The sequence below is a fragment of the Hyperoodon ampullatus genome (genome assembly GCF_949752795.1).
Source record: "Hyperoodon ampullatus genome assembly, chromosome: 4".
Taxonomy (NCBI): Eukaryota; Metazoa; Chordata; class Mammalia; order Artiodactyla; family Ziphiidae; genus Hyperoodon; species Hyperoodon ampullatus.
In genome coordinates, this window is record NC_136917.1 from 120,312,488 (window position 1) to 120,445,819 (window position 133,332).

Here is a 133,332-nt window from a genome sequence, read left to right on the forward strand (position 1 = left end):
GAAAGACCCAAGGAGGTGAGGAACCAGCTGTGCATCTGGCTGGGGGAAGAACATTCCAGGCAGAGGGAACTCGAAGCTCTGGGGCAGGAATGCCTGGCTCGGTCAGTAATACCAGGGAGGCTGGGGAGGCCAGGGTGAGGGTACGGGGCAGAGGTGAGCTTGGGGCCCCTCGCCATTGGAAGGGCTTTGACTTTTACTCTGTGCTGAGAAACACTGGAGGGTTTTGAACACAGGTGTGGCATGGTTAGAGAAAGACAGGGACGATGGGGGGACCTTCTAACCTTCATCTGTCACTGTCCCGACGAAACCTCTCCTAATCGTATCTGCACAGAAATAGAAAATGAACCAAGTAGAGCTGTAGGAGAGAGCGTAAGGGCCCTGAGCACCTGAAGTAGATAAAGGGTTCTGAGGAACAGAGGCAAGATGGTCTTAGTCATTGGAAGCTGGGTTTTCAGAGACTCTTCTGAATTTTATACAGCTCTTCGGCTTGTGAAAACTGATCCCTTTCCTTTGTAAGCTTGTTTGTCAGGTGCGTTCTTTTTCCTTGGCAAAGCCTGATCTGCTTTATCCTGATCAGTAGGTTATTGGATTCAGTAAAAGTCTTTCCTATTTCCTTGGAAATAAGGAGTCAGATCTTTTCTTACCCGAAAAGTCCTGAAATGTTAAACAGCCTCAGTTGGATTGCAAGGGGCATCTGTGTGCTTGTGCATTGCTGGCTGTGCCTGCAAGATATAGGAAGGAACTTTTCTTCCCTGGCAAACCCAACTTTGATTATACTGACGGCTTTTTCACTACAGTTTTCTCTTAACTGCAGATAACTTGTTTATCCCTACGGTAAAGAAGGCACGTGGCGGATGAGCAGGGAGGCGAGGCCGCAGAGTGAGGCAGCGGGGCAGACCTGGGAAGCAGAGGACGATGACATGGCAGAAGGCGATTTAGGGTATGGCCTCAGAAGAAGGCCCGGCGGCATTTGTGAAGTGCAAGTTTCACATTTATTTACATCTAGAAAAAGATCAGATGGAAAGGCCTTTAGTCCTCCCCCATTTTCAAGAAATGGGGAAGAAAGAAACAGTGCCGTTTTTCAGTATTCCAAACATAAGAGCTTGCATGATACATACCCGGAAGGACCCCAAATTCCCTACCACGGCCGACAAAGTAGCACTGGTAAGAATGCCTAGCATCCTCTTTCTCCTCCTCTTTTCTGCCCTGTGGATTTTATCAATGCTGTCAGCCTCCCAACACATGAAGATGGGTCACCATCGTGGATTTTAGAAATTTATCTTTATTCACCTCTAGAGGTTGATTGGTGATGGTAAAAGTAATTGATGTTTCTGTCTCCACGTATTATACAAATTGTGAAGTACAGTAATTATTCTGCATCAATACATATATGTTAGTTATATCAATAAGTAATTACTTACCTTGCTTTTCTTTTTTTTGAGGTACGCGGGCCTCTCACTGCTGTGGCATCTCCCCTTGCGGAGCACAGGCTCCGCGCCCATGGCTCACAGGCCCAGCCGCTCCGCGGCATGTGGGATCTTCCCAGACCGGGGTACGAACCCGTGTCCCCTGCATCGGCAGGTGGACTCCCAACCACTGCGCCACCAGGGAGGCCCTTACCTTGCTTTTCTTGTGAAGTAGTGGTATACTTCATTTGTTCTTTTTTTTGTCTTATTCAACAAACATTTATTGGGTACCTGTTAGGTGCCCAGCACAGTACCAGACTCTGGGAATAACATCAGTAAACAAAATAGTCAAAGGCCCTAATGTCATGGAGTTCACATTCTGGTAGAGCACGGAAAATAAACCTGCAAATCAACAGCTATGTAACATCAGGCAGTGGTAAGTGAAAAGACAGTGAGTGAGTGGAGGGGCTGGGGCACTGCTGTTTGAGGCACAGGTCAAGAGAGGCCTCTCGGGCTTCCCTGGTGGCGCAGTGGTTGAGAGTCCGCCTGCCGATGCAGGGGACACGGGTTCGTGCCCCGGTCTGGGAAGATCCCACATGCCGCGGAGCGCCTGGGCCCGGGAGCCATGGCCGCTGAGCCTGCGCGTCCGGAGCCTGTGCTCCGCAATGGGAGAGGCCACAACAGTGAGAGGCCCGCGTACCGCAAAAAAAAAAAAAAAAAAAGAGAGGCCTCTCTAAGGAGGTGACATTGGAGCACTGCAAGCCTGATGCTCATCTGGGGAAGGAGTGTTACAGGCAGAACACACAGGTTTCAGGTTATTTTAGGGATGTCATAAAATTCTCAAAACAAGATGAATTTATCATAAGTAAAAATAAATTGTGCTGTACACTAAGGAGAGAATAAAATTCAGAATCATATTGTGATAGAATGTTACAACTGCGAAGTGACCCAGACCTGGTGGACGAGTCCCAGCCTGCACTGTGGTACAGCTCTGGTGTGGCTGAATCTTTTGTAATCCATATTGTAAAACTTCCCCACCAAAGTGGAACAAACACAATTAGAACAACATGAAAATAATTTAAGAAACATTTCAGATTTACAGAAACATGGTGCAGCTGGGGATTGATCTCAGTCCTTCAAAATCCTTCTTGAAATTAGGGTGGGATTCTTTGTATATTTTTCTTCCAAGTCCTTATCATGCATAGAGGATGGATACTGTTTTGCAAGCAAGATGTTGAAAATTGAACATTATGCTAAGATGCCTTTACAAAAATGTGAGGAAACTACTGGGATATAAACAAGAAGTAATAGTAATGGTGTGAGCTCCTATTTTTTTTGAGTTACGGACTTTTGTCTTTTTATCAAAGTTGACTTGATCCTAGGTAAGAATATTGTGTTAGTTTCCTCTTGCTAATAGGCAGTTTCCAAATTACCAGAAATTTAATGGTTTAAAACAACATAAATTTTATTCTTACAGTTCTGTAGGTTAGAAATCCAAAACAGGTTTCACTGGACTAAAATCATGGTGTTGGCATGGCCGCCTCCCTTCTGGAGGCTCTAGGGGAGAACCCACTCCCTTGCCTTTTCCACCTTCTAGAGGCTGCCTTCCCTGGCCGTGGTACCCTTCCTCCATCTTCACAGCCACTTCTCCCGCTGCCTCATGCTGATACTGACTCCCCTGCCTCCTTCTTTCATTTATAAGGACCTGGGTAATCCAGAATAATCTCCTATCTCCAAGTATTTAATCACACCTGCAAAATCCTTTTTGCTAGGTATTCACAGGTTCTGGGATTAAATGTGGACATCTTTGGGGGCCATTATTCTGCCTACCACAGGTGTTAATAGAATAGAACTTGTCATTGTCAACCCAGTGTTACTTTTTTAAATTTTTTATTTATTTTTTTATTTTTGGCCACATCATGCTGCATGCAGGATCTTAGTTCCCCGACCAGGGGTTGAACCCATGCCCCCTGCACTGGACTGCCAGGGAAGTTCCCCAATGTCACTTTTGTCCCTCATTGGAACCCTGAATTATCAGAGTAAAAACATGACTTAGGTTTTCCCTTGGTTACTGTCATGTTGGTGAAAGTTCAGAATAGCAAAGAAAAGAATTGTTTTGAGAAATTTTTAATGTCCCTCAAAACACTCTTTCTAAATTTTTTTGCTTCTTTTTACTTCCTTTTCTCTTGCTATAATTTATCACTTCAATGTTTTTCTATTGCCAGTGAAACTGCAATGTAAATGAAGTTCCTGGGAAGCCCAGATTAATGTCTCAGTTGATCGATCCCATTAAGGAGAGAATAATTGAAGTTACTGGAGACTTCTAGTGATTCTCCTTGGAAAGAAATTGAATTCAGGTTATTTCTTAGATATTCATATCATGATACTGATCAGGCTTAAGCCAAACACCAAAATTTATTTACTTTACTCACCAACATTCATTAATACTGTGTTTGGATGTAGTAAGTAACCAATTCATTAACAACAGTTTTATTTTAGAGTCCTTTTTTTTTAAGAGTCTTTCGATTCAAAAGTATGTGTCTTTTCATTTGTGGAATGTTTTAAGCTATATGTTTTTATCATCATTTGGTGTATTACAGTTATTTTCTCGTTTCAATTTAGGGAAAGGCTGTATTTGATATTTTGTAAACAAATGTCCCATATTTAACTAGCTAAAGAAAATATTTAATTTCTTTTCCCTCTAATAGATTCTAATTCAGAGTTGTCAAATGTGGAATTAAGGCAACGCCTTCAGGAAACTCTAGAGGTAGGTACTCTGGCTAACATACAAATTCTCATGTGAATAAAGTCCACTGAGAGATATTTTGTGTAAGTATTACTAACATGGTATGGAAGTCAACTGTTGGCTTTCCAGATATTCTCGAGCCACAATGTCAAGCTCATAGCTTCCAGCTGGCCTCCGCATCTCGGTGGCTTCGTCTCCTCATCTCTCAGAAAGGCTGTTCGTATAAACATGCCCTCCTGTTCTCCTTTCCAACTTAGTTCTCTAACCTCCTGGAGAAAATAATCACTCTCTTCCATCTGTCTTCCCAGTATGTGTGACTTGAAATAACCTGACTTAATTGAACCTCTTTGAAGTCAGAGGACTAGAAAGTACCCCAGGGGGTCTGAGGAAACCATCCGTCTTGCTGGGAGTTGGAGTTTCTATGAGGGTGCTTGGCCTTTCAGGAACAGAAAGCCCGTCGTAGTGTGCATTTGTTTTTTTGTTTGTTTGGTTTTTTTGGGTTTTTTGGCCACAGCATGTGGGATGTTAATTTCCCGACCAGAGGTCATACCTCAGGCCCCCTGCAGTGGACGCATGGGGCCTTAACCGCTGGACCGCCAGGGAAGTCCCTTAGTGTGCATTTGTATCTCTTCTGGTGATCGCTACTCTACTAGTTTCCTAGGGCTGCCCTGACAAACTGGTGTCTTAAAAGAGCAGATCGATTCTCTCTCAGCTATGGAGGCTAAAGGTCTGAAATCAAGATGTGGGTGGGCCATGTTCCCTCTGAAGGGTCTAGAGGAGAATCCTTTACCACCTCCTAGCTTCTGGTGGTTGCCGCCAACAACCTTTGGCTTGTAGCTGCGTCACACCAGTCATTGGATTGAGGCCTACTCTAATCTAGTATGACATTAATTACATTTGCAAAGACCCTATTTCCAAATAAGGTCGAATTTATGGTACCAGGGGTTAGGACTTGAACGTATCTTTTGAGGTGAGGGGCACAGTTCTACTTATAATAGCTACTGTAGCTGTGTAGCCGATCATGTTCTTATTTTATGTGGTCTAAAGCTTTTTCTCCAAATTATTAACTGTGTGTGTGGCCTAGATGGGTAAAAGCAAAAGATTGGGGCTTTTAGTCATAACTGGCACCTGACAGTGAGCATCTCAGTTTTAGCCTCTCTGGTCCACTTATAAAGCCTGGAGGAATTTCCAACCTCATTTTGTAAGGTCAGAGCACTTTGAGTCAAAGTGAATGTTGAGCTTAAATGTAAACTGTCTAAATTGATCATTTGGGGTTGCATATCTCACAGATAGGAAGACTAATTGTGTTTTTCTCCTCAGGAGTTAGAAATTTTGAAAACTGAACTTGAGGCATCTCAAAGACAACTTGAAGGTAAAGAGGAAGCATTGAGAATTCTTCAAAGCAATGTAAGAAGTTACTTTTACACTTTCATCAGGTACACATTCCAATGATAGGTAGTATGGTTGTATCTGCACGGCTTGCCGGATCTCAGTTCCCCAACCAGGGATTGAACCCGGGCCATGGCAGTAAAAGTGCCAAATCCTGAACACTAGACCACCAGGGAACTCCCTGGTTGTAGCTTTTAAAATAAAAGCATCAGTGTTTAATATAGTTTTTTTTTTGAGCTATAGATTTTTAAAACAGCTTTATTAAGATATAACTTAACGTCATGAATTTCACTTGTTTTAAGCATACAATTTATTTTTACTAAACTTAGAATTGTGTAACTATCATCACAACTTAATTTAGAACATTTCCATCACCCCAAAAAAGGAACCTCTTACCCATTAGCAGTTATTCCCATCCCCAGCCACCACTAATCTACTTTCTGCTTTATAGCTTTGCCTTTTCTATTTCATAAATAGAATCATACAGTATGTGTCTAGATTCTTTTGCCTCTGGATTCTTATAGTTAGCATATTTTTAAGGTTCATGCATCTTGTAGCATGTGTCAGTGCTTTCTTCCTTTTTTATTGCCAAATAATATTCCATTGTATACATATGCCACATTTTGTTTATCCATTTACCAGTTGATAGCTATTTTGGGCTATTATGAATAATGCTGCTATGAATGTTCATGTACACGTCTTTGTATGCGAAATCCATTCATTCATTCTCAAGTTCATTGGGAAAGAACCAAACCAAGATCTTCTGACTTTTGAACTATCAAACTCTATACAAAAGGTCTCTGTGGGAATCTCATCTCAAGGTAATTTTCTACTGTCTTAAAATAAAAATGTGAACTTCACTTTGCATATAAGTGTGATTGGAAATTTAATTTATACTGATACAATCTTTATTTTTCTTAGGCAATATTTGGCAAAGCCACAAGTCATACCCAGGCAGTGCTTCAAAAAACTGTGGAACAAAAGAGGTCCTTAGAGAAGGTATTTGATCACATATAGCGTATAGTGTAGACTTGTTCAATTCAATGAGCTTTCAAATAGAATTCCCTTAAAAATCACCATACCAGTGTATATGTCATTTGTGCATACCCTCTGCTAAGTGTACTTCAACTTCATACACTCCCTTCCCTTTTGGAGCTTATAATTCAAAACAGATTGTCACATGGGCTAAGCCTGCCAAATTGACACTTCCTGTTTTTCTTCTTTTCCTATTTTTCTTCTTCTGCTTGCCCTGCAGAGCCTGCCTCTTTCTGACCATCTCATCTTCACTAAAAAGGTAGTTAGAAATCACCCTAGATGGTCATATTCCTATTCCTGTTTTACTCTCCCTTGGTGGGAGTGTCCTGGGCTCAGACTTTCAGGAGTATATGTTGGGGTCTGCATGGGTTGGGGGCAATGAGAAATCTAGGTTCAGGCCAACAAATTTGAAATGTTCCCTATAATAAGTAAGCTTCAGCAAAGCTTTCTGAGTGCTAAAGAGGCATGTCATATGTGTTTACAAATGTCATAGACTCTTTTTGAGCAGTGATTAGTTTTTTGTCTTTAACCTATTTCTGTGAAGTGACTAAATGATTTATTTCAGATATTCATAAGTCATGAAATGATTTATTTGTAGTAATTTCCTTGAAAGTGCTATTTTTTTCTATAGGAAATAAATGCCTTGCAGTGGGAAATAGAATTTGATCGCAATAGATTTAAAAATATAGAGGAATCTTGGATCCAAAAATATGACAGGTTTGTGTATTATTATTCCATAATTTTTCTTTGGAAATTTTTAAACTGTGTATAATTCAAATGTAGCTTAGGCTTTTTTCTTTTTTGAGCACACTAAGTATAAAATTCAGGGAATTCCCTGGTTGTCCAGTGGTTAGGACTTGGTGCTTTCATTGCCATGGCCCGGGTTCAATCCCTGGTTGGGGAACTAAGATCCTGCAAGCCACGTGGCACAGCCAAAACAAAAATAAAATAAAATAAGATTCATATTGCTTACCCACTTACCAGTTCCATATCTTACTGTTACTGTTAATTTTCTTTCTTTATAAACTAGTATAAACTGTATATTAAAATACAGTTTAAGAGCCATGTTTCCCAAGTTATTTTAGCCTTGCACTGTTTTTTCAAAGTCTTTTGAGCAACTCTTGTATTAGTGTGAATTTATTTAATAACTTTGACCTTATGAATATGCTATAATTTAATCACTGAGAAATTGATTTGGTATCTGGGGTTATAGATGGCTTTAGTACCTAATTTTTAAATTTATTACTTCTTAACTTTTAATTTGAGATAATTGAAGACTTACGGAAAAGTTGTAAGAATAGAACAACTCCTGTATATCTTTCACCAAGATTCTCCAAATTTTAACTCTTTACCACATTTACTTTATCATTCTTTTTTCCTTTCTTTCGCTCTCTTTGTAGTTAAATACATAAATATAGAGGTTATATTTTCTGAACCATTTTGCATATATAGGGTCCCATTACTCTAACTACTTCAGTTTGTATTTTATTTTAAAAGGGACGTTCTCATTTATAACATAATATAGCTATAAAAATAAACACCTTAACCCAATACTATTATTTAATGTGCAGACCTTCTTTATATTACCAACTATCTTAATAATGTTCTTAGAGCAAAAGAGAAAAAACAATTTCCCCTGTTCAGGACCAGTCCAGAACCACATGTTGCATTTGGTTGTCATGTCTAAATTTTAGTCTCCTTTAATCTGAAACAGTTCTTCAGTGTTGATCTTTTATAACCTTTACATTTTTTTGAGGCGGACAGGCCCATTATTTTATAGAATATCCTACAGTGAGGTTATCTGATGCTTCTGGATTGAATTGGGTTATGCATTTTGGGCAGTATTACCACTGAAGCAATGTATTCTAAGTGCATCATATCTGGAGGCATGTAATGCTGATTTGTCCTATTCCTAGGATGTGACTCTTGATCACTTGATTAAGGTATGGTGTCTGCCCTCATTCTCCACTATTAAGTCACTGTTTTTCCCCTTGTAATTAATAAGCATCTTGTGGAGAGATACTTGAAAATTATGTAAATAAACTGTGACTCATCAGACTTTTCACCCACTCGTTTTTATATCCACTGATATTCTATCTGAAGCAATTATTACTACAATGGTTGCCAAATGGTAATTTTCTAATTCCCTTATTCCTTCTACATTTGTATGTTGGCATTTTACTGTAAAAAAGAGTTTTTCCTTCTCATTTGTTTGTTTATACCAATATGGATTCAAGGATTCTTGCATTATTCAGTGGGTTAAAAGCTATTACTACCATAATTTCTTCTTTTTTTTTTTTTTTGCGGTACGCGGGCCTCTCACCGCTGCGGCCTCTCCCGTTGCGGAGCACAGGCTCCAGACGCGCGGGCCCAGCGGCCATGGCTCATGGGCCTAGCCGCTTCACGGCACGTGGGATCTTCCCGGACCGGGGCACGAACCCGCCTCCCCTGCATCAGCAGGCGGACTCCCAACCACTGCGCCACCAGGGAAGCCCCATAATTTCTTTTGATGCTTAAAATTTTCCAACTTTGGTCAATGGCAGCCCCATCAAGCACAGGTGTTCCTGTGACTTTTTGACGTCTATTTTTCTTTGAGCACTTTCTTGCTTTCTGGTACAAGATATTCTAGGCCAGTATGCCTACAATATTAGGTATTTCTTCAAGGAGCAGCAGTTCCTTTTAATGGGGAATGGTGTTTAGAAATCAAAATCTGAGTGCTAGGTGCACTCATTACTACTGAGGGTTCACTGTGTGAAGTTCCTCTCAGAGGACAGAGTTGGAAAATACACAGGTGCAGACACACGTATATATACATCTATCTATCTGTCTATGTCATCGATTTATCATCTATCTACCTGTCTCTTTATCATTTATGTATGTATGTATCTGTCACATCAATGAGATCATACTCATATCTCCAATTGCAGAACACCACCACAGGGTTCATCTTAGCCTTGCCCCTCTCTGCATCTGTAAGTCCCACAAGGAGAAACCTAGCTCCTGTTACCCTGTATGTTTACTTATTTGTTCCATCATAGACTATACAGAAAGTAACTTTAGAATTGCTAATACATACCCTTGTAAAATCAAGCTCATTAACTAGAGTTCCATATTTGTTTACAGTTTTGTTTTTAGCCTGAAGGTATATGGTCAAAATACGGTGTTTAAAACTTACTTGGTTAGTTTCCTCTTTTTTATCTTCAGTATGGTTATGCTCTTCATTTAAGTTCGTTTCCATTTGTATTCTGTTTTAGAGTTTTTCACTATCCTTATTTATTTATTTTGTCTACTTTTTTTTTTTTAAGATGTTGGGGGTAGGAGTTTATTAATTTGTTTATTTATTTTTGCTGTGCTGGGTCTTCATTTCTGTGCGAGGGCTTTCTCTAGTTGTGGCAAGCGGGGGCCACTCTTCATCGCAGTGCGCGGGCCTCTCACTGTCGCGGCCTCTCTTGTTGTGGAGCACAGGCTCCAGACGCGCAGGCTCAGTAGTTGTGGCTCACGGGTCTAGTTGCTCCGCGGCATGTGGGATCCTCCCAGCCCAGGGCTCGAACCCGTGTCCCCTGCATTAGCAGGCAGATTCTCAACCACTGCGCCACCAGGGAAGCCCCCTGTTTGTCTACTTTTGACTTTGTGAAACATTGACAGTGCTTCCAACAGTCAGAAGTATTCAGACAGGTATATTCAGAGAAGTGTCCTTCACCCCTCTACCCCATTCCCAATGTCCTGCCATTCCTCCTTCCCTTCACTATCTGTACATAATCAATCTTACTATTTTTTGATTTATCCTTCCTCTGTTTCTGTTTACACAAATAGGCAGGTATATGTATGTTTTCTTATTTCCCCTTCTTTCTTACATCAAAGATAGTTTACTGTAGATACTCTTTTGTGCTTTTTCTGTTTAACAATATATCCTGGAAATCACTCGATTGTGTGGCTGTGAAATAGTTATTCAACCACTCTCCTATATATAGGCTCTTAGATTGTTTCCATTATTTTGCTATTATAAACAATGCTGCAATAAATAGCCTTGACATATACTTTTGTGTTGCTGGAGATGTATTTTCAAGGTAAATTCTTAGAAGTAGAATTGCTGGGTCAAAAGGTAGATACGTATGTAGATTTATTAGAGGTTGCCTAATTCCTCTCTATGAGGCTTGTACCAATTTGCATTCCTTACGGTAACTCATGAGAGTGCTTGTTTCCCCATAGCCTCATCAAGAGAATATGTCATACGTTTTGATATTTGCCAATGTGATAGTGTTGTTTACGCAATTTTTTTTTTGTATTTTGTTATAGCTGCACAGAACCCAGAAAATTCTGATTCACATACACAGATTTACACTTGGTCAACAGGTTATCTCTTAGGATGCTCTTCAGTTAGGCAGAACTAGCAGAGGATGCTTTATAGTGAGGTCTGCACAAAAATAGTTAACCAGACAGCAAAGTTAATGCATTTGACTGAGTAGGTTGTGATGTTTTTTTTGGTTTTTTGGTTTTTAAAAATATTTACTTATTTATTTAGCTGGGCCGGGTCTTAGTTGCAGCATACGGGATCTTCATTGCGGCATGTGGGATCTTTAGTTGTGGCATGCAGGCTCTTAGTTGCGGCACGTGGAATCTAGTTCCCTGACCAGGGATCGAACCCTGGCCCCCTGCATTGGGAGCATGGAGTCTTAACCACCGGACCACCAGGGAAGTCCCTGAGTAGGTTGTTTTTTAAAATTAATTTATAAAGTAGTTTGCATTCATCTCATAAAATGTTTGTGAGCATCTCACAACGTCCTCATAAGCTTAGAATTATTCAGAGTTCAGTTTGAGAATCACAGACCTAGAGTCCTAGGAAGAGGTCATGCTAAGAAAGGTGCTTTAGGACTTCCCTGGTGGCACAATGGTTAAGAATCCACCTGCCAATGCAGGGGACACGGGTTCGAGCCCTGGTCCGGGAAGATCCCACATGTGTGGAGCAACTAAGCCCGTGTGCCACAACTACTGAGCCTGTGCTCTAGAGTCCACGAGCCACAACTACTGAAGCCCACATGCCTAGAGCCCGTGCTCCGCAACAAGAGAAGCCACTGCAATGAGAAGCCCATGCACCGCAACCAAGAGTAGCCCCCGCTTGCCACAACTAGAGAAAGCCTGCACGCAGCAGTGAAGACCCAACACAGCCAAAAATAGATAAATAAATAAATAAATAAATTTATAAAGGGGAAAAAAAAGGTGCTTTATTCCTCAAGGGCTATAGACATTGCTTGAGAAACTGATTTCACATTTTATTAATTTGTAGGTAATTCATGGAAAGGGAATGTCTTAGATTTACATTTCTTGTTTTTTAGATATAACTGACATATTACATTAGTTCAGGTGTACAACACAATGACTCAACACCTGTACATATCACAAAATGTTCACCACAGTACAGTCAACATGCGTCACGTACGTGGATACAGAATTTTTTTTTTCTTGTGATGTGAACCACATTTCACTTTTAATTGAGAAACTTTAACTTCATGACCACTGTTTTAATGATATGAGGCCTGTCCCAAGCACAGCATGTAATATTCCCTAGGAATATCACGTCTTGATAGGTATTTTATTTAAAGTTATAAACTAGACCAGATGATCTGGTGACTGTTTTTAATTACAAAACCAATTTTTTAAGCCTCTGATACTGGGCTATTTAAAACAAATTTATTCATTTATTTTAAAAGTAAATTTATTTATTTACTTATTTTTGGCTGTGTTGGGTCTTCGTTGCTGCACGTGGGCTTTCTCTAGTTGGTGAGAGTGGGGACTATTCGTTGCGGTGCACACGCTTCTCATTTCTCATTATGGTGGCTTTTCTTGTTGCAGAGAACGGGCTCCAGGCACGTGGGCTTCAGTAGTTGTGGCACGCGGGCTCACTAGTTGTGGCACGCGGACTCAGTAGCTGTGGCTTGTGGGCTTAGTTGCTCTGCGTTATGTGGGATCTTCCCGGACCAGGGCTCGAACATGTCCCCTGCACTGGCAGGTGGATTCTTAACCACTGTGCCACCAGGGAAGTCCCAATGCTGGGCAATTTAGGAACTCTTGTAAGTAATTCCAATTTTCATTCAATAGATAAAGCTCCCTATGTATCTTTTTCTTAAATTGAGGTGTAATTGACATATAACAGTGTATTAGTTTCAGGTGTACAATATAATTATTTGATATTTGTATATGTTGCAAAATGATCATCATAATAAATCTAGTTAATATTCATTGCCATACATCATTACAGTTTTTTCTTATGTTGAGAACTTTTAAGGTCTACTCTCTTAGCAGCTTTCAAATACTGTTCAATAATTGTTAGCTACAGTCTTCATGCTGTACATTGCATCCCCAGGACTTATTTATTTTACAACTGGAAGTTTGTACCTCCTTATGTATCTTTTTATGCAAATTTTGGAAGGTGACCTAAGCATGTAGTTGGTGTTCAAATGGTTATTAACTTGATTGAAACTTTAGTAAAGAGAATGAATGTTCAAAATAGATGACTTAGAGGTATTTCTGGTTCTGATACTTTCTCAGCTAAGTATACAGAAGGGTTAAGAATAAGTTCAAAGTCTAACCACACTCCTTTAAATTTTTATTTTATTACATATATAAATTCTGGACTGTTTTGATGTAAGAAAAATTACATTAGGGTTTTCGTGTTCTAATTACGGGATTAAATATTCTCATTCACCTACAAAGTATTAATGTTTTAGTTACTTGGAGGGTACTTTTTTCCAGGCTAAACTGTGAAAATGCAGTCCTCAAAGAAACTTTGAAACTGAAAACAGAAGAAATTAAAATGCTCAAGTCTGAAAATACAAGTAAGTAGAGTGGTATTTTGATAATTCTTTAAAAATACTATGTTAAAAGATCAGTTTTATATAGAATGTCCTATGTTAAGAACAAAATATCAATAGACAAAGTGCTAATATTTTGAAGTAACATATTTTAAGGATAAAAGAGAAGAAATGCATCAGTTAGGTTTTTTCTTTTTAACATCTTTATTGGAGTATAATTGCTTTACAATGTTGTGTTCATTTCTGCTGTATAACAAAGTGAATCAGCTATATGTATACATATATCCCCATAGCCTCTCCCTCTTGCATCTCCCTCCCACCCTCCCTATCCCACCCCGCTAGGTGGTCACAAAGCACCGAGCTGATCTCCCTGTGCTATGCAGCTGCTTCCCACTAGCTGTTTTACATTTGGTAGCGTATATATGTCAGTGTTACTCTCTCACTTCGTCCCAGCTTACCATTCCCACTCCCTGTGTCCTCTAGTCCCTTCTTTACATCTGTGTCTTTATTCCTGTCCTGCCCCTAGGTTCTTCAGAACCATTTTTCTTTTTTAGATTCCATATATATGTATTAATATACGGTATTTGTTTTTCTCTTTCTGACTTACTTCACTCTGTATGACAGACTCTAGGTCCATCCACCTCACTACAAATAACTCAATTTCATTTCTTTTTATGGCTGAGTAATACTCCATTGTATATATGTGCCACATCTTTATCCATTCATCTGTCAGTGGACATTTAGGTTGCTTCCATGTCCTGGCTGTTGTAAACAGAGCTGCAATGAACATTGTGGTACATGACTCTTTTTGAATTATGGTTTTCTCAGGGTATATGCCCAGTAGTGGGATTGCTGGGTCATCTGGTAGTTCTACTTTTAGTTTTTTTTTTTTTTTTTTTTTTTTTTTTTTTTTTGCTTTTTTTTTTTTTTTTTTGCTGTACGCGGGCCTCTCATTGCTGTGGCCTCTCCCGTTGCAGAGCACAGGCTCCGGACACACAGGCTCCGCGGCCATGGCTCGCGGGCCCAGCCGCTCCGCGGCATGTGGGATCTTCCGGGATCGGGGCACGAACCCGTGTCCCCTGCATCGGCAGGCGGACTCTCAACCACTGCGCCACCAGGGAAGCCCCTACTTTTAGTTCTTTAAGGAACCTCCATACTGTTCTCCATAGTGGCTGTATCAGTTTACATTCCCACCAACAGTGCAAGAGGGTTCCCTTTTCTCTACACCCTCTTCAGCATTTATTGTCTGTAGATTTAAAAAAAAATAAATTTATTTATTTATTTTTCGCTGCATTGGGTCTTCGTTGCTGCGCATGGGCTTTCTCTAGTTGCGGCGAGTGGGGGCTACTCTTCGTTGTGGTGCGCGGGCTTCTCATTGCGGTGGCTTCTCTTGTTGCGGAGCATGGGCTCTAGAGCGCAGGCTTCAGTAGTTGTGGCACACGGGCTCAGTAGTTGTGGCTTGCGGGCTCTAGAGTGCAGGCTCAATAGTTGTGGCGCACGGGCTCAGTTGCTCTGCGGCATGTGGGATCTTCCTGGACCAGGGCTCGAACCCGTGTCCCCTGCATTGGCAGGTGGATTCTTAACCACTGCACCACCAGGGAAGTCCCCATTTGTAGATTTTTTGATGATGGCCATTCTGGCTGGTGTGAGGTGATACCTCATTGTATTTTTGACTTGCATTTCTCTAATGATTAGTGATGTTGAGCATCCTTTCATGTGTTTGTTGGCAATCTGTATATCTTCTTTGGAGAAATGTCTATCTAGGTCTTCTGCCCAATTTTGGATTTTTTTAAATTTAATTAAATTAATTAATTAATTTGGCTGCGTTGGGTCTTCGTTGCAGTGCGTGGGCTTCTCACTTGCAGTGGCTTCTCTTGTTGCGGAGCACAGGCCCTAGGCACCTGGGCTTCAGTAGTTGTGGCACGCGGGCTCAGTAGTTGTGGCTCATGGGCTCTAGAGCACAGGCTCAGTAGTTGTGGTGCACGGGCTTAGTTGCTCCGTGGCATATGGGATCTTCCCGGCCCAGGGATCAAACCCGTGTCCCCTGCATTGGCAGGCGGATTCTTAACCACTGCGTCACCAGGGAAGTCCAGGTTGTTTGTTTTTTTGATATTGAGCTGCATGAGCTGCTTGTATAGTTTTTGGAGATTAATCCTTTGTCAGTTGCTTTGTTTGTAAATATTTTCTCCCATTCTGAGGGTTGCCTTTTTGTCTTGTTTGTGGTTTCCTTTTCTGTGCAAAAGCTTTTAAGTTTCATTAGGTCCCATTTGTTTATTTTTATTTCCATTTTTCTAGGAGGTGGGTCAAAAAGGATCTTGCTGTGATTTATGTCAGAGCGTTCTGCCTGTTTTCCTCTAAGAGTTTTATAGTGTCTTGCCTTACATTTAGGTCTTTAATCCATTTTGAGTTTATTTTTGTGTATGGTGTTAGGAAGTGTTCTAATTTCATTCTTTTACATGTAGCTGTCCAGTTTTCCCAGCACCACTTTTTTTTTTTTTTTTTTTTTGCGGTACGCGGGCCTCTCACTGCTGTGGCCTCTCCCGATGCGGAGCACAGGCTCCGGACGCGCAGGCTAAGTGGCCATGGCTCACGCGCCCAGCCGCTCCGAGGCATGTGGGATCTTCCCGGACCGGGGCACGAACCTTTGTCCCCTGCATCGGCAGGCGGATTCCCAACCACTACGCCACCAGGGAAGCCCCCCAGCACCACTTATTGAAGAGGCTGTCTTTTCTCCATTGTATACTCTTGCCTCCTTATCAAAGATAAGGTGACCATAGGTGCATGGGTTTATCTCTGGGCTTTCTATCCTGTTCCATTGATCTATATTTCTGTTTTTGTGCCAGTACCATACTGTCTTGATTACTGTAGCTTTGTATTATAGTCTGAAGTCAGGGAGCCTGATCTCCCCAGCTCTGTTTTTGTTTCTCAAGATTGCTTTGGCTATTTGGGGTCTTTTTTGCTTCCATACAAATTCTGTAATTTTTTGTTCTAGTTCTGTGAAAAATGCCACTGGTAGTTTGATAGGGATTGCATTGAATCTGTAGAGTGCTTTGGGTAGTATAGTCATTTTCATGATGTTGATTCTTCCAATCCAAGATCATGGTATATCTCTCCATCTGTTTGTATCATCTTTAATTTCTTTCATCAGTGTCTTATAGTTTTCTGCATACAGGTCTTTTGTCTCCCTAGGTAGGTTTATTCCTGGGTATTTTATTCTTTTTGTTGCAATGGCAAATGGGAGTGTTTCCTTAATTTCTCTTTCAGATTTTTCATCATTAGTGTATAGGAATGCAAGAGGTTTCTGTGCATTGATTTTGTATCCTGCTACTCTACCAAATTCATTGCTTAGCTCTAGTAGTTTTCTGGTGGCATCTTTAGGATTCTCTATGTATAGTATCATGTCATCTGCAAACAGTGACAGTTTTACTTCTTTTTCAATTTGGATTCCTTTTATTTCTTTTTCTTCTCTGATTGCTGTGGTTAAAACTTCCAAAACTATGTTGAATAAGAGTGGTGAGAGTGGGCAACCTTGTCTTGTTCTTGATCTTAGAGGAAATGGTTTCAGTTTTTCACCATTGAGAATGATGTTGGCTGTGGGTTTGATCAGTTAGGTTTTCGAATTAAAAAAATTTTTGAGGTGAAATTCACATAACTTAAACCATTTAAAAGTGAACAATTCATAACACTTATAAACATCTAGTTCTAAAATGTTTCCATGACTACAAAATAAAACCTTATACCCATTAAACAATTTCTCCTGATCTCCCTTTATTCTTTAGTTTTTATACGCAGTGTAAACAAAATGGTAGAGTACCTGATGTTTGAGGAACCTGAGTAGGTTTATGTTTATTGGGAACCTAGTAGGAAAAGTATAAAATTGTATAGTTATTCAACATAATTTTTTCTCATAAAAGTGTCTTCTGTGACTTTGTCACTAATACAAATATTTTTCAAAACACTATTTGACTCATTAAGAACTTGAAATTATATAGATGTATGTGTATATACACACACACACAGAGCATATCTTTTTTTTTGTTTGTTTGTTTGTTTGATTTTGCGGTACGCGGGCCTCTCACTGCTGGGGCCTCTCCCGTTGCGGAGCACAGGCTCCGGACGCGCAGGCTCAGCGGCCATGGCTCACGGGCCCAGCTGCTCCGTGGCATGTGGGATCTTCCCGGACCAGGGCACGAACCTGTGTCCCCTGCATCTGCAGGCGGACTCTCAACCACTGCGCCACCAGGGAAGCCCAGAGCATATCTTTTATATAATGAGTCACTGTATGACAAAAGTTAATGAAAGAGTATTAAGGTGGTACCAACTTTTTAGAAATCTTTTTTTTGGCCACACCATGTGGCATGTGGGATCTTAGTTCCCTGACCGGGGATCAAACCTGGGCCCCTGGCAGTGAGAGCCCGGAGTCCTAACCACTGGACCACCAGGGAATTCCCAGCAGAAACTATTTTAAAGTGGTGGCTTGAAAGGCATAAAATGAGTGCTCAGTCAGGTAATGGGCCCGAGAGCAGCACTTTACATAGTGTAGTAAGTGAACTGTGGCAATCCCCTGGGTGAGAACTGCACACACTGATACGCTTCTCCACACCAGTGATTTGAGCAGATAGTGATTTCTCCCATGTTAGGTTGGTGCCAGGACAGAAGTTGCTCATAACCACTGCTCCTGTCCCTCCCTATCCTTCCACCCTATAAAAGAGAGGGAAAGTTACTGTTATTCTGCTTTCCAGTAAATAGCAGGACCCCTCTTGTTCTAAATATATGCATTGAGAGCCTCTTGTGAAAACTCTTAACTAAAAGAAAAGTCTGATAGAGTTTGGAGAGCTGGTACAGTTGACATTAATACAATATATTAGATTTCATCATCTGATCGTCTCACAGTGTGGATAATTAGCCTTTGTATGTTCTCTTTTTGAAAATCCTACAAATTTTCTTTGAGCAAATGAAGACCAGACTTCGGTTGCAAAATTATTTCCACATTAAAAATAACATTTTATCTAGTGTTAACTCACTTGATACCCACTATTCTATCAAATTTTCTGGTTGGAGACAGATTTTGTGGGTAGTTGTATATCCCTTGCTTAGAAGTGAGTATGTGGTGTTGGTTTAACTGGATTAGGTGAGGCTGGGGTTAGACCTCCTAACACTTTCTTACATGGCCCTTCCTAGTTTTGAATCAACAGTATTTGGAGGCCCTCGCCATGCTTGATATCAAACAGCGGAAGATGGCTCAGGAAAACACATGCCGGGACACAAGTGGCTTTACAGAGGTTTCAGGTCTTGAGGTAGGTAAGCAGGTATGAAAGTTTAGGAGGAGGGAAATTTTCCACTTCCATTTCTTTCTGCTGTCGCCATCAGCTCCACTTCTAGGATAGAACCATACTTAGCAATTTGAGACCAAGGGTGAGAGAGGCCCAGGTCCACTCTTCAGCCTTGCTGGTACCATACCTTTCCGGCACAGCATTCTTGGACATTAGGGGATGTGCTAGCCACTTCCTGTCCCTTTTATTTCCTTTTTCTACAGCTTTAGCAGAAAGTATGTTAGTAGTGTCTTCCCTGGGTAGAGGCTTACAGCATCAGAGTACTTTCCCACACATTTTTTAATCTGATCTTCGTAATGGTCTTGTGAGGGCTGCAAAGCAGGTATTATCCCCATTTTACAGAGGAGGAAACTCAGGCTCAGATAGTTTTAGTTACTTTCCCAAAGTGATGCAGTCACTCTGGGATTGAGCCAGGTCCAGGACAAAGATCTGCTGATGCATTGCTAATTGCTTGCTGAGGTGTGAAATGTCTTACAAGTATCCTGGGGACTCATGAGAAATAAGCGTACCAGTGGAGTGAGAAGGGGTAGCCATTCACTTATTATAGAACTTCAAAGAAAGCAACTACTACTAATAATAGCAAATACATAGTCCTTAGTAAGTTCCAGACACTGTTCTAAGTGATTCACGTAGATTAACACATTTCATTCTCACCACCACCAAATAAGGTGAGTACAATTAAATCCCTATTTTACAAATGAGGTAATTTTGGCCCAGAAGGGTTAAGTGATTTGCCCAAAGTCACAAAGCTACTAAGTGGTGGAGCTGGGATTTACACCTGGGTGGAGTTTAGAGTCTGTGCTTTTGATCACCGTGCTCTACTGCCTGGGTGGAAAACTAGTGTACTAGCAAAAAAAAGAAAAATAAAAGAAACTGAACGGAGAGGAAGTTCAGAAAAAGTGTGCTTTATTATAATCTTGAGTAGGCTCTAAGTAACTTTATGGCAGGCAAGAACAAGGGCCCTGAGCCAGCTGATGAAGGAGCACTGAGGTAAGGACATAGAATTAGGATGCAGAGGTCCTTGCAGAAACCTTGCATTTTTATATTGGCCCTACCCAGGTCTTAAGATGCTTTTGGCAACTTTTGCAGGGACAATTATCAGGAGCCGGAAGTTGAAAAGGGAAGATACCAATCTGCCACATAGCCACCATTTGTACACTTGAGTCAACTGAAAGCTCACTGTGTATGTACTTCACAGTTATCATTAATGCAAGAAGGAATTTTCTGAAATAGCCTTTACACTAAGAGAGACCGTGGAATCTTCCTCTCTAAACAGTCTCTAAAATAAAATTGTTTTAAGCCAGTCCATGTGAAATTTATAGCAGCAGGAAGCTTAGACAATAATTTTGTAGTTCCACATGAAACTTTAAAAGATATGGCACAATATGTTACATAGACCGCCTCCATTAAATTGGAAGCTGTTGGAATATTTTGGGAAAGCAACTTGTGGTTAGTTGCCAAAATGGTTTTTTAAAAAAAAGTATAGCAGGGCTTCCCTGGTGGCGCAGTGGTTGAGAGTCCACCTGCCGATGCAAGGGACATGGGTTCGTGCCCCAGTCTGGGAAGATCCCACATGCCGCGGAGCGGCTGGGCCCGTAAGCCATGGCCGCTGAGCCTGCGCGTCTGGAGCCTGTGCTCCGCAACGGGAGAGGCCACAACAGTGAGAGGCCCGCGTACCGCAAAAAAAAAAAAAAAAAAAGGTACAACAGTTCTTACTTTTCTTCTGGCTACAGTGGTCAACTAGGAGTGACCCACGTGGATTAGTTTCTTCATTGTGATCCAAAGACAGGTTTTGAAGGATCAGGGCCATATGCAATTCCAGAACAGTGGATGAACCAAGAAATATATTAAGAATTTATTACATGATTATAGACCATTTTTTTAGGAGTGACAGGATGATTGTTTTCCTTAGAATTCACTCATCATTTCTGAGCATGCATCTCTCCTGGCAGGACCTGACAGTAATGAATGCTGGGTAGCAAGGCCAAACCCAGTCACAGGAAATCCATATTGTGGGTGCTTCTATTTACTTCGTTAGGTCAAGTTCCTGCCAAGAACTCAGAAGTATAGGAAACTGGTACCAAGTGAAAGGCTTTGGAGCGTGAGCAGAAGGAATGCAGAATTCCTGTGTATTTTTGTTCCGAGTAATAACAGTCTCTCCTCATTTGTAGTCAATTTCCCCTTGGGTCCTGAAATCATGGTCTCAGCTTCCTATTTTTGTTTTCCTTTGCAGTTTCTTTGAATTAGGTGCTTGAATAAAATGTGCATGGGTTTGTGTGTGCGCCCCGTGTTTGTGTACGGCTGAGCAATGTGACACTTAGTAATGGATAATTCTTTTGGATTTAAAGCTTGCAGTCCTGGGAGCCTGCCTTTGTCACGGTCCCAGAGGGAGCCCCTGTACCTGTGCCAGACTGGCAGCATCTACTCGGAAAATGCTCCTTCAGGTCAAACAGGAGGTATTGTGTTATCAAAACAGTAAAAGCTTTGGTTTTGCTTCTCCATTAAAACAAAGTAGAATAAATGGGAGTATATGTAATAATTAGCTTAATTTGGTAGTCTTTGGCTATGGAACTTATTCTTAGTTTTAAATGATAACATTAACATATAAACCGGATTTTATTTACATTACTTGGCACAATATTGCAGCCATGAAAAGTTGTTTGCCTGTGTTTTAGTTAGTATTTCCTAAGTTCATATTTCTTTTGTCTATACATGGCCCTAAAATTACTAGATATTAGAGGAAAAGGCACACCTGCTTAAAATCACCAGGATGTGCAACACTGATTAGCCGAGACGTAAACATGAAGCTTATTAGAAAAGCTGCAAGGTACAGTGGAAGGAATCTTTGTGCCAGCCAGACCTAGGTTTGAATCTCAGCTCCAATATTTTCCAGCTTTGTGGCTTTGGACGCGTATGTTAAATGGAGGCTAATAACTAGTTTGGAGGGTTGTTGTGAAAAATAAAAACGGTAGACATATAATGTTTAGCATAGGGCTGTACCTGGCATTTAATCAAATGATAGCTGCCATTATAATTAGGCTTTCACAACAAATACAGTATGGACCATAATTTTTAAAATGTTTTTATTGAAGGTTTGGAATTTAGTCTTCAGAGTATATATGAAAGCAAACAGCTAAACATTAGTAATTCATCAGGAAAAGCATAAGATTACAAAGATCAGAGTCAGCTGTGGGAGGTATCTGAAAGATGGTATTCATAATTGTTTTCAGTGGTATTTTCTGGCATGGCCCAAGGCAGAACTGAAATGCAGCCATTGGCATCCTCCCTTCTTCCTCGTTGGGCAGGACATACACGAGGCCCGTCTAGGATAATGAGGTCTAAGAGTAGGATTACCAGGGAACTGATAGGCACAAGAGAAACTCCTGGTAATCTGGTTCAGAGTGGGCAGCTACTGCAGAAGAGAATGGCATGTAGTAATTAGATTAAGCGGATCCAGTATATCAAGGGCAGGCAGAAAACTACTAGGCAGGGAGACTGCATTTGCTAATCTGACTCAGCATTCAGGCAAGAATTGTTCTGGTTTTGCCTCTAACACCTCTCAAACTTTCTTTCAAAACCAGTTGGAACTTCTGCAGAAGAGTAAAGAAGAAGCCTACATAATGGCAGATGCATTCAGAATTGCATTTGAGCAACAATTAATGAGGAAAAATGACCAGGCACTAAGATTGACACAAATGGATAAAATGTGTAAGAAAGCAACAAAAGGGACAAATTGGAAGCACCTTAAAGATGATGGTAAATAAGAATTATAATGGTAATAATCAGGTGTAATTTCAGTTGTTTTTGGTTATAATCATAGTTGATTAAGCAGTTAATATGGTGAATATAATTGAAATTTCACATATAGTTATGATTTATCTAAAAATGTAACAACTATGGGAAAAAAGGAGTCACTGGGTGTTACTTATGCAGATGAAACCATAAAATAACAGGAGAATCTCTTTTTTAGTAGAGATTTTTAGTGGAAAAAATTTATAATACGAGCGTTAGAACCCAACAGTGGAACCCAACATTAAATCTATCTATCTAATTAAACTTTATTGAAATGTGTGACTTTGGAAGGAGACATTGAGCAGTAGAGAAATAATCTTAAATTGGACAAATTAATAAAATATTCTTATAAAAAGTGAAACAGAAGTTAAGGTTTAGGTTTTGGTTCACAAGCCTATCAAAAGTTCATGGCCAAAAAAAAAAAAGTTCATGGCCATTTTGGAGTCATTATGGTATTAGTGTAAACAAAATATACAAAAATGGCATGAGAGAATAAATTGCCATTGAAGTATGTAGACTGTTCAATATAAACAAAGTAGCTGGTATTTTTTAGAAATTTTAGTTTCTCTAAATGGTCAATCTCCATTTTCATTTGTAAGTATTATTCAGTAGGCTTCATATTGCTTCAATTTAAAATTCTAATTTGAAACCATTTATCAGTCAAGAAAGATTAAAGTGAAGTTTATTAAGTGTAAATTTTTAGTATTCAAATTCTGACATGACCCTGTTTCTAAATCTTGTTTGACAAAATCCATAATCCTATGTCCAGTATCTCTCATTTTCAGATGAACTTAGGACCAGTAAGAATCTTATAGGATTAAAAATGAAACTTTTAATAGTAGATACCTAATTTTGTTTGAAATATCTCTTCAAACCGTGCATATTAGCGTTAGTATATGGGTCAAGTGTTGTGAATTTTAGCTTCATTAACTAAACTTTACCCATCTCTTTGCTGAAGTGTTAAGAAACAGCTTATAGGGATAATAAAAATAGAAGTAGTAAACAAGAACTGTGAAAGCGGGTGAAAGCAGATACAAAAGCTATGTATTTAGTCAGGTGGAAGTCAGGGCAAAAGGGGGGAAATAATGCTCCTCAACTCTTGTTCGTTCTTAATCAGGCATTCCACATTGTACTGAAATTAACTTCTAAAGGTGTTTTCTAATATGAGACTTACAGAGGCCAGTGAGCAAATATAATGGCTAAGTCCTCAACAGTCACTTATAATAAATAAAAAATTAGTATTTATGTGGCTGTTTTCTATAATTCCTTGATAAAAGGTAAAGGTATAACCTCAGTGTCAAGGTAAGTGATTTGCCAGGGAAATAAGCTAACATAGTCCAATGTACTTAGCCTTTGAGGAACTGGTGGAAAACATTAAGAATATCTAGTTCTACTGTGAACAACCAATGTGTAGGTGATCTTCCTCAAGCACCTCTTCTTTCAGTGAGGCCCTTGATAGGAGCTGGATTGCAAAATTTTCAAAGGTATACTCTTAGAGGGCAGCCTAGGTGTTTTGTGTTGTTAACTGAAGTCAAATCCCTTTGAAAATCTGATTTTGTTGATGGAAGGTAGAAGAGTAGGGAGAAAGAATAGAAGCGGTAGATTCATATTCAGTTCAGCACTTGTCCTCATTTTATATTCCAGAATTCCTGCCTTTCTTAGCTTTTTACACAATTCAGGAACTTCTCCATAGAAAATATGATTTGAGAGGTACAGCTCCCAATCTTTGCTTTCTGTTAAGGTACTGGAAGCAGAATTTAAAATAGTTTATCTCTGAAAAGCCTTTACAAGTCCATAAAAGGTTTAGTAGCTCTTTGTGAGTTTCTTAGTGATAAGACTTTGATTCGTTTTAATATACTTCAATAATCTGGTACAAGATGATTGTTACAGGTCATTTTCTTATTTGTGGTTAACACTATGTTAACTTTTCTTCTTGATATGGCTGCTTAGACAAGTTCTGAGAGATAGCATGTTTCCTTTTTTTTAGATTGAAATAGAGACAGATTCATCCACTCTCAGAACTGGTGAGCTGGTCAGCTTGTCTGGCTTTTCCCCTTTGCCACAGCTGCTATTGAAAAAGGTCAGGTGTGAGGCCCAGTCACTGTGGTTTATCAGGATTGGGTGGAAAGGGAATTGTCCCTTTAGACTTTATCTGACCATTAGACCATTTGCAGAGCATTCTAAAAACATTCTTGAAATTTTCTTTGTATAAATCTATAAATTTTGTATTTTCTGCTACAAATTGCATCCTTTCTATGGATGAAGAAGAATATCAGTGTACATATTGCAGGATGTGGACTTTTAAGCATTATGTCAGTAGCTGGGCTAGGTGCTTTCACAATTTTTTTTTTAATTGAATAAAACTTACCATTCTTTTTTAAGTAGGTACATTTTTTTTAACATCTTTATTGGAGTATAATTGCCTTACAGTGGTGTGTTAGTTTCTGCTTTATAACAAAGTGAATCAGCTATACGTACACATATATCCCCATATCTCCTCCCTCTTGCGTCTCCCTCCCACCCTCCCTATCCCACCCCTCTAGATGGACACAAAGCACCGAGCTGATCTCCCTGTGCTATGCGGCTGCTTCCCACTAGCTATCTGTTTTACATTTGGTAGTGTATATAAGTCCATGCCACTCTCTCACTTCGTCCCAGCTTACCCTTCCCCCTCCCCGTGTCCTCAAGTCCATTCTCTACGTCTACGTCTTTATTCCTGTCCTGCTCCTAGGTTCTTTAGAACCGTTTTTTTTTTAAACTTACCATTTTAACCATTTTTAAGTGACAAGAAGTCCATTCACGTTGTTGTATTATCATCACCATCCATCTCCAGAACTTTTTCATCTTCCCAAACTCTGGACCCCCATTCAAAACTAACTGCCCACTCCCTTCCCCCAGCCCGTGCTCTATTATTTAATGGCACAGCAACCCAACAATAGAGCATAGGTACTATTATTCTCATTCTGGAAGTGAGGATATGTAGCTCAGAGAACTTGTCCAACATGGTACCATTAGGAAGTGGTTAAATGGGGATTCAAGTCCAGGTCTTTCTGGCTCTAAAGCAGAGTTTGCATGGTTCAGAGGCCACCTGTCTGCAGATATGTTTTGTTGGGAGTGAACAGTGTTCTCAAATATTGTGGACAGGTGGCTAACCTTTACACTGGGAGATTTCATATGCAAATGTGGATTGCTGGCTCCTTTGCAAGACTGAGATTATCAGGTAGCACAGGCTGCATTCTCCTGTGGGCGGCTGCTGAGCAATGAGAGTGGCAGGGCGCGGCTCTGGGTTCTCGCACTGTGGCCTCTCACCTGCGTTTGCAATCCTGGCTCTAAAGTCTGCTTTTCCCACTGCACTGTGCTGCCTGACTCACTCGTGCTAGAGGTCACCTGAAGAGGACAAGGTCCTGGCTGATTTAGGAATGAATTAGCCTTGGTTCACACTTACCTCTTTTTCTGGAAGTACTTCAGTGAGTGTCTTTTTGTGTCTCAGCTGGATTTTCGTGTTCCATTTTAGGGTTACCATCGCAAAGGAGTAAGAAGACCTTAGGGCAGAAACTGTTGGGTATGCTCCCTTTGGAAAACAGTTCTAAGAGTACTGATGACCAGCATGATCCTCAGGAAGTCTTTAAGGTGCTAACAGATTTGGTTAGTATCTTTGCTTTTTGTTAGAAGCTGTGGATGAGCTTATCTTTTTCCTTCCTATTAATTCAACTCTTTATCGCTCTATACTTGACTTTTATGCTCTGTTCCCATTTCAGGTACCATTTTCCAGAATTATGATCTTCATCTCCTTAAACACCCCACACATGCTTCCCACTTCTCCCATCCATGTTCTTCCTGTGCAGCTTTAAATCTCCACCTCTGAAAAGAGGAGGCTCCCTGTAATTAAGTCCAGGCATCTTGGTCATCTGCAGTTACATATACAGTTCATGACAAGACTTATATATTCAGGAATTTTTAAAGTGTTCAACGAACTTCCTCATGCATTATATCCTTTATTCATTACCACAACCCTGACTATACAAAGAAACTTTGTTATATGAACATACTTATCTATAGAAGAGTATTAAAGTTTACTTCCATATAAAAATATAAAAACAATTTTTATATAAATAACTTCAACATTCTTTCACAGAGGTAAGTACATGTTGGTATTATATATACATATATACACACATACCATGTAAATATATACTTCTTTCTCCTCTCTCTTCAGATGACTTAAAAATTTTTTCAACAGAAAGAACGCTGTTTTCTATTTTTCCTTTAAAAAAAAATCCTCAATAACATGTAGCATAATGCTTAGGAATCAGTGGACACCTAATTGATTTATTCATACTGACTGGCTTAGATTGGAGATTGAACATTTTCGTGAAATACTTCTGACTATAGCTCTGTACTTTGTGATATACTAACTGGTACGTTTTTAATTTCTGTGCATGCAGTTAAATGATAAAGAAGAAGCTTTGGCTCATCAAAGAAAAGTTAGTTACATGCTTGCTCGGGCTTTGGAAGACAGAGGCACCACCTCAAAAGAGAATAAAGAAAAAAATCCTATGAAAGACAATTCTCCATTAAAAAACCCCTGGCAGAAAACTTCAGAATTCCCTGTTTTACGTGATCCTGTACATTCATGTGTTCAAATTTTTAATTCTGTGGGCTGCATTTGTTCAATTCAGCACTTTCAAACAGATCAAAACTACACAAGAACTCTTAAAAGATCCTATTCTTTGCCATCAAATATCATGTACTGAAGACAAACCAGTTGAAATTAGAACTGAGAGCTGTTTATATCAAGACTTTGAAAACGGACCGTGTAAATGTTGCTGCATCTTCAGAAGTTGTGTTTTCCGGGTATTTCTAAATTTGGGGAAGCAGCTTAAATAAATGTTCTCTACAAGAAATTTATTAGTATTCTGTGTTGACATATTTCATTTATAAATTACATTACTATATTTTTGAAATTTTCAGTATTTGCCAACATCTTAAAAACAAAGAAATAGTGATTTTTGAGAAGAAAATTAACTATTTAGATTGACTTATAGGGATCTTTGGCTCAAGCAACAAGAGTGACTGAATGTTAATTTTTGGAATACATTTACCTAGTTTTGTGTTTTTCTGGATTTTTCATTTGCCATATAAAGTTTAAAAATAATTTCCTTCACTTCAATAAAAAAGTTATTATGGTGGGACTTTGGCAGCAGTATATTCAAAGTCATTGCTAGTTACCTGTTTTATAGCTTCCTTTTTGTCAGAGTGGTGACATTCTGTAGCCAGATCTATGCAGAATTCTGGCATTTAGGCCACTCTGAGTTAACTTCTTCGTTTTGATGCTGAATTTTAGGCCATTTAAAATTATTTTCTCTTTCTAGAAATAGTACATAGTAATAATCTTTAATATCTTTTGGGAATATTACTATATTAATAGCATCACAATGATATCAAAGGAAGTGCATTACCTTGTCAGCAGTTATAAAATTAATCTCTAGTGAAATGATCTCTAGTGAAAAGAAAAGATATTACTACTTAATGAGATAGCTAACAGTAGGATAATAAGGTAACAATATAAACCATTTATAGTTATAGGAACAGCACTGGTTGACATTAATAATAATAAAAGCTGAAAAATTGGCAAATACATTTTGAAAAAAGGAATGAGGATCTACTGTTGCCAGATATTAAAATGTATTATCCTATCAACTATACTCCAGTATAAAACAAAAATTAAATTAAAAAAAATGTATTGTCCTGATGGTAATACAAAAAAGCTACATTATTTAAAACAGTGTAACAGCAGGTCAATGAGAATCGGATAAAGACCATACACGGATCTAGTATATATAATAATTTAACATAAAAGGTAGGGAAAGGAAGGATCTGGGATCATTTAATAATACCAAAGTGAGAAGTGTAAAAAAAAATCAAATTACAAAAACTAGAAAAGTATGTGTGTGTGTATATAAAACAAGCTCAAATAAATTGATAAAATTTATATTCCAATTGATAAATGGACAAAGAATCTGAACCAGTCTCCTCAAGGAAACAAAAGCAAAAATAAACAAATGGGACCTAATTAAACTTAAAAGCTTTTGCACAGCAAAGGAAACCAACAAAATGAAAAGACAACCTACTGAACAGGAGAAAATATTTGCAAATGATATGATAAAGGATTAATGTCCAACATACATAAACAGCTCATACAACTCAACATCAAAAAAACAAACCCAATTAAAAAATGGGCAGAAGTCTTGAAAAGATATTTTTCCAAAGAGGAAATGCAGATGGCCAACAGGCACATGAAAAGATGCTCAACACTGCTAATCATCAGGGAAGTGCCAATCAAAACCACAATGAGACATCACCTCACACCTGTCAGAATGGTCATCAAAAACAAATAACAAATGTTGGTGAGGATGTGGAGAAAAGGGAACCCTTATACAGTGTTGGTGGGAATGTAAACTGGTACAGCCACTGTGGAAAACAGTATGAAGGTTTCTCAGAAAACTAAAAATAGAACTACCGCATGATCGAACAATTCCACTCGTGGGTATATATCCAAAAAAAACCCAAAATCATTGATTCATAAAGATACATGCACCTCAATGTTCACAGCAGCGTTATTCACAATTGCCAAGGTATGGAAGCAACCTAAGTGTCCATAAACAGATGATGGATAAAGAAGATGTTGTATATATACGTACAGTGGAATACTACTCAGTCATAAAAAAGAACAAAATTTTGCCATTTGCAGCAACATGGATGGACTTGGAGGGTATTATGATAAGTGAAATAAATCACAGAGACAAATACTGCATGATATCACTTATATGTAGAACCTAAAAAAAATACAACAAACTAGTGAATTTAGTAACAAAGTAGACTCACAAATACAGAGAACAAACTAGAGGTTGCAGGGGGAGGGTTCATATAGGGGTGGGGAATGGGGGTACAAACTATAGGGTGTGAGATAGGCTCAAAGATGTATCGTACAACACGGGGAATACAGCCGATATTTTGTAATAACTAAATGGAAAATACCTTTAAAAACTGTATTTAAAAAAAAACTGAACCAACAGTTCACAGAGGAGGGATTAGCAACACAGTAGAAATCAAAGAAAAGTAAATTAGAATGAGATATCAAATTAGCAAAGACCCCCAAACATGAATGCTAGAGATGATGAAGTGAAATAGATTCTTACATAAAGGTTAACAAATGCATTCATTTGGGATACCGCATTCAATTTTTTTGCATATATACTCAGAAGTGAAGCTGCTGGATCATACGGTAGTACCATTTTAAATTTTTTGAGGAAACACCACAGTTTCCCACAGCTGCTGCACTGTTTTTATACATTCCCACCAATAGTTTACAAGGGTCCCAATTTCTCCACATGCTCACTGACACTTGTTATTTTCTGGGTTTTTTTGGTAGTAGCCATCCTAACAGGTATAAGGTGATAATCTCACTGTGGTTTTGACTTGCATTTCCCTATGATTAGTGAGGTTGGGCATCTTTTCATGGGTTTTTTTGGCCATTTCTATATCATCTTTGGTGAAATGTCTATTTCAAGTCCTTTGCCCATTTTTTATTTGGATTTTGTTGTTGAACTGTAACAACAACATATATTCTTCACAGATTCTGGATATGAACCCCTTATCAGATACATGATTTGCAAATATTTTCTCTCATTCCATAGGTTGCCTTTTCATTCTATTGATTACGTTCCTTTGATGCACACAAGCTTTTAATTTTGATATAGTCCAAATGGTCTATTTTTTACTTTTGTTGCCTGTGTTTTGGGGTCATATCCAGGAAGTCCCTGCCAAATCTGATGTCATGAAGCTTTCCCTCTATGTTATTTTCTAAGAATTTTTATAGCTTTAGGCCTGGTGTTCAGGTCTTTGATATATTTTGAGTTAGTTTCTGTATACAGTGTAAGGTAAGAGGCTTCTTCATTTTTAAGAACTACTGAACAGCTACTGGGGGTGTAAACTAATACAACTACTTTGGAGAAATATGGCAATATCAACACTAATTGAAAATACACACTATGACCTCACGATTACAATTCTAAGTATGTACATTAGAGAAACGCTTGCATGTGCATATAAACAATCCTTTTTAAATAACCTAAATGTCCATGTGACAGAATTCTCAAGATGGCCCTCTCATGATTCCTGTCCTGATTATTCAAGCACTAATCTAGGAACTGCTATGAAGGGATTTTTAAGATGTATAATTAAGCCCTTAGTGAGCTAACATCATTTATCAGGTGAGTCCTTAAAAAAAAAAAAAAAAAAAGGCAGAATTTTCTCTCTTGGCAGTAATGAGGAAGCCAGACAGATTTGACACTGTTGCCGGTTTGCAGATGGAGAGTGACATGCAACAAGGCAAGTGGACTGCCTTAAGAAGCTAAGAGAGGCCCCTGGCTGACAACCAGCAAGGATAAGGAGGCATGTGCATTAAAATGGCATGAACTATATGAACTCGGAAGCAGATTCTTCCCTAGAGCTTCAGAGAAGAGCCCAGAGTCCAACTGACACCTTGATATTGGCCTATGCAAAAAAACCACAGTTGAGCCATGAGAGGTAACTGACCTACAGGACTGGGAACTAAGTTTTAAAGTTTTAAAGTTTTAAAGTTTTGAGTAAGAATAAAAATGCTGTATGAGATGTACCGTCTACCACTCAAATTCTGAAACCCAAAACAGTACTGTTTACTACTACTTGCATTCTTATAAAATAGCAGTATAAAATCATGGAAGGACACACTCATTTCCTGAGAGTCATTCTCTTTTGGGGAGGGTAAAAAGGAAAAAATAAAATGGAATGATGTATTAAAGGGTTAAAGGGAGCTCAATTTTATCTGTAATGTTATCTTTTTTTTCCTATTTAGTATATTAACATGTTAAGTCAGGGTAGCAGGTATCTGGTATATTACTACTATCTTTCTATTTTAAAATAATACCCCCTTTACTACAAATCTGTAATGCTATATGGGCCAGATCATTAAAGTAACTGATAGTTATTTTTATTAAGAATTCCTTAATGCATTTTCAACTCTACATTTCAGAGAATTAAACTTATCTTACTGTTGCACTCTAATCAGAAAAATCAGAATTAAGTTTGTTTTAAAATACATTTAATAAAATAACCCAGTTTTACATATTTTACATGTACAGAATATTTACAAATTTCTTTTAAAGCATTTAATTAATGTTTACTATTTTGCCTTTTTCACTATCTCCTTCAGTAGTAGAATATGTCCAGTGTTCTCTGTAACTAAAAAATTAGCTTCTTGGGTAATCCTCCTGGGGGGAAAAATGAGGTTGTTTACATTTAATCTTATAGCAATTTTAACCAGTCACTGCATTCCAACTACCTCTATTTTTACTTGCTTTGATTTTCCAATAGCACTAGTTAAACATTAAGCATACAATGTACCAGTAGGAATTTATGAAAAGAGTAGGATGCACATGGATAGTACTTGTAACTCTGAGTCAAAAGTGCCCATGTCCTTTTAAAAAGCATGATGTAAGTATTCTCAATGGAAGTAAACATAGCTAAAACACCACAGTCAACTTTATCCAATTTAAATTTATACAAGTAAACAGCTCACAGTCTGCATTTCTTAGCTGCCTTTCAGTCACTAGCTATATATTAGCTATCTGGAGTTTTCTGAATTCATTTCATTTCTTGTGAAAATGAGAGTTTTACCTTGTTCCAAGGCCTCTGTTCTCTTCCGTTTTGTTGCCATGGCTGGATTGGACTGCTCCTTTAAAGCGTCCACTGGACAGTTTGGTCTTGGCAGCTGACATCCAGGTGTCGGCCCTGGCCGATTACTGAAATACTTAGTTTTCAATGCCTTTCAGAAGAAAAGATACCAGAGAAAGTAAGGTTTTAAGTGAATATCTGAACTGTGTTTAAGAAAAGCTAACCTCCAAAATTGTAAGGAGCATTAAAAATACTATGTGAATACACCCCCTCCCCAAGCAAACTTAATTTCAAGTATTTCAACATGCAGATTACTACAAATAAACATCTAGCAGCCTAAGATTGATTGATAATTCCATTACTATAAGAAAAAGACACTACCTTCAAATTTTTCCACAATTAAATAGCCTATACTAAGTACAAAATATCTGTAGTAAGATATTGTAAAATTCATCTCTCTACACATTATAGGCTCTGTAGTTCAAAACACAGAGAGAGACTTGCTTAAAAAGAACTTCCAAGTTTATTTGTCACATCTATATGTATTCAAATTCCAAATCACATAAATTCTTAAAAATAAAGCTTTTAAAAAGATGTGATAGGTTGGAAACAATGGATTAAAATCCAACAATCCACTACAAATTAATAGAAATTTTACTTGGAAGGACTTGCCCAAGGTTACTTCTATTTACTACCAGTCCAATGTTTTATAATATGATATTTTTACTTAGTTCCAAAATTCCAATAAAAACAGTTTTATTCTAGATGACGAAGTGGTCAAGTTCCTACTTTATCTGCATCATAGTACTGTTCAATAGCCACAATAATTTAAGGTATTTCCTTTTGGATAATTCTCTTATGAACAAAAAGAAGTCATATAAATTTGTCAAGCATACCTCCCCCTACTTGCCAACGTAATATTATATGCAGTAATAATTTAGAGATTTCTTACTTCAGAAGAGTTGAATTTATAAAAGATTACTTCCAAATCATAGCAGTTCCATAAGTAAATTAAACTAATTTTGAGCTACACAGAGATCTAAGAAGAGTATCTCATTCCAACTTTTAGATATCTACAAGCCAAAACCCATTAAAAAAATTCATTCTATCAAAATACAACCCAAATAAGTCATCACAACTAGTATTTTTCTATATATTTTGAGTTTTACTATTAATGAAAACAACTTTCTAGATAATCTGACCTGGTCTCAAGTTTCTTATGATGGAGATAATATGCATATATGCATGAGTGAAAAGGTAAAAATGAGTTACTTGTTTGAAATTAGAAGAGTAATTCCAATGGTAAAATATCTAGTATATATGTATTAATGTGGCATGTACTGCTACAAAGAAAAGGCTTGTACAAGTAAATGCATTAAACAATGATTTGGTAGTCTGTAATAAACTTAAGTGAAAATAAAATCCACTTTGTATCCCTCATATATTGTACATTAACATGTTTTGTGAGATATGAAGATTTGTGACATTTCAATTGGTCTCTTCCTTTATGAAGGCAAACCATTGTACCGTGTGTTGCATTTTTGCACTGCCTGTCCCTGCCCCAGTTTTGTGTGCTTGTTTTTAAAACAAAGAAAAAAAAACTTTTCAAATCTATAGGTCTTACATTTTTGTATTGGATAACATTTCTCTCTTCTTTTATAAGAGCAGGTATTCTTGGTCTTCCACATTTTTCTTGAGTTTGATTCTTATTTCCTTTAAATAACTCAGTTTCAGTGTTTTTCTATTTAGAATACCTTTCAATCTCTTATAAGTATACAGTTGTATCAGACTATACCATTTTCTCCCTATTATCACTTTCTGACTGTGACAATGACCAGAATGCATATTTGAACTGCATTTTATGGGGAAAAAACAAAACACTTTTGGCACTGATTTTAGCACAAAATTTTAGTTAATACGTAAGAGTTTAATTGAAATATACCAGTGCCTTAACAAATACAAAAACCTTTTTTTTCCTCTCTAGTGAACTATTTGAAAGCAAACTAATTATGAAATAGAAATGTATTTATATGTTTTTAAGCAAGAATAAACTCTCCTGTACTTGTGTGCATCATATAATTTAATACCAGTCTGAACAGTGCTTGTAGCTTAGGGAAAAAATAAAATTTGTTACTCCTTAAAACAAAACAGAAACACATCTTTTCAGTATTTAAAGAATGTTAGAAAATCTTAAGAAATTCTAAAGATATGCTAAAATACCTGTGTGGCTGTAATTCGAGTACACGGATTAAATAAGAATAAGCCTTGTATAAGATCTAGCAAGTCATCTCCTGCTGCAATGAAGATATGCTGTAACGGGATTCCAGGGAAACTCTTAAATGTCACGAAATCTGGAAGACTACACATGTCCTGTAAAAATATTTTTATAATTCAAACTTAAGTAAAGGATTGAAAGGCATGTACATCTCAAATGAATAAATAGAACTGTCATACGGATGATATGATGATCTATGTAGAAAACCTCAAGAAATCTGTTAAAAAACTCCTACAACTAGTGAGCAGACAAGGTTACAGGAAGGTAAACATAAGAAAATCAACAGTAGTTCTCCATACTAGCAAAGAACATGTGGACATTGAGCCATTTAGAATCACTCAAAAAGAACGACAGAATGTTCTGGTGAAAATCTAACAAAACGTGTAGGACTCATATACTGAAAGCTATACAACACTGATGAAATAAATCAAAGCTCTAAATACATGGTGAGACCTATCATGTTCGTGTATTGGAAGATTCAACACCATAAGGATGTCTATTCTCCTCAAACTGGTATACAGGTTTAATGCAATTCTTACCAAAATTTTGGCAAAATTATTATAGATATAGGCAGGTTATTCTAAAATTTATATGGAAAGGAAAAAGAACTAAAATAGCTAAAAACAACTTTGAAAAAGAAGTGGGAGGAATCAGTCTACCTGATATCAAGACTTAATATATAGCTACTTAATTAAGACTGTGGTATTGGCAGAGGGAAAGGTATCATAAACAGCACTGTCCCCTCCAAAGACATTTTTTTTTTTTTCGGTACGCGGGCCCCCCACCGCTGTGGCCCCTCTCGTGGTGGAGCACAGGCTCCAGATGCGCAGGCTCAGCGGCCATGGCTCACGGGCCCAGCCGCTCTGTGGCATGTGGGATCCTCCCGGACCGGGGCACGAACCCATGTCCCCTGCATCGGCAGGCAGACTCTCAACCACTGCACCACCAGGGAAGCCCTCATTAAAGTTTTAACCAGAAGATAAAGAGACTGATCAAAATTTCTCTTTTCTAGAATTTATTTTTTCCCCAGAAGATGAGGCTATAATAGAAAGGAAAATAAAAAGGTCTTCAATTATAATTTTTTTTTTTTTTTTTTTTTTGCGGTACGCGGGCCTCTCACTGTTGTGGCCTCTCCCGTTGCGGAGCGTAGGCTCCGGACGCGCAGGCTCAGCGGCCATGGCTCACGGGCCCAGCCGCTCTGTGGCATGTGGGATCTTCCTGGACCGGGGCACGAACCCGTGTCCCCTGCATCGGCAGGCAGACTCTCAACCACTGTGCCACCAGGGAAGCCCCTTCAATTATAATTTAAGAATTAACAAATGGGGACTTCCCTGGTGGTGCAGTGGTTAAGAATCCACCTGCCAATGCAGGGGACATGGATTCAATCCCTGGTCCAGGAAGATCTCACATACCATGGAGCAACTAAGCCTGCGAGCCACAACTACTGAGCCCGCATGCCTAGAGCCAGTGCTCCACAAGAGAAGCCACCGCAATGAGAAGCACACGCACAGCAATGAAGAGTAGCCCCCACTCGCCACAACTAGAGAAAGCCCACGCACAGCAATGAAGACCCAATGCAGCCATACATACATACATACATACATAAATAAATAAGAAAGAAAAAAGAATGAACAAGTGAGAATTTCACTGAACTGTAATATATAAAATTTAGCAATTTATATTGTTTTAAGTTTTATCACAGATTTAGTATTTCTTTTTTATAGACATGTAATGGTTTAAAAATAAATAACAGAGAGTTCCCTGGTGGCCTAGTGGTTAGGATTCTGGGCTTTTACTGGCCCAGATTCAATCCCTGGTTGGGGAGTTGAGATCCCGCAAGCCATGCAGCATGGCTAACAACAACAAAAAAATTATAATACTAAAAAATCTTGATTGTGTTAGTGAAAATTCAATAAATACACCCAAATCCATCAAGATATTGATAAACTAACATGGAACATCCATAAAATTAAATATTATATGGCTTAAAAAGAAAGAGGTCAGTAATATTAAGTAAAGAGCAAGTTGGTTGCAAAAAAATTTTGTATGGTGTGATCCCTATTTTGCTAAAGAACAAAAGAAAAAGCCACTCTATATGTCTATATGTGCGTATGTGTTTGTGTGTGCATCCTCATAGCAAGGCTTTACAACAAAATAAGAGTGATTAACCCTGGAATGGGAATTACTGGGATGGGGGAGGGCTGTAAGTATATAGAAGGCTGGATGCTATATCATAATTTTAACTTCTACTTTGTATAACTTTTGCCATGAGTATATATTACTAATAAATTAAGACAATTAGTACATTTCTTTAAGTAATATTCACGTTATACACTATACAGATTTCTAACTAAATTTCAAAGAACATGTATGAAGGCTTACAGGCCACTGTTCTTCAGTTGGTGTGCCCAAAGTTTCAAATATTCTTGTTAGTTGATCAAGGTCTGAATCTCCTGGCAAAAAAGGAACCTGAAAGAAAGTGAGAGGCAGCCACTTCAAGATGGTTTTTGATAGCTGTTACACAAATACTACTATAAATTTAATTTAATAAGAAACACTAAACTATAACAAAAATTTAGTCTGAGGCATACTGGATATGGCATTAGATCCTGCCATTGCTATCCAAGTAAAGACTATCACACTGTCCGTTTTATTCACGCCTCTCATCTTTAATAAACACTTACCATGTAAGAGGCACTGTGCTAAGCCCTAGGCATTTAAACAAGGGAACAAGACAGTCCCTGCTCTCCCCTGGGGTGGACATGGTGAACAACGATGATACTATTGAAGCGGCATTTACAAGATGATGTGTTCAGTGAGAGCACAGGATAGGATCCTAGCCCATACCGAACAGCACCTAACCCAGTCTGGACAGGTGAGGGAGGGCTTCCTACAGGAAGTGGCCATGAAAGTTGACAGATAAAGATGAGAGCTGCCGGAAGAAAAGTCTAAGATGGAAGAAGAAAACTATCCTAGCAAAAGGGCAGGTGCAAAGGCTGGGAGGCAAGAGAACACATCTCTATTCCAATATTATTTAAACAATCTCTTGGCAAATTCTTTCTTTGAAGAGGTATACTGGCCAACTTTAAGAGGATAAATAATTATAAGTTAAACGTCAGTAGCTGATAAGAAATGATCAAAATCTTTGCTACACAAAGACATTATTTTCCAATTCATTCTCAGACATGTAAGTATACAGGAAAGAAAAAAAAAGAGTTTTCTCTACTCTGTGAGTAAGAGGCCTTTGGCACTGTTAAGGGCAATGAAAAAGTTTACAGAATTACTGGGAAGACGTGAAATTAAGTACCAAGTCTCCAACGTTTTTATTACTGTGGACCTCTACCAGCAACAAAACATAACAAAAACACCTCTGCCAGTTATCAATATAATCCAAATTCACCCTGTTTGACTCTCCATAAAAATGGATCTGGGCCCTTTAAATATTTTTCCTTTGCCAAATGAAGCTTTGTCAGTAGAGAATGCTGGAGAGACATCACAGGAAGAAAAGTTTTGCTTCCTGGTTCCAGTCGGCTTGCCTGGCAGGCTCCTGCACCACTCTCAGCTTCTAGAATCGGTACCAGGTTCCTGCAGTGTGGCCAGTTTCTCCAGTGTTCAGATCCAACGGTGCACAGAGGCCAGCAGCTTCCCTCTAGAATGCCCTGCAGATGGTTTTGTAGCAGTGCCTCTGGAGAAATGCTTTCCTCAGCAACCAAGAGGACAGATTTCCAGCAAGTTCAGCACAGCTCTATAGCAGCTTCTCTGCCAACCAGTGACCCACACTGTGCCCTCTTCAAGAGGTCTAGATATCAGCCCTGGGTGTCCTCTCCTTGGGTGCTCTGTCCTTAGTCCTAGGGTTACCACTAGGTATAAGGGTGACTGCTCCTTATATCTGCTATTCCTATAATCTTTAGAGTTCTCTTTACTTTTTGTTAGTCAATCCCTCATTACTACAACCTCTTGTCATAGTTAATTCTTTATATTAAACTTCCCTTTTCAAATTAATGTGTGGTTTCTATATTCTGATTGGACCCAGACTTAACCCCTTTTAAATTATGTATTTATAATAGCATGCTATCATGTATATTAAATGTGAATAAAATAGAAACTAGAAGGGATATTAAATAACATTTCATAAATCTTTTTTTTTATAATATTTATTTATTTTTGGCTGTCGGGTCTTAGTTGCGGCACATGGGCTCTGTAGTTGCGGCATGCGGGCTTAGTTGCCCCGCAGCATGTGGGATCTTAGTTCCTCTGACCAGGGATTGAACCCATGTCCCCTGCACTGGAAAGTGGATTCTTAACCACTGGACCACCAGGGAAGTCCCCATAAATCTTTTTAGACATGCTCACATTTTCTTCTTATACCTCAAAGGATTTTCTGCTACTTTGCAAACCACCAACGTAAATTGTACTATGAGATCTGAAGACAGGGACACTCATCATCATAGCCTTAGTTTTGTGAGCAAGCTTGCAATTTAACCAGATTTTAAGGATGGCTGTTTTTGTCTGATGTAAGAAATTTAAATTAAAATGAGCTGCCTGGGGGCTTCCCTGGTGGCGCAGTGGTTGAGAGTCCGCCTGTCGATGCAGGGGACAAGGGCTCGTGCCCCGGTCCGGGAAGATCCCACATGCCGCGGAGAAGCTGGGACCGTGAGCCATGGCCGCTGAGCCTGCGCGTCTGGAGCCTGTGCTCCGCAACGGGAGAGGCCACAACAGTGAGAGGCCTGCGTACCGCAAAAAAATAAAAAATAATAAAATGAGCTGCCTAATGTGTGGACTTTGGATCCCTCACAATGTGTTCTGTTGTCTTCCAATGTTGCTTTTGAGAAGTCTGATGCCATCTTTTCCCTAATCCTTTATTTTGGTTTCTGTGTAAGCTCTTCATGTTTTTTCTCTCTGTGGAAATAAAGGCTTTTTCTTAAGAATCCCCTGGTGTTCTGAAATTTCACAATGTGTCTGGGCATGGGTCTTCTTTCATTCATTGTGCTGAATCTTTATGGCACTTCCAATCTATTCACATCCATCAATGCTGGGCTATTTTCTTATGAATTTCCTACCCTCGATTTTCTTTCTTCTCCTTTGCTATATTCTAAGATCACTCCTGGATCAATCTCCTAATTTTCTTATCTTTTCCCTACTGTAGTCCATCTCTTTTATCTTTTGGTTCTATTTAAGGAAAGAGTTCTTTAGCTTGCTTTTCTACTATTCTTGTTTGCTTTTAGTTATCCTTTTTGAAAAATTTCAAGTATACTTTATTCTTTGATTGTTCCTTTAGTAAAAGAGCATCATGTTCTTGTTTTATGTATGCAGTATATTCTCTCAGTTCTCTGAAGATCTGGTGCGGGTGGGGAGGCGAGGATGAATTTTCTTCTGCTACCTGATGGTTTCTATTTTTTCCAAAGTTTGTTTCAGTCTGTCATTCATGTTGGACGCTTTCATCAAATATCTGATAATCCTTGCCAATTATCCGGTGATCCTTACATGTTGGAAGCAGTCATTAAATACCTGAAAATCCTTGAGAACTATCTGGTGATCACTGGCTAACCATTCATATTTAAAGGTAAGGTACTAAAAAAGCTGATTCAAAGCATTCTATCTATGAAAAAAGCTTGTTAACTCATGGCCTTTATCTAGAAAGATTGGACAGGTAGCTTTAATGCCAGTTACCTATGGGTCTATTCTCTGGGACCGTTCAGTTCTTCCAGTGAAGGATCCTCTAATCTTTTACCTGAGTTAAAATGAGCTTTACACTGGCTGCCAGGGTTCTGGGAGCTGAACAGGGAAATAAGTTGGAGGTTTTACTGTTTAGTGTGCAGACTTTCATGTAATCTCTGTGTTTTCACCCTGGCATCTCACCCCCATCCTCCACTGTGTCTAAGGATGCCCATGTCTAGAGATTCCTGCTTCAGTTTCTTTGGAGAATAAACTTTCCCTGGTGGAGGAATAAGTCAGGGGCAAGTATAGCTGGGGGAAGGAAAGTAACCTGGTTGTGTCGGGGACCTTGTTATTAAGTACTCAATATACAGGTTTTTCAACCAACCCTTCTGTTTTTAGTCCTGCACCTCATTATTGCCATCAATGATCATCGGTACCTCTCATTGCTAAGCAACTCCAGGATTCTGTGTGCCAAACAAAATTTGCCTTCAGTTGGTATCCGCTTCTGAAGACTTTTAGCCTTCTTCACTTCTGGCTTCATATCCTCTGGCATAGTGTTATAGGCACCTCCTAATTTCAAACATTTATGTTTGTTTCTTTTTAGAGATAATTTCTGAGGGGGGGAGATTTTCGCCTTGCCATCTTAAAAATCCTTAAGATATAATTATCACTTGATTTTAAAATGTCTTCATTGTATTAAGCATCAATGCAATGTTGACTAAAAAAATCCACTGTCTGAGACTTCCCTGGTGGTCCAGTGGTAAAGAATCTGCCTTACAATGCAGGGGACGCTGGTTCGATGCCTGGTCAGGGAACTAAGATCCCACATGCTGCAGGGAACCTAAGCCCGCGTGCCGCAACTACTGAGCTTGCATGCCTCAAGTAGAGAGCCCGCATGCAGCAAACTACAGAGTCCATGCACTCTGGAACCCATGTGCCACAACTACAGAGCCCACATGCCCTGGAGCCTGTGTGTTACAACTAGAGAAGAGAAAACCCTCATGCCACAACTAGAGAGAAGCCTGCGCGCCACAATGTGAGATCCTACACGCCTCAACGAAGATCCTGCATGCCGCAACTAAGACCCAACACAGCCAAAAATAAATAAAATAAATAAATAAATAAATCTTAAAAAAAAATGATTTGGCCTCCCAGGTCCTAGTCGGTATTTTTATATTTATTTATTTGTTTGTTTGTTTATTTATTTTTGACTGCATTGGGTCTTCATTGCTGCGCACAGGCCTTCTCTAGTTGTGGTGAGCAGGGGATACTCTTCCTTGCGGTGCACAGGCCTCTCATTGAGGTGGCTTCTCTTGTTGTGGAGCATAGGCTCTAGGAGCGTGGGCTCAGTGGTTGTGGCTCACGAGCTCTAAGGCACAGGCTCAGTAGTTGTGGTGCACTGGCTTAGCTGTTCTGCAGCACATAGGATCTTCCCGGACCAGGGCTCGAACCCGTGTCCCCTGCATTGGCAGGCGGGTTCTCAACCACTGCGCCACCAAGGAAGCCCTTTATTGTTCTTTTATCCTGTTCTATAACAGCTTCTTAGAGGACACCAGAATTTAACCAATACAATTGTGACTAAGCATATGAATGAAAACTTTTCAGTTTTAGGAGAAAGAGTCCAATTAATCCTAAAAGGAAGAAAAGTACTGAGTTCAACAGTACAGGAACCCAAGAGGGACTTCCCTCTGGTTCTTTTCAGTATGACTCCACTCATGACTTCTCTTTTAAAATTGTGTTGAGATTCATCTTTTTAAGAACAATGACACTGTAGAAATTTATTTTTTCTTTCTCATGTCTTTACAGAGGCAGGGATCACAAACCAAGTATCAGAAAATCAGCAAGCTTTTTTATGCAATAGGCATGAACAATAACGTTCTTGAACATCTGATATCCTATAGCCTCTAACACCCATGTGCATCCAGAAGGCTATGCAAAAACTGATGGAAGCTCTGTTCTGAGCTGATACAGCCAAACTGAAGTATTGGAATGTCAGAGGGCTGACGATCAACCACAGGCCAAGCCATTAGCTCTGGATCCTCACCATTTGGATGAAGTAAGAGTATGGCAGGCAGCTGCTGGTTGATCAAATCTTTGTATCACCACATCATCTCTAGGGAATGCTCTAATGCAGGCCAGTAGGATGCCCAGTGACCTTCCTATAAAGCATAAAATGTCTCCCCCAAACTACTTCTTATTTACAAACTAAAATGGTTATCTTTGAAACTATCTAGACCAGATAGTGGCATTTGCTCAGTAGGTAATATCCAAGTTTAGATTTTCTATTAATCACTATGTCTCATAACATGATTAAGAAAAAAGAACATAAACAGATCATAAATTAAAAAGTAGATTTGTGTTATTTAGTGATATAATACTCCACTAGTATAAATATTTCTCAATTCCTTTTCAGAGGTCAGAATGCAGACCAATTTGCTTCTAAAATGTTTTAAACTATATAGACTACTTTGGTTGGACATAGGCTTACTTATTATTGCTCCTGTTTTCTAGTTATTAAGCCTTCTATAAAATTTATATAGAAAAAAACAACACTTTAAAGAAGTTAAACGCTTATATTAGCAAATCTTCCAAATTACCCTGGCTTTCAACTATTATCTATTTGGACTGCAGAATCTCACCACAGATTTAGAACTGTGTGGACAGCATTTCCATGAATATTTTCAAATGAGTACAGAGACAGTTTAAAATATGAAACATTTTTCTTTAATTGTGCTGGAAAAAAATATGGCAAAATGGGGCTTCCCTGGTGGCGCAAGTGGTTGAGAGTCCGCCTGCTGATGCAGGGGACACAGGTTCGTGCCCCGGTCCAGGAAGATCCCACATGCCGCGGAGCGGCTAGGCCCGTGAGCCATGGCCGCTGAGCCTGCGCATCCGGAGCCTGTGCTCCACAACGGGAGAGGCCACAACAGTGAGAGGCCCGCGTACTACAAAAAAAAAAAAGGCAAAATGGTACAATTCTTCACCAAATAGGGCTGCCTGTCAACTCCTTCATAACCTTAATAATAATTCCAACAACGATGCCAATGGTTAGCAAGACTCCAACTATGACTTCAACCAGGTCCACAATTTCTAACCCATCTATTCTCAACTGCTATCTCTCTCTCCTTACTTTCTAAATGGAATGATCAGTCATAACACTAGGGGCTATAGAATTCTGTTTCTGTCTTGGTCATGAATGAACTGGGCTTTTGAGAGTTAACAGATTCTCAGATGTACCCTTCCAGTAAACTCTGTTTTTGTGAGTAGCAGAGTTGTCACACCAGGTGATTCAGAGGACCCATTACTAGCACAGGGATTACTTATATCATCTTCAAGCCTAAATGTGAGGGTTTCTTCTACAAGCATTCAGAAGGGTGAGCATCTCAAAATGATGCATAGAACTCACACTAAACTAAAAAAGACATTTAAGAAGGTATCTTCTCTCTGGCGTACAGAAGCTATTTTCTGTGTTCAAGGAAATAAATAGCTGTATTTTTGTGTTTTGGGTTCACGTTTCTTTAAATACACATGGCTTGAGGAGAGGGGGAGTAGAGGCTGGAATCTGGAATGTAAGAAGGAAAAAAACTCAGCCTCAGTGTGATTTCCCAATATTCCTCTGCCTTCCTCATTGAGAAGGGCTAAACTAAACGTCATGGCTAAAGAAAACTTACCAAGTTGGCATCTTTCTCTACAGTGAGGGAAGGGAGAGGATGTTTCATTGTAAGATGGTCTCAGTTTGAGAAATGCTATAGGACCACCATGTCTGCTCTGCTTGAACAGAACTAAAACGCTCCTCTCACACAGTATTTAAAGTTATGCAGAGTTGCATCTGCAGTGGTTGGTATTACGTATCTCTTAAAGTGTACTTTTAAACAGCCCAAACAAAAAAGTACCAGAAGTACAGAAGTTTATCCTAACACTTTTAGTTACTGTAGAGACAGTACCATATTACAACCCAATGAGTTTTATTATAGTTACATTTCAGAACACAGAATGATCTATAATAAAACCTTTATTGTCCTAAGTGGGACATCTCATCTCGCATTAGCATTAATAAAAAGGTTGTACTTGGCAGAGGTTCTTTTTTTTATTAACCTGTTTGTTGGCTTTTTGTTTTAAGGATGGTACTCCTCTCTGGGAATTACCTCTGGGAAGATAATTATTACACAAAATTATAAAAATAAATTCCTATAACAATATTGAAGTGTGTACATCAATTCCAGACTTACCCTTAGGAGCAATTCTGCTAATATACAGCCAACAGCCCACATGTCCACACCTACACCATACATTCTAGCTCCAAATAGTAGCTCAGGGGCCCGATACCACCTGAAGAACAAAAAGAAATACTGTCATTTTAGGATGGAATTAAAGTATTTCTTAGAGAAAACTCCTCAGCAAAACATCATCTACTGATGGAATGCACTTTTATGGATATATTAACTCAAGAAAAATTGGCTATAAAACCAACAAGTTCCATATTGCTGCCAGGAAATTACATACACCCTTAGTCCATTCACTCCCCCACTTTGAGATGAGTAATACCTTCTTTCTCCAGGAACCCTCAACACCATCCTATCTCACAGCTGATGACCTTATTTCCTACTTCACTGAAATAATGCAAGTAATGAAAAAAAATTTCTACAGACTCACCTTCAGTCGTTTGTATTCTCACAATCCGCCTTCCCATCCATAACTACTGATGAACTATCCGTGACTGTTTTTAAAGTCAATCCCTCAACTTGGGCACTGACACCCCACTCTCCTGCCTATTTTCAAGGATATTGCTCCTGCAATTCTCTCCTCTTTCTCCTACATCAACTTTTTGTTCTTACTAGATTTTTAACATCAATGTCAAACATACCATTATTTTTTCTAGCCTTAAAAAATAAACTAAAATATAAAGAAACAAAAAACAAAAACTTCTTTGGACCCTACTTCCCCTAATCCTCATCCTCATCCTCTGGTTGTCTGCTCTTAGTGTCTCCACTTCCTCTTCTCTCATCCTCTTAAACCTGTTTCAGTCAGGCTTTCAACCCACCACTCCACCAAAACGGCTCATTGAGGTTATCTAAATTGTTAATTCTCAGTCATCACGTTAATTTGACCTATTAGTAGCATTTGATTTGCAAGAAGAGAAAGTATGAGAAACGGGTAGATGAAAAGCAGTGGCACACAATACTCATGTATGTGGGTCCCTGTTTTCCTGAGTCTCCAGTGTTCCTGAATGATGGGCTTAATCTTTCCAGAAATTACACGAACAACTACTTATATCCCTTACTTTTTACTCAGGGCTCAGGTGATTGACACTCAGTGAGATCTGGAGGAAGGTGACAAAGTAATTTAAAAGGATAGAGAATCTGATGATCTTCTCAGATCCTTAAAAGAGTCAGAGAAATTAACAAATGTCATCCTGACAAGATAAAATCTACCATCCCTATCTATTTAATGTGATTTTTAGTTTTTATACATAAAAAGTATAAACAGAAAATGGAAGCAACTAATAATATGCAAAACCCAAATATAAATGCACTGCTTTGTTTAGAGAATTTTCATTCACACTGAATGATATAAAATGTGGAACCGGCCTTCCCTGGTGGCACAGTGGTTGAGAGTCTGCCTGCTGATGCAGGGGACACGGGTTCATGCCCTGGTCCAGGAAGATCCCACATGCCGCGGAGCGGCTGGGCCTGTGAGCCATGGCCGCTGGGCCTGCGCGTCCGGAGCCTGTGCTCCGCAACGGGAGAGGCCACAACAGTGAGAGGCCCATACCGCAAAAAAAAATAATAAAAAATGTGGAACCAAGACTGACCAATAAAATAAACACAGGCCCCCCAAATCATGTGTTTATGTACAAGAATAGGCACTACAGTTCCAGCCTACCTAACTAAACTGTATAAGAAGTATAAATTAGTCCCCAAAATAACTTGGTAAATCTGAGGACTGAGTTAAATTCAACTGTTTGAAAGAAGGGCTATATATTTTTTTCACTGTGGTAAGATATACACAATATAAAAAAGGGCTATATATATATATATTTTTTTTTTTTTTTTTTTTTTTTTTTTTTGCAGTATGCGGGCCTCTCACTGTTGTGGCCTCTCCCGTTGCGGAGCACAGGCTCCGGACGACGCGTAGGCTCAGCGGCCATGGCTCACCGGCCCAGCCGCTCCGCAGCATGTGGGATCTTCCCGGACCAGGGCACGAACCCGTGTCCCCTGCATCCGCAGGCGGACTCTCAACCACTGCGCCACCAGGGAAGCCCTATATTTTTAATAAAACACCAATAGTAATCCCTGAACTCTGCCAAAATTTCAGAGAAGACAAATGATGCTCATCTGTGTAATCACAATCATTTGTGTATATCCTACACAATATAAGGTTTCAGTTAGTTAAGGAATCCTTACCTGGTTACAACCTGATGTGTATAAGCTCTATTGGGGCTCCCAAATGATTTGGCCAGGCCAAAATCTGCCAGTTTTAGAACTCCATTTTCATCTAGCAACAAGTTGTTTGGTTTTAGGTCCTATATAATGGAGGTTTTAAACAAACAAGTAAGCAGGGTGGAGAAGAATATCACAATGATACATTTCGTTGGCTTAAATTTAAACTTAGCATGAATGGGGTAACATCCCAAATCTAAACAACCACCAATATTATTTTTATTGACATAAAATCCTACAAAGCAAAATAAGATTGGCCATATTACTTAGTGAGACATTGGGTCAAGGTACTTAATTTCACTGAACTTCAATTTACCTACCTCACAGGTTTGCTGTGAGGATTAAATTTAATATTTCCTGTAAAAACCCTAGTGTAGTGACTGGCTCATAGTAAGCACTCAATAAATAGCTGCTGCTATTTAATTTAGTAACAATATATATGGGGAATTCCCTGGCGGTTCAGAGGTTAGGGACTCTGCACTCTCACTGCTGACGGACCGAGTTCAATCCCTGGTCAGGGAACTAAGATCCCACAAGCCATGAGGCCAAAAACAAAACAAAAACAAACAAACAAAAAAACCCCCACTATATATGAACTTCAGTAAATAAAAATATTAGGAATTTATAAGGATGAGGAATACAGTCTTCACAATCTATGCTAAAAATATATTAGCAATAACCTAAAAGGGATTCCAAGTGTAAGTATGAGAATTATTAACTATAACTTATTTATTTTTAGCTATTTCATCTACACAGGGTGCCTAAGAACATCTACCTATCTAAATTATCAGCCTTGTTCTAGTAGCTGAATGCTCCTAACAATGACTCAGCCATTTCAGAAATTTTATTTCATTATTTCCTAGAATTTGAGCTACTAGAAATATTTTTCCAAAGGTATTTTTGCATTGCATAATTTAAACCAGACTCCCACTGTTTTTGGTTTTGTTTATTTTTTTCCCATTACAACAGTATAGCACAAAGAACACTGGACTTCAAGCCAAAATGTCTAGGTTCTAATATTATTGTCAGTTTTCAGCTGCTGACCTTGAGAAAAAATACGTAACTTTGGTCAGCAACTTAGCTCTTCAACTATGGAAAACACGAAGGACTAGATCTCTTCCATTTCTAAATTTCACATAGTAATTCAGAGTCCTCAAAGCACCACGCAGTGGAACTGAAGGGAGCACACAGAGGAAGATGGTTGGATAAAATGGCCCAGCTCTATTTTGTAACAATTTACATACTCAGACCTTTTGTGTAATAAATTGGCTACATAAAGTCTGACTACAACGTGAAGAAGCAATAATACTTGGTTAAAAACCTTACCCTGGGCCTCCCTGGTGGCGCAGTGGTTGAGAGTCCGCCTGCTGATGCAGGGGATACGGGTTCGTGCCCCGCTCTGGGAGGATCCCATATGCCGCGGAGCGGCTGGGCCCATGAGCCATGGCCGCTGAGCCTGCGCATCCAGAGCCTGTGCTCCGCAACGGGAGAGGCCACAACAGTGAGAGGCCCGCGTACCGCAAAAAAAAAAAAAAAAAAAAAAAAAAAAAAAAAAAAAAAAAAAAAAAACCTTACCCTATGTAGAATCCAATGTTGATGTAAATATTCTAATCCTTGAAGAGTCATCAACATGTAGGCTTTGATGTGTGATGGTGTCAGCACAAGACTGTTATCTTTTATTATAACCTGTAAAGCAGGCATACAATATACAGGTAAGCTTTATTATTCCAAATGGACTCTACTATATAAAATCATTTACAGACATAAAATGGATTTATTCATAGAGGAGAATCTCAAGAGAGATTGCCTAACTCTCCTTAGGAAGTACTGTCAGAACCTCCAATTATATGGTTAGGGAAAGTATCTTTGGTTTGGAAAGAAAGCAGTGTTTTATGTCCTACTGCTTTGTTTTTAGGCATCCATGTAGCAAACATCTGTTGTTTTCACTTGCCCCCAGATACATAGTCCCTTCTGACAACAGCATTCAACACTCCATCTGTTCCCAGCTTAGTCCCCGTGGTTAAAACAGGACTGTGCACTACCTGTAGCCTTCAGAAGTAGACACACGACCCAGGCATGGTCAGTCACCACACTGCAGCCTGCTTTCCAGACTAGCTCAGGGATGGATATGTGAGCCAAGGCAAGGCAAATACTGGTGCTAGAATCAAAGGGAACAAAGCACTTTCTTTCCTCAGGGATTATTAAACTCTAAGGACAGAAGCCTGCAAGTGCTTGAGCCACTATATTGAGAGATTCTACCCATGAACAAGGCAACAGAGAAGAAAACACTGAGTTAAAGTGAAAGACTGTGTTACGTTAGCATTATTTGTGAACTATGCCTCAAGTCAGTCCGTTTATTCCTAGACTTTTTGTTATAAGATCCAAAAATTCACATTTTCTTTTTTTTTAAATAGGTAAAATATACCCTTTTAATCTCACAGTTCTATGAATTTTAACAAACACATCCAGTTGTGTAACCACTACCATAATCAAGACATAGTTTCATAACCCCCTAAACTCTCCCCAGGCCACTCTCTACTCAATCCTTCCTCGATTCCCAACCCAGGCAACCACTGATCTGATTTCTGTTCCTTTAATTTTGCCTTTTCCAAAAAATCATACATGGAATCATATAATAACAATAGTTGTTTTGTTTTTTTTTTGCGGTACGCAGGCCTCTCACTGTTGTGGCCTCTCCCATTGCAGAGCACAGGCTCCGGATGCGCAGGCTCAGCGGCCATGGCTCACGGGCCTAGCCGCTCCGCGGCATGTGGGATCTTCCTGGACCGGGGCACAAAGCTGTGTCCCCTGCATCGGCAAGCGGACTCTCAACCACTGCGCCATCAGGGAAGCCCAATATCAATAGCTTTTTGAGCCTGGCTTCTTTCATTTAGTATAATGTATTTGAGATTCACCTATACTGTTGCATATGTTAGTAGTTTGTTTCTTTTTATTCTCAAATAGTATTCCACTTTATGATTACACATTCACTTAATGAAAGCTATTTGGGTTGTTTCCAGTTTGGGTAGTGACAAATAAAGCTAAACATCTGTGTAGTCATGTTTTTGTTTCTCTTGGATAAATAAATACGTAGAGGTGGTATTTACTAGATTGTACCTTAAGTGTATATTTAATTGTATAAGAAACTGCCTAACTGTTTTCCAAAGTGGCTGCATCACTTTGCATTCTCATCAGCAGTGTATGAGAATTCTACTTGTTCCACATTCTTGGAATGTCCATTATTGAGATTCAATTAATATTAATGAAAAGTATAAAATCTTATTTTTCTCAAAAAGAAACTTGGCTTTCAAAAGGATATTCTGTGTTAATATCACAAAGAAGTTCCAAATCCTCCGAAGCCAAACACTCATTTTTCAAAAATGTAATGTCAATAAGGTATTGGGAACTTGGTAGATACAATGCTATTGAAATCCAACTCTTGTATTTAACCCTGGGAATATGGCTAAATTATTCAGAAGATCTTTGACTTGAGAACACAACTAGATTTCAACAAAATTAAGCATTCTTTTGACTGCCAGTATCTTCAAAGGTAGAAAATAAACATTTAGATTCTCTTTTGATAAACAGAGAAAAAAAAATTCCTCCAGGAATTTTAATCTTACCTCTAGGTCAGTTTCCATAAAATCAAAGACAAGGCTAATATTAGATTTATGTCCAAAAGCATCAAGGAGCTGCAAAGCAAAATGAAAAAAAAAATCAACATGTGGTTCTCTATTAAACACTTGACAGTATTATACCAACTGAAGTAATCTTCAAAAACTTAAACAAGCATTTGGATTGTTGATAATTCTCTGTAAAGTTTAAATAATTTTATTAAATTTAATATTTATCCTTTTTTTTGGCTAGGAATTAGTACTTTGAAGCACAAGATACTAAACCTTACTATTAAAAAAAAATCACTAAATACTTAACCTCTCCCTCCAAATTTTGGAGTTATAATAAAGATATGAATTAATGAAAACCTCATTTAAGTCTCCAATTTAGAAAAATTCCCAAACTTGGTACTTAAGAATATCCTACAAATAGCATCAGCAGCTATCATTCATTGAATGAGCGTGTTCTCTATGCCAGGCACTATCCCAGGTACTTTACGTGTATTCAGTGAGCTAGTCTCATAACAACGCTATGAGGTAGGGATTATGGCACAGAGTTCAAGGGAACTTGCTAAAAGGTCTTACACATGCTAGAGCTCTCTAGGCTTCAAAATGATCTCTGACAAAATCAGCCTGTATGCCAATATTTAATTTATTTCATCAGTTGTATAGTTTTTAAGACACTGCCTACAAGAACAATTAGGATAGAAAATAAATTTCAGCCTTTTTGCAAGGCTCGTCTAGAACAACTTATCTTGCTGAGCCTTCAATCAACATCTACCACATTCAGGAAAGGCAGGGTCCCAAATCCCAGAAACAACTTAGATCATACTCACACCAATTATATTTGGATGACTTAGCTCCTGTAATAATTTTATCTCTCTTAAAGCTGTTCTATTTATACCTACATAAAAAGGCAAAGAAAAAAGTGAAAAATAATTCTGAAATCTCAAACCTTCTTGTAAACGTATTTTTTGGGAAAGGTCAGTCTGACGAAATAGCAATGACTATTCCTCAGGAAAAAAAATAACAATTTTTATGACATACCTGTTTCCATTTTATATTGCTTTATTTTTAAAATAGCTTAGCACAGACTACGATAAATGGTGAAAAAAGTATTCACTTTATCTGTGAGATATCAGATCTGAAGACTGCTGGAACAACATGTACACAAGCGTGTAGCATATAGGTGAGAAGTTAATGGCTCCCTTCTCTTGCCTTATGAATATCAGTGGCAGATTCTTTAAGGTAACAGCAAACTAGTGATTAGATACAATCTTGCCCAATGTGAAGGATGGAACTCAACATTTAAAATAAAATCTGGTACTAGTTATTACAGAGGTGATGGATCCTTTATATAGGAACTATTTCTTGATGACTAAATAGGACTTAGCACTCTAGCAAATAAGGCTTTGGAAGAAGGGGTAAAAAAATCTTTCCCCCCCCCATACATTTATTCTATAGTAAGCTTTGTATACTTCCATGAATCCTGAATTTTCAAAGTAATCAGAAGCTCAGAAGAAGAAACAATGGCTTGTAACAACACCTAAAGCAGTAATGAAGACATCAAGACAAGTCACTAATAACCTTTCTGTCTTCCATCTACTTAGGTGACTTGCATATTCTTCTGAACACCCAAATGGTGAAAATCACAAATATCCTATCTCTATCCTGAGTCTAACTTGACTCTTCTGGGACCCTGCAATAACTCTATCCAGAACCATTGTTAACTTTAATTAATACTTTGTTCTCTTCCTCACTGAGAATAAGAACCTTTCCTGTTCTGTCAGATTACATGAAATAAGTTACTTACCATCTTTAGCTTCTGATCTATGTCCAAGTTTGATCTGGCAGAGGAAAAAACAAACACATTAGAAATATGTTAAATTATTTAGACCAATGCATATATATAAACACTTCAAGGACTTTGCTGGTGGCGCAGCACTTAAGAATCCACCTGCCAATGCAGGGGACACGGGTTTGAGCCCTGTTTCAGGAAGATCCCACATGCCATGGAGCAACTAAGCCTGTGTGTCACAACTATTGAGCCTGCGCTCTAGAGCCTGCGAGCCACAACTACTGAGCCCGAGTGCCACAACTACTGAAGCCCGCACACCTAGAGCCCATGCCCCGTGACAAGAGAAGCCACTGCAATGAGAAGCCCACGTACCACAACAAAGAGTAGCCCCCGCTTGCCACAACTAGAGAAAGCCCACGCGCAGCAACAAAGACCCAAAGCAGCTAAAAATAAACTAATTAAAAATTTAAAAAATTCTTAAAAAAAAAACTTATAGCAAAACTACGTAGCAACTCATATGTAGCTAGTATTAGTAGGCAAGAAGGGAGTGGGAATCATGAATCAGAAAGGCAAAATTAACAATATAAGAAAGGATCAAGTACATATCATTCCTTTCCCCTTAAGTTTTGAATTACACATCTTTGTTAGATTAAATGAGGAACGAATAATTAAACGTATAGAGGCTAATAAACAAAACGAGCACTTCAAGTTAGACTACTTGGGAGGAAATGCGTAACACATAAAATAAGATGCTTAATGTGTCCAATAATATGCTCCCAGGGACCACATTTTCCAAAAAGATAAATTGCAAATTGCGATGGATATAGAAAATGGTTAAACTGTTGTTACTGTGAATAAGCACATCAAACTGCATTAATAGGTTCAGTCTTACACAAAACCAAGTACCAGGTTAAAGAACAAGAGCTAACTACTTTATACAATGACAATGTAACCAAGAATACAAAAAAAAAAAAATCCTACTCCAGAAAATCAACTATTCTACTTTTAAAAATATCCCCCACCTATATACTACAAACAGAACTTTTAATTTAAAGGTAGGCTATTTATTATAGCACCAAAAAATATAAGGCACTTAGGAATAAAGCCAACAAGAGATGTATGAAGCTTCCCATGAATACTATAAAGCACTCTTAAAATATGCTTAAGAAATGAGATCAAAATAAACATAGATAGCATGTTCATGGATAGGAAGACTCAATATCATAAATACGTCAAATATGTCAATTCTCTTTAATGGAACTAAATGTAAAGTACAACAGCATTTTTCAAGGACATTGACAAATGGATTCTAAACTTCATATGGAAAAGTAAGGAGCTAAGAACAGATAATTTAAAACATTATTACATTTTCTAAACATAATAAAAAATAGACTAGTTTCATGAAGCCATCTACTTCATCACCCAGATTCAATAATTACCAATATTTTGCCATACTTACTTCATTCATTCATCCTCCCCTTTTTGTTGGCTACAATATACACTTTTTCAAGTCCCAGACTTCATGTTATTTCATCCCTATATACTTTAAGTAGGCACCTCTAAAATGTGGACATTTTCTTACATAACTATAATGCCATTCTCATACCTAACAAAATTAATAATAATGCCAGAGTAGCATATAATAACTAGTTCATATCCAAATTCTCCTGATCTGTTTCAAATTTCTCAACTGACCCATAGAGTAAGCCAAGATAATTTTGAAGAAAAATAGTTATGTGGCACTTACCAGACTTCAAGACTTTATAAGGCAATAGTAATTATAGACTTATTGTATTGGAACAGGGATGGGGGAAAAAAAAAGTCAACCAGTAAAAAAGAATAGTGTGCCCAGAAACAGATCCAAGTAGAAACTGGAACTTGGCATTACAACTCACCAGGAAAAGGACACACTGTCAATAGTGTTGAGAGAGCTGGGGAAAAAATACTGGATCCCCATACTACACAACAAAGAAAATTTAATTCCAAATGGAATGAAGACCTAAATGTGAAAAGCAATACTTTAAAATTTTTACACGAAAATATAATATTCTTTATAACCTGGAGGTAGGGAAGCACGCAAAAAAGGGAACCAATAAAGGAAAAAAATGGACAAATTTAACCAGATTAAAATTTGAAATATCTGTGTCTCAAAACATACCATAAACCAACTAAAAGCCCAGCCAAAGACTGGGAGATGATGATGGAAAAAATTTTTACATACTGAAGTATGGAGAAGTCATTCTGGCTTACACATGATTTAACAAACTTTTTGCTAACTAGAACAACCTGTTTTGTGGTCTATCAAACACACATTGTACATCTGCTTTTAACCACTGAAAAAAAAAGGGTGCATTGTCCTGAAGTAAAGAATGTCCATTTTGAAGATAGGGATAAATGCCTCCCTTCCAGGGACTTCAGTAGTAGTACTCCTTTGATGATAAGGCTCCCTTCCCTGGAGCCAAGGCCATACTGACTCACTGTGTACTTGGTGTTCTGTCTTCGGCTGATCCATCTTTTTTTTTTTTTTTTGGAAACTTTGAAGGAATGTACCCCTGTCATGCTTGATGTTTTCTGTGTTTTCTGTTCTGACAAGATATAAATTATGCTGAAAGCCATACTTCTTCAGAACAGTTCCTCAGAGCTATCTGACAGACTGTCTTCTGGGATATAATCCTCAGTTTGGCTTGAATAATACTCTTCTATTCTTATTACAGATCAGTTATTGATTGTTTACAGCAACGAGGGTATCTCCAGTGCAAATTTCTGATAAAGGATCGGTATCCAGAATATGTAAGAAATTCCCCACCAAATCAACAGGAAAGAAGAAAATGTAAGCAACCTAACAGAAAAAGTCTAAAAAGCCAATAAATCTAGGAAAAGATGATCAACCTCACTGGTAATCAGAGAAATATTAATTGAAAAAACAACCATATACCATTTTCGATCCATCTAATTGACAACTGTTGTAAAGTCTGACAATACAAAGATGGCGAGAATGTGGTGGGAGGTTAAACTGATCCCACCATTTTAGAGAGCAATTTGACAATATATGGTGACACTGCTGTGTATTCTCTATGCAGCAACAATTCATAATTGGTTTCAACTAAAGATACATTCTCTAGAGAAACTCACATATGTATAAGAATGTCTGTAGAAGGACTGTATAAAAGTAAAACGTTTTAAAAAAAACAGCTTATATGTTTATCAACAAGAGTTTGGATAGACCAATTTTAGTGTAGCCACATAATAGAATCTAATCATTGATGAGCATGAATAAACCAGATCTACATGTATCCATCTGGAAGATTTCAGAAATAATACTGATTCAGAAAAACCAGTTGCAGAAGAATATTGCGTGCGTGCATGCCTGTGTGTGTGTGTAGGGAGAGAAAGAGTTTAGAAGTATGCAATACTATAAATTGTTGAGATACATAAAACAAATACTGAAAAATGAGAAAGGCTCCAAAAGGCTACCATAGGGAACTGGTTAAATAAATTGGTAAACATAAATTCAATACAATTGTTTAAAAAGGATAAGGTAGATTTATGATGTCTTAAAAGTCCAAAATACAACAGGCAAAAGAATACAGAATACATAGCTTATTATCCCTTTTTTTGTAAAATTAAACATGTCAGTAAATGAGTGGGAGTAGAAATTGAGTGTTGGGAGAGGAAGGTGCACAAGCACCAAATCTCCAATGTTTACAGTAGGAAGTATAGAAAATGTCTAAAACTAGGGAAAGAGACCACTCAAGAAATAATGATGAGCATACTATCTAAAGAAATGGATGTAAATAGCAGAGAAAACAGTTTTGGAGTTGAAAGTGATTGCTCCAAGGAGTGAAAACCAGGGGTAGAGGAGAGAGGCATGCTTGGCCTAGTAATTGACTTTTAAAAAAAAAATATTTTGAGGGCTTCCCTGGTGGCACAATGGTTAAGAGTCCGCCTGCCGATGCAGGGGACACGGGTCCGTGCCCTGGTCCGGGAAGATCCCACATGACGCAGAGCAGCTGGGCCCGTGAGCCATGGCCGCTGAGCCTGCGCGTCCAGAGCCCGTGCTCCACAACGGGAGAGGCCACAACAGTGAGAGGCCCGCGTACCGCAAAAAAAAAAAAAAAAAAAAAAAAAAAAAAAAAAAATATATATATATATATATATATATATATATATATATATATATATTTTGAGAAATACCTGGTTTGGTAGAAGGAGAAATATTTCTGCTCCTTTTGTTTTTGAGGTACAGTTTATGTATACTATTATATAAGTTTCAGGTGTATAACATAGTGATTCATAACTTTTAAAGGTTATATATTCATTTATATAAAGGTTATATTCCATAAAACCACAAAGATGTACTATTTGAAATAAAAATTAAATGTAAAAGAATATTCCATTATGAGTCACTTTCAAGGGGTACAAGTCTATCACTGAGAAATAGGATGAATTCTAAATCCTAGTTTATGGTAAAAGTAAGCAAACAAGAAAACCCACTAGGATTTACAGAAAACCACAGAATTCAGTGAGATTATACCAATTTGAAGAGACTATATCAGTCAAGTCAATACATTTTTTTTTTTTAAAACATCCTTGCTTTCTTTTTTTAAATTTTATTTATTTATTTATTTTTGGGGGGAGGCTGTGTTGGGTCTTCATATCTGTGTGTGGGCTTTCTCTAGTTGCGGCGAGCGGGGGCCACTCCTCATCGCGGTGCGCGGGCCACTCACTGTCGCGGCCTCTCGTTGCGGAGCACAAGCTCCAGATGCGCAGGCTCAGTAGTTGTGGCTCACAGGCCTAGTTGCTCCGCAGCATGTGGGATCTTCCCAGACCAGGGCTCGAACCTGTGTCCCCTGCATTGGCAGGCAGATTCTCAACCACTGCGCCACCAGGGAAGCCTCATTTTTTTTTTTTTTTTTTTGCGGTACGCGGGCCTCTCACTGTTGTGGCCTCTCCCGTTGCAGAGCACGGGCTCCGGACGCGCAGGCTCAGCGGCCATGGCTCACGGGCCCAGCCGCTCCGCGGCATGTGGGATCTTCCCGGACCGGGGCACGAACCCGTGCAGGCGGACTCTCAACCACTGCGCCACCAGGGAAGCCCCTAGTCAATACATTTCTAATGAGTGCCTGCAAATGTACCAGACACAGTCCTAAATATAATTCAAGTGGTAGTAAATAGAAAATAAACTCATAGGTAAAAGACTTTAGATTTTGATAAACGCTATGAAATAATAATAGAGAAATATGCAAAGAGCACCAAGTAAGAAGAGAGGCACACCTGTTTTAGCTAGAATGACCAGCAAAGGCGTGTATGTACAGGAGATATTTGACTGAGATCTAAATGATAAGGAATCAGTTATGATTCCTGATTACATGATTACTCAAGTTTTAGAGTAAAAATATACTAACCAGAAGGCAGAGCAAATGCAATGATACCGGGACTGGGATGAATTCAGTGTATTCAAGGGACAGAAAGGTCAGTATGGCTAGAATAAAGTGAACCACGGGTAGAATCAGAAAAATAACTTTAGAAAGAATTAACAAAGTTAAGGGTTTCACAAGGGAGTAGCTATGGCATTGGTTTATAGAACAATATAAACTGGAAAAGGAGATGAGACACGTCAGAAAAAGTAAAAAAGATAACAATGGCAGGAATAATTGTGGAAAGGAAGAGTGGGAAGCAGGTGTTAAGAGTATGAGAGGGATATGCTTCAAAGGAATTAAGGATTTTCAAGGAGAAAGATTCAAAGCAGCAACAGGAATAATAAGGAAGGTGGTCACCTAAGCCACCAACAGGCCTGAGGTGTGAAGAAACCAGCTTCTCTTGAGAAGGTTATTGATTTCCGTAGTATGGGAAAAGGCAATCAACCTGGGAGCAGGACACCTGGATCTAAATCCTGGCTCTAGCAATTACCATCTGTGTCATCTTGATGAGTCACCTAATCTCTCTTAGCTTCAGCCACCTCAAGTGTAAAATAGAGATACTTTACCTATTTCATGGGCTCTTATGAGGATTAAATGAAAAAACGAGGGCGAAAGTGCTTGGTATATAGAAAGTTAACTAAATATGACCTAAGTTTCTTGAATGAATGCGAGTAAAAAAGCTACTGAAACCATTAAAAAAAAAAACCCGCACCAAAGCAATGTCATTAATGCTGGCGAAAGCCTTTACATGGTACACCTGTACTCAGGAAATACAGATACACAAAGTGGATGCAGGTGAGGCAGAAATAGGGCTCTGGAAAGGTCAGGTGTTCTGAGGACCCAAGAGACGAGCAGTATTTGTCCCCTTTGCCAACGTCTGCGTTTGTAGAACAAACATAACACACAGCTTCCTCTTCATTTCAGTTTCAATGAATACAACAAAACACAAGTTCAACCCGAGTTCCACGTTGGAACACAAGACACTAAGAAATTCTGTTTTCTTTGAAAATGACCTAAGTAACTCCTCACTAGCAGAGAATGGTCAAGAGAAGTAAAACGGCCAGACACCAGCTCCCATATACACACATCTTCAAGGAGACTCAAGGAAAAACAAACTGCAACTCACTTTCTTAATGGCGACAATTTGGTTGGTGTTCTTGTCTCTGGCCTTGTAAACCGTGGCAAACTAGAGAGAAAAAGAGGAATAAAGTTAAGTTGGTGAGAGTTTTTTTGGTTTATGTTTGCCTTTTTACTTTATTAGATTCGGGGAAGCAAGGAACCCAGGATTATTGGGAAAAAATTGCGGCGGCTTGAAACATGGTGGGGCCGTCCACGTCTCGTTCCAGTCTATTCTTCGGAGAAGGCCGCTCAAGGTCTCATGCCCAGGGTGGACAGAGGGGCCGCAGGAGGGGTCTGGGCAGCCTCCCGCAAGCAGAACGAGTAGCGTGTCCCGTACGCTGGCTTCCACGAGAAAACCCGCGATGGTGTGAGGCGGCCCGGCGTTCCCCGCTCAGGGCCCTCCGAGCCCCGCCCGAGAATCTCACCTGTCCCTCCCCGAGGAAGTCCAGTTTTTCATAACGCTTTGCTCGCGACTTCACGTCCACAGCCATCTGTCGCGCGGAGCTCGACTCCAGCTGAAAGGGGTGAGGTCCCAAGACAGCAAGAATTTAAAGCACCTTAAAGCCTCCCACAGCCACTTCCGCCCACTGAGCGCTGATGCTTCATTAGCTCCGCCCCCACTTCCGGGGTGGGCGGGGATGCTATTAAGTAGGTCCGGCCAGAGCCCGCCCTAAGTGAGCAGCAAGAGGCAGGGCTGGAGGGCTCTTCTGCGCCGCACCCCGCCCTACCATGTGACCGCAGATTATACCGGAAGCGGGTGCTCTTGGTGGTGGCTAACTGTGTCACCCTGTTACCGTTTTAACTTAGATACTTTCTTCACTACCGAAGACGGATCAGCGCTCTGATACGATGCTTTGTGTTCAGGATTTAATAGGTGTGTATGAGTGCGGAAGTCTCGGCTTTGGGTCTGATCTCGCTCTCTGGTTTTTGCTCAAGGGTGTCCTGTCACCATGGTTACTGTGGACGCCTAAGCCGACAATTTCAGGTTACTTAAGCGAGTGCCCAGTTCTTAAGGGCAGATCAAGAGGCATTCTTAGTCCTTTATGAAGAAGCACGTCTAGGCAAAGAAGTTCCAAGTCAACTGAACAATTTTGTGCTGTGGAACAGACTTCTGGCCATCAGTTTTCTACCCTGTAAGGTGGAACTTGTAGACTACGTCATAGGTGGTTGCGAGGATTAAATGAAACTTGCACAAAGTTCAGACATAGTGCTCAATGGTTAACTGTGATCAGTACCCAACTTTGATTCTCATAAGTTTTCATACAAATCAACAAACAATTAATTCATTTATTCAACGAATATATATTGAATGCTTACTATATGCCAGGCTCTGTTGCAGACTTTGAGAAATCAGGGGGAAAACAAATATCAGTGCCTTCCAATGGGAGGAGATAATTAAAATACACTATGATACATAGTGATAAGTGCTACAGAGATAATAAAGCTGGGAAAGGGGATAGATAGTAGGGTTTGTGATTTTAAATAGGGTGGCACCAGAAAGACATTACTGAAAAGCCACTGCAGAGTTTTGAGCAGACAAGTGATATAGGACTTAATGTTTTAAAGCTCGCCCTTTGACTGTTGTGAGAGATTACACTGTAAACTTAGAGGGGCAAGGAAAACCAAGAAGGCCAGTTAAAGAATTATTGCAGGAATCCAGATGGTTGTATTGAGGGTACTAGTTTGGCTTCTAGCCAATATGACTTGCTGACAGACTGGACATGGGTTGTGGGGGAAGAAAAGGATAATTCTAAGGTTTTGAGCTGGAGCATTTGATGCTTCTGAGAGTTGAGAATCCTGATTTTCAGAGTTAGGTCGAAGAAGGCAGCAGAATACAAAAACTCATAACTTACTCAAGGTAATACAGTGTAAAGGCCGAGTCCTTACTCTGGATCTAGGCTACCTGCATATGAATACTGGCCCCACCACTATTCATTTACTAGGTTTATGATTTGGGCAAATTATTTAAACTTTCTGTTGCTAGTTTCTTCTGTAATAGGACCTACTCACTGGGTTGCTGTAAGGCTTAAATGACTGCACACGTCAGAGACCCTTAGGATACTGTCTGACAGTGTGCAGTTTATGTTAGCCATCACGTAACTATTACTGGTCACCTTCCAGCTCTTTGTCACTACTTGGGTCTTTATTGAGTGCTGATATATTCATTAAGCAAAATTCTCCTATGTTGCAGAAAACATACCATTTCTACCACTTACATCTCTTAATTGTGGCAAGTCATACCTAGTGATATATGGTGTCACGTGGCTTAGGTCATCGTTCCTTCTAAAAGACATCACTGTTAACAGTAATCTAACCTCACTTGTAGTAGAAACAAGCTAAATAGTGACCTAATTTGAGGCTTGAGGTTCCCAAGTGTGCCATGGCATATGAATTGATAATCACATTATACCATGCTGCTGACAAGTAAATTCCTATATTGGGACATTTTAAATAGGGTAACAAAGGCCATGTTTAAGTGATATTCTGGGTTCATTAGGGCACTGTAAAAATATAAAATACCATTCAGCATCTGTATAGCATTTTACAGTTAAGAAAGCGCTTTCACACACCAGTAGTAGCCAGCTTCCAAGATGGCCCTAATGATTCTTGCCTTCTGGTATTAATGCACTTGTGTAGTTTCCTCACACAACGAAACAGGCTGTTCTGTGTGACTAATAGAGTATTGCAGAAATTAATGTGTATAACTTGAGTCTAGATCATAAAGAGGTATTGCTGCTTCTGCCTGTACACTTGGATCATTTGCTCTGGGGGAAGTCAGCCATCATGTCATGAATTCATTCAGGCAGCCCTGTGGAGAAGCCTAGGTGGAGGGGAACTGAGGCCTCCTGCCAACAGCCGGCATCAACCTGCCAGCTATGTGAGTGAGCTATCTTGGAGATGGATGGTCCAGCCCCAGTGAAACCTTCAGAGATAACTGCAGCCCCAGGTGGCATTGATTGCAACCTCATGTGAAACACTGAGCAGAACTGCCCTGCCAAGCTGCCCCAGAATTCCTGACCCAGAGAAACCATGAGCTATTAAGTGAGTGTTGTTTTCAGCCACTAAATTTGGGGGTGATTTGTTACAACATAGTAGACAATACACTAATTTGATCCTGCCTATCACACTGTATAGTACTGGAGAAAAAACTGCAAGTTGGACAAACTGAGCAATTTGCTAACGGTTACAGATACTTAACTGTTTAACTCCTAAATGAAAACACAAGCTATTTACTCGATAAGTCAAGCCCAAATTCTTTCTATGACACCATCCTCCTTGGGAGCTCATCCTATGACAGCAATTCCCACGAACATCCTTTTGCCATACCTCTAGTCATAAATTCTGTAAAAGTGATATATTTTTTCATTGGAACTTTCATGGCAGCAGCTGTAGTAAAGGTGGTCCTCAGACGGTTCCAGTATTGGGGTTTCTAACTGCTGGCCCACGGCATTACTCAAGCCACTCTTTATTTCCTGCACCTACTCTGTTTCTGAGAGCAAAAAAATTGCCTTGGGCTTCCTTTTACTGAAATGAGAAAGCTAAGGAGAAAAAAGAGAATAGTGCTAGTTTTTAAGAAATTTTTCCAAGTATATTTTTGAAATAATAAAAAAGAAATCATGAGTCATGTATTTCTCATGAGTTACCAGAATAGCTCACTGCTAGCACCAAACTCCTATTTCACATTCAAGTTGGGCAACATTTATACTAGGCCACAATACAGAATTTACACGAAAAGCAGATCAACTCTGAAATAGTAAAAAAGAAAAATATATATAAAGATTAATCCATATGCAACTGGGCAAATACAAAAACGTACTCAACAATTCTACTGTGTCTATTACTCATGAGTTACCCTTCCTATTAGGGATGACTTCTTTAACGCATATTCTAGAAATCATTAAAGGTATAGAGGAGAATTTATTTCACTTTGTGAGGCTTTACTTTCACAATCATACATACCCTTGGCACAGGAAGAGCCTATTAAAATTCTGTAAATTGCCTTAATAAGGTGAATAGGTTGATTTTATGAGGCTTTCGGACAATGAAGTTTGAGAAAGTTTATGGTTATCAGGATTTGTACATATGATCACAATCAAAACAGTAAAATAAACCAAAGAACAAGACTTAACACCCCTAAAAACATAATAACTTAAAATTTCTGCTCAAATATTATTCCTATGCTATATTCATTTTGATCTCTTATTTTCCATTTTATACTCTGACATTTTTTTCTGAACACAGGTTACATAATCTTTTGTGTTAACTCCCTAGTCTTAATACCACAAAGGCATCTGTTTTACCATGGCTGTATTTTTATTATTTAGCGTACGATATGCTTATTGAGCCAGTTATTCTCCAGTAACTTTGTGAATGCAAAAACACTGAGAGAATTAAGAATAAATAATGGAGTCATTATTTCACTGATCCTTATCCAATTCCAGGAAACTTACTTCTAGAAAGCTGCAATTCTGCCAGATATATTCTTTCCATGTTTAAACAGAAACTGAAAGAGAAGTGAAATTATGGTAAACCTATGATTGTTCACTAGACATTGTGTACTTTTAATAGTTCAACACTGTAATGCTTGATAATTTGATTATCTGAGTAAATTAATAGGCTAACATTTAAAAATGTATACTTTAATAAGTATAAAGTATATAAACAATCAGGTAAGCTTGTGGAGAAGCTGATCAAGATACATAAATTAGGAGATACAAGTGTCCTAAATTTTCTATACTTCTTTTTTTTTTTTTACAGAAATTTTATTAAAGTTGTTTAATGTACAATTTCTCATTTGTCATTCTGGAAGTCCTTCATTGTAAAGACTCTTCTTTGTCTGATTAAACAAACAGCAACCACATTGTCAGTGATTATTCTGGACCTCCACGCTGAAAAGGAAGAAATAAAGCAATAAGATTAGGTGTTTCATTTACAAAATGTTATCATAGCCACTATACAAATTTGAAACATTTTAATCAAATGATCTGTAGGTTTTAAAAACAATTTCACATTTTTCATGGCTTTTGGGCACTCCTATCAATGTTATAATTTCAGATCTGAAGAGGACTCAAGGTTGACGTAGATCAATGGTCCTCAAATTTCTTGGTCCTTTACAGTCTAAAAAATCAATGAGGGGGCTTCCCTGGAGGCGCAGTGGTTAAGAATCTGCCTGCCGATGCAGGGGACACAGGTTCGAGCCCTGGTCCAGGAAGATCACACATGCCGCAAAGCAACTAAGCCCATGGGCCACGATTGCCCAGCCTGTGCTCTAGAGCCCGCAAGCCACAACTATGGAGTCCATGTGCCACAACTACTGGAGCCTGCGCACCTAGAGCCTGTGCTCCGCAACAAGAGAAGCCACCGCAATGAGAAGCCCACACACCGCAACAAAGAGTAGCCCCCACTTGCTGCAACTAGAGAAAGCCCATGCACAGCAATGAAGACTCAATGCAGCCAAAAGTAAATTAATTTAAAAAAAATTAATGAGGACCCTAAAGAGCTTTTTTCCATGGGGTATATATATTTTGCTATTTACCATACTATACTTCTACACATATATTCCTTCATGCACATTTACTGAGGGCTCGAACATTGTTTATTTCTTAGTCCAGGCCTACATGACCATCCCTGTCTTAGCTATGGACACACCTTGACAAGACAATGGGAAGAACATGGAAATCAGCAATATGAAACTCCAAAGCCAATAACGTTGAGGTGCTTTCCATAGTATTGGGATAAAGAGCAACAACGTACTTGGATAAATTCAATTTCTTCTTGAGATACAAGTTTCCTTCTGTACTTCTGAGGTAAAGTTTTTATTATCTCTGCAGTGTCTGGTGGACCTGGATGCATCAGCCAGTCTGGCGATTTACTTCCCTTAGAATGCTGTGAAATTGAAGAAGAGTGAGATGGTAGTCCTGATGATCTCAGAACTTCTGACACTGAAATTAAAAAAAAAAAAAAAAGAGGAATTGTTCAGTGTCTTAAAATACTATTTTGAATTATCTATCAAGTTATTCTTTTTTTTTTTTTTTGCGGTACACGGGCCTGTCACTATTGTGGCCTCTCCCGTTGCGGAGCACAGGCTCCGGACGCGCAGGCTCAGCGGCCATGGCTCACGGGAGGGCCCAGCCCCTCCGCGGCATGTGGGATCTTCCCGGACCCGGGCACGAATCCGCGTCCCCTGCATCGGCAGGCGGACTCTCAACCACTGTGCCACCAAGGAAGCCCTCAAGTTATTCTTAAAATGATAAGTATTACAATTCAAGAGGTAAGTATTATAGAGTAACTTAGTTGGGTAGCTATATATAGTTTCATAAAGTTCTTTTTAAAGCAAATGAGGTAGTTTTAAGTGAATGAATTACTAAATTGAAGAGTAAGTTCATAAAATAATGAAATTTCTAGGTAGTGGAGTTCAACCTGTATGGATAACTTAACATTACTTAAATTTTGTCATATGGTAGAGATTACAGGTAGTACCATACAATGGAGAATAAGAAAGTTGGTAAATGCAGATGAGATTTGTTTTCTCCATACTTGTTTGTCACCTATATCTTAATTTTTCAAGAGTTACAATAAGTTAAAAATATCCATACAAAATTTGTTAAAATTCTCCTTGAATTAAAGGTCAAGTATCTTATAATTAAAGACAGTGACAGAGCAGTAAGAGATAAACAGAACTTGTTCAGAATCTTCAGTTACTTTAACAGGCAATGATTGTTGAGTTCTAAGGCAATCCAAGAAATATTTACTGCCTCAATGAACAGATAAATCAGTGAATGAAAGAAAAGAAGATTAGCTGGGAGAGAAATATAGGAATGGTGGTTATTCATCATAATCTCTGCAAATATAAGCATGGGAGATTCTTCTGAAGGACAGAAGGTGGAACAAAAATTCCCATATATAAACACAGTATCATTAAAAATTCAGAAATATCTACTGTCAAGTTACTACTTTTTTTACAAGGAGGTAATAGAAAGTTAATGCAACCTAACATTCCATTGTGATCTAAGTTACCATTGTCTACCTGATTCTAAAATGAGAAATATTGTGTATAATAGAATATTCATGTATAAATCTGCATGTACATATCTTTTTAGTATAAATAAACTACAGCTTACCATTGGGTTTAGGATTGTCTCTTCTGTCAGGGAACCTTATTAATGGAGTATGTGGCTTGACTACCTAAAGGAAAAATAAAGTGCATGAAAAAGAAATGAAGCACTAAAATAACCTCATTTACTACATAAGAAATAATCTAATGAACCTCACAAGCAGATGCCTTTGTTAAAATAAAATAACTTAGTGTACCTGACAGCAACTTTAAATTTTACTATTTTAAATTTTACTCTTTCCCAACAAGGATAGCTAGTCTATGAACTATGATCTTACCTGATATTCATAAGAACTTTGTACTTTATACATAACAAGATATTTTACTGTACTGCCTACTGACCTCAAAACAACCCTATAAGGTGACAAGGATTTTATGTTGCATGACTTCTAAATCACCCTGCTGATTGGTAAGAATTGGAAGTTTCCTGACTTGTATTGAGTGTTGTTTCTCTACTATGTTAATACCTAGTGGTTTAGAATAGGATAAAAAGCATATTGAAAATTAGGTAATCAAAAAAATAGTTTTTCTGACTACAAAAGTAACACACGTTCTGTGTAAAAAATTTGGAAAAAACACAGAAAAGCACAAAGAAGAAAGCACCATCTATAAGCCAAAACCCACATAAAATAGATTTAAGCATTTGATAGCCCTTGACTTCAGCCTTTTTCCTATACCCATAGAAATACATGTATTTAGAACACTGTTTTTAATAAGATATTTGAAGAGTATTAATGTTTTATCCCTAAAATTCCAGTTACTGCTACAGAGGAGCTTAAGCAGAACTTTCAGTATGAAATCTTCTGAATATATATAAAATGCTGAGACTCTAATAAACAGAGCACTGTTTTTTACTAATGTAATCTATAAGTTGCTGTGTAACTAGTGAGACAGGTGTGTGTTTATCTGCAATATATTTGTATATATGTACTACACATTACACATTTTATATGAGTACAGAAGCAAATAGGCTTGTAGGGATGGGTCTGAAAACTAACCACCATAATTCTGCTGCTGTGAGAAAATGCTGGAAGACAGTTGTCTCCCTAAGCATAAAAGCATGTTCACATCTTTCGTGTTAAAAAACAAACCTTCTCACTCCATCTAGTACCTGTTTCTTTTCACAGCCAGGCTTCTTGAAAGAGTGTTCTTTCCTTCCTATAGTCCTAAGCTTTTCAGGATAAACTTCAAACTCGCTTTTGGCATACACAGGCCCATCATGATCAGGCCTCTCCCTACCTCTCTAGCCTCATTCCCCACCACTGTACCTTGCACTCCAGGTATTCTGAAGTACTTTTCATTTCCCTAACTCCTCATACCATTTCCATCCCCATTCAGTCTACAGCTTGTGTGCTCTGCCACGAATCTCTCCCAGGTCCCACCACGCTTCCATGCCTCCACTTTCATCTGACTGCTTATCTTTGAAAACAGCTCAACTGTCACTCCTCTCTAAGAAGATTCCCGATTCCTAAATCTGATTTTAAAACTCCTCCTGTGTTTCCACAGCAACCTGAACATCTTAAGAATATTGTGTAGAGGACAGTAAATGAGCCAATGATTACAGGAGAGCAAAGCTCCTGGAAAGGCAGAGATGGAAAATTAAGTACTTCTGCAGCAGTAGCCAGTACGTAGTAAGTGCTCAGCAAACATGTGACAAATGAGTGAATAGACCATTTGTAAGTAAGGGCTAACTGTATAGGTATGTAAGTATGTATACACACACTTAGACAAATGTACATACACCAGAGAGAAGGAATCCATTTCAACATTGCTTTTGTACACTTAAAAATATGGTAATACGCCCATATAGATTAAATTCCCACAGCTTGGTATCCCCCCTTTTTAAGAGAAAATTTTAAAAATACATAAAAGTAGACAGAGTAGTAAAATAAGCCCTGATAAACACATCACACAATTTCAACAGTAATCAATCTTATTTCATCAACCCTTCCCCCATTAAACAAATCCCAGTCATCTCATCTCATCTGTTAATACCATCTACATGTATCACTAACAGAAAAGGATTTGGTTAAACCATAATCCCAATACTTTTCCCACACTTAACAAAAATAATTCTTTAATATTATCTATTATTTAGCTATGCTCAAATTTTCCTGTCTCAAAATTGTCTTTTTTAAACTCTAAATGTAAATACAAAGAGAAACAAATAAGTCTGTCAATTAGTTGAGCAGCTTATAACTAAGGGAAAAAAAGGAGCTAATCCAAATAACTTTCATAGTGCTTGGACTATATACCTTCAGTCTAAAGACAAAAAGAAATACAAAGAAATCTTGAACTTTTTACTTAGTAGGTTGGTTGTATAGATATAGCTATACATTTTGTATATATTGTAGGACTAAGCAAATGAGTATATACATATATTGATGTTTGGGGAAGGCAGGGATTTCCCTGTGAGAGAAAGAACATACAAATATGGGATGAGGGAAGGCAAGGAAGAATACTGTAGTGTTAAGACTGGAATCTGAGGGAATCAGTAGGAAGTCATGATAAATGCCGTAAGTTTATTCAACCAGCCCCCTGTTAATTTGGGTTGTTAATTTGAGTCATTTCCAATCTTCTTCCAGTTCTCATATACCACTGGGCACACCCCCACTCACCCCACCCCCCAGCCTTCCTCACTATGGACATCTCCCACCAGAGTATTCTATTTGTTACAAATGATGAAACTATATTAACACGTCATTATCACCCAAAGTTTTACATTAGAGTTCATTCTTGGTGTTGTACATTCTATGGGTTTTGACAAATGTACAATGACATATTCACTACTATAGCATCTTCTGTGTTCTGCCTACTCATCCCTTCATTCCCCAGTCTCTGGCAACCACTGATCTGTTTACTGTCTCCATAGTTTTGCCTTTTCCAGAATGTCATGCAGATGGAATCATACAGCATGTAGCCTTTTCAGACTGGCTTCTTTCATTTAGTAATATGCATGTATGTTTCTTCCATGTTTTTTCCTGGCTTGGTAGCTTATTTCTTTTTGAAATAACATTATAAATTATATTTGTATAATATACAAATATATAATTATATAATAATATAATATTACAATCATATAATATTGTGTTGAATAATATTACATTGTCTGGATGTACCACAGTTTATTTATCCATTCACCTACTGAAAGACATCTTGGTTGTTTCCAAGTTTTGGCAATTATAAATGAAGCTACTATAAACATCCATGTGCAGGTTTTTGTTTGGACATAAGTTTTCAATTCATTTGGGTAAAAGTGCGATTGTTCAACCATATGGTAAAAGTATGTTTAGTTGTGTAAGAAACTGCCAAACTGTCTTACGAAGTGGCTGTAGCACTTTGCATTCTCAACAGCAGTGAATGAGAGTTCCCATTGCTCCACTTCCTTGTCAGCATTTGGTGGTGTCAGTATTCTGGGTTTCAGCCATTCTAATAGGTATATAGAGGTGTCTTACTGTTGTTTTAATTTGCAATTAATTCCCTAATGACTATGATGTTGAACATCTTTTCATATGATTGTCATATGTATATCTTCTTTGATGAGGAGTTTGTTCAGCTCTTTTGCCCATTTTTTTAGTCAGGCTGTTTTCATTGTTGACTTTCTTTTTTTTAATATAAATTTACTTATTTTTATTTATTTATTTTTTTGTGGTACGCGGGCCTCTCACTGTTGTGGCCTCTCCTGTTGCAGAGCACAGGCTCCGGATGCGCAGGCTCAGTGGCCATGGCTCACGGGCCCAGCTGCTCCATGGCATGTGGGATCCTCCCGGACTGGGGCACGAACCCGTGTCCCCTGCATCGGCAGGCGGACTCTCAACCACTGCGCCACCAGGGAAGCCCAGCGGGCTTTCTCTAGTTGTGTTGAGTGGGGGCTACTCTTCGTTGTGGTGCGCAGGTTCCTCATTACAGTGGCTTCTCTTGTTGCGGAGCACAGGCTCTAGGCACACAGGCTTCAGTAGTTGTGGCACGCGGGCTCAGTAGTTGTGGCTCATGGACTGTAGAGAGTAGGCTCAGTAGTTGTGGTGCACGGGCTTAGTTGCTCCGCAGCATGTGGGATCTCCCTGGGCCAGGGCTTGAACCTGTGTCCCCTGCACTGGCAGGCAGATTCTTAGCCACTGCACCACCAGGGAAGCCCCTGCTTGGCATTTAACAGGCATTTAATGAACACTTATAAATTACTCTTCTAAAATTACTTTTGAATACCCTGTGGTCCAGCCAAATCCCTCTACTTAATGGTGACACTATGCTCTGTGAATTCCTATCAGTTTGTGCCAGCCTGTTGAAATACTACTCTTTCTTCAAGACACCAATCAACAGCCAAGTTCTGAGCTCTGTGGAGGCACCATGTATTGTCTTGTTGGCACTGCAGTCTCAGCACTGAGTATAGGCCTGGCACAGAAGTAGTCAATACATTTTGCTAATGTTAACATGTAATTATTACATAATGTCAGCACATACTGCTTTGTATTATGAACCTGAATACAAGTCTTTGCAGCTTTGTAAAAAGGAGACAGACCATTTCTTACTGTATATCTCACAGCACCTTTTTTTTTTGTTGTTGCATACATCAATAGTAAGTTCTTTATTATTGCTGTGTACTGTTCCATTTTAACAAATCTACCACACCTTATCTTGCTAATGGACATTTGGATAATTTCTGGTTTAGGGGTTATTATTAATAAAGCAACTATGAACATTTTTATATAGTTTTTTAAATAGGTATATGCACTCATTTCTCTGGGATATAAACCTATGAGAAAAACTGCTTGGACATGGGGTAGGTATGTTTAACTAGTATTAGAGGCCCACAAAAGTTTTCCAAAGTGACTGTACCATTTTATATTCCCATCAGCATTGTATGAGAGTTTCAGGTGCTTCATGTTCTCATCACCACTTGGTATTGTCAGTCTTTTTAATAATTTTGGTGGGTGTGGTAGTACTTCCTGGTTTTAATTTGCATTTTCCTGGCAAGTAATGATGTTGAGTATCTTTTCACTGGCTTAGTGCTCATCTGAATAACTTGCTTTGTGCAATATCAAGTTTTTCTTACCCATTTTAAAAACTGGGCTATATATTATGGATATATATAATTATCTATTATGGATACCAGTCCTTTGTCGGATGTTCTCCTGTCCTCACAGCCTCTTTAACGCTCAATAACTACACGTTGAATGAATAAGTGAGGATCATTCGTTGCAATGGGAGCAAAGACTGGGATCTAGGATTCTCTTTCAGAGCGAAATAACTTTAAGAAAAGGTCTTTTAAGAGAGGTGCAAAAAAAAAAAAAAGAGAGGTGCAGAGGGAAATGCACTTCTCGGGTCAAAGTTAATTGTACAATAATACACTTTAAGAGTTGAAAAAAACTCGTGTAAAGCAACCACAAAAGTGGAGACTGTGGCCCATTATATACCAATTTTACCTCTCCTATTTAAGCTAGAGATCACAGCTGGAGAAGCAAAAACAAAAGCTGTCAGGAGTAGTTAGTAATTGATGTGTGGATTAACAATAAAGTTCCTCTAGCGCCAATCTAAATTCAGGGGAAAAAAGCTTAGGAAACCAACATTAAGATACATATTACAGATAAACTTAAACATCTATTTTTTCCATTCTCCCCCATCCAGCCTGTAACCAGACGCTGGTTGGTGGGGGAGAACCCGCCTCCGGCGAGGACGCAGCCCGCGGGGCCAGTTCTCTGGCCATTCCCAAGACCTTGAAGGGACACCAGGTCAGACGCAGGGTTCGCTTCCTTTCACTCACCGCTACCGCCTTCCTTCCGATTGGCTGACCCGCGACAACACAGACAATACTGGTCGCTGATTGGCCAGGATATTGCCAGGGCAGCCAAGCCTGCAAACTCCTAACAGGCTAACGAGGTCCCGGTGTAGGGCAGTCCAGGGACTTCGGAACAGCTATGTGCCTACCTGCTGAGATGCACCCCCGCGGCCTGGCTCGAACCCTCAGCTGCGGTCCCCGGCTCACTGCCCGACCCAACGAGCTCAAGGTCCAATTCTCACATACACCCCGGGAAGCCGCTACTGGCCCTACGCAGGGCCGTGGTCACCGCGCAGTCTCCACCACCGCCTTTCCTCCCCAGCGTCGGTGCGACCGTCAGCACCATCCCTACTGCCTACGGTGCGGAAAGGCAATCGAGTCTCCTTACCTGAACGACCCTGCTGGCAGACGCCATCTTGCTGCCCATCATGACCCCCGAGAGGGGCAGCTTCCGGGGCCGTAGCGAGCAGCGGCTATACCAGGAGTCCTGGGCGGCTGGGGGCGGGCTCTACCTGTGACGTCACGGAGGAGGAGCGCTCGGGAGAGACCCTCCTCCACTGCGGAGCTAGCCCCACCCACTTGTGCCTGACACCGCCCCTCCTCTCTTACTGCTTGGGAACTGACCCAGGTGTTTCCCATTGCTTCGTTTTGCAGACGAAGGTTTGTGGTATTGTATTTATTTTGTTCACCTACCTATGAGTGATCTGGGACCATTTCTACTCCAGATAGGCAGTTTCCAGTTTCAGTGTAGTCCAAAATTTAATCTGAAACCAAATAAGTAATATAAATTCTTGTGGCTTCCTAAAACAAACAATCTTGTTAAAGTTTAGGAGTAAGAAGCAAGCTCAGAAAGAGTGGTCAGTTCCGGGTCTATACAAGGCCACCTCATACTCCGTTGCTTTTTTTTTTTTTAATTGAAGTGTAGTTGTTTTACAATGTTGTATTAATTTCCGTTGCTTATTAACATTTCTCGATTTGGTACTTTGATTCCTTTCTCTACCATTAGTCCTGATATTAAACTGCTGCCTACTTCGAGTTTGAGAAAACTCAGAAGTTCAGGTTTTTCTTTTTGAAACATGAGCCATCCATATCATTCCCCCACGTTATATTAAATTCTATGGTAAATATTAATGTTTACAATGTTAAAAAGTTAGGGCTTCCCTGGTGGCGCAGTGGTTGAGAGTCCGCCTGCCGATGCAGGGGACACGGGTTCGTGCTCCGGTCTGGAAAGATCCCACATGCCGCGGAGCGGCTAGGCCCGTGAGCTATGGCCGCTGAGCCTGCACGTCCAAAGCCTGTGCTCCACAACGGGAGAGGCCACAACAGTAAGAGGCCCACGTACCGCAAAAAAAAAAAAAAATTAATACACAATATGTTGCAGCCATTTAACTTTGTAGGTAATGTAGCCTTACACTATTGTAAATATTTAGAGTGACAGATTTGTTTTGATGATCTAGGTCAATGGTTTCTAAATCTAGGAGGGTTGTTGAGCCTAAATATGGCCCCTTCTGATTCAGTATGTGTGTGGAGGACACCAGGAATCTTTTTTGTGTGTGTGTGTGCCGTACACGGGCCTGTTGTGGCCTCTCCTGCTGCGGAGCACAGGCTCCGGACGCGCAGGCTCAGTGTCCTTAGGCTCACAGGCCTAGCCGCTCCGCGGCATGTGGTATCTTCCCGGACCTTCCCGGACCGGGGCACGAACACATGTCCCCTGCATTGGCAGGTGGACTCTCAACCACTGCGCCACCAGGGAAGCCCCAGGAATCTTTTTTTTTAAAAGCTTTCAAAGATTGTTTTAGCAGCACATATTCAAAAATCAGATTGATAAAGTGGTTAAATGGGCAAAGCACATGAACGGGTAAATTACAGAAAAGAAACACAAATTGCCCTTAAAAACGTTAAAAGACATTCAACCTCCCTTATTCTAAGAAAAATTTAAACTACACTGAAACGCTATTTTCAACCCATCAAATTGGCCGACAAACAGAATTGGAAGAATATGATCTGGGGAGGCTGTAGGGAAAGAGGCACTAATGTATATCGTTGGTGGTGATGAAATGAAACTTGTATTTTAAGACGGGACAAGAAAAATTAAACATAAAATTCTCTCTGTGTGTCCCTTTGGGCCTCCTCCCTCCCTAATGTGCACGTGCATCTGCATTACACGTTAACCAGAGCTCATCAAACATGGGAGCACTTGCTCAACTGCAAAGATCTTTTTTTTTTTTCTTTCTTCTGACGCTAGCAGTGTAACTTCTTAAAACAATAGCCTTCTTTCTCAGCTCTGTAGGGGGTCACGGTGACTTGCTGCTCACCTGGTTTATGTATGCTTGGTGAACTTTATGGAAAATATCAGTTTGTCATTCTGATGTACAATCCTTTGTCTCAAAAATGTATGACTGTGCCTTAGACTTCTAACAGGTGGAAAAGTTCTCAGAGCTTTCTGAGAATCTGCTACCTGGATTATAATCCTGTTTGGCTTGAATAAAATTCCTTTCCCCCCATCTTGATAGTTAACTGAATATCAATTAACTGAATAGTTAATTGAATTTTCATCGACAGTGGGAGTAGAAGATGGTACTCGAAAAAACTACGTGTAACTCAATGACTCCAACTATATGACACTCTGGAAGAAGCAAAACTATGGAGACACTCAAAATATCAGTGGTTGGGGCTTCCCTGGTGGCGCAGTGGTTGAGAGTCCGCCTGCCGATGCGGGGGACACGGGTTCGTGCCCCGGTCCGGGAAGATCCCACATGCTGCGGAGCGGCTGGGCCTGTGAGCCATGGCTGCTGAGCCTGCGCGTCCGGAGCCTGTGCTCCTCAGTGGGATAGGCCACAACAGTGAGAGGCCCGCATACCGCAAAAAAAAAAAAAAAATCAGTGGTTGCCAGGGGTTGGGGAGAGGGAGGGACAAACAGGCAGAGCACCAGGGATTTTTAGGACAGTGAAACTATTCTGTACGATACTATAATGGTGGGTACATGTCATTATACATTTGTCAAAACTCATAAAATATACAACCCTTGGGTGATAATGACATGTTAATGTTAGGGTTCAGTTGTAACAAATGTACCGCTCTAGTGGGGGATGTTGACAGTGGGGTGAAGTTGTGCCTGTGTGCGGGAAGTAGGTATACAGGAACTCTGGATTTTCTGCACCATTTTGCTGTGAACCTAAAACTGCTTTAAAAAATAAAGTGTATTAAAACAAATTTTTTTTAAAGTCACCATTGCCAAAACCAGATAAACTAATGTGTTTTTTTTTTTGTTTTTTTTTGTTTTTTTTTTTTTTTGTGGTACGCGGGCCTCTCACTGTTGTGGCCTCTCCCATTGCGGAGCACAGGCTCCGGACGCGCAGGCTCAGCGGCCATGGCTCACGGGCCCAGCCGCTCCGCGGCATGTGGGATCTTCCCAGACCGGGGCACGAACCCGCTTCCCCTGCATCGGCAGGCTGACTCTCAACCACTGCGCCACCAGGGAAGCCCACTAATGTGTTTTTAAAGTTCAAAAACGGTGACTATACTTGATGACATTGTATTGCACAATTGAAATTTACTAAGAGAGTAGAACTTAAATGTTCTCACCAAAAAAAAGAAAAGAAAAAAAGGTAAATATGTGAGGTGATGGATGTGTTAACTGGATTGTGGGAATCCTTTCACAATGTATACATATATCAAATCAACACATTGAAAAATTTAAATATTTTACAATTTTGTCAATGACCTCAATAAAGCTGGTGGGGAAAAGCTCAAAAGCAACAGCAGCTTAGATTCCTAGTACACAGACTTTTCATTTACATTCAGAGAAACAGCAAGTTTCTATGTGAAAATCTACAATATTAGATTCTCATTCTAGTCATTTAAGAGAGAATTTATTGGCTACTTTTCTAAATAAAATAAATATTTGTCATTTTCCTTTATGATTATACTTAAGAAAGAGATGAAGAAAATGGGCAAAGAATTCCCATGATTTAGAGATTTAAAAAATTATATTATTATTATTTTTTTGCAGTACACAGGCCTCTCACTGCTGTGGCCTCTCCCATTGCGGAGCACAGGCTCCGGACGCGCAGGCTCAGCGGCCATGTCTCACGGGCCCAGCCGCTCCGTGGCATGTGGGATCTTCCCGGACCGGGGCACGAACCCATGTCCCCTGCATTGGTAGGCGGACTCTCAACCACTGCGCCACCAGGGAAGCCCGCAGGTGGATTCTTAACTACTGCGCCACCAGGGAAGCCTGAGATTTTTTTTTTTTTGAATTTTATTTTTTTATACAGCAGGTTCTTATTAGTTATCTATTTTATACTTATTAGTGTATATATGTCTAGAGATTTTATTAAAAGATAAACTTTCCAAGTCCTGTAATACCAAGAAGTTTCCTGGGAATACCTGATGATAAATTCAGAAAATGTCAAATGCAATACAAATTACTGGTCATATTGGTATGAATTTTGTTTGGGAAGACTGCCAGGAAAATGCTCTGACTTTTCTCTACTTGTGGATTTATTTGTTAAGTGTTGGCATTCATAACTCCACAGAATTCTCTCCCAGGCCCCTTCTTGATTAGTTCTTTCTAAGATGAAGATGATAAAAGTAGCTGAAGCTGAGGCAGCAAACCAAATCCTATCTTATCTTCCTGCAGCTCAGTGTCAATCACCCTACTGTCATCACATCATTTGATTACTCATCCCATGCAAGTCTGTGATTTTCATCTTGTGAAACAAAGAATGTTGTCCACCCTCCAGTTCTACAAGGATCAAGTCATTAGCCACTGCAATAGCTGACTTACAGTACACCCTGAAAGAAATTCAGAACAAAGGAGGAGGCACTCTGTGCTTTAGGAGAACAGGCAAAACAGGCCCTTAGTTAGATATATTTCAGGAAATTTTTTTTGTGATTCTGGTTTCTTACATCCTCCCATACTCAGAAAAGCACTAAAATCCTTAACTGGCGTATCTGTTCCTCTTGACTAGCAGTAACCTTCTACTGAGATGTATACTGGATTGCACATACTTATTAGCCAAAGTCACATCTATAATTGGCCTGTCCCCCTACCTCTTCGGAGCAGTTCCTCAGAGCTATCTGAGAGGCTGTCTCCTAGTCCTCAGTAGGACACTGAATAAAACTCAACTCACAGCTCTTACATTGTGCATTTTTCTTTCAGTCAACAGTCTATATCCTGAATGCTATTATTTGACTATCTTCATGGACCTGTGGAGCACACTATCTGATTCTACCTTATATTGTGTCTTCTTAATGTCCCTATCTTATCAGCCCTTTGACTCTTTTCTTGTTCCATGTACCTTGTTCCTGACATTTGCTGTACATCTGTTAGGTAGAACTCATTGTGCATGACAACTTCCTGATGTGATGCAATACAAAGTATCCAGAACAACTTGTGAATTTTCTTGATTAAAAAAAAAATTGAAACTACTTTAATAAAGCACTTAGATCTGACTTCTGATTTACAGGAATAAACAGGTGAAGCAAGCTACCTAAACTACTAGGAAGCAATCAGACTAATCAGAATAGAGAACTTTCTACAGGGCAACTGGTTCCTTCAAGTCAATGACTGTAAGAAGAGGTTGGGGGGTGCATATAATCTGTGGAAGCTACTCAATTCAGTTCAACTAGAGATCTTCCTTATGATGGGGTTACGTCCCAATAAACCTATCCTAAGTTGAAAATCCTAAGTCAAAATGAATTTAATACACCTAACCCTTTTTTTTTTTTTTTTTTCTTTGCGGTACGCGGGCCTCTCACTGTTGTGGCCTCTCCCATTGCGGAGCACAGGCTCCGGATGCGCAGGCTCAGTGGCCCTGGCTCACGGGCCCAGCTACTCCGCGGCATGTGGGATCTTCCCGGACCGGGGCACGAACCCGCATCCCCTGCATCAGCAGGCGGACTCTCAACCACTGCGCCAGCAGGGAAGCCCTAACCCTTTTTTTTTTAATGTATTGTTTTAAAGTCTTTATTGAATTTGTTACAATATTGGTTCTGTTTTATGTTTTGGCTTTTTGGCTGCGAGGCATGTGGGATCTTAGTTCCCTGACCAGGGATTGAACCAGCACTCCCTGCATTGGAAGGTGAAGCCTTAACCACCGGACCGCCAGGGAAGTCCCAATACACCTAACCTTAAATGTGCTCAGAACACTTACATTAACCTACAGTTGGGCAAAATCATCTAACACAGCCTATTTTATAATAGTGTTGAAAATGTCATGTAACTTATTGACTACTGTACTGAAAGTGAAAAACAGAATGGTTCTAAGTATATTGGTTGTTTGCCTCTGTGACTGTGTGGCTGACAGATGTGGCTCGCTGCTGCGGCCCAGCATCATGAGAGTATTGTTAGCCCAGGAAAAGGTCAAAGTTCAAAATTCAAAGTATGGTCTCTACTAAATGCATATAGCTTTTGCACCATCACAGAGTTGAAAAATCCTAAGCTGAACCATCATAAGCGGGGGACCAGCGTATGCTATTGTAGAGGGAAAGCAGCCATAGATAATATGTAAACCTATGGGTGTGGCTTTGTTCCAATAAAACTTTATTTATAAAACCAGTCAGCTGGTAAATCATAGTTTGATATGACGAAACAACCAACCAAAACAACCATCACCACCACCACCATTTTTAAGAAAAATGTATTAGCAAAAGCACTACTAGCCTGGATTTTAAAAGACTGTGACTGTTTGAGATGTAAAAAGATATTTGGGTCCCCAACTAAGCAAGCTGTTCAGATGGGCGTAATCTCTAATGCCCTCTTCAGATATGGCCAAAGTTAGTAATGGATAGGGAGAACCTCCCAAAGGGCAGAATGAAGAACCACAGATAAAGAACTGCTTCCAGAGAGCCAAATTCAAAGGTGTTCCCTGTCCCCTAGGAAAGGGCACCTTCTATCACTTGCCAAGCGATAGTTAAGAATTGCTACAGTCCTTCTCCACTATTGTTTGCTGGCTGTGTGAAGCAGTATAGCTTGTCTTTTCAGTTCATAGGTCTCCAGATCAGGAAGAGCTACATCTGAAATAATGAGAAGACTCTTTGAACTGGTATGACTAGATGACATTGTTAGCTTACCTTCTTTGGGGAGAGGTGCATCTTTTACATGCAAAAGGGACGCTAATATTTAAGACCAAGGTAGCAGGCTGTGGTAGACTATATTCTTTTCAGCAAATATCCATTTGGTTTCCGCAGCACTTCCCTGCTGTGGGAGTATACTTTCCTGCCCCAGTGATGTTGAGCCTGAGTGGAACCTGGGTGGAAATAATGTATACCTCTTCCAAGTAGAAAAGAAATGTGCTTGTATAATTTGACTTGGCCTCATAAGCCATGAGCATGTGTTTCAGATAGTGGCTGCTCCCTCACCCTGGGTCCTAGAATGATCAGCCAAACCATGGATCCAACAGAGAATATGTTTCTTATAAGCCATTGAGATTTGAGGTTGTTTTTCAGCATGATTTCCAAGAAAGTTAACTAATACAATTTCTCCCTCAGAGCTGGGCTTTAAGAGGGAGCACACAACAGGACAATAAAATCTTAGGAAAATGCAGAAAGTTTTTCTGAGGATGGTGGTAACCCTTTGAGTTGGGATTCACTAATAAAGCGTGCATCTATGATTTATTTAATGCTGTATCTTTGGATCAGGAAGGTATTTTCCAGAATGTTTATCTATGAGAAAAATATAACGTTTTATAATTCATGTGGACCATTTCCAAGAATACACTGTGGCAAAAAGAGAAACTACATATAAAATTTTAAAAACTAGGGCTTCCCTGGTGGCACAGTGGTTGAGAGTCCGCCTGCCCATGCAGGGGACACAGGTTCGTGCCCTGGTCTGGGAAGATCCCACATGCCGCAGAGTGGCTAGGCCCGTGAGCCTGCACGTCCGGAGCCTGTGCTCCGCAACGGGAGAGGCCACAGCAGTGAGAGGCCCGCGTACCGCAAAAAAAAAAAAAAAAAAAAAAAAAAGACAAAATTTAAAAAACTACACAAATTATGATTTATCAAAACAAATGAAGCAAAACTATAAATATTCCAAAGAAAAGTTTTTAGAATTCAAATCTCTTTATTTTTGTTACTGATTTAAAGAACAGATTTCAAATGCTATTATCCACTGCAGTGCATCTTTTTCAGTTTAAATTCCTTCTTTCTTTTTTTTTTTTTTTGTTGTTGTTGTATGCGGGCCTCTCACTATTGTGGCCTCTCCCGTTGTGGAGCACAGGCTCCAGACGCGCAGGCTCAGTGGCCATGGCTCACGGGCCTAGCCACTCCGAGGCATGTGGGATCCTCCCAGACCAGGGCACGAACCCGTGTCCCCTGCATCGGCAGGCGGACTCTCAACAACTGCGCCACCAGAGAAGCCCCCTTCTTTTTTCTTTTTAAACGTTATTATGTCTTTTTCAACTAGAGCAATTTTTTAAAATATTTATTTATTTATTTATTTGGTTGTGCAAGGTCTTAGTTGAGGCAGGTGGGCTCCTTAGTTGCAGCGCATCGGCTCCTTAGTTCTGGCTTGCCGGCTCCTTAGTTGCGGCATGCAAACTGTCAGTTGAGGCATGCATGTGGGATCTAGTTCCCTGAGCAGGGATCCCTTAAAGTCCACCTTAAAAGAATGTTGAAAACACTACAGTGTCTATAAAAATTATCAACAGCTCCAAATTAATAAAGAGCTCAAATTAGTTTTCCAAAAATGGAATTGGATTCTATAAAAGGTGGCAAGTTCTATTTTTTAATAAGATAGAATAATATTTATTCTTTTTAACTTATAAAAGTAATGCACGATAAACATAAAAATACAAAAGAAAAAAGTCACAATTTTTCTGTAATAACCACAACTGTTAACATTTTGAATATGTTTTTCTTTTTCTTTCTTTTTCATGATTGAGGTGCTTTATTTGGGTGTCTGTTTAAAAATGCGGATGGGAGTGAGAGAACTGGGGAAATGGTGGTCAAAGGGTACAAACTTGCAGTTAGAAGATGAATAAATTTTGGAGATCTAATGTACAGCACTGTGATTCTAGTTAACAATACTATATTACATACTTCAAACTTACTAAGAGGGTAATCTTAAATATTCTCACCAAGATAAAGAAATGATAATTATGTAACATGATGGAGGTGTTAGCTAATGCCATGGTGGTCAAATCAACATGCTGTACATCTTAAACTTACCCAATGTTATACATCAATTATATCGCAAATTTTTTTTAAAAAGGCAAAAGAAAATCTCTAGTGAGACAGAACTAAAATGAGATTTATTTGAATAAAATACAATTGACAGTTGAAAAAATAAAGATGTGGATATGCTTTTCTAAATTTCCAATATTTTGGTTGACAAACAAATACAGAGAAGTATTCCAAATGAGAGTTGGGACTTACAGGAATGTTGTTAAAAAAAAAAAAAGTCCACATTCAGTGGAAAGCTGGACTAGATATCTTTTGGGACACTTCCAAGGCTAAGATTTTCAGATTCTTTTAGATTATGCCAGTCACTTTATCATATTTAAAGCAGTAAATTCCATGTACCACTGTTAAGCTATAAAAACACTGCAGTATTAGAACAGTTCCAAAAACACTGAAAAGCATTTCACTTGAAATTTGCAATTTAAATGACATTAAAGACAGAAACAAAAAAACATCAAAACAGAATTCTTATTGGATCATGGTGAGATTCTTCTCAAGCTGCAGAACAGTTTCCTTAAGGGCAGAATCCTCTGCCCAGTTGGCTTTACTCCCCAAAATGAGGTTCTGTAATTAAGAAAAAAATTTTTTTAATTAATGATCTAAGTACTCTTAAAAATTTAACAAGATTTTAAAAAAATCCTCAGGACTTCCCTGGTGGCGCAGTGGTTAAGAATCCACCTGCCAATGCAGGGGACACAGGTTCGATCCCTGGTCTGGGAAGATCCCACATGCCACGAAGCAACAAAGCCTGTGCACCTTAACTACTGAGCCTGCGCTCTAGAGCCCGCGAGCCACAACTACTGAGCCTGTGTGCCACAATTATTGAAGCCCGCGCACCTAGAGCCAGTGCTTCACAACAAGAGAAGCCTCCGCAATAAGAAGCCCACGCACCGCAATGAAGAGTAGCCCCTGCTCGCCGCAACTAGAGAAAGCCTGCACACAGCAATGAAGACCCAACACAACCAAAAGATAAATAATAAAACAAATAAATAAAATTTTTTAAAAAGAAGGTAGTTTTAAAATAAATAAAATAAATCCTTTCACTTATCAAATATTTACAGAACTAGGTGTGAACATTTACTCTGTGATGATGAAAAAAATAGTAATGCATTCTTGTATTCCCATTTCTACTTTCAGTAAGACTTCAACCTTGATCTACATAATGCTAGGGAATATTTACAATGTTTACAACAATTTTTATGCTTTGCCACTTTTTGTGGATAGTTTTTACCTATTAAGGATACTGGCAGTGTGTCCTAAAGGAAAAAGATTGCAGATGTGGTTCAGATTTCATTTTGCACTTCTATGGTGAAAAACAATTGAATTGTAAGTAACACGCATTATTTTTACAAGAGGTAAAAGAAGAGCTTAGTTTTTAGCCCTCGTAAAGCTTTAAGACCCTGACAAAGGTGAAGAATATTTTTGCAGTAGACAATGGAGGAATGATTAGGGTTATAATTAATGAAAACTCTGGTCATTATTCTTTTAAAAACTGCAGTCAATGATACTGAATTACTCATTGAAATACTGTTAAAAGAGATTTTAGAATATAAGTATTGAATTGTTATATATAAAAATATGAAAAACCTTGGCCTATATAAGGCACATTTTTGCTATAAGTGAATGAAAGGGATGGTATATATAAATCCAGTCAAATTTACAAAGGCAGGTGGAGGTAAGCATTCAAATATGACTGCACCACTAAGGGCTCTTTTTCTTTTAGGAACAAAGAGAGCTCCTAAGATTGGGCAAAGCTATATTCCGTTCAACAAAGCAATAGTTTCATTAAATCAAAATTAACACTAATTTAGAGGATATGAATAAAAACTAAGAAACACAGAATAACAGAAATTTCAAAGCAGTAGTAAGGAACACGTGCCAAAGAAACTTAAAATGATTCTGTACTTATTATGCAATCTTCCACTTGACGTTAACCTAGGGGATCTGGTTATTCCTAATCAAATCACCCGCTGCTATTAAAAAATAGGAGTAAGACCTGGGAAAGAATTTCTTATGGTGAGATATAAGACCTCATGTTCTATAAGGATATGCTTTACACATAACTGGCAGTTTTAACTGGGTATCTTCATAATTGAAAACTGGTAGTTTTAAGTATTTCATTTCATCAGTTCCAGAGACATTTTATAATTCAAAAAGTAAAAGAAGGGCTTCCCTGGTGGCGCAGTGGTTGAGAGTCCGCCTGCCGATGCAGGGGACACAGGTTCGTGCCCCGGTCTGGGAAGATCCCACATGCCACGGAGCGGCTGGGCCCGTGAGCCATGGGCGCTGGCCCTGTGCGTCCGGAGCCTGTGCTCCGCAACGGGAGAGGCCACAACAGTGAGAGGCCCACATAACGCAAAAAAAAAAAAAAAAAAAAAAAAAAAAAAAAGTAAAAGAAAAAAAAAAGTAAAGAGGGGGCTTCCCTGGTGGCGCAGTGGTTATGAATCCGCCCTGCCAGTGCATGGGACACGGGTTCGAGCCCTGGTCCGGGAAGATCCCACATGCTGTGGAGCAACTAAGCCCGTGAGCCACAACTACTGAGCCTGTGCTCTAGAGCCCACAAGCCACAACTACTGAGCCTGAAAGCCACAACCACTGAGCCTGTGTGCTGCAACTACTGAGCACGCGCACAGCAACGAAGACCCAATGTAGCCAAAAATGATAAATAAAATAAATAAATTTATTAAAAAAAAAAAAAGTAAAGAGGGACTTCCCTGGTGGTCCAGTGGCTAAGACTCTACACTCCCAATACAGGGGGGCCTGGGATTGATCCCTGGTGAGGGAACTAGATCCCACATGCCACAACTGAGAGTTCGCATGCCGCAACTAAAGATCCCGCATGCAGCAACGAAGATCCCGGCACAGCCAAATAAATAAATAAATATTTAAAAAAAAAAGCAAAGAAAAACCTCAGGCTAAATAAACACATAAAATTTAAAAACTGACATGATGGGGACTTCCCTGGTGGCGCAGTGGTTAAGAATCCGTCTGCCAGTGCAGGGGACAAGGGTTCAATCCCTGGTCCGGGAAGATCCCACATGCCGTGGAGGAACTAAGCCCGTGCACCCCAACTACTGAGCCTGCGCTGTAGAGCCTGCGCGCCACAACTATTGAAGCCCCTGTGCCTAGAGCCCGTGCTCTGCAACAAGAGAAGACAGAAGCCCGAGCACCACAACAAAGAGTAGCCCCTGCTCGCCAGAGCTAGAGAAAGCCTGTGTACAGCAAAGAAGACTCAACACAGCCAAAAAATAAATAAATAAGCTTAAAAAATAAAAATTTAAAAAAACCCTGACATGACAATAACTACCAATATTCATTGAGAATTTGCTTCGACCAGACATTATGCTAAACAGATTAACGTGAATTATCACCTTTAGTTCTAATAACCACTCTTCCTACACAAGGAAACTAATGCTTAGAAAAGTTAAATAATTTCCTCAAGGTCAGCAACTGTTTTAAAAAAATTTATTTTATTTTACTTATTTGTGCGTGGGCTTTTCTAGTTGCAGTGAGCGGGGGCCACTCTTTGTTGCGGTGCATGGGCTTCTCATTGCGGTGGCTTCTCTTGTTGCAGATCATGGGCTCTAGGTGCATGGGCTTCAGTAGTTGTGGCATGCAGGCAGGCTCAGTAGTTGTAGTGCAAGGGCTTATTTGCTCCGTGGCATGTGGGATCTTCCCAGACAGGGGATCGAACCGTGTTCCCTGCATTGGCAGGCGGATTCTTAACCACTGTGCCACCAGGGAAGTCCCTCAGCAACTATTAAGTAGCTGGCAGGATCTTAACTCTAGATTCCCATCACCCACATCCATGTTTTCCCCACTTCCCAACTTGAAGTCTAATGCTCTCCACCGTTATATCATTCTGCCTCCACAGAGCTGCTGAAATCATTTCCATTTATAAATGCCTAAGGTCTAATTATAACAAAAAACCAAAGCCTTAAATGCTAAATAGACATAAATTCAAGATATATGTAAACAGCTTGATATTCAGTACTGAATTATTTAGTAAGATCAAAAACTAAATGAAAATAAGCCTGAAAGTAATACAACCATTCATATTTTAAAAGTTCTTTACCCCGCTTCCTATTTTATAAAAATATTACCTGGAACACATGTTGAATAACTGTAGTAATCTGTATCTCCATCTCCAGGTTTTGTTGTATGGTCTTTATCTTGCCCGAATTTTCCATACTACCCAAATCATCTTTCTGTTTGTTCTTTTCAGTCTGTATTTCTAAAAGCTTCCTTTCTGAAGCTTGTTTTAACTCTATTGGGTTAAAAATAAAACGACATACTATATATGATAACTCCTATAAACAAGAATCTTGAAAACTTATGAAGCAGAACAGTTACTGATTATTTCAGTTAAGAGAAAATTTTTAATAAGCAGCATTTTAGGCTGCAGTTCCATTTTGATCTGAAAATGATTCCTCTGGTGCAAAACACCAATATTTTAATTTCATACTTAGTAATGTCCTCTGTGAGATGTTCAAGGTATGTATGTATGACAATGATACTGTCTACAAATGTTTGCTGTGGCATCACGTCAAAGAGGACTTACTCTGGGTTGCCAAAAAAATAGCAGGAGACATATGTAAGGAAATACTTTCCCCCCCTTTATTTACAAAAATTACAATATCAACAAGATGAATTTTCAAGGAAAGGTAAGATTCCCTTCTCAAGGGATAAATACCATCAACCATTTTTTTTGTTGTTCCCGAAATGTTCTGAGAACTAAACTAGAAATCTTCCTGGTAAACCCATCTTAAGTTGAAAATATCCTAAGTCAAAAACGCATTTAGTACACCTAATCTACCAAACATCACAGCTTAACTTAGCCTACCTTAAACATGCTCAGAACACTTACATTAGCCTGCAAATGGGCAAAATCATCTAACACAAAGCCTGTCTTATAACAATGTGTTAAATATCTCATGTAATTTATTGAATACTGTACTGAAGGTGAAAAACCTAATAGTTGTAAGTGTATTGGTTGTTCACCCTTGTGATCACGTGGCTGATAGGAGCTGGGGCTCGATGTTGCTGCCCAGCATCACATGGGAGTATGTTACTAGCCCAGGAAAAGAGCAAAATTCAAAATCTGAATTCAGTTTCTAGTAAATGCATATCATCATAAAGCCAAAAAATCATTAAGTCTAAACATCATAAGTTGGGGACAGATAGTATTTGAAAACATAAATGGGTGTATCTCAGGAGGTTGGTTCCTTGACAGGAATGCAATGGAAAAAAAGCCAAAGGGTGATTAGATCAGATGACCAGGACTACTTCTAACCCTGAGATTACTTACAAAAAGGCAAATCTACATAATATTTTAAAATAATAAATCATGCCTATACTGTTAAATGAAAAAAGCAGTTTACAACACAGAATAAAATTATGCCAATTTTATTTTATAAATAAGAAGCATTGAAGATCGATTATCTCTTGATAAAATTAAAAATTTAACTTTTCCTATGTATGTTTTTGTGTTTCTAAATTCTTTATAAAGAATGTGTTACTTCTGAAATACATTTCAATAAAACATTTCAATGCAAAAAGCCATCTCATGTTCATTAAGTTAAAAAGCTGTAGAACCATATGCATCAAGTGATCATTTAAAAATTATGTTTAGGGGGTTTCCCTGGTGGCACAGTGGTTAAGAATCTGCCTGCCAATGCAGGGGACACGGGTTCGAGACCTGTTCTGGGAAGATCCCACATGCCGCGGAGCAGCTAATCCCGTGCGCCACAACTATTGAGCCTGCGCTCTAGAGCCCGAGAGCCACAACTACTGAGCCCACATGCTTCAACCACTGAAGCCCGTGCGCCTAGAGCCCATGCTTCACAACAAGAGTAGCCACTGCAATGAGAAGCTGGCGCCCCGCAACTAGAGAAAGCCCGTGCGCAGCAACAAAGACTCAATGCAGCCAAAAATAAAATAAAATAAAATAAATTAATTTTAAAAAATTATGTTTATATAAATATATTTATATGGGTGTGGAAAAAGGCCTGGAATAATGTACTCCTAACTGCGGTCACAAAGGACGGAGGTATGGCTTTCACATTATACTTTTTTGTATTATTTGATATTCCTTCCCCCACTGAGAATGTCTTAATTTTTGTGATTTAAAGTTCTAAAACAACAAATCAAGCAAAATCCATTTTATATACTACTTTTTAAATTGCTATGTCCAAAGTTTTAAGAAAATTAAAAATTTTTTCAGTGATTGAGAGATCTGGCCTTATCAATCTTCATATTAAGTGAAAATGTGTTCTCCAAAAAGAAAAAAAAAAGTGTTCTACATACGCAATCTCTTCTTTCTAACATCAAGCAATTTGTCTTCCAAGTCCCGAGTTTCCTGTTATTAGAAATAAAAAGATTAAGGCACATAACCTAAGAACACACCTATAATATTTAAATCACTGAATTTTATCTATTCATATTTTCTAGAGCTCCAGTTTTCAATTCCTCTGTTTCCACACAACAAAAGGGAAAGGAAAAGTAGCTTAAATGATAAGTAGATAACTAGTCAGAAATAATGGAATTATGGAAAAGAGAGAAAACTTAAGGACAGTGAATTCCAACCATATCAGTCTCTTTGGGCAATCCTATTTAGTCACATACAGTTACCAGCAAGAATGTTACTGAAATCATGAGAATGCATAAGCAGCTTTATATTCAAAGTTACCTGCTGTGATTTCATTACTAATTTATTTAGACTTAGTACTTGTTTCATGTTATCCATGAACACACTGAAAAGGAATAAAAAATATGATTTATTAACAGTTAAAAAAACTCAATTAAGAAATCAGTTAGTATATATTTACTTTCATTATATTCACTGTACACTTCAATAGAGAGTCATTGTTTAACAAAATAAGTCTGGAACCAAAGTTTGATGTAAACTAAATTTGTTTAGAATTAGAGATGCACTTCCCTAGAAAAATTTTTGCTCACAGACAACAAAGAATATCAAATAACATTTGTTTTTTTTCTTGGCCGCACTGCATGGCATGTGGGATCTTAGTTCCCCGACCAGGGATCGAACCGGTGCCCCCTGCAGTGGAAGCTCGGTGTCTTAACCACTGGACTGCCAGGGAATTCCCCAAGAACATTTCTAAAAATCTCATATTTAGGGGGAAAAAACCCTAACAGCTTGCTAATACATAGCTTTTTTTTTGGAAATAGACTTTAGTTTTTAGACAAGTTTTAGGTTCGCAGCGGAACAGAGTGGAAGGGAAGCCCATGTACGTGCTGCCCCCACGTTTGCACAGCCTCCCCCCCAGCAGAATGATCCATTTGTTACAAATGATGAACCTACACTGACACATAATTATCACCGAGAGGCCATGATGTACATTAGGGTTAGGGTTCACTCTTGGTGTTGTACATTCTATGAGTTGACAAATGTATAATGACATGTATCTACCATTGTCATATCATACAGAATAGTTTCAGTGAATAAACTGCTTTTATCCCCATTTCTCCAACAAGTATTTCTTTCTTTTTTTTCAGTTAGTTAATTTATTTATTTTTGGTTGCGTTGGGTCTTTGTTGCTGCGCACGGGCTTTTTCTCTAGTTGCGGCAAGTGGGGGCTTCTCTTGTTGCGGAGCACGGGCTCTAGTGTGCGGGCTCAGTAGTTGTGGCTCGTGGGCTCTAGAGTGCAGGCTCAGTAGTTGTGGTGTATTGGCTTAGTTGCTCTGCGGCATGTGGCATCTTCCTGGACCAGGGCTCGAACCCGTGTCCCCTGCTTTGGCAGGCAGATTCTCAACCACTGTGCCACCAGGGAAGCCCCTCCAACAAGTATTTCTGAGTGACTACTACATGGCAAGACTGTGCCAGGCACCAGGAATATAAAACAGAATAAAACATAGTACATGTTTTCAAAGAATCTTATGGGGGAAAAAATAAATCTACAACCATCATATGGTTTCATTACAACCAGTAATGGATATGAACCCTTCTAAGAGTTGTGCAAAGGGTGGAACAAGGGAAATCCTTGAGTCTTAAAAGATGTAAAGTATAGTTGAACCTTGAACAATGCAGGTGGGGTGAGTGGTTAGGGACACCAACCATCCCACACAGTCAAGAGCACTGCTATCTCTGCCTCAAAAGCAAAGGAATTAAATGACTCACCCAAGGGCAGAAAGCTGAAACAGTTTGGATCAAACCCTAGTTCTTCTGATTCCACATATTGTGACTCTAACTAAACACAAATCTTCCCCCATACTTAGTTAACTAAAGATCTGTAAAATGAAAATACAGGTGCCATATTTATTGAAAAAAACCCCAAACAACCTGCATATAAGTGGACTTGGGCAGTTGAAACCCAGGTTGTTCAATGCTCGAGTGTAATTATGAAGATTACCTAGATCAAGCAGTTTAGTATGGCTGGAGTAAAAGGGTGGAAATAAGACTGGATGAGAATAGTGGTTCTCATATTTCAGAGTGCCACAATCCCTTGGAAGGCTCGTTGAATGTGGATTGCCAGCTCCCCATCTTCAGAGATTCTGAGTCAGCAGGTTTGGGATGGGACCAGCAATGTGACCATTGTGAAAATACTAATTATCCTGAAAATCAGCCAGGCATGAGAAACACTGTAGAAGGAGTTTACCTGGGAGGCTGAAAAAGGGGACTATTTGCACAGACCTGAGAGCTGAACTCATTTTCTGCTAGTTACAGCTATATGTGGTTGTAAACTTTAAGACAGGCTGAAGGCGCTGCCTCAGCCTACCTGGCCTTTGTGCTGTCTTTGGTGTCAATGCAATGAATCTATCCTGCACTCCTTTAACTCAAGAATGTTTTAAGCTCTCCTTTCGTGGGGGAGCAATATTTAGAGAGTTCAAATTCAGATTTTAGGATTTATGTAATCCTGGAGTTAAATAGAATATGGGAGGAATGGGTATCAGTCAGGGCTAAGACGTCCAGATAGAGAAAGTGCCAGATCCATCTTGGTACTTTTCCGGGGCCAACAATGGGGTGGTGGTGGTGGTGGTATTTTATCACAAGATTAGAGCTTAGGATCAGATTACAGATGACCTTGATTGCCGGGCCAATTATTGAACCTATGCAAGCTCATTTCTGCCAATACAAAAATGAGGAGTATATTTCCTATCTCATTGAGTTGTTGTTGGCTTAAATGAGATAGCATTGCTCCTGTTTTACAGTAAATCCCAAACGAAAGTTAACTTTCAAAACCTTCCTTCAGGGGCTTCCCTGATGGCACAGAGGTTGAGAATCTGCCTGCCAATGCAGGGAACACGGGTTCGAGCCCTGGTCCAGAAAGATCCCACATGTTGTGGAGCAACTAAGCCCGTGCGCCACAACTACTGAGCCTGCGCTCTAGAGACTGCGAGCCACAACTACTGAGCCCGCGTGTCACAACTACTGAAGCCCATGCGCCTAGAGCACGTGCTCTGCAACAAGAAGCCACTGCAATGAGAAGCCCGCATACCGCAACGAAGAGTAGCCCCCACTCACCACAACTAGAGAAAGCCCGCGCACAGCAACAAAGACCCAACGCAGCCAAAAATAAATAAATAAATTTATTAAAAGCAAAAACAATCTTCCTTCAAAATTCTCAGATTGGGGACTTCCCTGGTGGTCCAGTGGTTAAGACTCCACGTTCCCAATGCAGGGGGCCTGGGTTCGATCCCTGGTCAGGGAACTACATCCCGCATGCTGCAACTAAGACCTGGTGCAGCCAAGTAAATAAATAAATAAATACTAAAAAAAAAAATCCCAGATTGTATAGGTAAAACCTCCATTGCTTCTTAGGGTCCTGATCCATATGAAACAAAATGTCAACAGGACTATAAAAGTTGTAATGATGAGAAGGGCTCAGAGAATTTTTGTCATGTTTCTTATTCCCCAGATAAAGGTGGTTGGCAGCGACAGGTAATTAAAAAAAAAAAAATTCATAGAACTAGTCCTTATGCAGATCTCCCTTATTCCCATCCTTGCCAAATCCAGAAAAAATAAAATAAAACAAACAAAAAAACATACCTAGTCTTGGTGTTAATTTTCTCCAGGTGTTTTTTAAGTGCACTTGAAAGCTGCATCCTATAGAGGAAAAAAGCTTCCATTATAAAATATGGTTAACAGGGTACATTGAAAAAGAAAATTTAAAAATACGAAAAAGTAACGATTGATTTCTCTTTAAATATAACATAAAACAAAAGTAGGCTTTTAAACAGTATCATATGGGAAATACTTTGATAAGTAAGTTATAGAAATATGAAGGAACACCAATATGGATGGGGCTGTTGCATGCGGTTGTGCATATGGCCAGAGAGGGGGGCTGAGCAGACCTGACACCCAGCCTGAACTTGCTCTCCGAGCCGTCCACCTTGGTGCGGGGCTGTGAGGAAGCATTAAGGCACTACAAAATGTAATGTACAACACGATAAACATGTTTAACACTGGTGTAAGTTATATATGCAAGTTGTTAAGAGAATAAATCCTAAGAGTTCTCACCCCAAGAAAAAATTTTTTTTTGCTATTTCTTTAATTTTTTATCTATATGAGATGATGGATGTTCATTCAACCTAATGTGATAATCATTTCAGGATGCATGTAAGTCAAAACATTATGCTGCACACCTTAAACTTATACAGTGCTGTATGTCAATTATATCTCAATAAAACTGGAAGAAAAAAAAAGGTACTACAGAGATCAACATGGGCCCAAAATGTGTAGAGTTAGGGAATACAAAACCATACTTGACTGTGAACTTTAAAATGTGTCTATGTACAAGCAAGCACTGTAATTTATTTTTAAATTCAAATAGCTAATAAATAATAATAAAAAGGCAATCAGGGGCTTCCCTGGTGACGAAGTGGTTAAGAATCCACCTGCCAATGCAGGGGACAAAGGTTCGAGCCCTGGTCCGGGAAGATCCCACATGCCACAGAGCAACTAAGCCCGCGCGCCACAACTACTGACCCTGCGCTCTAGAGCCCAAGAGCCACAACCACTGAGCCTGTGTGCCACAACTACTGAAGCCCACACACCTAGAGCCTGTGCTCCGCAACAAGAGAAGCCACTGCAATGAGAAACCCATGCACTGCAAAGAAGAGTAGCCCCTGCTCACCGCAGCTAGAGAAAGCCTGTGCACGGCAATGAAGACCCAAAGCAGCCAAAAAAAAAAAAAAAAAAAAAAAAAGGCAATCAGCTCAGCAATATTAGTCATTTCATTAAAGGGGGATATCTTAATAGCTCTGAAGTCACCTTAGTTAAAAAATATGATCTATATAATGAGCCAGCATATGAAATGAGGGAAAAAAGTTCACTGCTAGAAGCAATTAAAAGGGATTTAACTACTTTTCAATTAAATATAAATAAATTCATCTGGGACGGCCAGAAATACAAGGAAAAAACTGTTAAGAGTCATTCACTTAATTGAGATTATTAATTCAGATCATAAGTCTATAATAGAGACCATCGTCTGTCTTATTAACAACTGTATGCCAGCTGCAGCACAAAGCTTACGACACAGTAAGCACTCAAATATTTGTTGAATGAATTTTAAAATATATATGCAAAGCCTAAAATTAAAAATATATTTAAACTCAATGACAATTCTTTTACTCCATTAAGAGTTACTGGAATTGGGGACTTCCCTGGTGGTCCAGTGGTTAAGACACCGAGCTTCCAATGCAGGGGACACAGGTTTGATCCCTGGTCGGGGAACTAAGATCCCATATGCCATGGGACAACTAAGCCCTTGAGCCACAACTACTGAGCACACAAGCCACAACTAGAGAACCTGCATGCCGCAACTGTTGAGCTCGAGCGCCAAAACTAGAGAGAAGCCCACGTGCCGCAATGAAGATCACGCGTGCCCCAACTAAGACCCAATGCAGCCAAAAAATAAAATAAATAAACAAATATTTTCAAAAAAAAGTTACTGGGCTTCCCTGGTGGCGCAGTGGTTGAGAGTCCGCCTGCCGATGCAGGGGACGCGGGTTCGTGCCCCGGTCCGGGAAGATCCCACATGCCGCGGAGCGGCTGGGCCCGTGAGCCGTGGCCGCTGAGCCTGCGCGTCCGGAGCCTGTGCTCCACAACGGGAGAGGCCACAACAGTGAGAGGCCCACGTACCGCAAAAAAAAAAAAAGAAAAAGTTACTGGAGTAAATGAATCCATATAATCCTTTCAAACACAGAATGAGATTTTTTGTTTGTTTGTTTGTTTTTTTGCGGTACACGGGCCTCTCACTGTTGGGGCCTCTCCCGTTGCGGAGCACAGGCTCCGGACGCGCAGGCTCAGCGGCCACGGCTCACGGGCCCAGCCGCTCTGCGGCATGTGGGATCTTCCCGGACCGGGGCACGAACCCGCGTCCCCTGCATCGGCAGGCGGACTCTCAACCACTGCGCCACCAGGGAAGCCCCAGAATGAGATTTAAACTCACACTTTAATTGTCTTGACTGACATTTCCTTATTAACCCTATCTTATGTAACTTCTTCAAATGAAGACATTAATGAATGACGTAACTTTTCTCTCAGGGCTCAAAATTCGTGGGACCATTATCTAAAGTTCATTTTGATGGATTACTTCAGACTAGTTAAAATATCCCCTCCACCTTGAGCCATACACATTTTGCATACTTAAAAGGTAATAATTACCTGTCTAACGCAAGCTTTTTCATTTCAATAGCAATTTTTGCCTCTTCAATTTCTTCTTCCAGTTCTTCAATTTTACTGCCAAAGAAGCATGAACAAAAGAATTTCAGCAATATCAGAAAAAGTAACTACTTGAATAAAGGTATAAAGTAAATCTTTGAAGAAAGTAGAATGCCTGTTCTCTAAATAAAAGTATTCTACAGGCTCCCCACACTTATGCATTTACAGATTTGGTAAACTGATTCCTGCTATGATACTTTGCTAAGTATCTTCTTAAGGTGTGGAGGATGCCAAAAGTGCTAATATGATCACTCATGTGCATGTAAGTCTACATCCCACATCAACAACTTCTCAATACGTGCATGACAAATTACTTGGAAAAAAAAGGAAAGGAAAAAGAAAGACAATACTATAAGATGGATAATATTATTAAATCTATAAAAACCACAACTAAAATTTTAAAATATGACCTACGCTTCAATTTCCTTTTCCTGCATGATTTGTTCTGGAGTTTTTTCTTCATCTACAAATAAATAAATTTTTGACGTTAGTAGTGTTTTATAAAAGCATTGTCCAAAAGAAATATAATGTAGGGCTTCCCTGGTGGCACAGTGGTTGGGAGTCCGCCTGCCAATGCAGGGGATGCGGGTTCGTGCCCCGGTCCGGGAGGATCCCACATGCCGCGGAGCGGCTGGGCCCGTGAGCCATGGCTGCTGGGTCTGTGCGTCCGGAGCCTGTGCTCTGCAGCGGGAGAGGCCACAACAGTGAGAGGCCCGCGTACCGCAAAAATAAAAAAAAAATAAAAAAAAATAAATAAATTAAGGGCTGCCCTACTTGTGCCCTGAACAGGATTATATAAAAAAAAAAAAAAAAAAAAAAAAGAAATATAATGTAAGCCACAAATGCAAACCAAATATGTAATTTTAAATTTCATTTCCACACTACAAAAGAAACAAATGAAATTATTTTAATATAGCTTATTAAACCCAACAGATCCAAAATATTATCATTTCAACATGTAATCAATTTCTAATTACTACTGAAATATTTCACAATCTTTTCTTCTGTGCGTATTTTACATTTACAGTCGTTCTGAATGAGGACTAACCACATTTCAAGTGTTCCACGGTCACATGGAGCTAATGTCTACCACGTCGGACAGCAGTTTTAGAATGATAGAAAAAGAGTAAAAAATGAACAAGATCAATGTAAAAAACAAAACTGTATGTCTATATATTAGCAACAATAGGAAATTAAAATTTAAAAATACATGTAAAATTGCACACAAAACCACAAAATACTTAAGGATAAATTTAACAAAATATGTGTATGACCTCTACACTGAACACTACCAAATACTATAAGTTCATTTAATTTAATTAATTTATTTATTTGTTTTTGGCTGTGTTGAGTCTTCATTGCTGCGTGTGGGCTTTCTCTAGCTGCGGCGAGCAGGGGCTATTCTTCGTTGTGGTGTATGGGCTTCTCACTGCGGTGGCTTCTCTTGCTGTGGATCATGGGCTCTAGGCACACGGGCTTCAGTAGTTGCAGCACACGGGCTTTAGTAGTTGTGGCTTGAGGGCTCTAGAACACAGGCTCAGCAGTTGTGGTGCATGGGCTTAGTTGCTCCGTGGCATGTGGGATCTTCCCGGACCAGGGCTGAACCCGTGTCCCCTGCACTGGCAGGCGCATTCTTAACCACTGCGCCACCAGGGAAGACCCCATTACAAAATACTGAAATGGAAAGAAACACTATCTATATGTATTGGGAGAATCATTATCGCTAATATAACAATTTCACCCATACTGATCTATAGATCCCACTCAAATCCCAGTCAAATCTGTAGAAATTGACATACTGATTTTAAATGCATATAGAAAAACAAAGGACCAAGAATAGTCAAAGCAATTTTGACAAAGAATGTTGAAGGACTTACAAGAGCTGATAATCAAGACTTACTATAAAGATACAGTAATCCAAACAGTGTGGTACCATTGTAAAGACAGACAAATACCTCAAAGGAACAGAAGAAAAAGTCCAGAAATAGACCTACACATATACAATGGATAAAGAAAAGTCTTTTCAACAGTGCTAGAAAAACTGGATTTCTATATGGAAAACAAATGAACCTTGATCCTTACTTAGCACACACCATACAGAAAAGTTAATCCAAAAGTAGCAGGATACAAAATTAATGCACAGAAATCTCTTGCATTCCTACACACTAATGATGAAAAATCTGAAAGAGAAATTAAGGAAACACTCCCATTTACCACTGCAACAAAAAGAATAAAATACTTAGGAATAAACCTACCTAAGGAGACAAAAAACCTGTATGCAGAAAACTTATATAAGACACTGATGAAAGAAATTAAAGATGATACAAACAGATGGAGAGATATACCATGTTCTTGGATTGGAAGAATCAACATTGTGAAAATGACTATACTAGCCAAAGCAATGTATAAATTCAATGCAATCCCTATCAAACTACCAATGGCATTTTTCACAGAACTAGAACAAAAAATTTCACAATTTGTATGGAAATATAAAAGACCCCGAATAGCCAAAGCAATCTTGAGAAAGAAAAATGGAGCTGGAGGAATCAGGCTCCCTGACTTCAGACTATATGACAAAGCTACATTAATCAAGACAGTACGGTACTGGCACAAAAACAGAAATATAGATCAATGGAACAGGATAGAAAGTCCAGAGATAAACCCACACAAGTATGGTCACCTTATTTTTGATAAAGGAGGCAAGAATATACAATGGAGAAAAGACAGCCTCTTCAATAAGTGGTGCTGGGAAAACTGGACAGCTACATGTAAAAGAATGAAATTAGACCGCTCCCTAACACCATACAGAAAAATAAACTCAAAATGGATTAAAGACCTAAATGTAAGGCCAGACACTATAAACTCTTAGAGGAAAACATAGGCAGAACACTCTGACATAAGTCACAGCAAGATCCTTTTTGACTCACCTCCTAGAGAAATGGAAATAAAAACAAAAATAAACAAATGGGACCTAATGAAACTTAAAAGCTTTTGCACAGCAAAAGGAAACCATAAACAAGACAAAAAGACAACCCTCAGAATGGGAGAAAATATTTGCAAACGAAGCAACTGACAAAGGATTAATCTCCAAAATATACAAGCAGCTCATGCAGTTCAATATCAAAAAACCAAACAACCCAATCCAAAAATGGGCAGAAGATCTAAAGAGACATTTCTCCAAAGAAGATATACAGATTGCCAACAAATACATGAATGGATTCTCAACATCCTTTCATTAGAGAAATGCACTAATCATTACAGAAATGCAAATGAAACTATGATGAGGTATCACCTCACATCGTTAAGAATGGCCATCATCAGAAAATCTACAAACAATAAATGCTGGAGAGGGTGTGGAGAAAAGGGAATCCTCTTGCACTGTTGGTGGGAATTTAAACTGATACAGCCACTATGGAGAACAGTATGGAGGTTCCTCAAAAAACTAAAAACAGAACTACCATACGACCCAGCAATCACATTACTGGGCATATACCCTGAGAAAACCATAATTCAAAAAGAGTCATGTACCACAATGTTCACTGCAGCTCTATTTACAATAGCCAGGACATGGAAGCAACCTAAGTGTCCATCGACAGACGAATGGATAAAGAAGATGTGGCACATATACACAATGGAATATTACTCAGCCATAAAAAGAAACGAAATTGAGTTATTTGTAGTGAGGTGGATGGACCTAGAGTCTGTCATACAGAGTGAAGTAAGTCAGAAAGAGAAAAACAAATACCGTATGCTAACAGATACATATGGAATCTAAAAAAAAAAATGGTTTTGAAGAACCGAGGGCAGGACAGGAATAAAGACACAGACATAGAGAATGGACTTGAGGACACGGGGAGGGGGAAGGGCAAGCTGGGACGAAGTGAGAGAGTGGCATGGTCATATACACACTACCAAATGTAAAATAGATAGCTAGTGGGAAGCAGCCACAGAGCACAGGGAGATCAGCTCGGTGCTTTGTGTACATCTAGAGGGGTGGGATAGGGAGGGTGGGGTGGGAGGGAGACACAAGAGGGAGGAGATATGGGGATATATGTATAGCTGATTCACTTTGTTATACAGCAGAAACTAACACACCATTGTAAAGCAATTATACTCTAATAAAGATGTTAAAAAAAAAAAAAAAAGAATCACAGTCCTGAACGTTAAACCTAACACTTTAAGACTTCTAGAACAAAACACAGGAGAAAATCTTTGCAAGCTTGGGGTAGTCACAGTTTCTTAGATAGAACTCAAAAACCACAAAGCACAAAAGAAAAGGGTGAAAAATAGTGCTTCATCAAAATTAATGCCTTCTGCTCCTCAAAAGACACTGTTAAGGAAATAAAAAAGCAAGCAACAAACTAGGAGAAAATTTCTGCCATATATGTATACATATGTATATACACACACACATATATATTTATTTATTTACCTGAAAAAGGACTGTATTCTTGTTTTTAAAGGAGTGAATATTTTATTCTTTAGTGTTTACTAGAATACATCATGTATTCAGTTATAATTAAAGAACTCAAACTCAATGAGACTAACAATCCAATTAAAAAATGGGTAAGGATTTGAATGGACATTTCATAAAAGTAGATGTATAAATTGCCAATAAGACATGAAAAGATAATCAACAACATTAGTTATTAGGGAAATGTAAATTAAAACCACATAAGATACCATTATGTACTTACTAGAATGGCTAAAATTTAAAAAGACTAACAGGGGACTTCCCTGGTGGTGCAGTGGTTAAGAATCCACCTGCCAATGCAGGGGACATGGGTTCGATCCCTGGTCTGGGAAGATCCCACATGCCACGGAGCAACTAAGCCCGTGTGCCACAACTACCGAACCCGCGTGCCACATCTACTGAAGCCCACCCACCCTAGAGCCTGTGCATTGCAACTACTGAGCCCACATGCTGCAACTACTGAGCCCGTGCTCCACAATAAGAGAAGCCACTGCAATGAGAAGCCCACACAGCACAGTGAAGAGTAGCCCCTGCTCACTGCAACTAGAGTAACCCACGCACAGCAATGAAGACCCAACACAACCAAAAAATAAATTAACTAAAAAAAAATGGTGAATTTTATTACACAAATTAAGTCACAAAAGGAAGATGTCAGAAACAAAAAAATACATACCATATAAATCCATTTACATCAAATTCTAGAACAGTGTTGTCCAAAGCACTGTTCTGTTGTGATGAATGAAATGCTTAATATCTGCACTGTCCAATATGGTAGCCACCAGCCACATTGTGGCTTAAGCATTTGATATGTGATTAGTGCAACAAAGAATTTTAAATTTTATTTGATTTTAATTAACTTAACTTTAAAAGGCCACCTGTAGCTACTGGCTACTGTATTGGACAGCACTACTCTAGAAGACAAATCTATAGCAACAGAAATCAAATTGATAGTTGCTGGGGTCAGGGTGGGGACTGAGTGTGAAGTGGCACGGGCAGGTGTGACAGAAATGTTCTATGTCTTGATTGTGGTGGTAGTTACAGAGATGTATACATTTGTCAGAACTCATCAAATTGTACCCTTAAAATAGATGCACTTACTGTAAAAAAAATTTCTTCATGCAATAAAGTGTCAGTAATATATATATATATATATATTTTTTTTTTTTTTTTTTTTTTGCGGTACGCGGGCCACTCACTGCTGTGGCCTCTCCCGTTGCGGAGCACAGGCTCTGGACGTGCAGGCTCAGCGGCCATGGCTCACAGGCCCAGCCGCTCCGTGGCATGTGGGATCTTCCTGGACCGGGGCACAAACCCGTGTCCCCTGCATCTGCAGGTGGACTCTCAACCACTGCGCCACCAGGGAAGCCCTCAGTAATATATTTTTTAATGGTAAAACACTAATCAATTTTAGAGAAATATCTTCTCTCAAGACTACAACCTAACTACTTATGGTTCGCTTCAAATCTGTCCTCTCCTTTAGTTGTAGAAATTCTAGAGTGTGGACTATTAAATCTACTCAAGTTTTCAGATGTCACAACCCCTTAAAAATAAAATTATCTATACAGGGAAAACAAGAACTGCATGAGGAAGCAGACTCTTTTATCACTTGGATTTTAGCTTTAAGGTCATCTTCTCGAAGAAGCCATCTCTGATTCCTCTGTCTAAAGTAGACACTCCCTCTTATCACACCATTATTTCCTTCATCATATTTACCCCACCTCATAATTATCTCACATGTTTCTTTGCTTACCTGTTTTGCTACATAGAATTTAAGCTCCATGAGGGTAAAGTCTGCCTTGTTCAACACCATATCTCCATCCCTAGCATCAATTCATTCAACTATGAGTGCAGGAATACTCATAGAGATAATTCTTCAATGGTCCAAATTTTGAATAGCTTTCCCTCTATACCTCAACATCTAAGATAAAATATACTTTTTTATTATGTGGGCTCTCATGCCAGAAAAAGCATTAGGCATATCTTACTTCTCATCTCTAAGGTAAACATAATTGGTTTAATACAAGGAACATGGGCTTTGGAAACAAGAACACCATTAATTCCTCCAGGGGAAAGGCAGTGACCTACTAACCATCTTTAAGTTAAGCATTTTTTAAACTGAAGTATAGTTGATTTACAATGTTGTATCAGTTTCAGGTATACAGCAAAGTGATTGAGTTATATATATATATATATATATATATATACACACACACACATATATATATATTTTATATATGTAATAGATATTCTTTTTCAGGAGGTAAGCATTATTGATGTAACAAAAACATGGCTTTGGAGGCAAGAAGGCCTGGTTCATATCCTACTTCCTATAGTTACTAGTTACAGTAAGCAGAAAAGAGGCTGGGGGGCCCAGTTTTTTAGGGTTTGGTTTGGTTTGGTTTTTTGCAAAATATGACTTTAGAAACCCTGGAATGGAGATGGAAAACACACCAGAAATGCCTTCAGATCTATGGCCTTAAAGAGAGCTTGAGCAGAGCTCAAAAATTACCTAAGTTCAAACACAGATTCAGGGAAGTGGTTAAGACATCTATGAGGTCCCTCGGCTTTTCCATAATTTTTTTTTTTTTTTTTTTTGCGGTACGCGGGCCCCTCACCGTTGCCGCCTCTCCCGTTGTGGAGCACAGGCTCCGGACGCGCAGGCTCAGCAGCCACGGCTCACGGGCCCAGCCGCTCCGTGGCATGCAGGATCCTCCCGGACCGGGGCACGAATCTGTGTCCCCTGCATCGGCAGGTGGACTCTCAACCACTGTGCCACCAGGGAAGCCCCACAATTTTTTTTTTTAAAAAGATTTATCTATTTATTTTGGAGGCGCCAGGCCTTAGTTGCGGCACACGAGATCTTCGTTGTGGCATGTGGGTTCTTTTAGTTGCAGCATTCATGTGGGATCTAGTTCCCTGACCAGGGGTTCAACCTGGGCCTCCTGAGCTGGGAGTGCAGAGTCTCATCCACTGGACCACCAGGGAAGTCCCTCCACAATTCTTGATTCCACCTAGTGTACTATTTGATTTTATTCTTTAAGCTTATTTCATGGGGAAAGAAAGAGTAACCAAAATCTATCTTTGTGATCCAAGGGTTTACAATAAATCAGGTGGCTATTAGGTGGTTATTATTTCAGGATGACTAAACCATCATTTTACTACTCTCTTGGTCCCTGAGATTTCTGGATTAATAATTTTAAAAGATAAATTAAAAATTTTTCTGTGTTTAGAATTGAAAATTTTCACTTACGCCTTTATGCCTCTTCTGCTCTCATGCTGATAATCCAGTGTTTCTCAAAGTATAGGTCTCAGATCACTTGCTTAACAATCATCTAATCTGCTAATTTAATATTCAGGTTGTTGATGGTAGCAAGTTTTGTGATACCCTAAACCCCCACAGGGATTTCCCAATTCTCTGATCAACAGAACTTAATTGTCCTGTATTGTTATTTACTTGTTTTATATACATTTCTTGAATTCCTAATGAGTTCCTTAGGGCCAGGGCAAGCCTGCTTTTTGCATTCTTACAGGGTATAGTACTGCATTATGCTGGCCCTCCCATTCCCTAAATAAATAAATTTTTGTAAAATTGGTGTTTTCCCTGGAGTTTTGTTCATCAACAAACTCACAAAACCTTATTTGAAAATGAAAATACTTACTTGCATCAACCATTGACTTATATTCCAAGAGTTGTTGTTTGGTCTGTGCTCTTACCCTGAAAACAGATAAAGACAAGAAAGTTATATACTTATTGAGGTTTTACTCATTACTATATTATAAATCAACTCATCTTTTTTGCAAGCTGATGCAACAAAATGAGTATAAATAAATAGCATTAAGGTCTTCCATTTTGGCCTATTTCATTTAAAACGGGCATAAAGAATTTAAGGCCTCAGAAAAATACTCAAAATGAAATACAGTAGAAAAACAGCATCTGTGAGGAAAAGTTTAAAATTTGATTTTAAAATTTATTCTTAATGGGCCACACTGAAATGAGGCTTAAAGAGAAGGGCTACACAAAGAAATAGATCAAAACGAGTCAGGTGGACCTTTGTGAGAGAATAGTGTTTGGTAGCCAGGACCCCTTTTGGGCATTTCTTCCTAAGTGGAATACACAACAAATAAGGGAATAGGGGAAGGTAATACAGGGAAGCTATTCTTTCCAGGAGTTGATGAAGCCCATGTATGCATTCAAGAAGGCCACGGGACGGGCTTCCCTGGTGGCGCAGTGGTTGAGAGTCCGCCTGCCGATGCAGGGGATACGGGTTCGTGCCCCGGTCTAGGAAGATCCCACATGCCGCGGAGCGGCTGGGCCCGTGAGCCATGGCCACTGAGCCTGCACATCCGGAGCCTGTGTTCCGCAACAGGAGAGGCCACAACAGTGAGAGGCCTGCGTACAGCCAAAAAAAAAAAGAAGGCCATGGGATACTCTAGCTGTGGACAGTGGCTAATATGGCCGTCCAGAATTGACAATGGACTGCAGCAGCATTTTCCTATATGGCGCCAAGAACTCTGGATAGGGAATGGCCAGATCCAAAGACTCATAGATAAAATGAATGGGAATAGTTAAAGCAAGAGCTCCGACCCGGTGTCTTCTAAACTTCTTCCTCTGATGGATATACTATAAAAGACTGTCGATAGGGCCTCCCTGGTGGCGCAGTGGTTGAGAGTCCGCCTGCCGATGCAGGGGATACGGGTTCGTGCCCCGGTCTGGGAGGATCCCATATGCCGCGGAGCGGCTGGGCCCGTGAGCCATGGCTGCTGAGCCTGCGCATCCGGAGCCTGTGCTCCGCAACGGGAGAGGCCACAACAGTGAGAGGCCCGCATACCACAAAAAAAAAAAAAAAAAAAAAAAAAAAAAAAAAAAAAAAAAAGACTGTCGATAACGAAGTTCCCATCACTGTTGCCTATCCCTGTCCACAGGTCCCACAACTCACTCTCAGAGGGTCGGGTATATGGCCCCAAGACTGGGGTGAGACCTTGAGAGAATACAAAGAAGTTCACGAATCATGTGAGAATGGGTGAGAGCATGACTCCATCTTTGAGAAGCCTTTGAAGGAGAGGATGGTGGGTCTTGGGAAATACAACTCTGTTTGACAGAGACTCTTCATAGTAAGCCGACCAGATCAAATCAGCTTGAACCTGCAGAACAGTTCCTGGGCAAAGACATCTACATAATCATGAGAAAAAAGGTTGATCCTGAGGTTCTGGAGCCCCAGATGCTGCCAAAGTGCCTCCATGAGGCTGGCCTGCTCAAATATGGAATAGTGTGATCTCAGGTTGTCACTGACACCAACGCCAAAGAAATCGAGGGCGATCACTGAATGAAACTGGACGGTCTGACCTACCTAAATCTTGTACCAATCATAACTGGACGTTGGAAAGCCACATAGAAGCATGACTATCTCCAGACTTCCAACCATACCCACAGAATCCTAGTAGGAGACGTGCAGTCCCTTGTAGGTGAAAAATTTCCCTGACAATTTCCATGAGTGAAGAGCAGGGGAAAGTGGGGGTGGGAGGGGAGGCAGAACGTGCAGATAAGCCACAGGCAGAGGCATGGCCAATAGCCCCACCTGGACCCACAATTCCCCCATCCTGATTCAGGTAAGACCTGGGCTACAAGATTCCATGTTTGGGGGAACCTCTTGTGCACTGGTAGGAGGGAATTTTTAAAGTGAGGTTGTGAGGTTTTTTATTATTAGGCAAGGCCTTTCAAAGCAGCGGTAAAGCCAAAATACTTTTACAAAGCTTTTTTTTTTTTTAAATCACTTTGTTTTGATTTAGAACAGAAATCTGCAAATTGTTTTCCGTAAAGGACCAGATAGCAAATATTTTAGGCTTTGTGAGTCATATAGTATCTGCTGCAACTACTCAACTCAGCCCTTGAAGCAGGAAAGTTGTGTTCCAATAAAACTTTACTTAAGGGGACTGAAATTTAATTTCACATAATTTTCATCTGTTATTAAATATTCTTGTGATTTCCCCCCCCAACCATTTACACACATGAAAACTATTCTTAGCTTGAGGGGGTCACACAACAACAGAGTAGGATGGATAAGGCCAGGGCCACAGTTGCCCACTGGTGTAAAAGACTGATGTCCTTTCTCATCAAATCTTGCCCTAGCAACGTAGAGACGTTGCTTCCTGGTAGAAAATATAACAAATGAAGCTTCTGCATTGAAAAGGGCCATAGCTATAAGAGAAAAGGGCGGAGCCACCTCCCTCCGGTGTTATCAGGGCTTCGATGCAACCCACAAAAGGGCTTGAAAATCGGGGCCCCAGGGCATGAGTGGGTAAGAAAGGAGGCGTTAATTACAGCTCCCTAGGCTCTAAAGGCCCTTAACTGACTCCAGAATATCTCGTTTAATGCCCACAGCAACTCTTCTGGGAAGCTGTCATTTTTCTCTCCTTTGCCAAGATGAAGAAAGGGGCTTAAAGAGCTTAAGTGAATGATGCAGTCACGCAGCCATTAAGCGACCGACGCTGAATTCGAACCCTGGACATTCTAAGAAAAGCGGGGAGCTCCTGGCCACGACGCCCACTTTGTTCCCGCCCAGCCGGCCAGAGGGAACAACCTGAGCAACAGGGTCATGCGGTCCTCGGGAGGCGCCTCCTGGGCGCCGGCGACCTGCGGCGGCTCGTCTTCCCCTCTGGAGTCCGCGGTCTCGCCAGCGGCTTGCTCCTCGGACTGCGTCTCCATCCGCGGCGCGAAAAGCTACCACTCAGGACCGGTACTCTCTTCCCTACAAGGGGCCGCTTTTCCCGCCACTAAATTGACAACGGAAGGGGTCGCAGGGTCATGGCGCTCCGCCCCGCCCCGCCCCTTCCTCCGCAGGGCCCCGCCCTTTCCGCCCAGGTCTCTGGTGGCTGCTGTCCTTTCTTCTACCCTGCCTGGCCCAGGTACTAGTTAAAACCGTTACAGACCACTAGTGAAAGTTGGAAGCACTTTGATTTAGCGTCAGCTCTGTCGAGTGCTGGGCTAAGGGCTATATGCAGCAACCGTTCGGGGGCACTCCCCGGCTCCTGGCACCGCGGCCTAGAGGGGAGAACCCCGACATCACAGGTCTTTTCAGCCTTGGAGCTGGGATAGCCCTTACTGACCCACCTTAGCACTCCTCTTCCATCCGCGGCCTTGGAAGATGGCTGTGCCGGGCAGGCTGGCAAAGGTAAACATTGGAGGGTTAGGTAGACTTTTGCTCTGAGCTCATTAAGTCCAGGCCCCTCATTTTGCGGAGAAGAGAGTGGCCCAAGTTCAGAGATACCCACTTCCTCCCCACGAGGCAGTGCAGACTTCCAGTTTGAAATTCAACTGTCAGTAAGATTCGAACTCGTAACAGAGTTGGGTGCCCCCAAGTGTCAGTTTGATGATCCGGCAGATTACAATTGAGCTTTCTTGGCTGAGCAGTGACCGGGCAACGCAGGACATAAATGCCTGACTGGTTTGTAGCTTTTCACTATGGTCAGTCGTGTAAGGGGGACAGTCTTTGCCGCACAAGCACAAGCAGCTCGGGCCTCTGAACAACAGAGCCGAGCATTCCCTTCTATCGCGAGTTGCCCCTGAGTTATACTTGTTCACACAATTCTCCCCTTTCTTCCTATTATCAGTAATTCAGCTCCTGGTAAAAGGTTCAAAGGCACGGTCGGATGTAAAATGTTAGGTTCACCACTCCTGCTACCAAATTCCTGGAAGAACATTTGGCTTCCTTTTTTCTTTACAAAAAAGTGACCCTATTCTTTTTGCACTTAACTGCTTTTATCGGGATGTCTTCCAATATCTCACACCAATCTCATCCTTTTAAGCAGTTGCCTATCAGGTGTCCACCGGCCAAATTTGGGATGAAGACTATGCAGTGGTTCTCCAATCTGAGCATGCATCAGAATCAATGTCCAATAATGTAGGATGGATGATAAATTAGATAATTACCATCATCCCACTCCCAGTGAGATAAGATTACTCAAAGCAAGTATCGTTAATGAACGTTAAAACTAAAAATAGAACAGCACTTTTACATCAAAACTCATCTGGTGGTTACCACCTTACCCAGATGATCAAATGTGGTATCACCAGTAGTGTTTAACAATCTGATACGTGACTCCAGTGATGCATAAGTTGTGCAAATCACCAATATTCTCGCCAAAATGCATAACCTGAACTTAACTATGAAGAAACAATCAGACAACAATCTGGAATGAAGGACATTCTACAAGAAAAATGGCCTAGACAATTCATGTTAAAAAGCAGGGCAATTGGGACTTCCCTGGTGGCACAGTGGTTAAGAATCTTCCTGCCTGCCAGTGCAGGGGACACGGGTTCGAGCCCTGGTCTGGAAGATCCCACATGCCGCGGAGCAACTAAGCCTGTGCGCCACAACTACTGAGACTGTGCTCTAGAGCCTGCAAGCCACAACTGAGTCCATGCGCCACAACTACTGAAGCCTGCACACCTAGAGCCCGTGCTCTGCAACAAGAGAAGCCACCGCAAGGAGAAGCCCACGCGCAGCAACAAAGACCCAATGCAGCCAAAAATAAATAATTAAAAAAAAAAAAAAAAAAGGCAGGGCAATTGTTCTGTATGGAAAAAGAAATGAAACTTGGAGCTCTGGATTGGAAAAATGTAAGACATTTTTGGAATGATTGTAGAAATTTGATTATGTACTGTATATTACATATGGAGTTGTTAACTTTCTTAGTGTGATAAAAAGATTGTGGGGACTTCCCTGGTGGTCCAGTGGTTAAGACTTCGCCTTCCAATGCAGGGGGTGCAGGTTCGATCCCTGGTCAGGGAGCTAAGATACGACATGCCTCGTGGCCAAAAAAATCAAAATGTAATAAAACAGAAGCAATATTGTAACAAATTCAATAAAGACTTTAAAAATGGTCCAAATCAAAATTAAGGGTCTTAATTCTTAGGACATAGCTGCATGATGGAAGTATTTAAGGGGACATTATATTGACACCTGAAATTTACTTTCAAATGGCTCTTAAAAATAGAAATTTATGTACACAAGTACACACACGCGTGTATATGACCGCCATACAGTTTTTTTTCTCTGTAGCCTTAATATTTGCCTACGTAAATCACTAAAACTTTGCTTCCTATTAGGAAATAAAATCCATGGAATATTTACATAAGTCAATCAAGTACTTATCCACATAGAAAAGTTTCGAAAGGCTTTTTATAGACCTTATTTCCAATGAAATAAAAAATTACCAACATATACATGTCTGACAAAAAAAATAAACTACTGGGACTTCCCTCGTGGCGCAGTGGTTAAGAATCCGCCTGCCAATGCAGGGGACACGGGTTCGATCCCTGGTCCGGGAAGATCCCACATGCCATGGAGGAACTGAGCCCACGTGCCACAACTACTGAGCCCACGTGCCGCAACTACTGAAGCCCGTGCACCTAGAGCCCGTGCTTTGCCACGAGAAGCCACCGCACTGAGAAGCCCCCGCTGCCCACAACTAGAGAAAGCCCGCGTGCAGCAAAGACCCAATGCAGCAAAAATAAATAAACAAACTACTTAGAAAATAAGCAGTAAAATAATCTCCAGATCAAAAAGGATCACAAAAGAAATAACCAGATATTGACAAAAGAGGACTTTAGAAACCAGCTGTCACAGAGGAAAATGTATATACAAAGGCTTTTATTACTAAAAATATATTAAGTACTTAACCTAGACTAGAAAATAACCAAAAGAAAAGCAGATGGTAAGAATTAACATAAAAGCTAAAACTACCAAATAAAGGTAGTAGAAATGATACCTTTGTATCATTGTTTCAAAACACCAGTAAAAGACCCCCTAGGCAAGCCTGATTAGAAAACACAAGTATTCAACATCAGGAATGAGAAGATATAAGTATAATACAAAAGAGATTGAATAATATCATATAACTCTACAGCTATAATTTAGAAAATCCAGAATGGATGATTTTCTGAGGTGGTGGTGGTGGGGAATTCCTAAAAAATACCAAAAAACCATGGAAAACTACCATTATAAGCAGCAACAGGCCAGGTGACTTTATAGATTAATTTAGCTAGCTTTCAATAAATGAATAGATTTTAAATTTCTCTTCCTGCTAAGAGTTTTTAATAGTCAAGGCTGGGGAATTTTATTTACTCTTTCAGCTTATATCATTGGAGTTTTTCTGTTTTTTTTTTTTAAAGACTAACAGATAAATATTAGATGGTAAAAATACTGAAGAGATGTCCAATCCAGGAATAAGATGGGGATCTACCAATTATCAATGTCATGTTGGAGATTCTAATAACTTAAAAATCATATAGTTGGGGCTTCCCTGGTGGCGCAGTGGTTGAGAATCTGCCTGCTAATGCAGGGGACACGGGTTCGAGCCCTGATCTGGGAGGATCCCACATGCCACGGAGCAACTAGGCCCGTGAGCCACAACTACTGAGCCTGCGCATCTGGAGCCTGTGCTCCGCAACAAGAGAGGCCGTGATAGTGAGAGGCCCGCGCACCGCGATGAAGAGTGGCCCCCGCTTGCCACAACTAGAGAAAGCCCTCGCACGGAAACGAAGATCCAACACAGCAAAAATAAATAAATTAATTAAAAGGCAGTCCCTCTGCATTAAAAAAATATATATATATCATATAGTTGAAAAAATAAAATTTGGGGATTTAAGGTCTAGAAAAGCACTAAAATCAAGAACATCGATGTCCACTGGGTAACAAAAATACAACTAGCAATAAAAAATAGAAGTGGGAAATAGGGCCTATTCACAATAGTGACCAAAAAAAGCATAAACCCAGCAATAAACTTGACAAGAAAAGTACAGCAATTACATAATTAAATTCTAACATTGCAATGTAAGGCATGCAACAAGTCTTTGATGGAGAAAAATGTTTCTGGATGGGAAGACAATATTAGTCCATCCAGAGCTAGTACATAACATTCTATATATACGTATATAATATACAGTCAAATCTCAAAGGAGCTTTTCAGTAACTGGACATAATTTTAAGGTTCATGTGTTTGAAATTGCCCCCACATATTTGGGAAACAGTGGTAGCCTCCTCATACCAGATAAACTTAATGTAAAACTATATTAATCACAGGAAGAAACAAGTAGATCAGGGAACAATAGAAACTGATGTTTCAATCGTACAAGGAGGATTTTAAACATATAGTACTGGCTGGCACAAATGGGCATCCATCTGGAAGTTAAGAATCCTATCTCATGCAACATACAAAAAGTTTACTGAGGGCTTGTAGACCTAAACAGGAAAAATTTAGAAATTTAAGAGATGGTAATGGTTTGGGGATGGAGTTGACCTTAACACCAAAAATCCAAAAGCAACTACAGAAAAAATAGTTTGGATAATATAAAAATTTAAAGTGTCTGCATGGCAAAAGATATAGCATAAACAGATTTAGGGCAAACGACAAACTGGGAAAGCCTTACAAATTGATAAGTAAGCGGACAACAAAAATTGATTCAACTACTCATGAGAAGTATAAATTAAAACAGCAAACAAAATAGGATATTTTTTGCCAAACTCACAGAGATTAAAGAGAATGATTACCTTCAGTTCTGGCAAGGATGCAGAGAAAACCAGAACTTCTGTACATTTATTGCTGATGACATTGAGAAAGTCAGCTGGCTGTACCTGCCAGAACTTAGAACACACTCTTTGGAAAACCCAGTGTACATAAAGGCATGGGATATAATGACATTTAAACAGCATTGTCTGTAGGAGCAAAGACAAAAAGCAATCTGAACATAAACAGGGTAATGGTTAATTACATTATAGTATATCCATACTATGGACTATAATGCCCAAATACAGGTAAGGCTTGTCCATGTTGAAAGAATTGCTAGGTATATAGTATGATCTCATTTTTTTAATACCCCACCATAACAATTTACATGCAGGTCTATATTCATAGAAGGCATGAATGGATACATCCCAAACTCCTGATATCCTTCAGGTGGATGGGATTGAGACATAGGAGAGTAAGAGGGGGCGGGTAAATAAACGTTTTTAGATACTTTATTTGTTTTGAGGATTGTTTTATTTTCTTAACCAATAAAGAAAAAGCAAACTAGGTTTTGAATATAAATTAAAATTCTTATTTTTCCAAGTGAAAAAGTTGATACTAGTTTAAGTTGATAATTTAAGAAAGTGGTATGTGTAGATTACTTAGAATTATAGCAGCAACCACCAGAGGAAATAGAAATCGGGGGAACTGGGAATGAGGTGGTACTTTTCCTTACATAGAACTAGGCAGCCAATTCTCTTAAGATGACTGGGCTTACATACAGTATGACATAAAGCAAGTAAGGATAGTAAATGCCTTCAAGAGCTTAGTAATTTATCTGAAGTAAAGCCAGGTACATAAAACAAGAACGAAGAGGAACCAATTGTGTATATTAATTGGGTCCCCAGGTAATTGAAAGCAGTTTTTTTACTATTCCCCCACTGTACCTTTAAAACAACTTTTATCCTCAAGTGGGAAGTAGCCACATTCAAATGAGTTAAGGTTTAAGTAAAAAGGACTACAACTTTATTAAAAGTAAATAAATGTAACATATAATATGTACAGATGGCACATGGTGCCAATTTTATTTGCAGATTTTATAGTATTCCAAAGTTCACAAGTTACACCCTTGCCACAGCCTTGGCTAAATCTTGAACTAGTGCAGAATTCAGCTGTGCTAGAGTGCTGATCTTAGCATGCTTAGACGTAGCATACTTGTTCTTGATAGTCTGGAAGAGAAAAGCATAGTAATTAATGAAGGAAAAGAGGAAAACATCGTAAGAACCAACGATACACATATACACTTAAAAATCAACTCCTTAAAAGCAAGCTATGAGTTTACAGGCATAAAATCTTAATGAATGGACTTCCCTGGTGGCACAGTGGTTAGGAGTCCGCCTGCCAATGCAGGGGACAAGGGTTCGAGCCCTGGTCCAAGAATATCCCACATGCCGTGGAGCAACTAAGCCCGTGCACCATAACTACTGAGCCTGAGCTCTAGACCCCGAGAGCCACAACTATTGAGCCTGAGTGCCACAACTACTGAAGCCCGCGCACCTAAAGCCTGTGTTCCGTGACAAAAGAAGCTACCGCAATAAGAAGCCTGCGCACTGCAATGAAGAGTAGCCCCCGCTCAGCGCAACAAGAGAAAGCCTGAGCGCAGCAACGAAGACCCAACGCAGCCATAAATAAATAAATTTATATACATATTAAAAAAACCCACACAAAATCTTAATGATTTTCCACTTTTCCCAACACCATACAGTACCATTGACTCACCATATGCTTTGTAAGCCCACGATTCACCAAGATTATATTTTTAGCCAGGTGTTGCATAACAAGAAGAAGGGATTCTTCAGTGTATGACAGGTAATGCTGTAGAGTTGGTGTCTAAGACAACAAAAGTTAATGTTGAAAATGCTCATCACCAATGATTTTCATAAAATTTCTAGATGTTATTCAAAACTAGGGTAGGGAAGTAGATACTGTATGACTGATTATAATCAAAATTTAAGACAAGCTTAAGACCCCTTCTTCCCCAAATACCCTTCTTTCATGGCTTCTCTAGGATCCTGTGCTCCAACCTAATTACACTTTTGTAATTGCTGACTTGCCCACCCCAAAGCTAGACTCCAAGTTCTTTGGAGCTGACTTTCTCATTCGTAATTCTATTTCTAGGGCCTAGAGTATCACACGGCATATAGGAGAAATACTTGTTGAATCAAGTAATACGAACGAACTTCTAGTATGTCATTTGACCTGCTTGAGCTTCTCCATCTGTAAGGAGTAGCAGCCGCTCTGCCTTTCTCAAAGGGGTATAGATAGATGAGATTAGGCAATGAAATGGAAGCATTTTATGGAGATATCACAAACAAGATATGTTAAATCATTCCCTCAGTAGATGCCATATTTAAGAACCATCTGAACTGGCCTTTAATGACAACAGTTCTGTATGCAGTAAATATTATAATTTAAAAGCTCAGGGTAACCTCAGTTTGTGGGACACAGCTTACCCATTCACCATTATCAAGAATTTTCAGTGCTAAGCAAAAAGCTCCCGCTGCAATCTGAGAAGGAGGAAAGTGCACCATATCGTAGTCCAACATAGTTAGTTCCATCAGATATTTGGCCAAAGTATGTAGCTCAACATCAACCTGGAATAAAACCCATAGGTTCTGTCAGAATTCTGCATTGGCGGTAACTGGTATGCCCATAACTAACTACAGATGTTTGCCTACAAACTCTCAAATGCAATTGCCCATGAAAGGCTTTAATAATAATATTAACATACAGCCTGGTTGGAAATACATACCATCTTTATCCCTTCCTCACGTAGTTAGGTATACATACAAGGCACTTCAATTAGATCTTATTGGCCAGCAGTATTCCCTAATGTACCATACCAAAGGTTTCAAGAAATCTGTACCTCTCCAACCTTAGATGCTCTCCGAAGGAAATGCAGGGGTAGAGGGCGACCCAGACTAAAATTTAAAGCTCTCAGAATCTTCATTTCCATCTGTCTGATTTGGTACTTAGTGTAGGTGTTGTCAGTCACAAAGGCAAAGTCACCAATTTCTGGAGGGTACATTTCCTCATATTTGCTTGCAATAAACATGGCAGTGACACCAACCAGCTGCAGCATCTTCTTGGGCACACAATTATCCTGCAATGGGAATTTCAACTGGATCAATAAGTAATACATATTTGAAAAAGGAGGCACAGAACTGTGAAGGAGTGGTGGGAAAGACACACCCTCACAACGGAATCTCAATTAATGACACCCCATGCCTCAAGACAGATTTTAGCTGAAAAAGTCTGTTTTTTATGACTCAGCTAGGACCCTGGAAGGGAGAACCCTCAATTGGTGAATTATGCTCACCTGCATGAATCGATCAATAATGGAAACAGTCATGTACATGGTCTCCTGGAGTAACCTGAATTTCAGTTGAACCTGCACTAGCCAGTCAATTAGGATGGCTCTCATGTTTCCAGTGACTTCATGACCCAGTAGGTATTTTGGTCTGACTGCTTGCTCTTCCTGCAAAAGAAATGCTAATTATCCTAAGAAGCAAGACTCCACATGACATTTCTGACCAGAAATAGTCACCTCAAAATAGCTCTGGAACATTTAGAATCTCTAACGGTTCTTAACTCAGTTATTCATTTGGTCACTGCAAACAGCTCTATCACTGAGAAACAAAGAAAGCAAACATGAAACAGGACAGTGTGGCAGGTTTTCATATTGGCACATCTTACTATGTCCAATTCACCATCACTACTACTGGCCCACACCCTTTCCCCACTTCTTCCCAAATAAGGATACCATACTACCTATCACCTCAGATCTTTTCACTTAAGACTTTAAACCCACAACCTGAGCTTTATGAAGTAGAAAAAAATAGCAGCAGTTCCCAGATCAGCTGGAACCAATATGCTACCACTCCTACTCCAGGGTTTAAACCCCCAAAACACCATAGGTAACAAAAGTCAACCATCAAAATCCAGCACACACATCTGCTAAACCCACTCCTCCAAAGTTAGAACACAAACTTTAAAGACAAGGGAGAAAAGAAATCCACAGCAGAAGGCTGGTCCTGGCAAGGAATTCTTCTTACAGGACAATCCTGTAGAAAATGGAGATGCCCAAAAGAACCAGGCAAGAGCCTGAAGATGTTAATGATGTCACTAGAACACAACGCATTATAAACAAGCAACTGGGTAAATTTGGTAACTGTATAGCTTATGTTGTTAACATACAGAATGCTTCCTTGTTTGGGGGGGAAAAGGGCACAGGACACTAATAGAAAGTTTCAGAAATGGGATGAAATGGAAGAAAACCAAAACCTTTAGTTTTTGAGTATACTCCTCTTGGACACAAAGAACAACTTCCCTGATATCACATGCTCATAAGCAACACTGACCCAAAATGCCATTTTTTGGCTACAGTTTTTCAGCATCTTCTCCATTACCATGTACCTCCTGCCTGTTATGCTCCTTAAACCCAGAATTTGGGACTCACTCACTCCTAACTGGGATAGATATAAAATACCTTTCAATCTGTGGACTTTCCTTTAGGAAAAGCCATGGTAGTATCCACTCTCACTTTGAATTTTCCCTGTTCAAAATGGCAAATAGAGACTTCATTGGGAATTTCCTGGTGGTCCAGTGGTTAGGACTTTCACTGCCAGGCCCGGGGTTCAATCCCTGGTCAGGGAACTAAGATCCCAAAAGCCATGCATGCAACCCCCACCCCACCCAAAAAAAAAGATTTCCTTGGCTTACTTTGGGCCTTTTTATTTTTCCATGAAGAATTTCAAAGTGGAACCTACTGTTAAGAAATGCTGCTCATATCTTGCTTAAATTGTTGTGAACTGTTAATGGAAAATCTCTTTAATAAAGCTAGATGCAGTTTAGAAAAAACAAAGGTTTAATATTACTGACCTCAAGTTGTCTCAGATAAGCATAGATATCTTTTACATATTCACTACAAAGGTTTGGATCCGCTCCATCTTCTGCATCCACATCATTCACTGCAAGAATTACATCAGAGAAAGCCTGGCACAGATATTCTTCTGCAGGGGCACAGCCAGATGTTTCCATGGGGCTTGGAGAGGGAGTATCAACCTTGAAACAGAATAGACTTTTTGAAATAATAGCAAAGAGGAGCATACAATTTGGGAATGAAGGTCAAATTATTGGTACCAATTCAAGAGACTATCTGCTGAACAGACATACGATTCATTTACCTTTTCAAATTTATTCAATTTGTGTTCAGCAAGTGAATAATATGAAAGATGAAATGCCAACTTAGACTGAATCAGTTTAGAGTCAGTAGAATGCTAACAGGTAAAACAGAGCGGAAGCAAGTTCACATCTAGACTTTCCTCCAAAGGAAACTGATAAGTAATGCATTTGCTTAGCAATGTCATGTAAGGTTAATCCAAGTGAATGGCAAGTTAGTCTTTAGTAACATGGCCTGCTTCCCACTGCACAGGAGAACACAAGTCCTGTCCCCGACTACTAAGGATTTTATTTATTTATTTTTGGCTGTGTTGGGTCTTTGTTGCTGCACGCAGGCTTTCTCTAGTTGCAGGAGTGGGGTCTCCTTTTCATTGAGTTGCGCAGGCTTCTCATTGTGGTGGCTTCTCTTGTTGCGGAGCATAGGTTCTAGACACACGGGCTTCAGTAGTGTGGCACGCAGGTTCAATAGTTGTGGCTCATGGGCTCTAGAGCGCAGGCTCAGTAGTTGTGGCACATGGGCCTAGTTGCTCTGTGGCATGTGGGATCTTTCCGGACCAGCGCTCGAACCCGGGTCCCCTGCATTGGCAGGCGGATTCTTAACCACGGCGCCACGAGGGAAGCCCCCAAACTACTAAGGATTAACTGACTTTGTTATCATGAACCATTTTCTTCAAGCTCCAGTTACCCCGTTGTCCAAACATTTATTGAGCACTTTCTTAAGCTCTATGCTAAGCACTGGCTTTATGGTGTCCTCAAGGGGCTTTGAATTTAAAAGAAATAAGTAAATGAAGTAAAGAGATTGATTGAAAAAATCCTAGAGGTGCGGGAAGTTAGGGTAGGGTTGGGAAAGTTAGGGAAAGCTTTAGGTGTTGATGATTGAGCTGTTTTGAAGGATGAGAAGGCTATCAGTTAAAAGAAAGAGGGTGGGAAAGTGAAGGCAAGAATCAGTACGTTGATGGAAAGCTCAGGTCTTTTGGTACGGCCAGTTAAAGACTGCGCATGCTACAGGTTTCTGTGGTATGTCCAGAAGGACAATACTAAAGCCATAGCCTCACATCCCTTTCCCTTAGATATAGAGAGCTAGGCTGAATGACTTTAACCGATCATTTTCCCAACCAGCTTTAATGAAGTTTTAAAAATTAGAACTTAAGAATGCAGTTCATTGCTGCTCAGGGAACTAGATCCCACATGCATGCTGCAACTAAGAGTTCGCATGCCACAACTAAGGAGCCCAAGTGCCGCAACTAAGGAGCCAGCAAGCCACAACTAAGACCTGGCACAACCAAATAAATAAATATTGAAGAAAAAAAAAGAATGCAGTTCATTGCAGTTTCAGGAAAGCAGCCTCTTCTAGATGGTGTATATTTTCTTCACAGGAGTAGATACATTTACATACCTGATATTTAATAAAATGTTCTTGGTTTTTGAGGCTAAGTGTTAACTCATCTTCTTACCTTCTCTGAAGAGCTCCATTTTCTGCTTTACATCCTTATATAAATTACAGTGTTACAGACTTATTAATTATTTGGCCACATTATGGAGTTTAAAAAAAAAAAAAAAAGGACTCAAGAGAACAATCTGTGTTTTAGTCAATAAATTCTGGCCAGAGATAGCTTGGACTCAAAGACAGCAAAATCTTTAGTCCAGGCAGCTACTACTCAGTACGGTAAACAAAGGAGGGATAGCATAACAAAGCAATTAAAAGCATAGATTCTGAAGCCAGATAGCCTGGGTTTGAATCCAATTATGTGCCACTGATGAGATATGACTCTAGGAAAGATACTTAATACTTCTCTATGTCATTATCTAAAAGTAGAGGTAATAATACCTGCGCACTGAGCGAGTGTAAGATTATGTGAGCTAATGCATGTAAAGTGCTTAGCAGAGCCTACCTCCTCTAAGCGCTCTATAAATGTTACTATTTTTCCTATTTAGTCAAATGCTATGCCATGCATTAGTAAAATGAAGGGAAAAGAAACAATCAACAGGCTCTAAAATATTACAGTTAAGTTTACCAAAATAGGCTCAGGGGGAAGTTTCTCTTCTTTAACAGGCTCGGTTTCCGGCTCTGGCTCCAGATCCAGCTCCGGCTGGGGCTCCGGCACAGGTACAGGAGGAGCCTTTTCCAGAGGTTTTGGTAGTTTTTTAGCAATAACTTTTCCAGCGGCTAAAGTTTTTGCTTCCTGTGGATGAAAAGGAGAGAATGGAATGTTTCTCCATCACGGGTCACAGTTGGAAGGCAGACTCTTACAGAGTAGTTGAATCAGAAAGACAGTTACCTTTTTCAGGGGCAATTTGGCCTGTGGCTGTTCACTGACTTTGTTACCGATGTCTCCAAGAGCTGTTCTTGGCCTCAGCCCAGGCTTAGAGGCTGCAACAGTGGCCACAGGCACGCGTTTTGCGCCTGCCATACTGATCTTCGCCTTATTTTCAGCATTAATTTTCGTGTTCTGTAAGAAGCAAGACCACTTTGAGAGCTGGCTCAGCCAAGTTAGAGTAAATCAACGGTTAAAGCGGGGGCAAAACAGAGGCTCTCAGGAGGAATGCCGACTAGTAAATGGGTTCCTAGGGGAAACCTGCGTTCCAGGGTCTACGCTAAAGCTGTAACAAGCCAGATTCCTCCCCGAACCAGTTCTTTCACCTATTGAGGGATTGCCTGCTCAGCCCCCGCCTGACCTAAAATACCATGAATTTACATTTGAAAGGAAATCGAAAAAGCTTTCAATTGCAGGCACCTTTCCTGTGGGGAGGGAGTTATGCAGTTGGTGGGAGGTCGCTCAGGGGTCCTCCGTCACCTTTTACAAAAGGTTTCGCGTCTACCCTCCATTTGTCCCCTCCCCCCCCCACTTTATCCAAGCCCCATCCACTTCTTTCTCACCTTCCTCTCTCCGTCTGTCCGCACCCCAAACTCTCCCACTATTTTAGGGGCCCACCGACCGCCATCCTCCCCCCAAATCTGTCCCGGTCCACTCCTGCCAGCGGAACTACAGCAGGCGACATAGGGATAGGAGACGCAGCGAGCCAGGAGAGTCGCGTTTGTTCACCGTCCCTAGCAGCTCACCCTGGTGATCCGGAGCGCCATGGCTTCCTCTGCACCAGGCAGCAGCTCAGTAGGGAGAAGCAGAGCACGGGAGCCCCAGACCAGCCGGGGACCTTGAACCCACCGCAGGCCAGCAGCCGTTCCTCCGCAGCACGCCGGGAGGAATCGGGCACCGCTTGAGGTTTAAACCCCGCACCGCTCCCTCCCTATTGGCTTGTTCGTGGCACTCGCTCGCTTCCCATTGGCGGCGGCCGGTTCCTCCTAGAATGCGTTTCCAGGGCGATCCCGCGAAGAAGTCCGGGCGGGGGTGGGGCCAGACCATCACGTGATCTGACTCGGCGCCTGCGCCCTCAAGCAGCTACTGTTGCCACCTGGAGAGGGGTGATCACCGCCCACCTGGAGGGGCGAACCTGTGCGCAGCCATGGTTAGCAGGGCCTTGGAAAAGAGAGTGGAGCCGCTGGTTTGACGTGAGAGGATGTTATGGCTTTAGTCCTACTTATTGTTAAACACACTTTCCTCTTCTGCAGTGGCATGTAGCAGGAAAGGCTTTTGTATATACATTCTTTCATTTGATCATTTTGGCAGCACTCTGGGTTGGAGAAACTGAAACTCAGAGAGGCTTTGGGTGACTTTCTCAGGATCACAAATTAGTAACAGGGGACTAAACTTAGATTTCTTTAGATCCATGACGTTTCCACAACGGTAATTGTCTCTTAAGAATATTGCCAGCCTCTTAACGTGCCAGATTACTTCAATCAAATTTTTTCCCAAAGCCAATCTTTTTGTTTTACTTTTAATTTGAAAATAATTTCAACTTAGAAAAGTTGCAAACAAAAATATTACAAGGAACACACGTATACCCTTTACCCAGATTCAAATATCCTTAACCTTTTACCCCATTTGCTTTATCATTTACTTAATCTCTTTCTTATTTATAGATCTATCTGTGTATAACTGTATATAAACATTTTCTTCCTGAAACATTTGAGGGTAAGTTACGTTATCATGGCCCCTTATCCCTCAATTTTTCAGTGTGTACTTCCTAAGTAAAAGGGATGTTCTTTTAACATAATCACACTACAGTTATCAACTTCATAAATTTACTTTATCACAACATTGTATTTAACCTAGTTTGTATTCCAGTTTTGTCAGTTGACCTAATAATGTCCTTCTTAGCATTTTCTTTTCTCCAGTACAGGATCCAGCTAGGGTCAATGTTGCATGTTGCCTCCTTTGGTCTGGAACAGTTCCTGCAGCTTTTCTTTGTCTTTTATAACACTGATGGTTTTGAAGAATACAGTACTCCATGCCACTTTTTAGAAAATAGAACTTTCTTATTTTTGTGTTTGTCTAATTGTTCCTTGTGATTTGCATCGAGGTTATGTACTCTTGGCTGTTATGCCACGTAGGTGACATCATATTCTTCTTAGGGGATCAACTCTGCAGACACATGGTGTTCACCTGTTCCCCATAAGAGATTAATTTTGATCACTTGGCCAAGCTGCTCCCTGCTTTCTCCACTGAACATTTAGTTGTTTGTTTCTGACAACGAATAAAGTGTCCATGGGGAGACACTTTAAGACTGTGCTTCTCATCAAATTTCCCCCTAGATTTCACCTCCCCTCACAGCAGCACTTGCTTAGGAACTGTTGACACTGTTGTCCCAATGCCATGGGCTCTCTCTAACTAGCTGAAGCTGATAAAAAGCCATACACTTTGAATGACCCTAGGATGCCAGGCCTTTAGCAGACCTAAGTGAAGACCACTTCCTGACCATTGCTCAGTGGAACTTTTTTTAACATAGTAGTTCTCAACTGGGGAACATTTTGTCCCAAGGGTGGAGAGGCATTTGGCATTTCTGGTTGTCACAACTGGGAAGGTGCTACTGGCATCTAGTGGGTAGAGACCAGAAATGTTTCTAAACATCCTACAGTGCACAAGACAGCCCCTACACCCTCTAAACACACACACACACACACACACACACACACATACACATAATTATCCAGTCCCAAATGTCAATAGTCTGGTAGTACTAAGCTTGAGAAATCTTGCCAACTATGTACATACCTATAACTCATTTCTTCTTCTTTTTTAAAAAATATTTATTTATTTGGCTGTGCCAGGTCTTAGTTGTGGCAGGTAGGATTTAGTTCCCTGACCAGGGATTGAACCCGGGCCCCCTGCATTGGGAGCATGGAGTCTTAGCCACTGGACCACCAGGGAAGTCCCCCTATGACTTTCCCCCTATGATTTCTATTCAGAATGTTAACTTTTGATGCATAATTAACACAAGTTTCGTGATCATCTCCTTTCTTTATAACACTTAGAAACTTGACTTTTCTTCTCGGTGAACTACTCAATGTTCTCAACCCTGGCCCGGTTAGTAGTGCCAACTACATACCAGGTGATGTTCTAGGTGCTAGGAATACAGCTCTGAAGAAAACAGATGAGATCCCTGCTCTCATTAAGCATATATTCCAATAGGACAGAGACTAAATAAGTAAATAAGTAAGTAAAGTAGGAAAAATATCAGATAGTACTAAGTGCTAGGCGGAGAATAAAAAGAAAGTGATGCAAATAGAGTGATTTGGTAGCTGACTTAGACTTGGTGGTCAGGGATGGTCTGAGAAGTTGACATTTAAGCTGAGGTTTAAATGACAAGAAGGAAAACATTTCAGATAAAGGAAATAGTCTGTGACAACCCAATGATAGTGTTGACCTAAAATAAATAGACTTCCAGTTATTTCTCCAGCAAAAATGGGTTTATTCAGGATCAACAAAGAATTGCAATTTGGGATCTGTACCCTTGGCAAGCCATGCAAGTCCCATGCCACAAGGAGAGGGCTCTTATAGAGAGGGGAAAAAGCAGTTGGGAGGGCTATAGTAAACAGAGTCCTTTGGAGGAATTGAGAATTTGAAATATAGTGGCTTTTTATTGGCTGAGCTCTTGCCAGGTAAGAAGAGGAAGTCTCTCTTTTTCTTGTTGGGCTCTGCCAAAGTCACAGGGCATGAAAGCTCCCCTTTCTGACCTCCCATTCTATTTTAATTGAGCTTCCTGTTTCTTAATTTTTGTCATAGGAATGAGCTTGTCATGTTCAGAAAAGCTGGTGTGGCTAGAGTATGGGGGGAGGAGGGGAGTAGAGATGAGATTAAAGAAATTGGAAAGGGTAAAATTACACAAGGCCTTGTAAACCAAGCTATGATAAGTGCAGTGGAAGGCTTTGGAGGGTTTTAAGTCAAGGTGTGGCATAATCTATCATTCTGAAAGATTACTGTAGTCACTGTGGAGAGAATACACGTAGGTGGGGAGGAGACAGAGGGGGAAGCAGGAGGAGAAGAGAAGCAGAAGAGCCATTAAGAGGCTACTGTAGCAGGCAAGCCAAAAGATGATGGCTTTGATGGTACTAGTAGTGGTAGACAGAATGGGATAGATTCTGGATATATTTTGGAGGTAGACTTGCTGGGTCTTAATGGTTTACATGCTTGGAGTGAGAGAAAAGGGGTCAAGGATGACTCTTAGGTTTTGACTTGAGTAAATGAAACAGAACACTAACAGATGAACAGCTTTTAGGGTGTAGCAGGACATTTAGAATGCCTAGAGATATACAAGAGGTGAGGTCTACTAGGCTGAGGCCAGGGTGGGAGCTAAAGCCTCCTTTGCTGAGATAGTATTTAAACTCTGATGCAGATGAGGTCATCTAGAGAAGGAATGTAAAGAAGAGTAGATGCCCAGGAGCAAGCCCCAGGGCCCTCCATTTTAAAGACTGAATAGGGAGGGAGAGGCCCTCTCTGTTAGGAAGTTAGGAAAATTGGACAAGAACACCAAAGAGGTAGGAGACCGAATAGTGGTGTCTCAGAAAAGAGAAGGCAGTGTTTCTCAGAGGGAGTAGTGGTTTAACATGGCAGAGTAAATATACATATTTATCTTTGTTTCTTCCTGAAGGCAGTAAAGGGATTTTTTTTTTAAATGCATAAACTCTCAAAGATGGGTGAGGAGACAATAATGACACCATTTTAGAAGTAGGAAACACATTGAAGAGTATTAATGGAAATACCAGACCAAGAAAGTTGGAATCTAAGCTGGCAATGGAAAGTAAAGAAGCAAACTGATTCATGCTGTAGACACCAGCAGTCTTGGGTATTGGCGGCACCAGGAGTCTATGAAACTGGTGGTGTAGGTAGAGCTGAAAACAAGATTGCTTGATTTCCTCCTGCACTTAGGAGTGCAGTGAGAGTGCAACATCTTCTTGGTCCTGGCAGATGATTAGAGGTTTATGTTCTGGAGAGGCTGAACTAATGGAACTCTGGATTTCAGACACCAGGAAAGCTGAGCAGGGATGAAGTGAAATTATTCATCCCAGTGGTGAGACCCAGTTCCCTCTTCCACTCAGTCCCCTAAAATGCAGGCAGCTGGACTTATAACCTCCTAAGTGAGATAAAAGCATGCCTCTCTGAGAAATGGACCAGCCCAAGAGAAAAGCCTTAAAAATACAGACGGTTAAGAAGGGTTACCAATGAAATGGATGGCTCATGTTTAAAGTGACACTCACCGCCAAAACAATCTTGAGGGAAAAAAACGGAACTGGAGGAATCAGACTTGCTGACTTCAGACTATAAGGCAAAGCTACAGTAATCAAGACAATATGGTACTGGCACAAAAACAAAAATATAGATCAATGGTACAGGATAGAAATCACAGAGGTAAACCCATGCACCTATGGTCAACTAATCTATGACAAAGGAGGCAAGGATATACAATGGAGAAAAGACTGTCTCTTCAATAAGTGGTGCTGGGGAAACTGGGCAGCTACATGTAAAAGAATGAAATTAGAACACTCCCTAACACCATACACAAAAATAAAATGGATTAAAGACCTAAATGTAAGACTGGACACTATAAAACTCTTAGAGGAAAACATGGGAAGAACACTCTTTGACAAAAATCACAACAAGATCTTTTTTGACCCACCTCCTAGAGTAATGGAAAAAACAAAACAAAACAAAACAAATGGGACCTAAAGAAACTTAAAAGCTTTTGCACAGCAAAGGAAACCATAAACAAGACAAAAAGACAACCCTCAGAATGGGAGAAAATATTTGCAACGAAGGAACGGACAAAGGATTAATCTCCAAAATATATAAACAGCTCATGCAGCCCAATATTAAAAAAACAAACAACCCAATCAAAAAATGGGCAGAAGACCTAAATAGATATTTCTCCAAAGAAGACATACAGATGGCCAAGAGGCACATGAAAAGCTGCTCAACATCACTAATTGTAAGAGAAATGCAAATCAAAACTACAATGAGGTATCACCTCACATCAGTCAGAATGGCCATCATTAGAAAATCTACAAACGACAAATGCTGGAGAGGGTGTGGAGAAAAGGGAACCCTCTTGCACTGTTGGTGGGAATGTAAATTGATATAGCCACCATGGAGAACAGTAAGGAGGTTCCTTAAAAAACTAAAAATAGAATTACCATATGATCCCGCAATCCCACTACTGGGCATATACCCAGAGAAAACCATAATTCAAAAAGAGTGATGTACCACAATGTTCATTTCAGCTCTATTTACAATAGCCAGGGCATGGAAGCAACCTAGATGCCCATTAACAGATGAATGGATAAAGAAGGTGTGATACATATCTGAGTAATGGAATATTAGTCAGCCATAAAAAGGAATGAAATTGGGTCATTTGTAGAGATGTGGACCTAGATACTGTCATACAGACTGAAGTAAGTCAGAAAGAGAAAAACACATATCGTATACTAGCACATATATGTGGAATCTAGAAAAATGGTACAGATGAACTGATTTGCAAGGCAGAGATAGAGACACAGATGTAGAGAACAAATGTATGGACACCAAGGGGGGAAAGGGGGGGTGGGGGGTGAGATGAGTTGGAGATTGGGATTGACATGTATACACTAATATGTATAAGACAGATAACTAATAAAAAAAATTAAGTGACACTCACCATTTGACATACTTGTACACTGACAGAGAGCTTCTAATCAATGTTTTAAATTTCTTACTCTTAACTATTAACAGCCAGACAAGGAGCACTGGACATTTGAGGAAATCCTCCAACTTAAAAGAAAGAGACCTAACAAACAAATATAAAAAGAAACTCCAGGGGACTTCCTTGGTGGCACAGTGGTTAAGAATCTGCCTGCCAATGCAGGGGACACGGTTTTGAGCCCTGGTCCGGGAAGATCCCACATGGTTCGGAGCAACTAAGCCCATGCTCCTCAACAAGAGAAGACACCGCAATGAGAAGCCCGCGTAGCACAACGAAGATTAGCCCCTGCTCGCTGCAGGTAGAGAAAGCCCTCACGCAGCAACGAAGAACAGACAATTCAAGGAGAAGAAAGCTAAAAAATAAACATAAAAGTTATTTATATCATCAGAGAAAGAAAAGGTAATAATGCATCCACAAGCAAGTTTTAGTAAGAGCTCTGGGAAATTAAAAATATGATAACAAACATTAAATATGCAATAGCAGGTTTGTAAAAGAAAATCAAGAAAATTTCCCAGAAAAAAGGGCAAAAAGACAAAGAGATGAACTATAGAAAAGATAAGAAATTTAGAGGATTATTCCACAAGGTCTGACATACAACAAATAGCAGAGTTCTAAAAAAAAAGACAAGAGAAAATGCAAGGAGGAAATTATTAAATAAATAATACAAGAAAACTTCCCAGGACTAAAGGACATGAGTTTTATAAATCCATGTCTGAGTGCCTTGCACAATAAGTGAACCAAAGACTCATCTCATGGCACACTGTGCTGGCGTATAACATTTAGAATAAAGGGAAGACCCTAAAAAGAAACAAAATCAGATAGCATACAAAGGATCTAGAATCAGAATGGAATGAGACTTTCAATAGCAATGTTGAAAGCTACAAGATTCTGTGGGAAAATGATTTTCAATCCATAATTCTGTACCCAGCCAAACCATGAAACAATCATGAGGTAGAATAAAGGCATTTTTAGATTTGCAAATTCTAAAATTATCTCCCATGTACCCTTTCTTAGGAAGTTATTGGAGTGTGTATTCTCCTAACAAAGACGGAAATTTTAAAAGAGGAAGGGGAATTCCCTGGTGTCCAGTGGTTAGGACTCTGTGCTTCCACTGCAGGGGGCATAGATTCGATCCCTGGATCCCTGGTTGGGGAACTAAGATCCCGCATGCTGTGCTGTGCAGCCAAAAAAAAAAAAGGAAGATCTGGGATCAAAAAAACAGTAGTTCCAACACAGGAGAAAGGCAAAAGGAATTCCCAAGACTTTAGGTGATCCTAGGCTGACACTTTTTAGTTGGCCTGAGGAGCAGTCAGTGCACGTTGGAATAGAATTATAAGGAAGGTGGTTTCTAAGTGGGACATCTCCAAGCAAAATAATGAAATTGATAACTTACTTGAGGTATTTGAATGTCCTGAGAAGAGATTTACACTTCTGGTGGAGTTGGAGATTAATGAGCGATAGGTACAGAAAATCTAGGCAAATCAAAATAAGCAAGGCACTATTAAATCTGGAACAAACTAGCTGTTAAAAGAAAAATTGGAAATCTAATCATAATACGGTACTTAGGGCACTTTGGTAAATCATATGGTCATAAAATAATTAAAACACTGAATACTGATTTAACCCCAAATTAGGGTTCAATTATATTGTAACGGTGGGGAGAGAGAGGGAGGTTGTGTTTGAGTGTGCATATGTGCTGATGGTATAAAAGAGCTAAACCCTCATCTTCCATTGTTAGAAGTTAGTGGGTAATGTTTAAAACTGTATAACAGCTACCAAAAAAATAGCAATAGAAGAAATTTATTGAGAATTATGACCGTAAACAGCAAATCACACAGTTAAAAGAATAGAAAATGATTCTTTTTAGAGAGCAGGGATGGGAGACAGGGGTATGTTGACTTTGTTATAAGTTTAAAAGAACTACTTGACTTTTTTTTTTTTTTTTCCTGGTACGCGGGCCTCACACTGTTGCGGCCTCTCCCGTTGTGGAGCACAGGCTCCGGACGCACAGGCTCAGCGGCCATGGCTCACGGGCCTAGCTGCTCCGCGGCATGTGGGATCTTCCCGGACCGGGGCACGAACCCGTGTCCCCTGCATCGTCAGGCGGACGACACTGCGCCACCAGGGAAGCCCCCTATTTGACTTTTTAAAACAATACACGTATGTAACTGAAAAAAAAATTAAGTTTAAGGACTGAGAGTGGTTGATTGTATTGAGTGAAAATCAGACACATTCACACTAAAATGTTGATAGAAACAGGAGTAGAAAAAGATGACAGTATACATAAGAACACCATAAAATAACTTCCTCAGTTGCATACATTGACTGTATACATTTGTAGAGCTGATGTATATTTTAACCCCTTACCACTGTCCCTTAAATTGTTGATAGCACTGGGGGAGTTTTGCCTTTTTTAAAAAATTTAATTTAATTTTTTTTTAGGTTTTAGGTTTTAGATGCTATATTTAATATTCAAGGAGGCTATACAATAAAGAGTTAGTCCACCTCCACAAAGGAAAATATATTAAAAGGTTCTTGGGTTTCTTTCAAAAATATTCTATGCACATATAAGAGTACATACTTTTTTTTTTTTGGCCATGCCACGTGGCATGTGGTATATTAGTTCCCTGATCAGGGACCGAACCCGTGCCCCCTGAAGTGGAAGCACGGAGTCCTAACCACTGGACTGCCAGGGACTTCCCATATAAGAGTACATAGATTGCCTCTCACTGTTGTGGCCTCTCCCGTTGCGGAGCACAGGCTCTGGATGCGCAGGCTCAGTGGCCATGGCTCACGGGCCTAGTTGCTCCACGGCATGTGGGATCTTCCCGGACCGGGGCACGAACCCGTGTCCCCTGCATCGGCAGGTGGACTCTCAACCACTGCGCCACCAGGGAAGCCCAAGAGTACATAGATTTTAAAGCTTCAAGATGCTTCTGCTCCTACTCCTACCCCACCGTGGGTGTGTGGGCATGGAGAACACAAGAATTGGTTTACAGAGGTAAGGGTATTAAAGAATTGGTATTTGAGAAGGTAGTGAAAAATTATTTTTGTTATATTTAGAATGTGGTCTGTATATATTTATTTTTTTTAAAAATTTATTTATTTATTTAAAATATTTATTTATTTATTTTTGGCTGCGTTGGGTCTTCGTTGCTGTGTACGGGCTTTCTCTCTAGTTGTGGCGAGCAGGGGCTACTCTTTGTTGTGGTGCACGGGCTTCTGATTGTGGTGGCTTCTCTTTGTTGCGGAGCACGGACTCTAGGCGCACGGGCTCAGTAGTTGTGGTACACGGGCTTAGTTGCTCTGGGGCATGTGGGATCTTCCCAGACTAGGGATCGAATCCATGTCCCCTGCAATGGCAGGTGGCTTCTTAACCATTGTGCCACCAGGGAAGTCTGTCTGTATATATTTAAACTTTTCTTGAATTGGCCCTCATGCAAAAACATCCTATCGCTGAGGCTCTATTTATTGTGATGAAACAAAATTTACATTTTAAGGCAGGGCAAGAAAATTTAAACATAAAATTCTCCTTTCCTGTCTGTTTGGGTCTCCTCCCTCCCTCCCTATTGTGCAGTGTGCATATGCATTACACATTAATTAGAACTTCTTAAAGATAGGAGTGTCTGCTCAACTGTAAAGATCATTTTTCTTCCTTTCTTCTGACCCTAGCAGTGTACCTTCAGAAAAGAACAGCGTTCTTTCCCGACTGTGTAGGGGGTCATGGTGACTTGCTGCTCACTTTGTAGGAGCTTACCTGGACTATGTATCTTTGGTGAACTTTACGTAGAATATCAGTATGTCACTTTGATGTATGATCTTTTGTCTCGAAAATATATATGATTGTGGCTTTGACTTCTAACTGCGCAACAGTTCTCAGAGCTTTCTGAGAGTCTGTCTCCCAGGTTATGATCCTTAGTTTAGCTCAAATAAAATTCCCTTTTTTCTTCTTGACTGTTAATTGAATTTTTGTTGACAATTGTGATTAATTATAGCAGTCCAGAAAGGGAAATATATATATATATATATTTTTTTTTTTTTCCTACAGACACTACTCTGGGAATAAGTTATGCCCCATGAGGTGAAGTATTTCACAACTAGATGTCTTACACATGTGAGAAATCGACTGTAAAGCCTAACTTCAGACCTCCTAGGACCTTCAGTTTGCTGAGTTAAGTGATAGTAAGAAGATGGAGACAAATAAAAGGGAATGAAGAAGAAGGGCAAGTAATACAAGAGGTCCAAGAAAAAAGTGATGGAGAATGAGAGGGCCATATACTGGTGCTGGAAATTGAAGAAAGGATTCTCTTCCACAAATCACTCCTGCTGTATCTGTCCTTGATCGGTTTGCAGAGTAATTAGTCTTTGCACAGTGAGTAGTCTTTCTAGAAGGCTGAGTAGCCTGAGATTCTAAGACTGGAGCTGAGTCACATGGGGTACAGTACAGAGCAAAATTAAAAGCACAGTTTAATAGTCTTTTGTTGGTGCCCAGCTGTACTTTACAGTTGGCTGTTTGGTGGGGTCAGAAGTGGAAGCAGATGAAAGGTGCTGCTGATGCCCCCCAGAACTCCCTGGTGCTTCTAGCTGATAAGCCTGAAGTTCAGAGTTTAAGCAGATTTAATTTTTCATGTAGCCAAGATATGGACAAGTCAAACTTCAAAATCACAGTAAAGTGCACTGATTTTTCCCGATTATTGAAAATGTATGTCCCCTCCTCTGTAAAGGTTTTTGTAATCTTCCAAGAGAAAAAGTTCTCTTCCTCCTCGGAACTCAGAGCAATATTACATTTACCTTTCTCTCAGCATGTATCTCTTTCCTGCTTTTTACATATTTTTATATGCTCAGTAACTATTGCCTTCTTGTGAGGGCAGAGACCGTATCAGACCTCTTTGTATCATCCACCCGGCTTTGTACACTTTAGGCATTTAATGCATCTGTTGCCTTTAACAAAAATGGTTCCCACAGATTCATTTAGGACTATTGCCTTGGGACGGTGATTAGGACTCTGTGCTTTCACTGCAGGGGGCTCAGAACTAAGATTCCACATGCTGCGCGCGTTGTGGCCAAAAAAAAAAAAGGACCATTGCCTTGATTGCATAGGACTGCAAGGGCTTGATCACCTTATATTCACTGGATCTAAACCCTATCATTTTAAGTCAGAGAATAAGCAACTGGCCCTTAGACCACAGCTATGGGGGAGAGTCTGACTCCTAGGCCAGCCAGTGTCCAGCCCACTATATCAATTGCAGTCTTTCATATTAGGCATTCCTATCCTGCTCCTATGGAAAATCAAGGCAACCAGCAATAGGAAACCCTACTTGAAATAAGGCGTTTGAAGAGTATAAGTCACTGTAACTTACCTGATGATTTTTACAGAGCTGGACAATGAACCCCCATATGATTACCTAACAGGTCTGTGGTTAACTTTTCCTTCCTTCCCCCCTCCCTTCCTTCCTTCCTCCCTTCTTCCCTCCCTCCCTCCTTCCCTCCCTCCTTCCCTCCCTCTCTTTATTTTGGTTGTGCCGGGTCTTAGTGTGACAGGCAGGCTCCTTAGTTGAGGCTCCAGGGCTCCTTTATTGTGGCATGCAAACTCTTTTTTTTTTTTTTTTTGCAGTACGCGGGCCTCTCACTGTTGTGGCCTCTCCCGTTGCGGAGCACAGGCTCCGGACACACAGGCTCAGGCCATAGCTCACGGGCCCAGCTGCTCTGCGGCATGTGGGATCTTCCCAGACCGGGACACGAACCCGTGTCCCCTGCATCGGCAGACGGACTCTCAACCACTGTGCCACCAGGGAAGCCCGCATGCAAACTCTTAGTTGAGGCATGCATGTGGGATCTAGCTCCCCGACCAGGGATGGAACCTGGGCCCCCTGCATTGGGAGCGCGGAGTCTTAAGCACTGCGCCACCAGGGAAGCCCCATGTGGTTAACCTGTAACCTGGTATTCAAATATCCTCAATGCCCTGCTCCTAACCTTCGTAATCATAGGCCTACTAACTCCACACCCACACCCGAGAGCCATGATTGTGCAAAACTGAACTACTGATGGGTATACACACTTTACTCCAGAGGAAATTAATCCCCTTGCCTTCCATTTCCAACCCCACTGGTCTCTTTGATCTATCAAATGCCACCTCCTTTGTGAAGCCTCACCCTCTTCCCTTCAGCTAAAAGTAACTTTTCCATTCTCTGAACTTTGCCACTCCCTTACGGCACCAAATCTAAATCTTGAATTATAGTTACATACATCTTATCTTCCCTACTGTAATAAGCATAGTGAAGGCAGAGTTTGTGTCTGATTTTTTACCTTAAACAGCGAGCTTATGGGTAAGAGGCAATGAACATGCTGCTTAGTCTACCCAAGTCCCCATCCTCTCTCATTTAGGCTTGGGCAAAAGCCTTCTAACTCTTCCTTGGATTCCACTAGGCTCTTCTATCCTGATCCTTTTGAAACACATCAGCTCGAGTTAGTTCCTTACTCAAAGCCCTTCACAGACTTTCCATGTCCTCACTACACCACTTGACTAATTTTGCTGCTATCACACTGGCCTTCTTGCTTTTCTTCTATCATGCTAACCACCTCCTGCCTCAAATGCCTTACATTTGATGTTCTTTCAGGATAGAATAGTGGCTATTAATAGAATACGGGACTTCCCTGGTGGCACAGTGGTTAAGAATCCACCTGACGCAGGAGACACGAGTTCGAGCCCTGGTCCAGGAAGATCCGACTTGCCGCAGAGCAACTAAGCCCGTGCACCACAACTACTGAGCTTGAACTCTAGAGCCCGCGAGCCACAACTACCGAGCCTACGTGCCACAACTACTGAAGCCCATGTGCCTAGAGCCCATGCTCCGAAACAAGAGAAGCCACTGCAGTGAGAAGCCCACGCACCGCAACGAAGAGTAGCCCCCACTCGCCACAACTAGAGAAAGCCCGCGTGCAGCAACGAAGGCCCAACGAGCCCAAAATAAATAAATAAATAATGAATTTATTTTAAAAAAATAGAATACGGTCTAAGATACTAGGTACCATTTGCTTCCTTACTCAAATCAGGTTGTCTTCCCCCCCTAGAGATCCTTTTTGGCCATTCTCTAGCACCCCTGTTAAGGGTGAAACCAGAGTGCCTGGTTTGGACAGTTGGCTTTACCACTTACTGGGTGTATGATCTGGGGGCAAGTTAACCTTTTTCTTCCTCAGTTTCCTCATCAGTAAAATGGGGATAATAATTACACATATTGATTGCTTAGAACACTGCCCACCTGGTACACAGCAAGGGTTCAGTAAGTTATTGCTTTTCCTCATAGTGCTCATCACCATCTGACATTTTTACATATTAGTCTGTCTCCTACACTTGAAAGTAAGCTCCTTTAGGGCAGGACTGTTTTATTGGTGATTTTATCCCTAGCTCCTAGAGCAGTGTCTTGCTATAAAGAACTTCAATGAATTTTGTTGAGTATGAATGGATTTATTCAATGTTTAAAAAAACACATAACCTACTGAATTGTATTATTTTCTTAAACAGGCTTTCCATACTATGTGAATATTAATATTGACAGATCTATGTATTGTACTTTGTTGCAGAGGAAACCTCCTTGGCCTTTAAATTCAAGTGGAAAATAGCCACAAAGAGGAACAACAAATCTGAAAAAAATCTAGTCCACTATACTGTGTTATTGAACTAGATCAGTTATAGCTAACTTATTATGTGATAATACCAGAGTACTAGGAGAAAAAATGGATAATTGTGTGCTTACCACACAGTAGCTTCGAGTGATTACTAGCAAATTATAAAAGCACTTGAAAAAGAGAATGCAGAAGTTATACTTAAGATTTTGACAATTGTATACACCTGTGTAACCACCACTGTGCTCTAGATATAGAACACTTCCATCACTCCAAAAAGATCTCCCTGCCCTTTTTTTTTCTAACAAACTCCCCGTCTTTGCAAGGCAAACACGTGGCAGGCAAAATAACGACCCCCAGAAAGATGTCCTTGTCCTAATGCCCAGAACCTGTGAATATGAACATACCTGTGACTATGTTACACAGCAAAAGGGACTTTGAGATAGGGGATTATCTGGTATATGGGTGGGCCCAATGTAACCACAAGAGTCCTTAAAAATAGAAGAGGAAGGGCTTCCCTGGTGGCGCAGTGGTAGAGAATCTGCCTGCCAATGCAGGGGACACGGGTTCGAGCCCTGGTCTGGGAAGATCCCACGTGCCGTGGAGCAACTAGGCCCATGAGCCACGACTACTGAGCCTGCACGTCTGGAGCCTGTGCTCCGCAACAAGAGAGGCCGCAATAGTGAGAGGCCTGCGCACTGAGATGAAGAGTGGCCCCCACTTGCCACAACTAGAGAAAGCCCTCGCACAGAAACGAAGACCCAACACAGCCAAAAATAAATAAATAAATAATCATATTAAAAAAAAAAAGTAGAAGAGGAAGACAGAAGAGTGAGTCAGAGAAAGGTGCTACAGTGGAAGAAGAGGCAGGAGAGATTTGAAGTATAAGAAGCACATGACCTACTCTTGCTGGCTTTGAGGATGGAGGAAAGGGGCCACAAGCCAAAAAGTACAGGTGGTCTCTAGAAGCTGGGAATACCAGCAAAGAAACAGGGACCTCAGTCACGACCATTAGGACTGAATTCAGCCAACAACTTGAATGAGCAAGGAAATGGATTCTGAGAGCCTCCAGAAAGAAATGCAGCCCGGTGGCAACTTGATTTTAGCCCAGTGAGTCCCATACTGGACTTCTGACCTACAGAATTGTAAGATAATAAGTTTGTGTTAAGCCCTAAGTTTGTGGTAATTTGTTATGACAGCAATTGAAAATTAATGCTCTATTGAAAATTTCTATGCTCTATCACTATAGAGTAGTCTTCTCTGTTTTTGTACTTTATATACATGGAACCATATAGTAGACTTCTTTTGTGGCTGGCTTCTTTCAATTATATGTATACACACACACACACACACACACACAATTTTTTTGTCGCACCCTGCGGCATGTAGGATCTTAGTTCCCCGACCAGGGATCTAATCCGTGCCCCCTGCATTGGGAGCGCAGAGTCTTAACCACTGGACTGTCAGGGAAGCCCCTCACTTATAATGTTTTTGAGATTCACTTATATTGTTTGTAACAGTAATTTTTAAAAAACTGCTGAGTAAGTAGTCCATTGTAAATACACCATAACTTACTTATCCATTCTCTCGATGATGGACATTTGGATTCTTTCCGGTTTTGGGGTCTCATGAAGATGTACATTCTTGTACCACTCTTTTTATAGACATGTTTCCATTTCTCTTGGGTAAATACCCAGCAGTAGAACTGCTGGGTCACAGGAGAGCTGTATGCTTAATGTAAAAAGAAATTGCCAAACGGTTCTCCAAAGTGGCTGCGTCATTTCAAATTCCTACTGGCAGTGTGTGGGTTCCAGTTGCTCCGTATCCATGAATTTGAGCAGATTGTATTCTCATTTTAACTTTTCTTTTTTTTTTTGCGGTACGCGGGCCTCTCACTGTTGTGGCCTCTCCCGTTGCGGAGCACAGGCTCCGGACGCGCAGGCCCAGCGGCCATGGCTCACAGGCCCAGCCACTCTGCAGCATGTGGGATCTTCCTGGACCGGGGCACGAACCCGTGTCCCCTGCATCGGTAGGCGGACTCTCAACCACTGTGCCACCAGGGAAACCCTGTATTCTCATTTTATGTATGAGGAAAAAAAAGATACCCAGAGAGGCTG

At 40.0% G+C, this 133,332-nt stretch overlaps 5 protein-coding genes and 1 pseudogene across 8 annotated transcripts; 1 reads left to right on the top strand and 5 right to left on the bottom strand.

The window, feature by feature from the left end:
* Nucleotides 1–854: 854 nt before the first annotated feature.
* Nucleotides 855–27,408, top strand: CCDC125 (coiled-coil domain containing 125; the record flags this gene model as incomplete). The annotated part of the gene is made up of 11 exons (XM_079701415.1): nt 855–1,164; nt 4,115–4,173; nt 5,473–5,559; nt 6,463–6,540; nt 7,208–7,293; nt 13,327–13,409; nt 18,567–18,682; nt 21,067–21,174; nt 22,300–22,474; nt 26,025–26,155; nt 26,956–27,408. 11 exons carry the CDS (start codon nt 855–857, stop codon nt 27,262–27,264), a joined length of 1,542 nt encoding a protein of 513 aa, XP_079557541.1. The 3' UTR covers nt 27,265–27,408.
* A 4,227-nt stretch (nt 27,409–31,635) lies between these two features.
* On the bottom strand, nt 31,636–59,062 carry CDK7 (cyclin dependent kinase 7). Its single transcript, XM_079702571.1, has 12 exons — nt 58,974–59,062; nt 58,556–58,615; nt 52,025–52,058; nt 51,048–51,115; nt 50,221–50,289; nt 48,173–48,283; nt 46,562–46,680; nt 44,387–44,486; nt 36,882–36,968; nt 34,445–34,594; nt 32,228–32,375; nt 31,636–31,821 (listed from the first exon to the last, which is right to left on the bottom strand). The coding sequence occupies exons 1-12, from the start codon at nt 59,037–59,039 to the stop codon at nt 31,793–31,795; spliced, it is 1,041 nt and encodes a 346-aa protein (XP_079558697.1). The 5' UTR covers nt 59,040–59,062; the 3' UTR covers nt 31,636–31,792.
* A 4,210-nt stretch (nt 59,063–63,272) lies between these two features.
* Nucleotides 63,273–71,917, bottom strand: KGD4 (alpha-ketoglutarate dehydrogenase subunit 4). Its single transcript, XM_079704069.1, has 4 exons — nt 71,824–71,917; nt 65,670–65,733; nt 64,303–64,490; nt 63,273–63,437 (listed from the first exon to the last, which is right to left on the bottom strand). The coding sequence occupies exons 1-4, from the start codon at nt 71,863–71,865 to the stop codon at nt 63,420–63,422; spliced, it is 312 nt and encodes a 103-aa protein (XP_079560195.1). The 5' UTR covers nt 71,866–71,917; the 3' UTR covers nt 63,273–63,419.
* An 8,753-nt stretch (nt 71,918–80,670) lies between these two features.
* On the bottom strand, nt 80,671–104,477 carry CENPH (centromere protein H; the record flags this gene model as incomplete). The annotated part of the gene is made up of 9 exons (XM_079703637.1): nt 80,671–81,182; nt 84,722–84,885; nt 86,925–86,976; nt 87,307–87,370; nt 90,625–90,681; nt 93,244–93,318; nt 93,715–93,763; nt 101,434–101,489; nt 104,353–104,477. The coding sequence occupies 9 exons, from the start codon at nt 104,475–104,477 to the stop codon at nt 81,087–81,089; spliced, it is 738 nt and encodes a 245-aa protein (XP_079559763.1). The 3' UTR covers nt 80,671–81,086.
* Nucleotides 101,774–103,371, bottom strand: LOC307052208 (mesoderm-specific transcript homolog protein-like; annotated as a pseudogene). The gene is made up of 3 exons: nt 102,641–103,371; nt 102,204–102,395; nt 101,774–101,786 (listed from the first exon to the last, which is right to left on the bottom strand). The product of its transcript is annotated as a mesoderm-specific transcript homolog protein-like (transcript).
* Nucleotides 104,478–110,345: 5,868 nt separating the features above from the next.
* Nucleotides 110,346–117,602, bottom strand: CCNB1 (cyclin B1; the record flags this gene model as incomplete). 3 transcript variants are annotated; one of them, XM_079702955.1, is made up of 9 exons in its annotated part: nt 110,346–110,508; nt 111,059–111,169; nt 111,793–111,933; nt 112,206–112,442; nt 112,659–112,817; nt 114,221–114,403; nt 116,536–116,703; nt 116,800–116,970; nt 117,582–117,602. In XM_079702955.1, 9 exons carry the CDS (start codon nt 117,600–117,602, stop codon nt 110,401–110,403), a joined length of 1,299 nt encoding a protein of 432 aa, XP_079559081.1. In that variant the 3' UTR covers nt 110,346–110,400. The 3 variants fall into 3 exon arrangements, with proteins under 3 accessions (XP_079559081.1, XP_079559083.1, XP_079559082.1); XM_079702957.1 differs by lacking the exon at nt 112,659–112,817; XM_079702956.1 differs by lacking the exon at nt 111,059–111,169.
* Nucleotides 117,603–133,332: the final 15,730 nt, after the last annotated feature.

What these genes read in the sequence shown, in the direction of transcription:
- CDK7 (XM_079702571.1), bottom strand. Translation starts at nt 59,039, where the DNA reads ATGGCTGTGGACGTGAAGTCGCGAGCAAAGCGTTATGAAAAACTGGAC. An exon ending in TAGATCAGAAGCTAAAGATG is followed by an intron (nt 51,116 to 52,024) that starts GTAAGTAACTTA and finishes CTTTTTATGTAG; the next exon opens with GTATAAATAGAACAGCTTTA. An exon ending in CAACTGAAGAACAGTGGCCT is followed by an intron (nt 34,595 to 36,881) that starts GTAAGCCTTCAT and finishes ATATTTTTACAG; the next exon opens with GACATGTGTAGTCTTCCAGA.
- KGD4 (XM_079704069.1), bottom strand. Translation starts at nt 71,865, where the DNA reads ATGATGGGCAGCAAGATGGCGTCTGCCAGCAGGGTCGTTCAG. An exon ending in CTGCCAGCAGGGTCGTTCAG is followed by an intron (nt 65,734 to 71,823) that starts GTAAGGAGACTC and finishes TTTTTCCTTTAG; the next exon opens with GTAGTCAAGCCACATACTCC. An exon ending in AGACAATCCTAAACCCAATG is followed by an intron (nt 64,491 to 65,669) that starts GTAAGCTGTAGT and finishes TTTTAATTTCAG; the next exon opens with TGTCAGAAGTTCTGAGATCA.